At 42.0% G+C, this 144,179-nt stretch overlaps 2 protein-coding genes across 2 annotated transcripts; one reads left to right on the top strand and one right to left on the bottom strand.

The window, feature by feature from the left end:
• Positions 1-24,523: 24,523 nt before the first annotated feature.
• nr5a1a (nuclear receptor subfamily 5, group A, member 1a) lies at positions 24,524-45,077 on the top strand (the record flags this gene model as incomplete). The annotated part of the gene is made up of 7 exons (XM_079269913.1): positions 24,524-24,545; positions 26,337-26,455; positions 26,809-26,950; positions 27,628-28,277; positions 38,275-38,394; positions 39,460-39,607; positions 44,824-45,077. 7 exons carry the CDS (start codon positions 24,524-24,526, stop codon positions 45,075-45,077), a joined length of 1,455 nt encoding a protein of 484 aa, XP_079126039.1.
• Positions 45,078-52,523: 7,446 nt separating this feature from the next.
• adgrd2 (adhesion G protein-coupled receptor D2) lies at positions 52,524-82,153 on the bottom strand (the record flags this gene model as incomplete). Its single annotated transcript, XM_079269789.1, has 24 exons — positions 82,057-82,153; positions 81,733-81,790; positions 81,352-81,591; positions 80,630-81,259; positions 75,357-75,479; positions 74,908-75,002; positions 73,499-73,789; positions 69,683-69,794; positions 69,028-69,156; positions 68,591-68,699; positions 67,816-67,921; positions 67,679-67,734; positions 67,364-67,490; positions 67,068-67,171; positions 66,714-66,816; positions 66,314-66,467; positions 64,866-64,999; positions 63,661-63,776; positions 58,927-59,047; positions 54,553-54,594; positions 54,360-54,413; positions 54,014-54,161; positions 52,767-52,825; positions 52,524-52,676 (listed from the first exon to the last, which is right to left on the bottom strand). Exons 1-24 carry the CDS (start codon positions 82,099-82,101, stop codon positions 52,524-52,526), a joined length of 3,309 nt encoding a protein of 1,102 aa, XP_079125915.1. The 5' UTR covers positions 82,102-82,153.
• Between the last annotated feature and the right edge of the window lie 62,026 nt (positions 82,154-144,179).

Raw genomic sequence — 144,179 nt, 5'->3', positions numbered from 1 at the left:
TTTTTCCTGTTGAATTAATGCAGTACTGGGCGCCACAATGAAACCAGAAAATATTAAATTCCTCCTTTTTGGTTGCTGATTTTTTCCTCAAAGGAGATTTGCAGAGCAGATCTGTTGCTGTACAAGACGATACAAATGTAATTTGAATTCAGTTGAACTTTAATAGTTGCGCTGGGAGGTTCATTCTTGACACAGGAATAGTTTGACAAAATAATCTCAATTACAGGTCCACTTTTGAACATCACCTGGGACGTCTAGCTCGTCTCTGAGAGGAAGATGGAGAGCTTCAGGATGTCTGGTTAAATCTTGTGATTTTAGTAACACCTTATAATCACTGCACACTATGAAGCATTAGTTAAGTATGAATAAACACTTAATTCATCATTTGTAAAGCATTGTTCCTACATTCACACTCATTGGTGTACAATTTACAACAGTTATACTTTTCTTTTGATGAATAAGCTTGTTTATTATGTGTTTCGTGATTGTGTTTTCATACTTTATAAATAATGGACTCCTCATTTGTAAATGAAGTATTATATATATTACAAACCAATTGTTAAAGAGTTGTAGATGATTAATAACATCATTTATAAAGTGTTAGTAAATTATTAAGAACTTATTTAGATGTACATTATGCATGCATTTATATAATGATTTAGATATGGACTAATGTTAGGGACTATGTTAATAAATGCTTTATAAACGTGTATTAATACTGCAATTCATGATTAACATCTAAATGCTTCCACAAACTCAGATTATGGAAAACAACAAAGCGTGTTATCATAATTATGCAGACGACACACAAATCTACATAACTATGTCACCAGGGGACTATAATCCCATACAAGGGATGGGTAACTGCATTGAACAAACCAACAACTGGATGTGCCAGAATGTTCTTCAATTAAACAAAGATAAAACAGAAGTAATTGTTTTTGGTACCAAGGACGAACAATTGAAAATCACCGCTCAGCTTCAGTCACTGATGTTAAAACCCACAAACCAAGCCAGAAATCTAGGTGTAGTTATGGATTCAGACCTCAACCTGAACAGCCACATCAAGACAATTACAAAATCAGCCTATTATCACCTGAAGATTATATCAAGGATTAGAGGACTTATGTCTCAACAGGATTTGGAAAAACTCGTCCACACATTTATCTTCAGCAGACTGGACTACTGTAACGGTGTGTTTACAGGTCTCTGTAACAAGTCCGTCAGAAAGCTGCAGCTGATTCAGAACGCTGCAGCTCGAGTCCTCACTAGGACCAGGAGGGTGGACCACATCACTCCAGTTCTGAGGTCTTTGCACTGGCTTCCTGTCCAACAAAGAATTGACTTTAAAATCCTGCTGTTGGTTTACAAAGCACTGAATGGTTTAGGGCCAAAATACATCTCCGATCTGCTGCTACCTTATGAACCATCCCGACCCCTCAGGTCGTCTGGGACCGGTCTACTTTCTGTTCTCAGAGTCAGAACTAAACATGGAGAAGCAGCGTTCAGTTTTTCTGCTCCACATATCTGGAACAAAGTCCCAGAAAGCTGCAGGTCTGCTGAGACCCTCAGCTCATTTAAATCAAGATTGAAGACCTTTCTGTTTGCTGCTGCCTTTAATTGAACCACATTCAATTAATATATTCATCAATTTCCTGCATTTCTGAATTTTACTACTGCATTTTATTTCTTACACTTAATTGTTTTTAAATCTCCTTTTCTTTTGCCTTGTGTTTTGATGCTTTTAATGGTTTTATGTGAAGCACTTTGAATTGGCTTGTTGAAATGTGCGATACAAATAAACTTGCCTTGCATGGTAGCTCCTGCCATCAGTGTGTGAATGGGTGTCAATGGGTGAATGATGACATGTCGTGTTAAAGCGATTTGAGTGGTCACAAGACTAGAAAAGAGAAATACAAGTGGAGTACATTTACCATTTGGATTGCTGAACGCAACAAAGACTTTCATCCAACATCCATGTTGACTTATTATCTGTCTTCTGGGTTTTGATTCCTCAACAACATAGCTTGGGAAGGCCTCGCTCTTTGGCAGCTGATAATCTATTCTTGGATGTTGGAGCATCTTGGAACGCTCCACAGAGGAAAGCTTCTAGAATTGCCCCTTGACCAAATGACCGTAAATAAACGCAGTAACTTGTTCATACCTGGAACCAGGTGGTCAAAGCCAACATATAAATATAAATGTACACGGGAAACCAAACCACTGTAAAGGAGATTCTGCGCTGCAGCAGTCCTGCTGTGGATATTGACTTTGGACAGCAGGAGGCAAAGGTTCACCGTCGTTAACAGCAGTGCAGCTGCTGAGAGGTCAAATAGTGCTGGCGACATGAGATTACTGAATATTCCTATGCTTTAGAATTATAGTATTACCACAAGTAATGAGTTGCTGTGCTACTGGAGCTCGTTGTGTGTGAGCTATAGGAAAGTGATCATTTCTGATTTGATCTGTATTTTTGTTTGTCTGGTGTATTTGGTGTTATGGACACATTTTGTTTCCTTTGTAAAGTCCATGAGCTTCTAAGTTTGATCAATTATTGCAAATAGTACATCATGATTGAAGCAGTGCGTTCTCCTCCCACAGAGGGGCCACTGCCTCATGTGCATGATGTAAGTGCTGTGTTGGTGCAAGATTGATTTTCATTTGAACAGTACCTTTATTTTGGTAAACTCAAAATCCATTTCCTTCTGTGGAAGCCAAGCTTTTATTTACTTTTATTCTAAAAATGACTTGATAAAAACTGTGACATTAAAGATTCCTCAAAAATAGCATGAGAAGTCTTTTGTGCGATTGATCCCGGCTTTACATAACCGTGTACAGCATCAAAGAAGCAAAGCATGGCCATGTGCTGCTTTTAATAACGTTTCGACCATAATGTTTTGTTTTCCTTCATCTCTGCTTTGCATACATTCTGAGAAGCTCTGTGTCAATACGACTGCCTGTTATTTCAATGACTGGCCTTGGTTCAGTTCAGGAAATGTTCTGCGTCACTTGTGTCTCACTAATGGAAGAGTTCTGACATCAAATCTGTGCCCAAAAACACAGAGAGCTGATTTAGCCGGGGGCGTTGCTTGAGGAATATTGTGTACTGCATGATGGAGATACACCACGGTGTGCCTGTGCACGACTCCTATCAAGTTAGAAAACATGCTTTGCTGTTCTGTGTAACTGATCTGTGATGTTGAAGGACTCTACCAGTTGAACTCAAGATACATTTTGAGTACATGTAGTTCTATATGACCATGTGCATCAAATTGAAAAAGTTTCAATATTTTCTTATCATTATGGCATCAATAAAGAGGCATGTCAACACATATGGGAAGAGTTTGCACAAGCATCTCAATATGTTGTATAGTGTCGACATAAATCCAGGAAAACTCAAACAAAACAACGCATATCGTTTTCTCATTTTTTGTGTGTTTTTCTTAATTTGGAATACAAACTACATTTCGTTGCGCAACCCTGTTGTACAATGACAATACATGACCCTTGTGTTATAATAAAGGAACCCCCCCCCTCCAACTCCCTTTAGAAATGAATGCATGCGAACACCTGAAAGAGTTGGTATATCACTTCAAGAAGGAAAGGGATACCAAGTTGCAGTAAAGTCTTCCTTGTTTATCCTTTTTCCAAATGTAATGTACAGTATTGATTCATTTTGCAAACCAGAGGCAGTAATTATCTGCAGTTAGTCCATGAGAAATTATAAAAACATAATGTATTTGACTTTGATCATTGCTAAATATTTTCTGTTATGAAATACTTTCTTACAAAATGAATGTTCTTTTCATTAGCCTATATCTGTGTGAACAGACACCTAAACAAACATGTGAATCCACAATGATAACCAGATACTTATTAAGTAATTGTTCAAGTCTGTAGTTACAGAAACGTTGCAGAATGCAGTCCTGATTGGCAGAAAATATGAATAAACTTGAACCGTTTTTGAAGCTGTTATGCAGTGTCCTGATTGGTGGAAAATCATTCCTGATTGTAGCGGGTGTGGTAAGGACCCAGAAGCAGTACGACAGACGCACGGAATAGTTGGAATCAAAGCTTTATGTTCAACTGAACACACAACAGGTAACAGTAACAGTCTAGATATGCACAGGTGTAGAATCCCACACGGTGGAACGCCAAGCCGTCAGGGGAGAAGTCAGACAGAACCCCGAGGAAACTCAGGATCTCGTGGTCGGGGACAGAAGGCTGAGTGGTTTACCGCGGCAGAGGCAAGGCGGAGAAGTCCAAACAGGCACGGCCGGTAACGGGAAAGCCGTCGGAGGGTAAACGCTGGAAGGTCTGGCATGAATGCGGAGATCGATCTGGCAGTGAGTGTGTGTGTGAGACTGGGGTCTAAATAGTACGTGCAGGTGAGAGTGATGAGCTGATGAGCTGGGTGAGAGATAGAGTGACAGCAGTGGTGGGCCGTCAGGGCCTGCAAGGCCTTCTCTGCTGGCCTAAAGAGAATCACAAAGCTGTATCTATTTTATCATTTAATAATGTTTCTTAAATACACTACATGTATTATAATTTATAAAAATATTTTCCCCATCATCTTATTTTCTCATTGCACAGTTCCTGTCTTCCTCAGTTGCTCTGCTTCCAGTGCAGCTTGTTTTAAGTAGAGCTTTTATCCAATCAGATCTCACCTCTGTGTCTCTAGGTAGAACAGAGCCAGAGGCTGCAGACTCACAAGTGCATCCATGTGCACTTTAAGTGAATGAGGACGATATTGTTGATCGTCATATTCTTCAACCAATCAGATCTTTAGTTTGACATGTTTAAAAAGTGTTTGGCATTAATAGAACAGATGTGGCTGTCGTTCCACCTCTTCCCAATCACAGCCACTGATCAAGTCCGTCGGGTTTAGCTGTGGCAAAATCTGCGAGGAAAGATTTCACATAGTTGCTAACCTGTAGGTGCTTACGCTGTATTACCTCTTTAATTCTTCATTTACAGATTCAAGTACTGCAGATGTTAAATGTGATTAACAGTCCTCCCTTTTTATCTTTAACCACTCGCCACATTCAGAGGTTTCAGCAAATAAATCAAATTTGGTAATGAGACTACGCTTCAACAATAAGATTGAGTCAGTCCATGTGGTGTAGGAGGTGAAATGCTTTTATTTTCTGCTCCTTGGTTTGGGATCTGCTATGTGCTACTACCCTATCACATTGAAGAAAAATCTAATGTAAGATGTTTCAAGACTTCATCTCACAACATTGCTCTGCAGATGAAGCGCCCCCGCTTCCCCTCCGCATGCTGCAAACACACACATTCGTTTGGTTATGGCCTACTGTATTTACGTCACACAGAACACAAGTCAAGGCTAGAGCTGGCTGTGCAGCGCTGCCAAAACTCTTCCACTCTGGCTTCTCCTGGCTCGTGTTCGCGGAGCGTGCGCTCCACCGCTCTCCTGAAGCGTGCCTTCACCAGGTGTGGTCCTCCTTCCTCCACACTCCTCCCCTCCGCCCTCTCATCTCGTTCCCCTTGACCCTGATCCACTGCGACCTAGACGCTGATAAAGGGAGAACAACCCCCCCATTCCTCACCCCTCGCCAATTGACACACTTCCAGAGGGGGATAGCCTTGTTCCCTCACATTTCTCCGATGCCCCTCTGTGCTCCTGAGTGTGCTCTCTCTCTTTATGTCTCCTTCCACTATAATTGAATGACCATTTCATGACACTAAATGACCACTTTGCAATTATCACCAGTTGAAATAAAATGGTGATCAGCTTTTAATACTTCAATCACGAAGAATCCTCATCTGCTGTTTGACCAGTGATTTCTTCTGGTGAAAGAAGGTTCTACATGCCGGCAGATCATGTGGTGGGCTCTGCATTCCATGTGGGTAATAAGAATACAGAGGGAGAGCAAATGTGATATTTCTGCACCAATTCACCACTTTGTGAAACAGTAATTGGAAGTGGTACAAAAGCCTGGTGGTGGGTCTTTGTTGGAACATTTGGCAGCAACTGGTTATGCCAACATGTGTTCTCGTCTCACTGCAGCCGGAGAGGCTAAGAAGGTGTAATATTTATTTTTTGTCCTTTGTCCAACTTTCCAAAAGGAATGTGCACAATAAAGAATAAATAACAACAAGGCATCCAAATAAAAGACAAAGACAAAACAACAAACAAATACGATAACAAACAATACGATTTATGCTGAAGTTTGAGGTTATTATACCGACCCTTCTCTTATTATATTCTAATAAGCAGCTCAGTCACTACTAGGTTTATGTCAAACTAAAACAATAACAAAGTTCCAAATATTTCAGACAATAATAATCTTACTTCATGAATATATATATATATATATATATATATATATATATATATATATATATATATATATATATATATATATATATATATATATATAATTTTTCAGATGTAATGATCTGTTCTTGTTTTTTAAACCCTATTCCTCTTAATTCCTACTTTCTCTTTTTGATTTCAAACAACCGCTGAGTTCAGCTGGAATCTAAATATGATGTGCTTTGTCCATAATCTGTGCAGTCTAAGGTGAGCAGAGGAGTATGCAGTGCTACTTCAGTGTTCGCTTTTAATGCAGTTAAACGGAAGTACGGCAGAGTGCAGCTTGTAAAGCTATGAAACAGCATTAATGCGCTTCCAACGTTATCTGTGTTCATTTACAGAACATCAAACAACATGACATAAACTCAAACGTCTGACTTTAAAAAGTTTTAAACTGGGTGCTATAAACACAAGCATTTTCTTCAGCCCAGTGGTTCATCAGCACAGTGGTTCATCAACACAGTGGTTCTTCAGCCCAGTGGTTCATCAGCCCAGTGGTTCATCAGCACAGTGGTTCTTCAGCACAGTGGTTCTTCAGCACAGTGGTTAATCAGCCCAGTGGTTCATCAGCACAGTGGTTCTTCAGCACAGTGGTTCTTCAGCACAGTGGTTAATCAGCCCAGTGGTTCATCAGCACAGTGGTTCTTCAGCCCAGTGGTTCTTCAGCCCAGTGGTTCATCAGCCCAGTGGTTCTTCAGCACAGTGGTTCTTCAGCACAGTGGTTAATCAGCCCAGTGGTTCATCAGCACAGTGGTTCATCAGCACAGTGGTTAATCAGCCCAGTGGTTCATCAGCACAGTGGTTCTTCAGCCCAGTGGTTCTTCAGCCCAGTGGTTCATCAGCCCAGTGGTTCTTCAGCACAGTGGTTCTTCAGCACAGTGGTTAATCAGCCCAGTGGTTCATCAGCACAGTGGTTCTTCAGCCCAGTGGTTCTTCAGCCCAGTGGTTCATCAGCCCAGTGGTTCATCAGCACAGTGGTTCATCAGCACAGTGGTTCTTCAGCCCAGTGGTTCTTCAGCACAGTGGTTCTTCAGCCCAGTGGTTCATCAGCACAGTGGTTCATCAGCACAGTGGTTTATCAGCACAGTGGTTCTTCAGCCCAGTGGTTCTTCAGCACAGTGGTTCTTCAGCCCAGTGGTTCTTCAGCACAGTGGTTCATCAGCACAGTGGTTCTTCAGCACAGTGGTTCTTCAGCACAGTGGTTCATCAGCACAGTGGTTCTTCAGCACAGTGGTTCATCAGCACAGTGGTTCATCAGCACAGTGGTTCTTCAGCCCAGTGGTTCTTCAGCACAGTGGTTCATCAGCACAGTGGTTCATCAGCACAGTGGTTCTTCAGCCCAGTGGTTCTTCAGCACAGTGGTTCTTCAGCCCAGTGGTTCATCAGCACAGTGGTTCTTCAGCACAGTGGTTCATCAGCACAGTGGTTCATCAGCACAGTGGTTCTTCAGCCCAGTGGTTCTTCAGCACAGTGGTTCATCAGCACAGTGGTTCATCAGCACAGTGGTTCTTCAGCACAGTGGTTCATCAGCACAGTGGTTCTTCAGCACAGTGGTTCTTCAGCACAGTGGTTCTTCAGCCCAGTGGTTCTCTAAAATGCTGGTGTTACTGTATGGATGGAATTTTTCCATTGGATTTTGGATTATTGCAGAAAATATGCTCTGTGTTAAAACATTTTTGGTACTTTTGTTCAACAAGATATTCTTCACAAATGAGCACTTTATGATTTCTTAAGCCTGAATGCTCCTGCCAGAAGTAAAAAGAAACGTTAGGCAATGAAGGGACTACACCACGGTCCCATGAGCAATGAGGTCCCATGAGCGTGAGTAAACACCATGAGGTCTAGACCAGCAGGTGATCCAATTCATGTCACCTCGCCCTAAAGCTAGCACCTTCAAAAAGACAGTCATGCATTGTGCCGTCAGTGATTGGAATAGCTTCCTCCTTTACATACGTCAGTCCAATAGCAAATCCTTATTGAAATACCATTTAAGAATGCATTACTGAAGCATTTTATCAATAATCCAGTGTTTGTCATGTGCAATGTGGTACCTGATGATGGCTCTTGAGGCGAATTCAAAGTCAAACGTGATGTTGTATAAAGTACAAGATTAGTCATTAAGCATCAACTAATGAGGTTTTAAATAAATAAATATATGAATAAATAGATAAATAGATGAATAAATAAACAGCAAGGAAAGAGTCTTTTGTAAATATATGCATTCAGAATTCTCTCCTCGGTGCTTTTGCTCGTTCTTCCGTTTTTTTTTTTTTTTTAAAGCCTCTTTTATGACAACTAATTACCAACCAGCCTGCTGTGGCCTTGAAAATGAATGTGACTCTGGCATGAAGCTACACTTCAACATCTGGTGTCCAGATTATAAAACCTCTCAGCACCACACTCATAGTGCAATAAATCCATGTTCTACATCAATATTGATGACACCGGCAATTATCTGGTGAGGAAAAGAGATTTGATGAAACCAAAAGAAGTCAGTTTCATTTCCCCATTTTCAGTTGTTATGAAATGCATGCAAACACTTTTAAGATCTCTCTCCAAATGCTCCGAGGGGAGTGTGGGTCAAGGACTATTTGAAGGGGATTCAGATAGGCTGTCTGACATGCTTTATGGACATATTTGCACAGTGGCGGCTGGTGGAAAATGTTCTAGGTAGGGCCATCCTATCAATTTCAGCAAACATCCCAGTATGATTTAATGCAAAAAAAGTATCAAACACGCATTACTACTTTGCAGTTAAATATTTAACATTTATTCCAACACGAAAAAAAACAGTAAATAACACTGATATAATATAACATGTTCATTTCTTGAGATGCCCCTATGGACCTTGTTATAGGAGGTAAAGATCAGCCGGCTGCCAATTCGCACTCTAAAATGTCTGCAAACTTTATTATAAAGTGGATTTACTGCAATTTATGTGCAACTCTCAATGAACCCATATCAGATCTCATTTCAATTGATCATTTACAAAAATCTGTGTGATATTCTGTAATTTTCTTATTGACAACAAATCCCATGAAAAGACCAAAACCATCAATGACACCAACAATTATTGTATGTTTCAAAGTCTGATATATTTTCTGTCTCTGTGCCTTCGAGGTCCATTGTCATCCAAAAATCCAGAAATTGGATGAAATGGGTTTTACCCAAATGCCAGTCTAAAGAGGTGCATTTTGAGCTGGTTTCTGAAAGTGTTTACAGAATCTGCGAGGCGTAGAGGTGCAGGCAGAGCATTCCACAGCCTCGGTGCTACTGCCTCAAAGGCTCGGTCACCACGGGTCTTAAATCGTGTGCATGGAACTGACAGAAGACCTAGATCAGGGGGGCCCACACTTCTTCGGCTTGCGAGCTACTTTTAAAATGACCAAGTCAAAATGATATATATATATATATATATATATACACTGAGTATACTTTATATTTACAATATATGTTGGCGTACCTTGCATAACTGCATGAACCCTTAAGTCTGATGACTTACTGCACTGAGTCATCAGACTTAAGGGTTCACTGAATGGGATTGGCCAGAGTTGCATAGTCCGGACAGTAGCTGCTGGTATCCGCCTCAAGCAGACTTCATATGATCATCAGTCATGGTGGAACGGTGTTTGGACTTAATGTTCTTCATGTGGGAAAAGGCTGACTCACATAAATGAGTAGAGCTGAATAATGCAGTCAGGAAGGTATCACATGTCCTCATGTTTGGATACTTTTCCTCTGTGAGGAAACTGTCCATGAGCCCTGGACTTCAGCTGAATGTCAGCTTGCAGTGTTAACATCTCATCCTCCACTCCAGACGAGTTCAGGTGAAACAGCATTGCAATTTTTGATGCGAGCGAATCAACCTCAATATCGAAATGTGCAGCACATAAGTGTAGCAACTGGCTCGAGTAAAGCAAAGTCTTGAAAGCGTTTGTCAAACTCTGACACGTTACGCACACGACTTCCGTTGAGTCTCCAGGTCTGATGCGAGGTTTTGGAAGTTTCCCAAATCGTGGCGCTGCAGCTTTAGCTTCTTTAGTAGAAATAAATTGGACACCCCTGACCTAGAGCTTTTGACCTGAGAGTGTGGGCGGGTGAATAGGGGCGAAGTAAGCTACATAAGTAGGGGCCTGACCGTGAAGTGCTCTGTAAGTGATGGTGAGAATTTTGAAGTGTATCCTAAATGCTCCAGGGAGCCAGTGGAGAGATCGGAGTACGGGGGTGATGTGAGACCGTCGATTTGTCCTGGTGAGTAATCTGGCGGCAGCGTTTTGGATGACCTGCAGATGGTTGAGAGCAGATACACTGAGTGATGTGAAAAGCGAGTTACAGTAGTCAATGCGAGAAGAGATAAATGTGTGTATGATCATCTCTAGTTCAGGTGTTGATACTACAGATCTCAGTTTACTGATATTTCTTAGGTGGAAGAAACATGATCTGGACAGCTGCTTAACATGAGGGTCAAACGACATGGATCGATCACAGAAAATCCCAAGATTGCGCAGGTTGCAATGGGCAGCAGAGGAGAGTGGACCAATACTCTGCCTGATCATGGGGACAAACTCATCTGGAGCAATAACTAGGACCTCCGTCTTAGAGTCGTTGAGTTGTAAGCAGTTTTCTGCCGTCCAGTCTCTGATGGCATTGACACAGTCCAGGAGCCGAGTTAATGTGAATGCCTCGCTGGGTTTGAATGTCAGATGGAGTTGGATATCATCTGCATATAAATGATAGGACACATTATAACTTTTTATCATCGGTCCCAAAGGTAACAGATAAAGGGAAAATAACAGAGGCCCCAGAACCGAGCCCTGCGGTACACCACAAGACAGTGGAGAGGTAACAGACACAAAATCACCCACAGAGACATTGAAACTTCTGTCATTGAGGTAAGATGTAAACCAGTCTAACGCTATGCCAGATATGCCAACCCAATCACATAGCCTCTTAATCAGGATGTTATGGTCTACAGTGTCGAATGCAGAACTGAGGTCCAGAAGAACTAACACAGAGCAGTCACCTGCATCAGAACACATGAGAATGTCATTTGAAACCCTCAGCAGAGCGGTTTCAGTAGAGTGTTGCTTACGAAACCCAGACTGGAACTTGTCGTACATGTTGTGCCTCTCCAGTGCAGCAGTAAGTTGGTTGGCCACCACTTTCTCTACAATTTTGGACAGGAAAGGCAGTTTTGATGTGGGCCTGTAGTTCATGGGCAAAGCTGGATCTAAGTTAGGTTTCTTTAATGTGGGCTGGATAGTGGCATGTTTAAAATAGGAAGGGACAATTCCTGTAGACAATGAGGAATTGACAATAGATGTCACTGCAGGGCCAATAATTAGCAGAACTTTCTTAAACAGAGAGGTTGGTATTATATCCAGAGGGCAAGATGATGGCTTTGTTTTGATAATTAAGTCCATCAGGTCTTGAAGGCTGATAGGCTGGAAAGAGTCCAGAACAGCAGGAGATTGCGAGGAGCTACATGTAGATGAACAAATCCCAGGCTGAATGCCAGACCTAATACCTGTTACCTTATCAATAAAATAGGTACGGAATTTGTTGCAATCGTCAACAGAACAGCATGGTAATGTAGAGACAGACGGTGAAACAATTCTCTTAATTGTGTCAAACAGAATCTTGGGATTTCTCTTTGAGGAAGAGATTAAGTTGGCAAAATAAGCTGTTCTAGCTTCCTTTACTCCAGTATTAAAGGAAACTCTGAGGTCTTTGCGATATGAGCAATGCACTTCTAGCCCAGTGGCTTTCCAGAGCCGCTCTGTCCTGCGACACTTCTGTCTCAAGCTGCAGACAGCTCAAGTGTCGTAGGCAGCCCTGGTCCTTTCCTTAAGAGGTGCCACTTTATCCAGCAAAGTCGTGCAATGTTCATTAAAAGACTGTATCAAGAGTTCAACATCATTAAGATTTGTATTAAAGAGCTTATAGTACCATACTGCCCTACTAGAGAGCTGCGATCCATTCATTCAGGGTTACTTGTGGTTCCTAGAGTCTTAAAAAGTAGGATGGGAGCCAGAGCCTTCAGTTATCAAGCTCCTCTTCTGTGGAACCAGCTTCCCGTTTCAGTCCGGTGGGCAGACACACTCACCACATGTAAGAGTAGGCTTAAGACTGTCCTCTCTGATAACGCTTATAGTTAGGGCTGGCTCTGGCTTGCCTTGGACCGGCCCATGGACAAACTGGTACAGGCAAAAACTACAGGGGGTCTTCTTTAGCATACACTGAGCACCTCTCTCCTCTTCTTCACCTCTGTCTGGGCTGACAGACATGTGGGGACATCCTCTCCTCACAGGTTTCCATGGAGCATGGTTTCATCTGAACCCTGGTCCTTCCTCCTACCATGGCCCTGCTGACTCCAACTGCTAATATCACTTTTATTATTACTCACATTACTATTTCATATTACCGATATCATTAATGCACATTATTGACCTGCTTCTTCACCAGAGTCTGTGATTTCTCGCCTCACAGGTTCCTGTGTATCCGGGTTTACCTGGACCAGGTCTTGCCTCCTGTCGTGGTTGTGTCATACATTGAATGTGCTGTAATTACATTGAATGTGTTGTAATTCACTATCCTGTTCTACACATGACATCATTGCACTTCTGTCCATCCTGGGAGAGGGATCCCTCCTCTGTTGCTCTCCCACAGGTTTCTTCCTCTTTCCTCCCCGTTAAAGGGTTTTTTTGGGGAGTTTTTCCTGTTCTGATGTGAGGGTCTCGGGACAAGAGGATGTCACATGTGTACATATTGTAAAGCCCTCCGAGGCAAATTTGTAATTTGTGATTTTGGGCTATACAAAATTTAATTGAATTGAATTGAATAGAATGTTCAAAATCAGGAACCATGTCAAGGACGAGAAGAGGTGGTGATTTATTATGTACCCCAGCCCCCACCCTCTGCTTCAATGCTGTGCAGTTCTTACAAGTGCCCTGCTGAGATGATGTTTTGTGCTTTGTGTTATTCAATTTGCATTTTCTGTCCTGATAATGACTTTTCTACAGAATATTGAAAAATACCTTTTAAAATGCTGTTCATTATCAATTTATAAAAGACGGGCTGTGTTTATGTTTGTGAATTCCTCCCAGATAAATACATCACATTCAAATGATCGTGAAATCTCTGCCTGAAAATGTTACTGTAGAGATTGTATTAAACCATTGCATATAATAAAGCTGAAGAAGTATTGTATTATTTATTACTTTTGTATTCATATATGTACCTCTGCTTATCTAAATACTTAAGATCTGTTGAAGATACCTTCTTTGAATCAACGTATTTGATGAGTAATTTATTTATCTACTTAACTCGTATCATTTTGAATTATTCTGCCTGTTTCAATTTTAAAAAACAACATTAAGCAACAAAACATGTCTTCCGAAACAACGCACTGCAAACACATGTTCTGCAGTTTTGCATCACTGAGCTCTGTGCTGCTCCTGTTACTTTCATAAATGAGACAAATCCAGGTTTACTAATGTACTCCACTCAAGTCATTCTGGGGTTCTTTACTTCAGAATTTCCATTTTATACTTCTTCATACTGCAAGTCTGCTTCATTTATGGGACAGCCTTAGACTCGTTAGTTTCAAGATGTTCACATAAAGTATGGTGATCTCGTAATATGTTGCATTATTATCATATCGATGGTAAAAGAAATACTGAGATCCTTTACTTCAGTAAAGTATGTAAAAATATTCCTTTAAGAATACTTGCAACATTTCAGAATGATTATCAACAACATGTACTTAAACTATTTAAAGTAAAAACAATACTCAGAATCAGTATTTTCACATTATTTATATGTTTCGACGACCTTCCTATTGGAAGATGACCCCTATTCGATTTTTGTAAACGAACTGCCAAAACATATACTAAGACGACGCCCCACAGGCTCGTCAGATGAACTCCTTATCAACAACATTTTACGTCTTAATTTGAATTGATCTTAAAATGGATTTTATTACTGATTTAAAAGTGGTATTTATTACATATATATATACACATAACATATAACGTACTCGTATATATGATACATTAGTTACACACAGCTTTTACAACATTACATATTCAACCTCTCCTCTGAGCCACAGCCAGAATATTCAGTATATTTGACCCTATATTGACGCTTCCTTCTGAATATTCAACGGGGATGCTTAGACTAACAAATTATTTCCAATCAGGAATTCAGTTTCACTGTCCAATCACAGAGCCAGGGGGGAGAGCCTTCTTCTGTCAGTCTGGCTATCAACAAATTTCCGGTCAACTGGATTATGTTGATGTTGATTATCTCCTATGTTAAAGATGATGTCAAGTTTGAATGATTTGAATGAGTCTGTGGCCGGGGTGTGAGGCCTTCCCCGATGACCTGCGCCCCCTCCGCAGGTAGCGCTTGAGGTGGACGGTCTCGATGTCAGGGAGTGGAGCACCGGTGATGCGTTGGGCGGTTTTTACCACCCTCTGCAGTGCTCTCAGGTCTGAGACAGAGCAGTTGCCGTACCTAATGCAGCTTGTAAGGATGCTCTCGATGGTGCAGCGGTAGAAGTTCACCAGGATCTTGTGGCCTCCTCTTCTGGTTTGATGCCACAAGCTTCCTTTTAGGTGGTGGAAGATGGTCTTGAATTTGTTGCTCTTGATAGGTTTGAAAAGATTACTTTTTTGTAAGAAGTCGATCACGTATGAACTTTTGAGTTTGACTATTTCTGAGCATTTAGCACATCATAGCTGCTCTTGCAGACAGACGGCTGAGAAGTCTCTGAAATGGGTTGATGAAAACATGTCTCCATTGTTGGACGGAGGGATTTCAAATGGTGTTTGATCTCTTTGCTGCTTATCTGAACGAGTAGACTGAGGTTAGGCTGCATCTGCACAGGAACTTAGATCTTGCGGGTAGATTCTGATGGTGGTATGAATGGACCCTGCTGCATTTTAAAATTAAGTTTAAAACAAATTGTAAAGCTTTAGAAGGAATTTGGATCAGAATAATCATATTTGAAGAGAATTTGTCAAGCAGAAAGTATTGTCTATTTGGGGTGTTTGTGATACTGTCAAATAGAAAGGCAGGAAGCCCCAGAATCTTATTTTGTTGCTTTCCCTTTATTTTCAGGATACTCCCGATCGAATTCCATACTTGTAAGCCTATTAATAAAATTGTACCGCATATTGTCTGTCGTGAGTTTGTTTCCTGCTGGAGTCATTCGGAATGGCTTTACAGTCGCCAAGCAGCCGTCCACTCAGGCATTCTTCCTCCAGGCTAACCTCGCTGTCACTGCAGATATCTGCTTAAAGACAAGAGATAGCTGGAAGAAAATGAATGAGCCCTTGCTAATTCTTATTTTGTGTATTTGTCTAAATGAAAAGCATTGCTGAAAAAGGAAACATCTCTCTATACTTATAAAACTAATAATAATAATAACTTTATTAAAATGTGTTACCATATCACCAATGTAATTTGGCCCAAATGTATCTCCTACCAACAAAGATAGAGCTCTTTGTTGGCCTATATTATTGTCTGTAACCCTATTTAGTCTACATATAAAAAAATGTATCTCCTAAAATGTTTAAAAGCCACTTTATCTGCTAAACAATGTCGGTCAGCATATTGTGACGCTGTGGTACAGAGAGAAGAATAGGGTCTCATGTGGTGAAGCATTTTATTCACTAAGATAAGGCCCACTAGGTTATACTGTAGGTAATCAGCTGTCTTGGTAGGTTGGGAACTTCACAAAAACACTTCCTTGTGTTAAGGTGGAAGCATCATGAGGTTTAGAGCGTATGTCACTCTAGATTGGGTCAAATCACTTCTTATTTTTTTACTTGTATCAGAAAAGGGTATCTTTAGGGTGAACAGCATTCGATTTTTGCCGCTCTGACAATCTCCCTTGTTTACTTACTCATTGTCTATTTGTGTCTTACTATTAACGTGGCATGTCGGCTACTTGTGTCCTCGTGGTGTGCAGATGTTTAAACATGTACATTGTCTGCATTTGTACCCTGTGGTTCAATAATTGAAGAAAATACACCCATGTCAGTCAGTGGTTCAATGATACCAGCAGGGGGCATGAGTCAATAAGACGAGTTAACAGCTATGATTTATTATCCTCTTCCAACAGCATCTCATTCAGTGCAGTGGTAAGGCAGCTCACTTTGGAGACTGAACTTATTTCCTTGAGTCAATTTTGCCAAAGGATCAGAGAGATGAATTAGGTTTCTTTCTTCTGGCCTTGTAGGATGACACTGAGGAAAGCCCCTGCCACGTCTGATTTCTCTCCATGCTATTGTATTTGTTCTATTTAATTTCCCTTTTCTAAGTGGTTTGTTGTGCTTGTGCCCCAGCTTGGTCAAGGACAAACACGAGGACACTGAATGCAGGCTGCTTAGCCCTAAATCTCACTATTCTTTCATTATTGTGGAACATGATGCCCCGGCGCTCTCACCCGATCATACAGCTCACATCTGTGGTAGAGATTAACACATGAGTTCAGTATAAAGGGTGTGGCTGTGTGTGGATAGTTGGAGGACAGGCCTGTCTTGAGGATCATTGCTGAAGTCAGTAATGGGATTATTGGTATTTGTTAATGTTTTCAATGATATGAGGTGGTGTGTATGGAAGATGTGGGCAAGCCACATGAATCAATCATTAGCCAAAGCACACAGGGACAGTTCCAGATCATAAACCTGGTTTTCAAGACAAAACCCTGATTTTCATTTTTCAAAATAGGTTATAGCACTGTTGATGAAGCACACAGTACTCACAGTGTAACAATATCATCGCATAAACTCATGCGGAAGCATAAATCATCCTTGGAGGTCATATATTGTATATTTTACAGTCATGAGAAAGCCTCACGTCTCAAAGCAGGCAGGGTCTAACAGGAAGGCTCACGCAAACCTGTAAACTGGAGTTTGCATGGAACGGACACAACCTTTCAAATCTGAGACCGAGCTGAGACACCAGCAGTAGGGAAACAATACTGCTGGCTCAAATCTACCTCTGGAAGGAGCAAAATATCCGTGACACTCAATACTTGCATGAATCTAATGATCCTGTCCCTGCTTACTTTCAAATCCAGCAGCTGCTGTTTCATTTTATCTTACAAAACACTTGCTCATTACTTTTATCATTAATAAACGCCCATACATTGGTAGCTCTGACATGTTAGAATCAAGGTATAATTTCATGCTATTCCACTTGTCAGTTGGTGACAGTAACACATCGGCAAACATAGCAAAGTGCCAACAAAGACAGTAAAGCAGAGTGCTAGCAAGCAAACATACATGCACACAGTGCAGGATTTCAAATATTTTAAAAGTCAGCTCTACAAATGTTTGATGAGGGCAGAAACACGTTCAGCACGTTGGTTCGGCCTCAAGATAACCCAACGCATGTAGGTGAGAACACTGACTGTCAACTTCATGTTTCCTTGGAGCACCTTAAGTCTCACCTTGGAGGACAGCTGGATTCTCATGACGTCACAAGATCACGTGAGAACCTAAAGAGGTTTGCGTAGTTGTTGCAGTAGCATTGGCTCTATCGGAGTATTATTCAGTGGAAGGTGTCTGTCCATGGAAAAGATGTCTTCTCGCTTCAATAAGAGTTTGATCGATGGATAGTTCTTCCAATCACCTGCCAAGTGCCTTTCCTTTTCCCTACAGCTTTCAACTACGGCTTTTCAGATAGTTTTAAAGGTAAAATAAAAGGAATCATTAATGAATTGATCACAGAATAGAAGTGGTAAATGGACTTGTCAGCGCTTTTCTAGTTTTCCGACCACTCAAAGCGCTTTAACACTACTTATTTATTAATTCATTTATTTATTTTTCAGGGACAATGCACACTAATCAACAGTTACACTGTAAGTGAGCCAGAGTTAGCCAGAGAGGCTAATTTCCATCTGCTGTCCCCGGCCAGATGTTTCAAGGCAGCCTAAAATAACAAAATCTCAAATTGAAACGGAGTTAAAATTCATAGAGAAACAGACAGCAACATATAGACAAAACCGAAACACAGCAAAAGAAAAGTGTACGACATTAAAGCAGAGCAGACATAACAGGTTTCAGCATGCGTCACGCAGAACTGACCCACCTACAGGACAAGCACATGTAACACTGAAGCACTTCACAGACACAGCAAACAATGGAAAATAGCAACACTGATCAAGACAAATGCACATATAGATTAAACAAGCAGGCAGGACAGACAGCACATCAATGCTGGCACACCTGATTGGCAACAAGCCATTTCTTTAAGTGATGCTTGAATGTTTGGTACGTGTTTTGTGTGCGTATGTGTGGTGGCACAGCATTCCACGAGTGAGCTGCCTTCACAGAGAATGTAGAGTTACTGAACGAGCTTGACCTATGTGGAATGACACAATCACCTCTTGAAGCAGATCCAGTGAGTCTGCTGCTTTGAGTGCTTTGTTTAATAAAATCACCAAGTGGAGGTGGGGCCATACCGTGTACAATTCTAAAAACCAGACACACATCAGTGAATTTAATGATGTTCTCCCAACTCAGGATATGATGTTTGTTGAGAATATTGCAGTGATGGTGACTTTTGGGTTTTTAGGGCTTGTTTATGGAAGTTATTAAAACAGAGATTAGAATCAATACAAATTCCTAAATATTTAAAATCTGACACTACCTGTAGCCTCTCACCAGCAACATAAACATCTGGCTCCAGTGACACTTTGCAAGCTCTCTTTGTGAAGAACATACAAACAGTCTTTTTAACATTTAGGTGAAGGCAGGAATCTGCAAGCCATTGAGTTACATTTGTTATTGTGGATGTGAGTTTAAGTGCAGCTTGTTCTTTGTTCTTTGCGTGCGCATAAATCACTGTGTCGTCAGCGTACATTTGAATATCACACCCATCGCAGACACCCGGCAAATCATTAATGTATAAACTGAACAGTAAAGGTCCTAAAATAGAACCCTGGGGTACTCCCACGTTAGGTCTTAGAGTAGATGATGTAACATCACCCACTCTGACACACTGGGTTCTTCCTTCAAGGTAGGATTTCAGCAAGGCAAGAGATTCTTGGGAAAAGTTAAATCTTTGTTAATCAGGACATTGTGATTAACCGTATCAAAAGCCTTCTTCAGGTCAAGAAAAACCGCTGCTACTACCCCCCCCCCCTTCATCCATTTTAAGCTTCACATTCTCTAAGAGGAAGCAGTTGGCTGTTTCAGTAGAATGATGAGCCCTGTAACCAAACTGCATAGGATGCAGCTGATATGGAGAGCTGTTGAGATGTTTAATGAGTTGCTCTGCAACACATTTTTCAACAATTTTGGAAACAGCAGGGAGGATACTGATTGGACGATAATTGGAGACATCGGTTGAATCTCCTGACTTAAAAATGGGTGTTACTATGGCTGATTTCCATCCTTTTGGAAACACACATTGCCTGAGAGATTTGTTGACAATGCTTGTGATCGGGTGAGCGAGTGTGCCTTTATGTTTCTTTAGAAAAATATTGTCAATTCCATAAACATCTTTGGCCCTAGAGTTCTTGAGTGAGCCTAGAACTCTGGTGACAGTCGATTCAGAGACTTCTTGAATAGAGAAGCATGGTTGACCTTCATTTACTGGTGTACGATCAAATTGACCAATACTGGAGCTTCGAGTTAAAGCTTCCACTGAGTTGATAAAGTATGAATTGAAAGCTGTACAAATTACAACTTCATCCTGTGTAAGGCTTTGAATTGCTGTTCTGTTTGTCTGTCAACTTCTTTATATTATCCCATATTATTTTAGAATTACCTCCTGCTTCATCAATGATCTTAATAAAAAAATGAGCTTTTGCTTTTCTAAGTTCTTTCGTTACCTGATTTCTCAGCATTACGAATTTCTGCCTATCATTTCCTAATTTAGACTTGAGTCCCAATTTTAACGCATAGTCCCGCTTTTTCAATAAATTCCAGATGTCACTATTTAGCCATGGAAGTGTGTTTTTTTTATTCTGTTTAATTTAGGCTTTTTTCAGGAAACTGTTAATTGTGGTCTGTATTGTGAATAAGAAGATGTTGCTGTCTTCCTCCACACTTGCACCCACACTGATGGAAGGTGCTACCATGCAAGGTGCCACCTGCCCAGCAGTACTCTAACTAACATTCATATACCGTAGGCACAGCTTTTGGAGTTACGTGTCTTGCCCAAGGACACATTTACATGGACTAACGGGGCCGGGGATCGAACCACCGATCCTGTGGTTGAAGGATGCTCTACCCCTGAGCCTCAGTCGGCCAAGAGCAAAAGGCAGCTGATCAAGAAGGTCTGAATCTCAAATCTTACAAATGCTGGTCATATTCGACACAGCATAGGAACTCATCCTCCAGTATCTTTCACCCAGAGTGATTGCAGCGCTATCTTCTTTCATCCACAAAGATCCTGCCACTGCAGCACAAAATGGTTGTCGTGTGGGGGTATTACTGATGGAGTCAAAACACAAGCCAGGCCTCAGCCCTTCCCCTTTATTTATTTTACAAATATATCTGGGAGACAGAGACAGAGCTTGTCTGATGATGGGGCTCCTCCGACCTGTAGCCACATCACACTTGCAAAACAAAATCATGCCAGAGACAAACAGCAGATAGGCCATATTTCTTGGCCCCAGTGACAGAGGGCCCGGCTCAGCAGGGGCCTCCTGCTCTAGTCAGCCTGGCTTGTTTTCTGGCCTGTGCTCCCTAATAATCAGATGAACAGATTTAGGCCAGATATTGGCTAATCGAGGACCTTGCAGTGACTCTGGAAGGTCAGGGGTGAAACAGATCAATCGATGGAACTCTTCTCCCTGTGTGCACCTTCTGCTGAGCAAGCACTCTAATGACATGTGCTGTGCAAGTCTTTAAAGAGCCAGGGCAACTTTGACATGGGTGCACTTTGCTTATGAATCTTTGCATTAAGCTGTTCTAAAGTTCCTGCTTTTTATCATTTACTACTAAAACAAAAAACAGTGTAGTAATGACTGATGACTGACAGGGTATCACATTCTAAAAGAACATTTATCTTTTACTTAAATTGATTGTATCAAACTAATTATATTAGATCAAATGACGACTATCTTTTACTATTACTATTACTATTACTTTCAAAAATCTATCTTCCTTTAATGTTATGCCTGATGAGTCAACACCAATGGACATAGCCTTCCATCCTCCTTCCTATATTCTGTTTGGGGATGAAGCGCCTTTAAAGATGCATGTGGCACCAGTTCACGTCGATGATACATCCGGACTCCATTAAGGAAACCGTTGAGGCGGCAGCGGCTGGCATTGGAGTCTGGCACAGGAACCCTTCACTGCATGGCATCCCTTCTCAGCTCTTCCTGTCTGTCTCTCTCTCACACTCAAAAAGCTGAAATACAACAAAGCTATCTTGAGAAAAGACACACTCAATGAATTCACCCCTAAGCTCTTTAACAATGTGTTTCAGCAAGATTTCTGCTCATGAAATCACACCCCACATATCTGTATTCTCCGAGATGTCGTGAAAACGTTGTGAAGTAGAATAAGTAGAATAAAGTGATAATTTAATGAGAATAAATAAATGTTTCAAGGGAGGCCCTCTAGCTGTACAGGCCTGTTGCACACTTGTCAGGACCGGTGAAAAATGTGATATTTTATAGAATTACATTTTAGAGGCCTCGAGCGTGGGAGCGTTGGAGCGCCCCCCAACAGTTTGCTAAATAAAAGCCCCCGCCTTTAACTTTCACATACGAAGTTTGGGAGACGTAACATGTTGAGACAGAAAGTCAGACATTTTGAATCCCATGGCCACTTAAGGTCGTTTTTAGCCAGGAACTGCAAGTTGTTGTAAATATGTACTTGATATTGTCCAATCTGCTCTAACTCTTGTGGGAGATATCGCTGCACTCAGATGAGACTTCCGGTTTCATTAGGAGCATTAGCCCCGCCCCTACTCTTTGTATCCCGGCAGCACCCCGGACACACAGGAAGGTGTGAGGGCACGTTTGTTATTATTGTTCATTTAGATACGTTGTATTGCAACAGCTGCACAATAACTTCCCTGTGGATAAACTCTTCTACATTATATTATCTTGAAATATTCAGCTTCGTATTTTATTGTATTTTGCTTTTTACTGGCAGCAGGTCACGTGTCACACGGGTCTGACCCACTTATAACTCCTTGTACCCTCACAGCTGCATATATCTTCATCTTTCTCAAGAAATATGAACATTTGCAATTTATGAATATATTTTAGTACAAATGTCTCACATGAGCATTTGTAAACACTTTAGTTCCCTGGTGACCACATTATTATCCAGGAGCCTTTAGAAAGATCAGTTGATTCGTTGATTTCTTTTATTATTTCTTGAGGACATTGAATCCCTTTTATTGTATTGCAGAGAGTGACCAGATATGAGTGAAATAAAGCTCCTACATGTTTCATCATAACACTGTGGTGAAATGGAGTAATTCAGTTTGAGGATAACGACAGACTTGTATTCTTCCCTTCACGTAGAGGAGGTCGGGTTTGATGAATGAGCTCCTTTATATCTTATACCTGTGATCAATCGATCCCCAATAACATTAACCAAACAGTTTTAGTTGCTCATTCCAGATTCTCAAAACCCTCTCATGCACTGACACATGCACTGAGCATTTCTAACTGTATTGTCTGCTCCTCAGTCTGCTCATAGAACAATCATTATGTAAGATCTGAGTGAATGGAATATATAATTCAGAGGCCAATCCTCTGATCCGTCAGACACCTAATTTAAGGCTGGTATCAAGGTTTACATGTGTAAAATGTGATTTAGACATCTCAGGGTTATAAAATGATTATTTATCCAATCATATTATGAATTATAGAACTGTCTTACATTGGAGGAATAAAGTGCATTCTGATACATTGTCTGAGTGGCTATTCTGGTGAATTAGAGCTGAATGAACATTAATAGGAAGGAAAGTCGGTGGTCTGGAGCGGTCATCCTGGACCATGAGGGAGGGGGGCCTGCAGAGAGACCGTCACTCTATGCAGACTGAAGTCAGCTGACAGTCTAGAATGTGACCGTAATCAAAGACAGTGATTGGATGTGAATGTTTTGTGTCGACTTCAGTCGTCGTTGTATTTCCTGTCTTTAACATGGTGCCTTGGTCTGTAGCTGCAGGACCCTCCGCTTTGTTCTGTTTCCACACAGTGACCCTCAGCAGCCGCCCACTGCTTCCTGTCTCAACTAACAATAGACAGTTCGACTGTCCACAGCGCTTACCAAGCAAAATGCCCTGTCACACTCAATTAATATTAATGCCAGTGTATTTCAGTCTGCTGAAACATATGTCCTGCTCCACATGTACAACCAGATAAATATAGAAATCAATGAATGTCCGAATAAAACAGGCTACAGGGTCAAAATAAACTGACAAGCAGTATATATATCAAATACAAATATGTTGTACATTTTATATATATATATATATATATATATATATATATATATATATATATATATATATATATATATATATATATATGTACTGTATGATATAATATGCAACATATATATAACGTGTAAATATATCCTAATAAATAATCACAATAATCATAATCACAATCGTTATAATAATAACAGGTATTTTTAGGCCATTATTAACAATATTGTAATACGGATGTATTTGCATGCTGTTGGCCTCCCAATATAAACGTGGCTTTATTTATTCAGCTGCCTGTGGAAATCTCCTCTGCAGCTACACATTTACGGCTGTGTATTTTTTTTATTTCAAATGGTGTTGAAGCACAATTTCTTTAATTCATCTGTGTCTCACAGTAAGCGTGAGTTCTCCATCAGCACCGCTCCGCGCTCGTGTCCAGGCATTTTCACGGAGGCAGCGCCAGCGAGCATCCATCACGTGACTCGGCTTCCACCAATGGAATCACGGGAGTCTAACTTTTGTGATAAGGCAGGCGCAGTAAAGAGCGAGTGGACTGAAGGAGTTTCACTCCGAGATCTTCAATGGTCATCATCACTCACGCACTACCGGCCCTACTGGCGCAACCAGCCGTGTTCTAGACACCGACCATCCATCCGGATTGCTATTGGTCCTTTTTAAACTGTTCTCCTCAGCAGCCCATGCACGGCGGCAGCAGGTTTTAATTATCAGACAATCATCGCTGACTGGCTGCTGTCTGTTGTTCAAATGTTGGGAGACAAGGCTCACGGTAAGTCTGTCCGTATTCTACACTCTGTGTTCTGCATTCAGAGCACAGCTCGCGCATCCATCAGAGATATGACTTTTGTTTTGTTCGAGTCAAGAAACCAATTTAATCCCAATAAATCCAGGGAGGCATACATGTTGACGTACAGGCTAAATGGCCTGGCACTGCATAACTCATCCAGAGATCCATAAACCCGTTGTTTAATTGTTAAGATTCATAATTGTCTGATATTTGTTGGAGCCAAACATGGTTTTATTTCATTATAAAACAGCAAATTACTGAACCAGCAGTATTTCATTTAGAACAGAAGGACACTTTCTAAAGTAGGTCGATTTTAAAAAAATGATTTTAAAATGACACCATGAATTGTGAAACTTAACTGATCCAAATTTACAAAAATGAAATAGAAAATAATTCAATAGAATAAAAGTATATGATATTTGGTAGACTCAACGTTAAAATATCTTAATTAATAATTTAGCAAAGTTACAGCAAAATACTATAAATTAATTGGTCAATCGTTTTAGAATGTAAAAACGCGTGTGATAATAATAATAATAATAACAATATGAATGATAATACTTGTAATAATAATACTAATACTACCACTACTACTAGTAGTTCTAATAATAATAATAATATTACTACTACTACTACTTCTACTTCTACTTCTACTTCTACTACTACTACTACTACTACTATTACTACTACTCCTACTACTACTAATAATAACAGTAATATTAATTCAAGATTTGGTGTTTGTCTTCTGATGACCGTGGTGCTGATGGCACGCGGCGACATACACGAGCCCACGTAGCGTGTGTGTTCCCTGGCCTGCTCGCGCCTCTTTTTCGCGGTTGTCGGCTGCACTGTAATTAAGGCTAATATTTCCCAGCTGATCACTGCTCCGCGCAACGGGACCGAACCGAGCGTTAGTTTGGCTCAGTAACATAAATCCAGTGCAACGGAAAATGGAGCGGGTTCAAACCCACGGAAAGGAAAATAGATGTTTTACAAACATATTTGGCTACATTCATCAGTGGTATGTTGGTTTTATTAATTCCAGGACACGAGTGGAGACCATAGTTTATATAACCTCCTTATTAATAGGTGTATTATTTTAGAGGCTATGATGATTGTATATGGTTTTATTAGCCCGTATTACAATGCATGCGCACATATTTATATGATTATAATGTATATTAAAACACTTACATTAATTGTAATTATTTATTATTTAGATAGGCCTATACAACGTATGTATGTGAGGCCTTATTATATAAAACAGTCTTTCTTTGTGAAATGTGTAATATTTTCATTCATTATTGTAATGATTATAACGTCGATCAAATAAATATATAAATATATTACTTTTTTCATGTCTAGGACATTTCGAAATAATCAGTTAAAGCTCATTTAAAAAAAAGTTATCAAATTCTTCTTGTTTTTACGTCAGATTAAATTGCATTACGTGTGAAAAACAAGAACTCGACAGCACTGCAACTATTTCAAACAGTCAACTGCATCAAAATGAAGGCAAATTACTGAGAAATGTAATTGAAATTGAAAGAGGAAGCAACAGCAGACGGCACATTATTATGTTTGCGTGATGGAAGAACATTGTGTCAGGCACCCCACCGCTCAGTAACACTGGAGGATTTTCGGATTTTTCTCTTAAATTCTGCACGCCGTGTTTATTCGCACGTGTTTATTTGTACACTAAAGTGTGCCGTGTTGCCTTTGGTGGATGCATGTGTCTGTCTGTGTGTGTATGTGCACGTGCGTATGTACCAGGTGTCACTTTGAAGGTTATGGAATACACATATGATGACGACCTGGAAGAGCTGTGTCCTGTGTGCGGAGACAAAGTGTCTGGATACCACTACGGCCTGCTCACCTGCGAGAGCTGCAAGGTAACACCGGAGAAAAGCAATCGAAACGGATGTTGTCATGATGTTCGATATCATAAATCATCACACCCAACTTTAAAGTGAACCGCTCCTACAATATTTTGGCGATTATTCAAATGTATACTTTGAAATACTGAAATAGAAAATCGCTACATTGCACACATAGACTACTCACTAATATATAAAATCCTTAGCGCGTGCTTTTAGACGCCATATGCATTATCGAGTATTTCTTTTTCTCTACTGTTGGAACACAGTCACGGTTCACCCGCCACGTTTCATTTCGAGGGCGCCAGATTGCATCCTAATGTTACATATACGCTGCTCACCGTTTCCAACGTGTGTCTGTTGTTCAGGGCTTCTTCAAGAGGACAGTGCAGAACAACAAGAGGTACACGTGTGCGGAGAACCAGGAGTGTAAAATCGACAAAACCCAGAGGAAGAGATGTCCGTTCTGTCGCTTCCAAAAGTGCCTCAACGTCGGGATGCGGCTAGAAGGTAGAGTTCACTGTCTTCAAGCCCTCATAATAATATTAATAACAACAACAACAACAACAATGATATCACTATATTTATTTAATATTGTAGATATTTATATTTTGGCCATTGTTGCACATTTCTCATTGTGTATATAATGACATATGATGTACACGTAATAACAATGATGTACACGTATTGTACACATATTGTGTGTATTCATTTTTTGATGTAATTGTTATTACATGATTACTATGATAAAAAGCTTTGAGATATTGTGGCTCTCATGTTGTTCCCTACACACATGGGATTAATTCCCAGACAGCAATGCAGGAAAGCACCTGCTTCCGTAGCAGAAAAAGGACACATTCTTGACTTACTGATAAAACCCCAGAGACTCCCCTGTTTTAAATCAAAAGCTCTATTTAGACTACAAGGAGGAGTGGAGCTGCACAGGCTCTGAGGATTCTTCTCAGCCCTAAATAGGGAAGTATGAATGACCAACATGTCTGTTATTTACTCTGCAGGAATAGTTGGGGATGCTGGTGCAACAGAAGTTATGATTTTACTCGATACTGTTATACAGTTCAATGCTTATCGAGGAGTTTTCTCTGAGGGGATCTTTGCAGTGCAGGACATTCACTGGAGATGGTTTCATCTGTAAATCTGTTTTTCACCTCTTGTCTCTTGTGTGACAGCGGTGCGTGCAGACCGCATGCGTGGGGGGAGGAATAAATTTGGCCCCATGTACAAGAGAGACAGGGCCTTGAAGCAGCAGAAGAAGGCTTTGATACGATCCAACGGGTTCAAGCTGGAGAGCGCGGCTCCTCCACCGGCCTCTCCTCTTCAGACTGACTACGGATTCACCGGCACCCTGCACGGCCTGCCCACCATCTCCAAAGGTCTGCTTCCCTCCACCCCGTGCTCCATCACCCCTACAGAGTACGAGACCAACCTCTATGGACCGCCATCCCTGGGCATGGCCATGCAGTCCCACATGCCCCTCACCTCTCAGTACCAGTACACAGCCTTCAGGGCGATTAAAGCCGAATGTCCCGACTACACCAGCTCCCCTGAGTCTCTGACCGGATACCCCTACCCAGACATGTACCCCTCGGCCTCGCCACAGCCGCCCAGCCTGCCGCCGCTGGTGTTGGAGCTGCTGCGCTGCGATCCAGACGAGCTGGTGGTGCAGAATAAGATCGTAGCTCATTTGCAGCAGGAGCAGAGTGGCCGGGGCCGGCTGGACAAGCCCAGCACCTTCAGCCTCATGTGTCGCATGGCAGATCAGACTCTATTCTCCATAGTGGAGTGGGCTCGGAGCTGTATCTTCTTCAAGGAGCTCAGGGTGAGTCCCAAACCCTGTATCATATCCTCATGCTCACAAATGTACACACTCCACATGGTGGAGAACGTCTCATTGTACAGATGTAAAGCTGCTCTTTACAGCCGTCGATATCACAGCACAGCTTTGGTTCGTCTCCCTTCCAAAGACACTGGTTTATATATACACGACTAAATAATCCATACTTTTTTATGTCCTACAAAAAAAGACAGTCCTATTTTCATGGCATTAGAAAATTAGAATGCAGCCAAACCGCCAAATATCAATTCTCGTGTGTCTGTACCAACACAGACATGGGCACCAATCAAACAAGAGTTGGTGTTGCGCAGCTCGGCTGCACTTTACAGAGAAGATGAGGGAAACAAGTTACAAATGGGTGACGTGTTGCATGGACAGATGAGATGCACTGCTCCTCAAACAATCCTCTCTCCTATTCCCTTTGCTTCCTTTTGTTTCTTTCCTCTCACTTCTCTTCAGTTGTGCTTCTCCTGCTCACCTTGAGACATCTATGGTTCTGATTTCAATCATAAACATGCTGTGAAAAATGTTTTGATAAATCAACTGCGTCGGGAGGCAAAACATTCAAATTCTTTCTCGCTGCAGAGCCAGTGTGCTCAGACAGGAACTCACCTGGTACACATTGCTCGTGATGTCTGGATCAACCTGTGAGTGGCTAACAATCACAATCTGTGTCCATCTGTTTCACAATCTACCATCAAAACTGAATTTTTTTCCATTTGTATTGCCCAACATAAAAATTTGCCCCAAAAATGTACAATCTGCTCTACATGCGACGTCCTCTGTCCTCGGACCCTCGCGTCAGTAAAGGAAAAACTTCATTTTTTAAAAGATTTTTATTTTGTTATTTTAAAGGGAAAAGAAGGAAGAAAGCTCAGTGAGAGCACCAGAGGAGGGATCCCTCTCCCATGATGGACAGAGCTGCAATATACAGTATGTCATAAACAACATTATAAAATTACAACATAATCCATCACAGCATAGCGTGATCCATACTCTGGCTGTACCCTTTGAATACCTTCTCCCTTTAAAGGGCAGCTACAACTGATGTTCTGTTCATCACATTAATGATCCCAAGCTTTAGGACTCGTCATGTTCTTCTTCCTTTATTCCTCTTTAATTTACTATTTGTTACTTTTTCTCTAACAACACAACATATTAATAATCCCAACATAACTAAAACATGGGTACATAACGTTTACTTTGCATTACATTTTTAAGACCAGGTAACTAGTTTAAGCCGCTCAATCTCACACAGTGGTTTGTATAATATTTTACAAAAAGTTACATTTTTTGTGCGTTTTCCTACAAAGGTCCAGCAACACACGTCAATTTCTGCTGGTTACATGCATACGGTCTCTTCAAAATCAACTTCAGTTTAACAGCAAACCTCTGAGTCAGGTTGAGGCCACAACACTATTTACTTAGGTTTAGGAAAACATTGTGGTTTGGGTATAAATACTACAGAAGTGCCATAACTGAAGTCCGCCAGTTACGTGACAAAGAAATGAACGTTGACTTTTTGTGTCACACGAGGAACGAACAGTTCCCACTAACGACAAAGAGCTTTTCCTTCATCCACGGGATATCTCAGAATTAAGTGCATTCATCTGTGTCGGTATAGAACGCTGTCTGAGAACAGCCTGTACAGTCCAGTCTTCATGCCTTCTCAGTATGAAGAAATAAATGAATGCATCTAAAGTTGATGAAATTGACTCACAATTCATTCAAAATCCACTCAGCTCATTCAGGGACAATTGGTAAACGCTGATTTATGAAAATCAACCTGCAGAGACACGAGACCTGCTTGAGGTAATTCATGGAAATGTAGAATCAGATTTGATATTTGCCAAAATCATAGACTGTAGATAAGAAGTGGGCGTAGTCACTGTGACATCAGCCATTAGACTGAAGCATTAGTTTGGCATTTTGTCCGTCTCCGTCTTGTTGTTTTGAGACCAGAAGGGCCACAAGAGGGCGGAGCTAAGTACACCCAAAAGCTAAATAATACATTTTCCGGCGATCAAATTGTTACATCCATTTCTTGTGAAGTGAAAACACACTGTGAAAGGGTTAAAGTAGATGAATGAATGAATACACAGACCACTCCCACTGTGTAGCCCCGCCCTAAAGCATGCTCTGCTTTATGGTCTACGTGACTCTAAATGGACCATAACTTACTAAATGAACATCACTGAAGAAGACTTGAAACTAGCGAGCTGCACATTCACTCACTCACTCAAGGAAAAGATAAAGCTTCATGAATATTAATCCACACATAAACACGCACTGTTTTAATGGAAATGAAGGTATAAAAAGAGATATTTGTACTTTCCTTATTTCTACTCATGGCAGCTACAGATACCACGAGTCGATTGTCTTGAATGAGGAGTGAGGACTGGATTACTTTCAGTTCTTCCTGGCTGCTGTTTCCTCAATGCTGATCCACACACAGACACATCTGGGGATAATGATTGGACATACATCAGTGTCCTACTCCATCATCTCCAGCACTGTGATTGTGCCACAGACACAGTAGTGTTGGACAGAGCAGATGATTTAGTAACACAGTCCCATGATGGAGAAATCAATACTGTAGTTGTGGTGAACAGTAAGGCTGGACACGCCCACCACTCCCAGTGAAAATAGGGGATTCTGACAAATCAGACACAACGATGAAGAAAGGCTTCCTGTGTGAGTCATCACATGATGTGCTGACAAACAAACATCTGTCGACAAGCCATGTTCAAACTGATCCAACTGAAGGTTGATTCTGGCCTTGGTGAGATTTGGTGAGGTTCCTCCCTGTCTTTGGATCAAATGGAGTTGATTTACTCAGGTACAGTCAGAGCAGGTCTGCTGCTCTACTTCACATTCACATCACATGTTTCGATCCTGGGACTGCCACATGTGTGGTTTCTACTGCTGGTCGCTAGGTCAATAAACAAGTTCATAATCTGTTCAGAACCACATGTTGGCAGAGATATTTGCACATGGCCCGTCTTTTTCACTAGAAACCATAATGAACAGAACCCGATCGACAGAGCTGCACGGATCACTTGTCAATGTTTCATTTCCTGCAACATGAACCTCCAGAACAGGTCCTGTGTGTAACTGAAGTAACGTCCTTTCACCCCGAACCACGATCGTCTTCCTAATCCTAACCAAGTCCCTTTGTTGCCTAACCCCCCCCCCCCCCAAAAAAAGCAAAAATAAAATAAAACAAAGGAGATCAGAATGATGTCGGTGAATGGAATTATTTTGTAACATTAAACATTTCCAACAGCAATATCTCTCCAGAAACAGCATCTCTGTTCCTCCCTTAGCACATTGTTGATTGTTGTTGATTTCTACAACATTTGATTTGCTCTCAGTGTCCAAACCAAAGTATGAAAAGAACTGAAAGTGGTGATAGAATTATAGTTTCTGGGAACATCCAGAGGGATTCGTCTTTTTTGTTGTTACTATTGTACCTTCCTTGTCTCAAAAACAAAGAGCACATTGTGGTGCTGAGGAGATTTGTTGTATCTTCTCAGACTAACAACAAGGTATCTTTATACTGCCTGTGTGGAAGAGGGATTACATGGCTGGAACACTCCCCTGCATTACTGATGCAGAAGCATAAATGGTGCTTGTCCTTCATTATCATGGACGTGTTACATAAACATATATATTTTAATCGTGCATTTCTTTGAATCCTCACCAAAATATCCAGATGTATGTACACAAAAGTCCAATATGCCTGTTTATGCTCGTTTTCATTTGAGATGTCCTCCGGTGTGTATGCGTTCAAACATAGTCATAACTCATATTTCATGCATGTTACTACTCAATCATGTTGTTTAACGTGTTTGTATTTTCTCATGTGTAGTACAGTTTCAACACTGATGCACAAACAGTGGTGCTCGCCGTCATATGCAGCCTCAGTGGGTCCCTTCACCCTCATAACACATTCACTCTCACACATTCACTCTCACACATTCACTCTCACACATTCACCCTCACACATTCACTCTCACACATTCACTCTCACACATTCACTCTCACACATTCACCCTCACACATTCACTCTCACACATTCACTCTCACACATTCACTCTCACACATTCACCCTCACACATTCACTCTCACACATTCACTCTCACACATTCACTCTCACACATTCACTCTCACACATTCACCCTCACACATTCACTCTCACACATTCACCCTCACACATTCACCCTCACACATTCACTCTCACACATTCACTCTCACACATTCACTCTCACACATTCACCCTCACACATTCACTCTCACACATTCACCCTCACACATTCACCCTCACACATTCACCCTCACACATTCACTCTCACACATTCACTCTCACACATTCACCCTCACACATTCACCCTCACATATTCACTCTCACACATTCACCCTCACACATTCACCCTCACACATTCACCCTCCCATATTCACTCACACATTCACCCTCACACATTCACTCTCACACATTCACCCTCACACATTCACCCTCACACATTCAATCTCACACATTCACCCTCACACATTCACCCTCACACGTTCACTCTCACACGTTCACTCTCACATGTTCACTCTCACACATTCACCCTCACACATTCACCCTCACACGTTCACTCTCACACGTTCACCCTCACATGTTCACTCTCACACGTTCACCCTCACACGTTCACTCTCACACATTCACCCTCACACGTTCACTCTCACACATTCACCCTCACACGTTCACTCTCACACGTTCACCCTCACACATTCACCCTCACACGTTCACCCTCACATGTTCACCCTCACACATTCACCCTCACACGTTCACTCTCACACATTCACTCTCACACATTCACTCTCACACATTCACCCTCACACATTCACTCTCACACATTCACTCTCACACATTCACTCACACATTCACTCTCACACATTCACCCTCACACATTCACTCTCACACATTCACTCTCACACATTCACCCTCACACATTCACTCTCACACGTTCACTCTCACACGTTCACTCTCACATGTTCACTCTCACACATTCACCCTCACACATTCACCCTCACATGTTCACTCTCACACGTTCACCCTCACATGTTCACTCTCACACGTTCACCCTCACATGTTCACTCTCACACGTTCACCCTCACATGTTCACTCTCACACGTTCACCCTCACATGTTCACTCTCACACGTTCACCCTCACACGTTCACTCTCACACGTTCACCCTCACACGTTCACTCTCACACGTTCACCCTCACACGTTCACTCTCACACGTTCACCCTCACACATTCACCCTCACACGTTCACCCTCACATGTTCACCCTCACACATTCACCCTCACACATTCACTCTCACACATTCACTCTCACACATTCACTCTCACACATTCACCCTCACACATTCACTCTCACACATTCACTCTCACACATTCACTCACACATTCACTCTCACATATTCACCCTCACACATTCACTCTCACACATTCACTCTCACACATTCACCCTCACACATTCACCCTCACACATTCACTCTCACACATTCACCCTCACACATTCACTCTCACACATTCACCCTCACACATTCACCCTCACACATTCACTCTCACACATTCACTCTCACACATTCACTCTCACACATTCACTCACACATTCACTCTCACACATTCACCCTCACACATTCACTCACACATTCACCCTCACACATTCACTCACACATTCACCCTCACACATTCACTCACACATTCACCCTCACACATTCACTCACACATTCACCCTCACACATTCACTCTCACACATTCACTCTCACACATTCACCCTCACACATTCACCCTCACACATTCACAAGTTAAGTGAAAAAATATCATTAAATCTGCAACAACACTCAGAACGTAAAATACATTTTCTCAGTGAGTGAAGTATTACGGTACTTGACTTTACAAGTCGTTATAAAAGGCTTTATATATGAATATTTAGTGCTTATAACTATAATTATACAGAGCTATAAGTTGATCATAATGTCCATTTCATATCTAGCAGACATCTGCTTAGACACAAAACATAATCTGTCAAATGTTTGATACAACCAGCAAAACACTTTCTCACTGAATGATTTCACTGGACGTTGTTAGTAAATCGATGCATTCATAAGCAGGACGGTTGCAAGTGTGTGTGTGTGGGAGATGGGAGGTACTTTAGCTTTGAACATGCATGATTATCAGATGCCAGAATATATGAGTAAACATTTAGCTTAATGTTGCGTCAAAGATAGGAAAATAAATGGTAAAATAAAGTGATCTTTAGCAGTGATGAAAACACAGGTCGAATATAAACCAGCATATTGTGCATGAGGTCATTTCCACATTTTCCAGTTTTTCACATTGTTTTTTAATTTGACAGTTTTTCTCAGCATAACACCGTGCTGCTTCATGTTGCCTTGTGCATTCTCATGTGTGCAGACAGTGAGAACAAAGATCTGCATATTTTGCCAAGAAAGCCTCGCACAGAAAGAGCTGGGCTGGATAATTACATTCCATGCAGGCGATAACGGGAAAATGTGTGCTCTCCACCGCTCGCTCTCGCTGCTCTCGTCTACATTGTTGCTCATTCGTGAGCAGAATGGAAGCTTCTGATTTCTGCAGCTCCCCAGAGGATGTCTTTGTCGTGTCTTGTAGTTGACCTTCCGTTCACCTGTTGAACACGGAAGATGTTGCTGAGGAAGTGCACACAGTGAGCATCACAAACGCTCAGCTACTGAAGGCAGGAGACAGGAGACATTGGAGTTAAAAGTCACATGTGCCAGAAGGTTTGAAAATAGAAAGACGATTTGAAATGGGAGAAAAGGTTAAAGATAATCGTCCCCTTTTTAGACATGGAGTTTGTATCTGTTTGGTTACATTCAATCTTTCCCAGTGTTGCATTAGTACGCATTGACGTATTAATCAGCAGGTCGTCAAGTTAAACCGTGGATTGGCTGAGGGGAAACTTCCTCAGAGACTCAGAGAGGTGCATGTATATGTGTTGTGTTCCTGCCATTCACCCTGCAGGTTTGTTGATGAGGGCAGCACAGCGGACGCTTGTTTTGGGTCTGTATGTGCTACGTAGGTAGTTTGCCTGTAGCTTGTCCGTAGGCTACCAGAGTATGTTGTATGTTTGAAGTATAATGCACCGATTTAGTTAAACCTCCAAACATTTCTTCGGTATCTGCTGCCGTCGGTGCCCTCAGGCCGAGCACAGCTTCGCAGCACTCAGAGTCTTATTTCAGCTCACTGACACACCACAGCTGCACCGGCAGGAGAAAGTGCACCGCTGCAAATCCCTCTCAATGCACATGTTCAGCCTCGACCGACAATTGATATTGATCAGCAAGCTGATTGGTATCTAAAGATGTCTTCCTACTTACATCAAGCTCACTGCAGGTCTGTTGAATGTAAATGGTTGTTGCTGGTCTTTATATCTATTTTAAAGGTTGATACTCATATAACATATCTGTGTGCTAATGCCAGACATTTCTGCTGACATGAAATGTCCATAACAACATCTGCCTGTGTCACTCAAAATGGAAAACTGTCCGTCATCTGTCAGTAAGAGGAGCAACATGTTAGTGTTAGTGAAGTCTTGGTAATTATCACTACAAGAAGGGTTCCACCAGCTGCATTTGTGGACGCTTTAACTTCACACATGTAAAACTCTTTTTGGGGTCTAAACTTAAGGTTTAAAGGTTTCCAAAAGATCTGACATGCCAGTAAAAAGATTGTAGAGGCTGCCCTATTTGCTAAATTGTTATAACATACAAATTTGCACAAAATGCTGCTAACTCATTGGTCAGTGTGACGGCAAGGGTTGATAACAATGTCCATTGATCTATCATATCTATGTGATGACATGCAAAAATGCTGCAAATATAGAGTTCAGTTATTGGGAATGATAATATAATTCATGGGATTTGTTGTTTGTTTTGGAGGATCTAATGCATACCTGTTAACATAACATGCAAATGGAAGAAGGGTGATGGGAGATAAAGAAAGACTGGAAAGCTTCAAAGCAGTGCTCAGGACGAACACTTCAGTAGTTTACTCTCTGCTGTGATCGTGAGTTCCTCTGGGCTCCTCCGCTAGATCTTCCTTCAGAGAACATGTTCCATGTTAGGTTTCTGCAAGCCGCAGATATGTTGAATATCACTGTTTCTGAACCAACTCTTGCAGAAATGCACAACGTTGTGAAACAATTGGTTAAGTTTAAGGCAACAAAACGAGCTGTTGATGGTGAGAAAAAAAGATTGTGGTTTGTGTTCAAACAATAACGTCACTACAGTAAGTAAAGAACAACCAGCCTCCGGGATGGAATGTTGCCCAACAAGCGTATTGTCAACTTTGACTTTTTATTCCTGAGGGGACACAACCAGTGACTGTGAGCCGTCCACCAACACTCCCACCCGCCCGCGACTTGGTCGCTTGTTATACTCGTCATTATACCGCGTGTAACTTTCAATAACTGCTGGATATTCCACCTCATTTGCTTTGCGCTTTACTTGTTGCACTATGTTACCTGTTCAGACCAAATGTAAAGAAATGTGTGGTTTGCAGAAACCTACCATGCTAACATCTGTTACTGCCGACTGGGCTGTTTTCCTCCACTGCTGGCCAGCTGACAGCGTCATCAGCTGCCCTACAGTGTGTCGACAGGATTACGATGCACACTTTTTATTTCCGGTGACAGTCCCTGAGAATTGGACTTCATGGCTGTAAAAGAGAATATGGCTCTGACGGGTCAAACGACACTTGACAGATGATAACCTGATATATCAATCCAAGCCAGTTCCACGATCTAACATGGACAGAAAGAAACATTTAGAACCCATGTGGGAGATGAAATAAAGACCTTCTCCTCACGTTCAGGACATTTGAGGGTTTTTCAGAGGGATTCTTTGGCTGCAGCAGTGTCCGACTCCTCTTGAAGAGGAAGCACAGGAGGTCACAGAGACCTCTTGCTTCCTTAACCCCATCCTTCATCACCGTACACCCAGACCCCCACCTCTCATCCAGCCCAGATGTGACCAACCAGATTGGACCCACCCCTCTGCGACTGATATATAGTTCCATTCAGATGGACAGTAATTCTGTCATCGTGGTGTCAGGCCAATGTGTGTCTGGGCTATTAGCAGCTGTGGCTGCAAAATTACTGACTGTCGTGTCCTTCAGTTTGCAGACAATATTGCAGCGAGTGGGGGCTCAATCTAAAAGCACACCCATCCCCCAGAGCAGAGCAGATGTGACTGGGAGAGGTGGTGGTGTAGGGGGGGGGGGGGGGGGGGTTAGGAAGAAGTGAGCAGGTTGAAGAGGTCTCAGGTTGAAGAGGTCTCAGACGATGCTCGTAAATACACAACACGGGGCACGGCAGTAACACAAACTCCCAACACAGCAGCACACACACACACACACACACATGCGCACACACACACACAAGCGTCACTCCTTGTTTTTATGGGCTCCCCACTTCTCACTTGATCTGTTTTGGTAACATGCCGGTGACATTTGGCTGCGTGTTACTGTAATATCATGCCAGGAGAGCTGATTGCATTGTTGAATTCAATTGAAATCTGAATCCAGTTTGATGGCTTAGTGAGTTTACACATGAAAGGAATTCAGCCATGTGTAATGTTTCCATGATCCATAATAAACAATACAAAATGATAGAAAAGACAATTGAAAAATACTTTGAAAAAGAGGATATTGATTTCCACTTCCATACAACATGAAGACAGATGCTGGGGGAGACAGTAATTATCAACACAATTTCAGTTTGAAAGAATATTGATCAGGGTCTTTAGTGAGTAAATGACAAAGAGCAGGAATAAAGCTACAGTATATACACGTATGAAGAGAGTGAACCTCTGACTGTAGGTTTGCTTTAACATAATGTATTTATTCATCTCTCTGTGTGTGTGTGTGTGTGTGTGTTTCCTGGAGGTGGGAGATCAAATGAAGCTACTCCATAACTGCTGGTCTGAACTTCTGGTCCTGGATCACATCTTCAGACAAGTGCAACATGGACAGGAAGACAGCATCCTGCTGGTGACCAGCCAGGAGGTAACAACTCCCTCACACAACTTCCCACCAGCACAATGAACTGTCCGCTGCATTCATCTGTGCTGCACTTCCTTCAAAATATAGCTGAAGCCCAAATATTAGCTTCATTTGTCAAATGGACCAGCTGTAAAACCAGCTGAATTAAGGACCTACCGATCTTTTTTGTTCAGGGTTGACAGCAAAATCTGATATCTTTATACTGAACCACTCGTGGTCCATACTTTGCACAACAATTGTATATAAATTTGCTAATTTACGTGCCAAAACTACATGTACATGTAGTGTAATGTTTCCTTCAGAGATGTATGATCAGCCTCTGAAACAGATGAAAATTAAAACCAAGAATTGATTTGCATTCATATGAGCACAAAATCGATTTAATTCTTTCTATTTGTTGTGGCTCATTCGGAGACTCTATAATATAAAAGGTCAACTGACAGTGAATGACATTAATTAGCTTCATGATAAATGGTCAATATGACCCGTCCAATATTCCAAAACCTGGAAGACGTCTTGTGAAAGTGGTGGATTTGATTTTGCAACAAAACCTAATTCTCATAAGCATGGCTGGAGGAACCCTGCATTCCTCCCACACCATTCCAACCATTTTACCTGCTCTTTGGCTCTATGAAGACGTCTTAATACAATAATTATTAATTAATATGAACTGTTTAACCCGTACACTGCACAGTATGGGTGGCAGTGAAAGGCTTCACACTGGTACACGTATGTGTATACCTAGTTGACATTGGAATATATAGGCAGGAAGATCACGGGATGATCTTTAAGTTTGAAGCAGCCTTCATTTAGAAAAAGCACATATATGGCTTAAGTCACCATGTAACCACATACATGAACACACTGCATCGTCTACACTACAACTACTACCACTACAAATCATATTGAGTAATACACTTCATTTCTCAAATGATATAACTGAAGGAGAGAAAACATCTTCAATTTCTCAAAAAAAGCCAAGTTTGGGGATTGAATTGTAAAGGGCTTCACTGACCGAAGTCCGATGTATACAAAGACTTGGAGAATAACTGGAGCCTGTGTCTTCAGGTGGAGCTGTCGTTCATCTTGTCCCAAGCTGAGGCGACTCTGTCCAGCCTGGTCCAGAGAGGGCAGGAGCTGGCGGCGAGGCTGCGGGCGCTGCAGCTGGACCGCAGAGAGATCGCCTGTCTCAAATTCCTTCTCCTCTTCAACCCCAGTGAGTCGGCCTCATGTGTGTGCTGCATCGCTGTGATGAATGTGAAGATGGTGTGGCTGGAGATGAAGTGTTAAATAATAATGAACAATGAAACCAGGCCAGTGATCATCAGCTGACAGAAATGATATTTTGAGAAGAGCTGCTGTCTTCATCGCTAATATCTGCATCATTGGGTCTCACGCAAAAACGGATATCAGAACAAATGTTTGTTCGCATCCACAATTTGTTCTCATTTTGTTAGTACCCATTGATTTCTGGGATTCACCAATGTTTTCTTATTTTTGCTCTTCTCATCGAATAGCCGAGAGAACTCTTACCAAGATAGAAAAACACATTGTGTTTGTCCAACGCAAGGAAACAGGTTTTTAATTTGAGGAACATAAAAAAACACATTAATATAACACAAAAAGATTTCGATTATTATATGTTTTAGAGTTATTATATTAATTCGATTTTTACATGAATATTATTGGTCCATTTATCCAATGATCAAAACCCTTGGATGATTGTGAACAGCCAACATGCTGCTCTTCAATGCTGTTTGATCTTCCTGTAAAGCCAGTCCTGAAAACCACATGTTGACTTTGTGTAAATATATTGAACAGCAGTTCAGTACCACTCTGCTGAAACTCTTCTTCTTCCAGACTTTCTTTGGTCACATCGATCCAAATCGTGGGCACATAGCACAACACCTGCCCTTATATAATAAATGCTAAACATATACAGCCACCACATGCCTGCCATGCATGATCAAGGGGATTCTTCATTCAGCACCCCTGGTAAGAGCAGATTTGGACGGTTAAGAACATTTGGAGATGACATCTCTCGCTACAGAAAATGAAGATAAAATATGAGAGGAATTTGAGAGAATGTTGCGTTAGTCAGAGTAATTAATCTTTGATTGACCTGTCTACAAATGAATGTGTTCCTGAGCGTAGGCCTGAGTTTACACGTGTAGCTTATAGATTGTGTGTTTTCAGAAGAATGGCATGTTTTGATGTAAAAATCAATCAACTTGGTTGGGCTGCGGGGTCATACTGATGCTGTACTTTTTGCGGAATTTGAATAGCAACACTGACATTTTAATGGAAAAAAGTCACAATTGCAGATTATCTGCAACACCTATTTATCTGTAAGGTTACAAGCATTTTCCAAAGTGGCCCTTTTCCCTCCGATAAATTCACTTAATTAAATTTCTAGGGTTGACAAAAGCCAACATTAACAAAGACATCCTCCTCCACCATTGTCAACTAATGGCATTCAAAAGAGGCGTAATGGATGGTCTATCATTCGATGGCAGGACCGACATTCATGTGGCGGCTTGTGCAGATGGAGAGAGCATAGATGTAGCTCGCCCAGATTCTCAGAAGTGTTTGCTGTTTAGCGCTGGCAAGCGGGGAACAAAGAGCTTTTGAATGGGGAGAGCACTTGTCATAGACGGAGAATATTTGCTGTCTTTGGCTGCGGCTTCTTTGCTCTCGCTCTCCCTCGTCTTCAGAGTCAGGTTTGTCGGGGGTAATTTAATGGCCCTTAAGCAGTTTGAAAAGATGATTCAGAACATTGATTCAAAACATTTAATTACTCTGTGAATGGATTCTCCAAGATGGGCTCAGCTGATGCTGAATGCCGGTCCACCGGAGGCCACAGACATGCATACACACAGCCACCCACACCCCATGCACTCACTCTATTTCATACGTAACGTATAGACACAGCATACAGACGAACTCTAGTAGCATAGCGTTAATATCACAAATGAATGGTTTACATGCACCATTACAAGGCAAGGCAAGGCAAGTTTATTTGTATAGCACATTTCAACAACAAGGTAATTCAAAGTGCTTCACAACTGTTGTATTTCTACTTTCTGATATAACACGTATATAACCTAACAACAACAATACCAACTAGAGTTTGCTGAGTTGTGATAGAGATGTCTCACTCCATTACCTGGTGACCATGAGATATACCTGAAAGCTCGAGAACAAAACCGAGTCAACCTCAAGATAAGACTATTGTCCGACTAGAAAAAGCATTTCCTGCTGAAAATGCGTTGGAATGCTGAAAACTTAAATTAATCGCAAATTCATTGCTGAAAATAGATATCCAATTCAAAAACAAATTTCCAAAAGCTTAACAATTCAAAAAGTTTAAAGATTACAAATATGAAAAGTCATATCACCCCTCTCCTGAAAGAGTTGAACATTTTGATGTTTGAACAGTTTCTGTGGCTTAAATAAATTCATCAGTGGTGATATTTGTAGTAGTATAAGTTGTAGTAGAAGTATTATTCGTAGAAGTATTAGTAGCATTAGAATAACTACTAGTAGTAGTGGTAGTGATATTTGTCGTAGTAGTAGAAGTTGTAGTTGTAGTAGAAGTATTATTAGCAGTAGAAGTATTAGTAATTAGAAGAAATAGTAGAAGACGTAGTATCAGTAGTCATAGTAATAGCTGTAGTATTGGTCGTAGTATTTAATATCACAGTAGTAGTAGTAGTAGTAGTAGTAGTAGTAATCTAATAGTAATCTAATGGCAGTAGAAGATGTAGCAGTAGTAATAGTACTAGTAGCAGTCGTACTAATAGCTGTAGTAGTATTACTACTTTTAGTAGCATGAATAGCAGTAGCAGTAGTAGCAGTTGTCGTATAAGTAATAGTAAGGCAAGGCAAGGCAAGTTTATTTGTATAGCACATTTCAACAACAAGGTAATTCAAAGTGCTTCACATGAAACCATTAAAAGCATGAAGGCAAAAGTAAAGGAGATTTAAAACATACCTTTTTGTGTAAACGCGGTGTGTGTCAATGTCACTCGAATCAGGAAACTTATCAATAGTAGTAGTGGTAGTAATATCAGTAGTGGTAGTAATAATATTGATGGTAGCAGTAATAGCAGTAGTAGTAATAGTAGCAACAGCCAAAGTTATAGTAGAAGTAGTAGTGGCAGTAGTAGTAATACTATATCAGCAGCAGCAGTAGTAGTTGTCGCAGTATTAGTAAGAGCATTCATTTTTTTGAACAAAAAAGCCTAATTTTGAGCTTGTTTAAATACAGTTAATCCATGGGGCTTTTATTTTTGAAAGGGTGGTGCTGGGTGGGGGGAGAGGGGGAGAGGAGACATAATCATAATGTCTGACACACATAAACAGAGGTTATTAAATGCCTGGCTTCGTCACAAGCATTTCAATCAGAATTCACTCTTTGGGGCTTTTATTTTGAAATGGGGTGTGTGTGTGTGTGGGGGGGGGGGGGTACTCTAAAAGTCTCTAAGACCTGAATGACTGTATGTGAGAGAGAGAGAGAGAAAATAATTAGTGAGAGAGAGAGAAGAAAGAATTAGTGAGTGAGAGAGAAGAAAGAATTAGTGAGTGAGAGAGAGAGGAAAGAATTAGTGAGAGAGAGAGCGAGAGAGATACTGATATCTCTGGCAAACTTTCTCATTTGGAGATTGTACTATATTTTATCTTTTACAGCTTACATGACTATTGTCCTGCTCTGCCATGTCTTTCCTCGCCTCTCCCTCTTGTGTCGCGGTGTGTGTAAATGTCACTCGAATCAGGAAACTTACCAGAATACTCATATCTGATTGGCCGAGCTGCAACACGTAACAGCTGCAACAAATCATGTGTGTGCGGCTTTTATTTTAAAATGGGGTGGGTGAGAGAGAGAGAGAGAGTGATGTGTGTGTGTTTATCAACATCACTAATTGGCTCAATCGCAAACACATGTGTGCCTGAAGCCATTTCATGGAGATAAAACAGGGAAACACCTCTCAAACAAATCATCAGAACTCCCATAACCGTAGCTCCTATTGCTCCGATATTAATAATTGAGAGGAAGAATGAGTTCAAGAACAGATCCTATACAAATTGTGTCTGTAGTGTAAAAAATGTGGCTTAATTGGCGATCTAGAAATGGGGTACCGTGTTCTGTGGAAGATGTTTTTGAAGCAAAATTTAACATTGGTCTCTATGGAGCAGAAAGTTGGTTTTCCTCTCAATTAACGGCTTCCGTGTCAAATGTGTAAATCGGTGGGATTCCACAGTCATTTTTCTACGACAAGGACAAGATTAGCTACTTCTACATCCAGAAATTATGCATGAAGATTGTGGACACAGTGGCAAAATACAAATGTTTTTTTCACAAGAATCTCAAGCTGCTCTTCACTCTAGCGGTGACATCGTGCACTCTAAGCTGCCCAATACACACCCATTATAAAGTCAGAAAAGGGCTGAAAAATCATAAAAGTTAAATTGCTGCAGTTCAAAAAGTTTAAAAGATATCAGAAAACTGAATCATGTGGCAACAGTTAAGGGTTTTCTCAACATTGGAAAGTTGAAATGGTGTCTGTAGCTGGAAGTATGAGGAAGTTGAAGGATTTGAAAGTTGAAGAAGTTTAAGAGGATTTGAAAATATTCTCCATAAAGATCCCATTGAAAATAAAAAGCTTAATAATTCAAAAAGTTTAAAGGGTTAGAAATATGAAAAGTCATAGCACCCCTCTGGTGAAAGAGCTGAACATTTTAATAGTTGAACGGTTTCTGTAGCTTAAAATATGAAGGAGAAGAAGAGGTGGGACGGAAGAAATAGAAGTTGAATAAAGATTCGAAGAACAATAGTTGGAATGCTTAACAGCATCCAACAATTACTATTTCCAAGGAAAGGAACTTCCATGCTCAAAAAGGAACTGCTATCCAGATATTTAAAGACAAATGCTTAACTTTCCTGTGTTTCCTGGTCATCAAAGATCCCAATTTATTGTTCATTTTGTAAGGTTGTCGTAAATGACATCTGTGCCTACTCTACACTAAACATTAGAGGAAAAACCAGCAGGTTCCACACCACCCTTCAATAAATTGTCTTTATTAATATCTCAAGCTTGGTCAAACATTGACTTATTTCACTGTCGTTTCTTAATGTAACCTCCGTACCTAAGTAAAGGCAATTACGTAGTTATTCTACGTAAAAACACACTCGTTTTAACCCAAACCACGATTTTTTCCTAAACCTAACCAAGTATTTATGTTAGGTAAGTAAACTAAGACTAAGTAAAGCTACGTTTGTTTTGGAAAGACACTGTATGCACGTGATGAGCATCATTTGACATGCCGGCGCTAGCACGTCTAAATCTGACACTAGCGTAGAGCGTCATATTGTAAAGCATAAAGCATCCCTCGCTGAGTCGTGATCCCTGTTCATCCCGTGTGTGCGTACAGATGTGAAGCTGCTCGAGGACCAGGCATTCGTGGAGGGCGTCCAGGAGCAGGTGAACGGGGCTCTGCTGGAGTACACCCTGTCCACCTACCCTCAGTTCCAGGAGAAGTTCAGCCAGCTGGTTGTGCGGCTGCCGGAGCTTCGCTCCCTCAGCACGCAGGCTGAGGACTACCTATGCTACATGCATCTGAGCGGAGAGGTGCCCTGCAACAACCTGCTCATCGAGATGCTGCACGCCAAGCGAGCGTGCGTGTGAGGGATACGCACAGGTGGCGCCCCGTCGTGTTGTTTCTCGAGGTGAAACTCTGTGTGGGAGGGAAAGTGTGAGTGGGATGAGAGAATTTGAATGGCGATAGACAGGTTCACATGGGATCGTCTTCATGAGGGCTTTTGTTTGAGTTGGAGAGGAGAAAATGTTTTTTAGAGTTTGGAATTATAAAGCTCCATCTGTACTCAAGGTAGTTACATTTAGAATGTTACTGTTTTCATATCAAGCAGAGCTACATTAATGTGACCTTTGTAAACTGGATTTTCTACCTTGTTTTCAAAAAATAGAGAATTAGATCTGCCTGTAGAGTTACATTATATCCTCTTTGACCCATGAATCCAACACAAGACGCTCTACGTCCCACAGAGCTGCCCAGCAATCATTTAGACTCAGAGGACGAGGCTTCAACCTGCATCAGTGCTGAACAGTCATGAACACATTGTGACTGTTGCAGTATCTGTCCATATCAGCAATCTGCATCACACATAAATATCCTTCTGATAAGACTGTAAAACTGTCTCCAACGCCACTTTAGGAGTTCTGTTGTAATCTGTGGATCTGGTGCTGGGTGGGCTGACGTTGAACTGTCACATGACGAAATGGGACTATTTGCGTGGAAACATCTATTGAATGCTTGCTGGGTGAGCTAACGTGCACTTTTCACAATTGTTCGTGTTAAATGAGTCGTTTTTGATCCAAATGTCAGATGCCAGTTTATGATTCCAGGTTCACCAACACTGTTCCGAGGTTATTTTGTATTTTATTGCCACCAATCTACAAAACAAAAAAATTAAATATGAAAGCTCTTGAATATAGTTTTGTTTTCATCTATTTAGATGTTAATATATTGATATATAGCAGCTAGACATGTTAAGAAAAACATATTACGATTCAGTTATTCATCATACCCTTACCAAGAGACAATGAAAGGGAGACAAAGGTAGATAAGAAAGAGGGACGCAGACAATGAAATGGGGAGAATGAAAAGAGGGGAACAATTGTACACAGTGAAGCATTATGGATGAAAAACTAAAAGAAAGCCAGAAGACTAAGGAGCAGGAAGAGGAGTGGAAGAAGACACATCAAAGTGCAAACGATAAGGGAGAGATGAACGGCAAAGACAGAATCTTTCCTTCCTTAAGTAGAGGTGTGAATAACAACAACAACAACGACGTGTCAGTGTTCGCCCTTCAGTCTCCACCGAGCAGCCAGACAGAGACGACACAGGGAGGGAAGAGACATCAAGTTTCAAGTTTCTTTGTCAAATTGGATTTGTTTATGGGTCAGCGCCTCACTCTCACATCTGTGTCACCTTTCAACATACTGTACTGTACGTATGATCAGAGTGTGTGCTGACAGCGAAAAGCTTTGGACTGAAGATGCTGTAGAGTTGTAGGTTTTTAGTAGGCTATCGACCATGAAAATTACTTTCCACATGTATACATTCTGTAAATAATGTTAATGCTTTTTTTTTCTTCTTATGGTCAACAAATCCCATGAAAAGACCAAAACCATCAATGTGTCAATACCGTCGCCAAATACCACCAAGAACTTGAGGAAAGCAGATTTTTTTAGATATTGTGTGTTCGACAACCCTGCATGCTCACTGAACACCTCCTGCTTCATGTTGTTGGTCATCTCAACCAGCAGCAGTGAACACAACAGCTGTCCACAACACACAGCTCAAACAGTCTGCTTCATTCACAGCATCACTGACGCACACCTGAGATATGAAACAGTGTTTGCCTCTGTAACGGGCTGGCTGACTTCTACTCACTATTCTTCAGTACACTGATGTTTCACTGAACAGCATCACTGTGAACCGACCAGGTCAGCACTGTGTTGGTGGTGTTACTCCTGTGCAGTGGGCCTCGTCTGTGGCACACGACCCTCATCTGTTCACCCAACATGTATCTGCTGGTTAAAGACTGAATACTTTGTGTTTGATCATCTGACACAGTGAGCTTGTATACAGAGTGTGTCAGGTGTGTGCGCATTTGGATACAAACAAGAGCCAGCACCGACAGCTCATCACCATGAACATTACTGGGCTGTATTATGATGTGCTGATGGCTGTTCATTCTTTTTTTTTGTTCGGGTTCCATCTACTCCCCCCAGCCCCCCTTTACAATTGCATTCATACGAAGTGCAGAATATTGACATAGAAATTAGGGTCTGCGTCCTAAATGACACGTGTGGTTCGACCAATATTTAGTTAAGCTTGAAAATGAAAATGTTGCTTATTTACTCAGATCCTCTACGCTCGGTAATGTTACTCCTCCAGTGCTTGTTTTAGTTAAAACTTCACCCGAGTGAGTCAGCGACTTGACTGTTCAGTTCATACGGAAGTTAGCTTGTTACGACGGCAGCAATGGCCACATACACATAAACCTGCAATGTTGAATAGAGTGGGAATATGTTCCATTCTATCTCTATGGCTGAAACATATGTTCATGGTTCTGTTAGCCAATGTTTCTATGGAAGAGGGAGTTATTTTGTTTGGGTTGGCCCTAAACAATGATATCCGATAGACATATCCATCCTGCCGGCATCATCTTTAGTCACCACAGAAGCTTCCAGAGCGTCAGAGAGGTTGAGCACGTTCATGGAGAAATGTTGCTGAAAGTCAACTTATGACAGCAACCTGTACAGTCGCCTCGATCCCATCCACGCCTGGCATATGTTCTTTTTCTGACACGACTTTTCATTGGTGTAGCTTGGTAGCTAGCTGGATTGTTTCTAAGAAAGGCGGAATTAGACGTCAAAGAGCACAACAACAGACCTTTCTTTTAAATTACCGGTAAGAGTTTCTTTATTATTTGACCAACGTATGTTCCCTATAAATAATGAATCAAATAAAGAAGTTGGTGTTTATTACAGACTTTTGTTCTCAGGTTGATGAGTGTAAACATCATGGGTCAGTAATACTCTCCATTGATTAGTATATCTGACATATTCCTGTATATTTTTTATATTTTGTCAGAAGACCAGTGAACCCCACTGCAGGCCTCATCGGCCCACACAGTGTCAGAGAGCTCAACACTGTGCTGTGTGTGTGGAGCAGGCAGTGGTCTATCTGTGCCACTTATGTTGAACAGTAACACCAACGTTTCTCCCCAAACTGATCTGGTGGATTTGTGAGAAGTGGCACATCCTATGTTAAAGCACATGACTCTCAGCGATGTTGACAATATAACAGATCTTCACTGTCACCAGCTGAGGAGCAGAGACACAGTCAAAGCAATGTTCGTAATATTGTGCAGCTCAACTTTCTCACTGTGGACCTTTAAAATCATTCCTTGTTCATCCATTTCAAGGTATCGTAGACAATCACTCCGCCTGCCTTAACTTGATGCCTGCCTGCACAACATGCACACACCTTAGTTCCCCAGTTGAGATATCTGTGCGTTATCACTCTGTACAGTATATTTATGTTGTGAAGTGACGATCTGCTGCAAGATGAAGATACATTTCAACGGGAAAAAGTTCTCCGCTTTATGTTGAGGTCAAACCGCTTCTGTTGTGGAAGTGATTCTCTTGATGTTGCCTTTGTTTTTGCTCTTTGTTCATTTTTTATTTCCCTGTGAGTTGACCGTCCCGTCTTAAACTTAGTGTTTACTTCTCTTAAAAGAGAAAGTGACCAAAACTGTTTTCTTTAAATATATTTTATTGTAATAGCATCAAACCAATAAATTCCAGTGAAGTAGAGCTCCACTTGTGTGTCTGCTATTATTTCACAACATTCATCAGTTGTGCACAAATGATCCCGAGCTCATAAATAGAAGTTTATTCACATCGCTCATTGTGTCGTTTAGCCTCGTCCGACTCACACACACATCATCAGCTACATTCTAACAATAAACATCAGTTTTAAAGTAATCACCATTTCATATCTCTTCACAGAGACATCAGTCTTGAGACTGTGACATCTGTAAGGTATCAAATGTTTTTTTCATGCTATGATACATTTTTCATATTTTAAGGACTGATTACATTTCATGGTGGAACAAAACTCTCAAAACGGAAATTAATTTATTTCTCAAATGTCCATCTACAAAAATGTCTCAGTGTAGAACATGCCATTCTACTCAACTACGTCTGACACCTGTAGGTGAGCGGTCACCTGCTGGAAGCAAACAAGTCTGTCTTGAGTAGTACTTGGTAACTTGGAAATTCTGGATTATTGCATGACATATGAATCCTTGGTTGCTGCTGTTACCAAGTTATGGTTATGAATAGTTTTAAATGGTATTTTAAATGTCCTTGGCTGAGGATGCTGCTACGTGAGGACGGACCCACACTCACAATGTAACTACAGGACACTGCCCAAAGCCCAAAGGCCATGACAGCGGGTAGTAAACAGTCTGTTGACTCACTGCAATCTGATTTGCTGTTTGACAAGTACTGAGTATTAATATGTTTATTTTATTAAGAAAATTAACTAGAATGAAAGATGTGAATTATCACAAATTTGAAAATCTGCCTTCTTCCACCAAAAGAAACGGCACTACCTACCAGAGAGAAGACATTGTAGACCATTACAGCAGATACAGTAACAAAGAACAAGAACTGTGATTCTTATTTTAGTATAAACATCAGCAACACCAACATGATTCCTGTCAGGTCCGGCTACCTACTGTACAAGTACAACGGAGTCACCAGCTCAGTCGCCAGGAAACAATGTTGGCATTGAACGTTGTGCAAAGCATGCATCCGTTGAATGTGGACGTTCTTGCAGTAAGTGACCGTACGAAGTCATTCATGTTTTGAGAAACGTCCACACTTAACATATCACAAGGTTTGTGTTTCCTCTGGTGACTGCGTTGGAGTCACACAGACCCTCACAGACATTCAGCACCTTGTAAGAGTTTCAGCCTTCAGCTGATAGTGCAGCCTGCTGCAGGAGACAGAGGGAGACTGAACATGGCTGCTGCTTTTATTATACACAACAAGGGAGAAACAAGACAATTCTGCAGCGGCTGAAGCATTCACAAGTTTGAGAGAAGATGGTGTAGATAAGAGTAACACAACATGTGCCGCTTGTTTCTCAAGTCAGAATATCTCTGAACACTCACAGCATCATGTCTGCTGTACAGTCTTATTTAATGCTCTCTGTAATCATCTATTTGCAGCACTAAGACCATAAACACACTATACAGAAAGGCATTCTCATGCTTGGTTGTCCATGCTGACAAAACGTTCGGTACCTGTAGACAACATTGAATGAACCACAATACCAGCGGCCACAGGCCTCTGTTCTCTGTGGGAGGCTTGAAACACGACTGACCTGTAGAGCGATTTACAGGAAACATCAGGACAGAAGAGCGAGAATGAAGCACAGCGTTAATATCCCTCAAATATATGTTACTGTTTTCAAACAATATGTTGTGATGCTAGGAGCACCGCAACAGAAAAGGTCTGCTTCACTTTACCCAAAGCCTTCAAACTGATTTGTGGTTTTGGTGAGCTGACCCTTCGGTGCGACGTCCTGTTGTTGGCTTTCAAAACAAAGACTCATTTGTGCCTTGTAGAGATCAGGTCACCTCTTTACAACACCAAGCCATTGATGTTTGCTGCTGACATGATGAATTCCATGAAAATAAATCCATTACGTCTACTGTATGTGTCCCTAAACTGAGGACTCACAGACGGGGGACTCTTAATCTAATATGGCTGCCAGTGAGTCAGCGACATCACCTGAAGCGTGTCCGTTTGTCATTCTGTTGGTGGTGAAAAACATACAACATACAACAAACAGTGAGTGGTTTAGAGAATATTGATCTGATCTGAGAACAGAACGGTAAGAGACGTTGGAGCTTCTTCATCCTGCCTCCATGCTTCCACACGCTTCCTCCCAGAAGAGTGTGTGTGTGTGTGTGTGTGTGTGTGTGTGCTTGTTGTTACTGAGTATCAGGATCCACGCCATTTGCAGTATAACAACCTGCGGTGAAATGAAGGAAAAGGCGTTAGCTGCGAGTCCAGGCTCTGATGTTTGTGCATTACAGGACTTTGAGTGTGTTTGTGTACAAAGAGATAGCAAGAAAGGAGGGCAATGAAAGGCAGAGTGAGAGAGAGAGCAGGTGTTGGAGTGCTTAATGACTGATGAGATTGAATAGCCAGCCCTGTCCATTCCTGATTAAGGGAATGAACTTCTCCTTTGTCTCGCCGGTCAACAATGAACACCGCGCAGCACTCAAACACCATCCATCAGGCGTTCTTCCCAGACGGCTAAACGTTTAATGAATCTGAAAACTTCATTTTCCCGACTGCCAGGCAATTTAGAGCCATTGACAGTGACTTGGCCCTCTGGAAGGAAGCATGGGAACCATCTGTTGTGTTTGCCGGCATATTCACATCACAAAAGACAGTTGGGGTGATTTCCACACAGGCCGAGATGCTGTACACTGTGCAGGTCAATGGAGACAGTCCAGGGGAATAGAAGCCCCTTTGCTCTTTCTCCTCTGGTCAGTCGTTCATCTAGATTCAAGTCATTCTTAGATGATGCTTTCTGCAAACACTCAGTGCCTTTCAAATTATTGTCATGACAGAAACAAATCTATTCTGTTTGTGAAAATTAAGAACAAACATAGAAATATTTAAAAAACAGCATTTAGACTTTCACTCCTCACCCGTTACCGAACCCTGTGCCAAACATAACCAGAATACATATTGTTGTTGTTGACTTCATTCAGTCAACTTAAATGGGAAATCTCAATGATGCATGTATGTAAACGCAAATAGATATTTTTCTTTTTGTTTCTTTGTTTAAAATACTCCACATAATGCACACCAGACAAAGAGAAGGCACGCAGAGCTCAATGCATTCCAACATGAGGCCACAGGCAGATGCTGAAGAAATAACACTTCTTTTTAAATCAATACTTGAAATGATGAAGGCACTTGCAAATGTGAAGGTATAGTACAAAATGTTATCCATACTTTGGTGTTTCATTTTCACCTCTTTACTTCATATTTCATCAAACATATTTTTTTTCTTTTTACCAAATGTAGACACCAAAGTATGTTTTACATTTTGTACTATCTTGTCATTTGCAAGTGCCTTCTTCAGTTCAAGCGTAACAAATGTTATTTGGACACATCTGCACACTCACACTCAGCTGTCCATCCCGTTAGAGGTTTTTAGTTTTTTTTGGGGGGGGGGGGGGGGGGGGGTTCCTGTGATGTGAGGGTTCTGGGACAGAAGATGTCGTTTGTGTAAAGATTGTAATTTGGGGTAAATTTGTGATTTTGGGCTGTACAAACTAAATTGAATTGGCATATGAAACATACTTTATGAAGCGTAACATTCCAAGTCATTGAGCCATCTCATTTCAGATCTATCCGTCTATCTGTCCGTCCGTCCCTCCGTCCGTCCGTCCGTCCGTCCGTCTGTACCTATTTTGTGTGTATTTTGTTTCAGTAAACTTTGTTGTATCAACATGCAACTGCTCCTGTTCTTTGTAACGCTGTGCTAATTGACTTTCCCCGTGGGACATTTAAACTAATACCAACTCCTGATGATTCAAGCCCAGCATCAAGTGATCTTAGAGTTGTACCTGATGGCTTGAACCCAGTCAGCTGGACCACCTGTTTCAAATAGAAATACATACTTAATACTCAGTCATCTTACACAGTATGACAGCAATGCAGTGACAACGCATACAGCATGTTACGTACTTGGTTTCCTGATGCCGGTGTAATAGAGAAACTCACAAAGCTTTCTTTAATGAAGCTCTCTGAAAGACAAAACACACCTTTTTGTATTTAAAGTTTGCATCTTTCTTTCAGGATCAACACATGCAAGGTCAAATAATTCAAGACAAAGAAATACAAGCCGCACAAAACAAAGACGTTTTCATAAAAAACACACAAGGAAACAAAAATGCAAACAATGTGAATGACAATAGAACATTATGAGAATCTCAGTACGCTGACTTTTGCTTCCTTCTGTATGTCTGTGTTTTTGCCCTTCTCTTTCTTAATAACTGATGTCTTTCAGTATAGCCTTGTGTCAGCAGGACAGATTGCTGCTGAGGAGACAAACCAACATTTGAAATGAAGTGAAGTCAACGGGCACGAGTGGATAGCAGCCCCACTCTGCCATTGGAACTCAAATTGTGTGAGCCTTTGCATAACTAATGCTTACTTATAATGTTAACAGCAGCAAAATACTTCCTCTTATTAAATTCACGGTCCACTTCATAATCACAGCAAGCCACTTACATGCCTAAATTAAAACATCCGCTGACTGTAATTCACCGATGCTGCTGATATGATATATATATATGTATGTATATATATTATATTATATTATATATATATGAATATATTATATTATGCTGAATGTTCTCAAATATCATTTTCTAGCACTAAACCAGAAGAACAAATAGAATTGCATTCTAACAGGAAGTGAAACAATAGGTGGGGCAGCTTAAGGAGAATTGACACTCTGTCCCAGACACGTCCAAAACCGACACTTTTTGCTACGGCGTAGTAGTTTAGTGACGGGACACTGACCAAGCCTCGGTGTTAAGAGTTGGTTGGGTGTCGTCATTCCCCCATTCACACCCATTCATACACTGATGACAGGGGCTACCATGCAAGGTGCCACCTGCCCACCAGGACATCATACAACATTCACACACCGTAGGTACGGGAACAACTTGGGGTGTTGTCCATCGACATGGACCAGCGGTGCCGAGGATCGAACCGCCGATCCTCTGATTGACAGACGACCCTGCTCTACCACTGAGCCACAGTCGCTCCGTTTGTGTACATTTCTATTCCTTCCCCTTTTTGGGCTTCACTTTCACTCAAATAACATATTACGTGAGACCAAACACAATCCTCACAAAATACCTCCCCTCCCCGAGGGGAGTAATGTTACACAGTACACACACATCAGTCCAAGGTTGCCAGCCTACCGTTCTTTATGACCAATGATGTGTAGGTGGAGCTGGGGGGTCCAGAGGTCTCACTAGTTTCAGGGCTAGAGGGGGTTGGTGGACTGCGGCCCCAGGAGGTAACCGGGGCCCTCTGGCAAGGTAGGAAGCTGGTTGGCTGGGAACAGTTCTGAAAATACACCACAACCCACTCAGAAGTGACTTTAGGGAAATGACTTTAGCAGAAAGTATAATATATGGACGACACTACTACGAGACTAAAAAATGTAGTCGGACTTCCACTAAAATGAACATTTGTAAAGAGGAATGTATTTTCTGTCCTGTGCTGATGGACCGGATCACTGCTGTGTGCTTTTTACACACTCACCGTGAAAGATAAGGCCTTTCTCTTTTCTTTGATCCTCTTTATGGCATTCCTCACCTAAATGAGAAGCAGCGTTTACACCCACTGGGTTGTCCAAAAGGCTGGCAGCCTCACATACCGCACGAAGATACATTCTGATATTCTGCCGCAGTGGCAACAGACAGCAGCATTGACAATGGACTGAATACCTCCTTACCTCACTGTTGTAAACAGCATACACGAAGAAGATGTACAGGCCCTGCGGAGAGAAGAGAGGCACATAAGGCATGTGAAAATTGGAAAGTGGAGAAGAATAAATTCCAATTCCATTCATGCAGTCTTTATTGACAATACCTTCATCAAGTCCCTTTAGTACTCCGCTCACTCCGGCAAACTCTGCTTTTCTCTTTACCAACAATTTACCAAGTATTGCGAAAGACCTTTTCCTGCTCTCAATCTGTGTGGTTTTCTACTCCCTTTTGGCACGAACTCCAGTCGGATCCAGCAGGGCGCGGCACTCAACTCTGAGCTGACCTGAATCCAATCTATCTGTCTGTAAATGTAATTTGGAAAAAGGGTTTTTTTGTATGTCCAGTGATATACTGAAGAACTGGGAAGACTATAAAACTATGATCCCTTCACCCAACCATCAATGGTCCACAGCAGAAGCAGCAGCAAGACTGGGTTACACTAGAAAATAATAGTTAGTACGTGAATGAAGCCAGAAGGAAGTGTTTGCAGATGCAACGTGATCTCATCCCTACTTTTCATATGTTGTCACTGGTCAGAAGCATTTTAAGTATATCTTGACCCTGTGGGTTTGAAGGTAATTGACACAAAGGTGTTTATGCTCAACGTGCTGTTCGTCGCATTATTCTCCGAAACCCCCAGAGGGCGTACAAACAAAATGTACTGTGAAGAAGCAAGAAGACAAAGAGTGTAACTGGCCAAACGAGTGCAACGCCATAAACCAATCGTCACTATACAGAGGAGGAACTGAAATGAACTGTAAACTCATAGCATATGACTACTTTCTTGCCTTTATACAAACCCTGTAAAGAAAGAAGTATTAAATGCATTGAAATGAAACAGTCACATCTGAAAAGCTCTGATCACATGCAAAGATTCAGAGGTGCTTGGCTTGAAATAAGTATAATATACAATAGGTATGCTTACAACGAACTGTAAGCTAAAGGCATGATGACATTTGACTCAGTGATGCAGCGGTAGGTGACAGAACATCACTGAACGTGACATAACGTCACGTCGTCAGTAGAAATCACTCAACTTTTTGTTGTACATAGGTCCTGTGTAAAAATCCTGTGTTTGTTTGACCCATCCACCACCCCTCCATTAGAGGACTTCTCGCTCTTTACACTCCGTCAATTTCTCTGAGTGTCTAATGACTCGGCTGGGTTTACACTGGAGTTAGATGACATTCTGGTGCATCTCATACAGACGCGAAAGAGTGCCTTGTGTGTCGTCATCGAGATGCCACGGACCACTGACCAAGCGTTGGTTTTTGATGCCCTGGGGGTGAGGCCAGGTTAGCACATATGTCCAACAGTCACAGTCGAAGGCGATGTGAAAAGCTTGTCATCGTCGAGATTGGCGAGATGCGATAATCGTTTAAATAAGATCAATCAACAAGTCAATGTTGATACAGACATTTAGTGGACAGAAGCAGAAGAGGAAGATCTAGTGATATCAGAGACAGGGACCAGTGTAGTGGATTAAAACCGACACTGGATATTGTTATTCAGCACAGTTTTGCCCTCAGGCTCTGCTGCCTTGGCCCGTAGACTCTCTGTGTCTTACTTTGCTTTTATAGACTGTTGAAGCAGCCCAGTAAACTCACTTTTCTTTGTCAAAAGAAGAAGATGGGCTGGCCCAGCATCATCCTCCTACCTACATGAGGAAGAACTCCTACTGTAGTGTTATCTGCCCTCAGCTGGACACTGGCAGTAAATCTGAATTAACTAGCAGCTCTCTGGGGGTCACCCAGGGGCTAGCTCATTTTGATTAATTAAAGACCCGGGAAGAGCACGGAGGGGCGGGTGGGGTCAGAGAAGACAAAGAGAGAGAATGGACGGAAAGTATAAGCAAAACAGGGACAGCGTATAGAAAAAGGTTGATGTGAGAGAAGAGTGTCTAAGAGAGGAAGTAACTGCTGTGTTATCAGGGGAGGAGGGCTGGAAGTAGATGTGGTATGACCTGCCGTTCAAAGGCCTCCTGGCTTCTCCCACACATATACGCACGCTCGCAAGCATGCACAATTACACATGAAGGTGCATGAACAGTGGCCCCAGTGCACGCTAGTTACTAGTTATGAAGCGCGCACACACACACACTAAACAAATACACACACATAATCACACCCAACCATTAGATTTGTATATTAGTGCTGGGCAAGTTAACGCGTTAACGCATTAATTAATTAATGCCGACAATTATTTTATCGCGGTAACGCAGTTTTTTTTATTATTATTAAGCGGACATTTTTAACACAAGAACCGGCCGACCAGCTGGCAGCGAGCGGTAAACAGCTGTTTGTGTGGCGTGTCTTCCGTTCCGTCACTTCCTGTTTCCTTCGCCTACATTCCCCAGGGTCCTAAGTCCCTCCAAGTACAGCTTCTTATCAGCCTCTATGTACCAACGTACATTTATAACAAATACCACACATATTACGGTAATCAGCGTTGCATATGTGTCTGACCAAAATACCAAAAAAAGCAAAAAAGAAATGATTAATTTAAATGAGTTTTTAAAGTGTTTTGTTTGTAATATGTATAATAAGCATCATTTAGTAATCACTACTGAATATTTAACAAACATAAAAACATGACGTAGATAGGTTTGCATGTTTTCAAGGTGTATATTTCAAATTGCATCTCTTACCCACAGATAAAGTTGTGAACACCGGCTGGATATCTATTATCAGAATCATTATAACTGTGTTATAACTGCTACTGTGTAAAGGGAATACTGCTGCTAACAACAACCTGATGTGGTTAAAGTGTTTGCAAAACAAAATGTGATTGCACTTTTGTTCATATAGCAGTACTTTCAAAATAAAAGTGCACAATACACTACTTTTGAATTCATTGTTGAACTTTGCACATAACAATGCAATTAATCGCAGAACATCATGCGATTAATCGCAATAAAAAATTGTAATCGTTGCCCAGCACTAATATTTATATATATATATATGTATATAATCGCCATGTGTATAATTTTTTAAGTAAAATGTGTTTCTTACGCTATTTGACAGGGAACGTAGAAAGGTCAAAGAGAAAGCTTTCAGTGGGAATAAGCACATCATTTTGTTATAGATAGCAACTGACTTTATCCCCCAAAAAATCTAACTTTGATGGATATGGGTTTGCCTTTTTGAGGATTTATATATCAAATGGCACCTTTATAAATATAATGCAGTCTTCTTTCTACTTGTGTGCATTGGTGTCACTAAACAGCAATTTCAAGCACCTGCTCTCTACTCAACATTGTGTCGGAGGGCATGCTCTCTCTGCGTTGACTAACGTGCCATTATGTCAGTGGTTTACATTACAAGTGCACTTATTTTTTTTAACCCGAACCAAGTGTTTTTTTTACATTAACCACGTGTTACAATGTTAACCGCTAACCCCCATTGTTTCACAACGTTAACCACGTGTTACAACGTAAACTGCCAACATTTCATAACGTTAACCACGTGTTACAACATTAACCGACAACCTTTTATAACGTTAACCAAGTGTTACAACGTAAACATCACTATTTCACAACGCTAACCACCACCGTTTCACGATGTTGACCACATGTTACAACGTCAACAACGCATTACAACGCTAACCACCACAGTTTCACGATGTTGACCACATGTTACAACGTCAACCACGCATTACAACGCTAACCACCACAGTTTCACGATGTTGACCACATGTTACAACGTCAACCACGCATTACAACGCTAACCACCACCGTTTCACAATGTTGACCACATGTTACAACGTCAACCACGCGTCACAACGCTAACCACCACCGTTTCACAATGTTGACCACATGTTACAACGTCAACCACGCATTACAACGCTAACCACCACCGTTTCACGATGTTGACCACATGTTAAAATGTTAACCGCCATCGTTTTACAACGTTAACCACATACCACATTTACTGTGACCGTTTCACAATGTTAACTGCAACTGTTTCACAAAGTATTCTTTAAGATGCTATCTTAAAGGACGGGGCCTCTACTCAATTGGATAATATGACAAGATATGTTTTTGTTTGTACAAAAAAGGGGACTCCCCGTCTGAATTATTACCCCAGTCCAGCCCTGGTTGCTTTCAACATATATATATGAGTGGTGAGTGGTGTTTCTTGCCACCTGATGAATATAAGACCAGTATTTTCTCACTTTGAGCTCTGGTTTTGTTCTCTACTTACTCAATATCTGTCTCTTTACCTGCTAAATGCTCCACTATGTTCACCAGCTAGTCTGTAACTGTGTTTGCTGTTTGCTGCTGAGGTAGTGCCTGCTGCTGCCGAAAACCACCATATGAAAGCGGTGAGAGTGTTTTTTACCTGGAGTGCATTGAGAGCGATGAAAATATAGGCGACTACTACCGACAGATGGACGAGCACTCCACACAGCCAGGTCAAACCCAGCACTGGCAGCAGGATGAGAACTGGACGAGTCACAGCCCTGGAAAAAAAATACACATACAGAATGCCCACACATGAATCATAAGTGCATATTCAGTATGTGAATGAATTACTCTCAAATACAGATGCATGAGAATTGGGTCTAACAGACCACAGGAACAAAACTTGTGTTGTGGCACCTTTTGATTCGTCAGTCTCTTCTCTTTGTCAACCATTACACAAAACATGGGTAGAGGCCAAGAGAAGGAGCCAGCAAAGTGGAGTTTTCAAGATATTTTGATGACAATTTCTCCTTGAATATTTCCTACTTGAATCCTGGATGAAACATCTCTGCACAGATATAGATGTTCCCGCCTACCACATACTCCTGTTTCATTGCAATCATGCTTTCAGTGATCCTGGTGCTTATGCGGCCAATAACCGTTCCATGGGGCAAGGCAGAAAAGGTTGCCTTTGTTCAAACCACTATTGTTGTCACACTGCTGCACCTGGGTAGAGATCGAGTTTTCAGACTGCGCTATATCTGCAAGGACAAAGCCAGCACTCACTTCCCTCTCTCCCATTTTATTTTTGAAAGTCGTTCTCCCTCTAATCTCCTGAATTCATGCAACACTCTCGAGCTGGCACAGACATGTACTTTCAGTATGTTTGTGAGGGAATGAAGAGAGACAGTGGGGGCGGGAAGGTCGGGGGGTGGCGTTGTGGCATTTCCATCAGTCATAGACAAATGTGCGAAGGAAGAATCTGGATGGAACAGAATAGAAAATAGAAAATAGAATGGAAAAAAATATAGAGAAAAGAACTGCAGAGGCTCGATCTCCATGTTGAAGCTTGAATCCTCTGTGTTCTTTGTTTGGACTCATCTCATGTGTTGGCAGCACGATGGTGCAGTGGATAGCACCGGCAGGTTGGGTCTTTCTGCTGCATGTTGGGTTGAAGGACTTTTTTACCTAAATATGAAAAGACATTCAAGTCTCTCCTTAGCTATAAGACATATTAGCAATTCCTTCTAATTCCAGTGTACTGACCTGTTTTTAACATAATTACTATACTCAAAATACTGAAAGAAAAATGCCACTAATACTAGATATTTGTCCAGGTTTGGATACATCTCTCTCAGAAATTTCTGCCTTTACCCAAATACCATGGAGGTGAATTTTGTGTTATTTGTGTTCAAACGTCCCGATTAATCTGGATACTGCACAGATCTGACTGTCAACTGTTCATTGGTAGAAGGTAACTCCAAAGACATCGGCTAACAACAAGGTATGTGGAGTGTCATGGGTAATATGCTTAATGTTAAATGGACTTGCATTTACATAGCCTCTTTATTCTAACCACTAAAAGCGTTGAACATTCACACATTCACACACTGATGGCAGAGGCTGCCTTACAACGTGTCACCTGCTCGTCAGCTTGTGATCCAATCATTCCCACACTCACACACCAATGACACAGTCTTCTTCAGTATCTTGCGGACTAGAGGAGCTACGGATTGAACCTCCGGTCACCCAATTAGTGGACGACCTGCTCTACCTCCTGAGCGCCCCAGCCACCCCTTAATGACGCTCTAATGTCAATCCATATGGAGCCTATATGTTTTGCAAGAAATGCTTCACCTGTATATGTACAGTATATGGAAAAAAGTAATTAGCACCACAATTAGCATCAGTGGTTCAGGTGCTAAATATGTTGCTTGGATACATAACTATACTGTAACAGTAGCAATGTTTGTATAATGTATATCCATAATCATGTAACCATAGCTATATAGACAGACCTGACACAATAAAAAGGGACATTGTTTTGCTGCTCAGTCTTTGACTGACAACAATCCACTATGTATTCAAAGTGGAAGCAAAGTGATTGTAATAGGAAATAAAAATGTATAATAACACATCAAACATTTCTCTCTACTACAAACTGGCTCATTTAAAGCCTAAGTCTGCTGAAATATTTCTTATTGTTAAGAAATCCCTTGAAAAGAACAAACCAAAGCAACAAATCTATCCACTAACACGTAATGTGTGTTTATCAGCTTGATCTATTTTATTCCTCTGTGCCACAGAGCTCCATTGTTGTCCAAAATATGATTAAAATCACATCACTCAAGCTTCAGCCGCTAATGTTCTGCCGCTGCTTCCAGTCATCCCTGCAGAGACACCAGCTCCGTCTGCAGAGGATGAAGACAATATCGCATCGGCATATGATAGATACTGCTTCCATCTCGGTCGATGAGCTGTTTCCACCATGGTTTTAACAGCTCAGTGGCCTAATTATGTTTTGCCCCCAATACCAGACAACTAGCAGAGGGCAGTGTGAGCTCCGCAGGTCTGGTGGATTTTCTCAGGGGTGCATGGTTGCACAGGGACATCTTGTCCCGGCACGCCCCCCTCAGACGAAGGCCTCGCGACCTACATTCCAAAGGCAGTTGGCTGGTCAGAGAGCTGGTTCTAGGGTTTGTGGCAGCTGCCCATCAGGTGGTATTGCTGGGGCTCCTGCACATGCAGTGCCTACAGACCTGGAGGACCAACACTTCAACCTCCTCGAACAACAGGCAGTGTCCTTGGTCCACTTTAGGTCCCTGATACGGGGAAGATACGTGTTGGTGAGGACTGACAACAGCAGCATCATGACCTTAATCAACAGGTAGGGTGAAGTTCCGTTTGATGGACTTTCTGTACCGGTGGTGCAGACCAGCAGCAAGAGTCTGTTACAGGGCAAATTGGTCAGGGTTCCAATGCTGGTGCAAGGACAGGAGAATAGCTGCTCTGTTCTACTCTGGTCTATTCTCTTTGATGAGAGGGTGTTGTATGTTGTACGGATTGTAAAGCCCACCGAGACAAATCTGTGATTTCTGATACTGAGCTACACAAATAAATTTGAATAGAACTGAATTGTGTGCAATGTTTGATGGATAGAGGGTGGTCTGATGCCACTGTCAAAGTATGTGCAGCAGTGCAACATTTGACAAGTGAAATAAAATGTTACATGAAGCTCAACACCTATGAGGGCTACGAACACTGCAGAGTGCAGATACATGACTGGGTTGCTGCGTCATTAACGGGAATTGCATATAGTGAAAATCAATCCAGCAAAACTGCGGCGCTAAAACACACATTCCGCCACATACTCAAGGCCGGGCCATTCAAATGTCATTTACATCAGAGGGAACAATTTCACCATATCATAAAAATGACACCATAGAAAAATGAACACAGTAGTAAAGCTATTGCAGATGTAAAAACAAAAGCAGTTCACTTACCAGAGCTGCTGTTCACTTAAAGACAAAGTCCATCCTCCTTTCTTTGTTAACACAGAGTTTAATCTCACGGTTGTTCAGTACATCCGTGTGTTTTAGTTCCAGTAAGAAGTCCTTCTCCATTCATGGACGCCAGTGATGACAGTGGAGTCTCCCCAGTTGTATTTCTTGAATACGTTTTAATGTGTTTGAGGCTGAACATGTCCGCTCACAGAGGCAGCAGATTTTGGGATTGTCACCGCCCCACATGTCACGCTAGCCCACTGACCAATCACGAACTTGTAGGCCAGCTAGCAGCTCTGACACGTCAAAGAATACGCCCAACATGTCAAACTAAAGATCTGATTGGTTGAAGACTATGACAATCAACAATATCGTCCCCATTCACTTAAACTGCAAAGGGATTCACTTCAATTATTAAATGATAAAATAGCTATAACTTTGTGATTCTGTCTAGCAGGGAAGACCTTGCTGGCCCTGACGGCCCACCAATGATACCGAACTCTACTTTGGTAATATGACAGCAGATATTGTGTTAAAAGAAGACAGGTATCTGCTGACAATTTTTCTAGCCGCTTGTAAGAAGGCTGTTACGAAGAGATAGCACAAGGTAGAACCACCATCACAAGATGGATGGCTGACAATTGTGAATGAAATGTATGATATGGAACTGTTAACTCAGAGAATAAGAGCTCAAGAGGAGCGATGTCGTGAGAAGTGGGAGAAATGGACGATGTTTACATGTCAACGATAACACAAGATAAGAACACCTGAATATTTCTCAGGATTTATGCTTTTGAGGGGACAGAGCGACCCGGATCCTTTTTAATTTTTTATTCTGTGTTTTTGTTTTCCTTCTGTACGTATGTCTGTCTGTGAAAAATAAAGTGTGAAAAAACTGAACTGTGTTTTCAAGCTCCCATAAGAAGAATTCACTGTTTCACATTATGTCATGTTTTAGACACTGGTCACATTGATCAGTGTCTAAAAGAACTAAACCCTGATAGGAGGAAGCTAGATAGAACCTAAGATGTAACGCACTCTCTCTCACACACACACGCACGCACGCACGCACGCACACACACACACGCAAACACACACACACACACACCCACACACACACACACACACACACACACACCTCCAGTTGTCTTGGGACCAGGTGTTAAGCTGATAAGCTCTTACAACTCCCACAGCAGACTCCCGAACCTAAACTCCCAATCTCTCACACTGTCTCTATTGACTGTGAGGAAACAGCAAGTATGTGTGTGAGAGAGAGAGAGAGAGCGAGAGAGAGAGAGAGCACGAGAGAAAAAAAGACTCAAGAAAGAAAGCGCACAAAAAGCAGGAGGAGAGTGACAGAGAGATGTAGAGAAGCCAGTGTATCTCACCAGGTGAGGTCAAAGGTCTGCATCTTTGATGCTGAGCTTGGACTGAGCATCTTAGCACGACGACGAGCGCTGGAAACAGTCACCATGACAACCCGACACAGCACGACGATATTGACCTGCAGGCAGAGGACAACAGCATCAACATGGCCTCCGGCAAACACGAGACGTGCTTCTGCAGATCCACTTGGCCTCAGACTCACATGTAAAGAGGGGCACGTTTACCCTGCTCACCAGGCTGCAGACACACCACACTAAACAGTACTCAGCTGAGGGTCATTATTTCATCTCTCACTGCTCCTGGCCTATCTCAGATGGAAAAATGTAATGTAAAAAATATTAGAAGGGAAATGCAGAAGCGCAATCTTCATTTGGAAGCTTGAATCTTCTGTGTTGTTTGTACTGTAGTCAGCGCTGTCTGCCAGCACAATATTAAATGTGTTTCCTTCATCATTAAACCACATTAAACAACTTTTTTGAACATTTTGAAAGGTTTTCTCTGCCTTTTACTGGTGGGTTAGGGCCGGGATACAGCTGCGTCCTCATGTTCACGTTAGATACAAACTCAAAGAAGACTTGCTCATCATAACAATTCTCCACATCACCACTAGTGGTCAAAAACTCCATGAGCTATACTTTGGGGTGTCGTGATATACCGGTATTGACAATAACCGTGAGATTCAAAAAATTTTATGTTGACATATATAGAGGATATATATATTATGATATTGTGTGATAATCCAGTGCCTCTTCAATCATTTTATATATACAGTCATGGTAACAGACTCGCTCTCAACCTCCCCACACTTTATGAGTCTTTTGAGTGAAATTAATTAGCTATAAAAGAGACAATAAACAAAGTTAAAGATTCATTTAACTGACTTTGTTCATAGATATGGCAATAATATTGTTCTCGTGAATTCTTTTGGCCTAAAGGTACACACTTCAAGATGAAACTGTCAAATACACACTGGGCTGTAACACAGAGCGCAAGTTGTCAATGTAGACATTGATTTGATCAATTTGAATGATTTGATTTAATACATTATTATTATCCTCGTCTGTTCTTTTTCCTTTTCCTACTTTAAAATAAATATAATTTCCAATACTTTAATATTCACAGAACTCACAACACACACACACACACACACACACACACACACACACACACACACACACACACACACACACACAGTGAGATTACATACCGCCAAGACAAATATAACAGGTCCCACAAAGGCCCAGATGGTGTCAGTCTTCACATTGAGCCAGCAGTGATCATCTGCCTTGTACTCATCCACTGATACTGCCAGTGTTACACCAACTATTAGAACAGGTAGTCCTGGAAAACAGTTTGATAGAAGAACATGAACGGTGGTAGTGTTGTGACAACATACAAATCAGCATGTTCAAAATCCATATTTATAGAACAGACTCTTGAGTCTGTTTGGTTCTCTTGCTCTATTTAGTCTGAGGGGAACATGGAGCGCTGTCTGTGTTGCTTATTCACACACTGTTCTCAGCGACATAACACACACACACAGATGTATTTGGGAACATGAACAGTAGCAGCTGCAGGACGTTTAAAAAAGGGGTTAAGGTTACAGCACAATAATATATCTGACAGTTAGTGGATTTAACTGCAATTCATATTTTTTTTAAGTGTTGTTTCTTTGATCGAGTGCATGGGATGAAAGTCATTCTAGCACAGTTCTTGAATCCTCTTGAATATATTTTCAATACCTGAATTGCTGTTAACATCTTTCCTTAATCTGATTTCACCCCCAACAGTTCATTTACTGGCTTTGGACTAACGCATCACCAGCATGAATCATAACAAAAATAAACATTACAAAAGTCCTACGTAGGGATTCACATCAAGCTGTGTTGTCTTAACTGGCAATATTATAACCAGCATTATAACTTACATTTGGTTTACAGTGCTTTAATATTCCAGTACTCGTATTAAATAAACCTGAAGAATGGTTGTCGTCATGTAAATCAGCACCGTTTCTATATAAAGCATGGATTAAGGCCTGGAACTGACAAAATGATCAGGCAAAATATGAATGTATACGTCATTAAATAACATTGTTACTCAAGTAAATAAACAGTGCACAGCCTGTGTTCAGATATGAATTAATACAACATTTGTTTAGATCACATTTAAGACTTCTGGTAAATAGTAGACAATTTACACCATGGTAATATCATTTGTATTGTTCATTAATTTCCCAGAAGAAAAATAGAAGCACAAGTCCTTTACTATTGAGCCACTGTAGCCTGTGGAGCTGGCTGTCTCCTCACATGAACTCTCTCCATCATCTGTCTGTGTGACGTCAATTCTGAATCGACGAAAAACTTGTTTATGTTCATGGAAACTACACAACAGTAAGAGAGGTAATGTCAGCGAGCGTCTGGTGTTAGAGGATCACAGAGGATCCTGACTTTGTGAATGCATGCTTTCAGGTGGAAAATGTGGTCTTTTTCACTAACTATGGTTTACTACAGCATGTAAGTCACAATCAGTTAGCCAATACTTTGTGATAATGACTTAGAGATTTGAACTCCTGCAGTCTCCATCGTAATCTACAGGTAACTCGCTCATAAATCAAAGTGCAGCGTGACAAGTCACTGAGGGCAGATGAGAGATTACCCCAGCCAATGATGTAGTAGAGCTTCATCCTGCGGTCCTCGCTGATGTTGACCGACACGACTTTACTCCAGAGCAGCAGGCCCTCCACCAGCATCCAAGAGAAGGAGGCCATGAAGAAGAGGTGGAGTAGTGCAGTCACCACGAAGCATGCTGCCTACAGGATAATACAGCAAGTATTTACTTTGAATCAATAGCACAACAAAAAAATAATGTGCCCAAATGTACTTCTCAAACAGTGAGTCTGATGATGACTAACGCTGCTTTAGAGCCACTATGCTGCAGTGCTGACTTTATTTCCACACAAGTTAAATCTATTACAAACAATCCCCTTTTTATCATTTCAAGAATATTCCACCTACTGTAACACACGTCTATAAATACGTCACAGGTGGAGTCTCACCTCATTGGCAGACGCCCAGTCACTGCACATCAACAGCAGCTCAGCAATGCCCAGAGCAACTATCAGGTTCTTATGGACAGTGGTGCGGTCTGATTTAGGGATACTGCACAGGTACACACACACACACACACACACACACACACACACACACACACACACACACACACACACACACACACACACACACACACACCATTTTCGAGAGAGGTTCTCGCAGTAGTTTTCAGGATTAAAAAAATAAATTCTTTGGTTCTGTATTTTTCTTCCATTTATTGATGTGGATCTGGGAGGGTTTTATGAAAGGCTTTTCACCCTCTGTCCTTTACAGAGTGCACTCTGATGTTTGTGACTCACCCCACAGTGATGAAGAGGATGAAGGTGAAGAGGAGGCCACACAGAGACACTCCACAGCCGATGAACGTCAGCACCTGCAGAGCTTTTTCGTTCTCTGGGCTCCTCTGACACACACACACACACACACACACACACACACACACACACACACACACACACACACACACACACACACACACACACACACACACACACACACACATACACACACACACACAGTGCATGAGCTGGAAATAGCATACTGTAGATAAAGCCTACACAACATACACAGTGATAACTGGAGAGAGCAATGTTACCTGGACTTCATAAACCTGCAGCAGCAATGCAAAATTGGTGGTGTGGTTGCAGGAGCACACAGTGTAGCCATAATGTTTGGACACTACATCACAGCCTTTGGTATTCCACCACCCACCAGCCTCCGGACTAGTGAGACACAAACGGCACATACTTGCATATCTACATACACACAGGTATGCCAGGAATCCCGATATGCGCCTCTCTTAAGGTTTTGCAAAATCAATGGCATTCTTTTGGTGGAAGAGGTAAGATAACTGTGGCGTTACAGAGGAATATCCAAATCGTCCTTTTTCAAAACATTCATTGGCACTTACGTGAGATCAAAATCCCAGAAGGCGCACACTGGATCATACACAGTACCAGTGGGATTCTGTAATACAAATAATATATATATGGAATAGGATATATAATTAAGAAAACAAATGGAGAATATTTGAGAGATTTTGCTGACCTGTACTCTGTGCTGGAGTTGGAAGTGAACTGCTGTGCTAACCGGCTGGTTGTCTCCCATCACTGTGGTGGATATGACAGAAGAGCCCAGAACGGTGCCCAAATACCTGTTTATGTACACAAATCCACACGTATGTTTTACTCCAAGACAAGAAGGAATGTAAATGTAATTCTATTTGCAAGTAAATTGGAAAATAACTCTTTAAAAACCAGCTTTCTTATCACTCTGGGTTAAACGTGGCCTGAGCTGAAGATCCTTTGATTTGTTTAAATGTTCATCACTTATTTCCCACCGCCATGCTAACATGTTTGCAAGAATGCTATCAATACGCGAGCCTTTTTCTTTAGTAAAGATCAGGCATCGGGGATCTGAATTCAAATGCATTCTGCTCATGCCAGGCATTCATCGTTAAAATCCTTTCTCAGGTGGTCTTAGATTTATTTGATAGACTTTATTTGAATGAGGTGTTGAAGGTCTGTGTAGTGTTGGAACATGTAGTGCCTGATTCTAGACAACTAAAATGCAGGAAAAAGGTGTCGGCACAATGACTATTTTGGTGGAAAAAAACACTTTACAGCACGGAAATATGTTTTGTTTGCTCCTCACCCTCTCGACCTCGCAGCACTGATGGAAGCCAAAGCTTGGCTTAAATATCCAATTAATTCAGTTGCCCACAAGTCTTTTTCCTCAATATAGTATGGTATAAAATCATGTTATTCTATGATGGTACGGTAGAAAATGTCAAAATAAAAAACAAACAATGTTTGTACCTTACCTCTGACTGCCATCTGTAACGGTAGGAACCATGGTGATGTTCTCCTCTGGATTGAAAAGAGGCCACAGAGAGCCGTACCACGTGTTGACCAATGTCAGCTGAAGGAAGCCTACACATTCAACACAACAGCAAGATGAGGCTTTCTTCAGCTTACAACAGACGGCCAAATAAAACCGTATTAAGAGAGCTGTAGTTCATTTAGGATAAGTCATTGTTCAAGACGAAATGGTTGTTTCAAAACCCGACAATGCCCCTCCATCTGCACTTCACTGCAAGACTTAAGTGGGTGAATGCATTCTACACATTCACAAGTTTGTCGTTAATATAATGCCTCTTTTCTCTTTGCAATGACTCTTCATTGTGATAATAAGTCTGAATAAGTGACTACTTAAAGTGCAGAAGAAGAAGAGGATTGGTCGTTGTTGCGTTTGACCTACCGTTGTTATGGATATCCTGTATCTTCTGATGTGGGACTGAGATGCAGTCTAGTTTGGTGTGCTTCTCTGTCTCAGGCCCACAGAAGCTGAATCCTCTGGATCCTTCCTGCAGCCTCTGCAACTCCACTTCTGAAAAAGACAGGACAAGAAACAGCAATGTTATATTTTTCCGCATAAAATGTCTGAAGAAAGTTCACACTGAAAATGTACAAAAAACACAAGTTTCTGGGCTTCTCATTTTTAATAACCGCACTATCAAATCAGCGGTATATGGTTGATTCATTAATCAGAGCTGAGATTTTTCCACAACGTCACATTGTACAATGCCGAGGTCAGACAAACTGATTTATAGAAGGATTGTTGCATTTGTAATGACTAGAATTTTTTGTATGGAAACCATGAGCTTTGCTCCGTCACATTTCACAGCTCGGTTTTCAACAAAACGATATATATATATATATATATAACTAAGATTATTCTTCTATTTACTATGACGCATATCTTAAAGTTCAGCTATTCATCTGGCATGTTCAGTGCAGCCAGTTTACCAGAGGACATCAACGATGGACCCAGACCTGGCTCAAATGAGTCATCCTTTGTAACCAAATGCTGTATTTGTTTAACGTTTCAATATGTCAGTGTGTGTGAGACTCACTGATGTTAGGTCTGTGAATGATCAGGTGATCAGTCTCTGCCATCAAGCGAGTGCTCAGGCTGGTCACCATCCGGTCAATACTCTTGACCACATCCATGGGGCCGTTCACCACCTAAAAGACACGGAGCACAGACGTCTCAGCAGCAGCAACACTTCCACTCTGCCCTCCCGAATACAGCTGTCAAAGCTAAGGAAGTAGGCCTACATTTCAAAATGACCATTCAAATGCCGCACCATGAGAAAATGCTTTCCGCGTCGATAACTCTTTGCCAGAGTTTATGCACAGTTTGGCTGAAGAGGGCACACACAGTTCAATCGATTGACCTATAATGGTGGGTGCAACTGTGGATGTTGCCTTTTTGGAACCCATCTTTCTGAATTCAATATGCCCATCTAAGAGCTGAGCCTTAGAGACAGAGCTTTGAGCAGTGTGAGCGAGGTTGGTGATGAGTACAGCCACAGTTTTTCAGAGTGCTGCTCATCCATTGAGTCTGGGCTGAGGTGGCCTTGGAGCGCTGAGAGGCCTGGGGGGGGAAGGGAGCCAAGCGCTGAGAGAAACACAACACTTGTCATAAGGTAACCTCATCATGTTGCACACATCAATAGTGCAGAGGCTGAAGTGACAAAAAAAGACTAGGTAAGAGAACACAATGTACCAACTGTGAACTGGATGAAAGCATGGTTTCCTCTCTGAATTCTACTTTTGATCAGAAATTCAGAATGTAAAAATTGGAAGATTAAGCTATGTCTTAATAGAGACGTATGGAGGCTGCTGTAACATTTGTCAACTCTTCTACTATTTTTGTGGTAACTTCATCATTTCACTGAAGATGATGAGTTCATATGAAATATAGAAGCACACTGCCCTCTAGAGCTTTCGAGCAGAAATGGCATCTATCTATCTATCAATCTATCAATCTGTCTGTCTGTCTGTCTGTCTGTCTGTCTGTGTCTCTGGAGTACCGCATTCACTTACATATATATATACTGTATATATATAATTGTTAGTTTATCTCTCAAAGGTAAATATTTATGTCGATAAACATATTGTTATCATCATATATCAGAATGACAAGTCCTATTTTGACCATGTCCTTTGTAACAATGACATGGTCAAAATGCTTCGCCATGATGTCAATATAACAGTGCACTCGAAGTCTTTTCTCATACTAAAACTATGGCTAAAGTTTTGATGACGATGTAAAAAATGCTGCAATGTTTCTCTGTATATCAATTTCAACAGTACAATGTTTGACACTACAGTATGTGGGAGATTGAACAGGATTCACATTTACAAATTGGTTTTATGATGTGCACAAGATGGACTGACTAGATGATGTGGAGTTTGAACAAGTAGTTTTGAGAATTTCTATTCTGATCTGAGAAATGTACCAAAGTGACAGAGGAAAACCTATTTAGCTCAACTTTTTTCTTCATTTCAAATTCCATTTGAACCTGTTTTTCAATGCAGAAATGTCTTAAGATCAGGAGAGTCAAAGAGAACCCTTTATTCAATAAGAATCCCAAAAAGAACATGACCCACTCCTGGACCCCCTGCAGTTCGCCTACAGAGCCAACAGGTCTGTAGACGACGCAGTCAACAAGGCCCTTCATTCAATCCTCCAGCATCTGGACTCCCCAGGAACCTACGCCAGGATCCTGTTTGTGGACTTCAGCTCTGCCTTCAACACCATCATCCCGTCTCTGCTGCATGACAAGCTCTCCCAGCTGCAGGTGCCCGACTCCACCTGCAAGTGGATCACAGACTTCCTGTCTGACAGGAAGCAGCACGCGAAGCTGGGAAAGCACGTCTCAGCCTCCAGGACCATCAGCACCGGTTCCCCCAAAGGCTGCGTTCTTTCCCCTCTGCTCTTCTCCCTCTACACCAACAGCTGCACCTCCAGTCACCAGTCCATCAAGCTCCTGAAGTTCGCGGATGACACCACCCTCATTGGACTCATCTCTGGTGGGGATGAGTCCGCCTACAGGTGGGAGACTGACCATCTGGTGACCTGGTGCGGTCTGAACAACTTGGAGCTCAACGCTCTAAAGACAGTGGAGATGGTTGTGGATTTCAGGAAGAACGTAGCCCCACCTCTCCCCTCTCCGCCTGTGTGGCTCCCCCGTCGACGCTGTGGAGTCCTTCCTCTTCCTAGGCTCCATCATAACCCAGGACCTCAAGTGGGAGCTGAACATCAACTCCATCACCAAGAAGGCTCAGCAGAGGATGTACTTCCTGAGGCAGCTGAAGAAGTTCAACCTGCCAAAGACAATGATGGTGCATTTCTACACAGCCATCATTGAGTCCATCCTCTGCTCCTCCATCACCGTCTGGTACGCTGCAGCCACAGCCAAGGACAAGGGCAGACTGCAGCGCATCATTCGCTCTGCTGAGAGGGTGATTGGCTGCAATCTGCCGTCCCTCCTGGACTTGTTCGCTTCAAGTTCCCTGAAGCGAACAAGAAGGATTGTAGCCGACCCCTCCCACCCTGCACAAAAACTGTTCATGCTCCTTCCATCTGGCATGAGGCGTGAGGCCATCAGGACCAAGACCTCACGACACATGAACAGTTTCTTCCAATAGGTAGTCGGGTTCATCGGTAAAGGCCAGGACCCCCACTGACTCTGTTATCCCCAGGACAATTCCCTACTGGTCACTCCCCCGCACATCCCTTCTCTGTTTCTTCATTTAAACACACTTGACACTTTACATTACACTTCATCATACTTGTTTACAGTCCTGTTATCTGTTTGTTATGCACTTTATTTTATATTCTTTTATATTCTATTGTACATTTAAACATTTTTCTATTTCTTGCACTGTGTGGATTGTTTAATGTCATGCACCACCCGCCACGACAAATTCCTTCGATGTGCAACATACATTGGCAATAAATTCTGATTCTGATAAGCAATCTTCTGCAGCTTTTGTCAACTTCTGATCTAAGAGCCACTCTGGTTGAAAGGACCATTCAGCATGGGTATGGGCACATTCATTTCCCAATGATAGGCATTTTGGTTTAATATATCTTTAGATGACAAAGTACCACTAGCGCTGCCTCTTCTCCAGGGGACATGTTTGTCGGGTATGGGAGTTCCTCAAAGTGCTCTTTCCACCACCCACCGATGTCCCCCGTCCGGGTCAGCAGTCCAATAGCGAGACACCACTCGGTTTCAGATCGGGCAAGCCGTTCCTCCCAATCACCCCCCACCAGGTTTCTCCGTCATTGCCCACGGGTGCGTTGAAGTCCCCTAGGAGAATTATGGAGTCGGCAGGTGACGCCCTTTCCAGGACCCCTCCCACAGACTCCAAGAATGCCGGATACTCCGAACTCTGCCTGGTGCATAAGCACAGACAAGAGTCAGAGCCTTGCTCCCCGCAACCCGTCGGCGCATGGAGGCGACCCTCTTGTTCTCTGGGGAGAACTCCAACACAGCGGCGCTCAACCGGGAGCTCGTGAGTATCCCCACTCCCGCGCGCCTCTTACCCTGGGCAACTCCAGAAAAGGACAAAGTCCAAACCCTCTCCAGGAGCTTGGTTCCAGAGCCAGTGATGTGTGTGGAGGTGAGTCCAACTATCTCTAGCTGGTACCGCTCCACCTCCTGCACCAGCTCCGGCTCTTTCCCCGCTAGCGAGGTGACGTAGAGCCTATCCTAAAAATTATATTGTCTTATTCTTCGGAAAAAAATCTAAATCTGTGCTCTTTCATGTCAGATGCATATACAATGCAAAATGTACAAGTTCAGTGAAGAGCCACACATGCACCAGGGCTAAATAAACAGTGGGAATATGCAGTGCTGCTGAGTATGTGCTACCTCTTTGATGGCCTGCCACTTGAGGGCGTTGTCTTCACTGATGACGCTGGCAGCCACACTGATGAAGTGCTGGCTGAGGTCCTGGACCATGTCCCGGCTGTGGTTGGTGACTTCGTTGAGTGGCTGAGCAGGGACGTCAGCGGCCAGAGACAGCAGCTGGATGATGGACACCATGTCTATTGGCTGTAGTCCCTCCTGCTGTGTGTCCTCCAGGGCCTGGACAGAGCTGTCCAGCAGGGCAGAGGCCTCGGCCAGGCTGCTCAGCCCTGACGGCTGCTGCCCCAGCACTGCCTGGGTGTGGAGACACTGGGTTCAACAGAGCTACAAGGCCTCTTTCATTTGATCATCTTTTATCAATAGCAAAACCTGTTTTTATTTTAGTTTTATTCAGAACATTACGGATAGAATTTAGTTTATTTGATCACATATTTGTTGTATAATTTGTCAGTATTGTTGGGGATTATTTTAGAATTTCATATCATTTTATTAAAGGTTTTTTTTCTTCTTGGGTGATGATAAATTTTGGTAATACTCCTGTAAATTAAGTTTAGTTAAGAATTATTTGGCATGAGAATTAGCTCAGAATATTAGCACCGAATATTAAGCTTCTACTCAAAAATATTGGTATCCGCACCAGTGGCGTAAGGTAGGTAGAAGTGCACTCTATTATGACATCCCCAGTGCACGCTAGTTAGTTATGAAGCACGCACACACACACACACACACACACACCATTAGGCACACTATGTGCTCAGCTTTATAGTTTACGAATAGTTTTTTGTAGTTCGTGTAGAACAAGCAAATAATTTAGTTACAGATTGCTTCTGATTATTTTACTAAAAAATGAATGAAAGGGAAACCATGAGGGAGATGGGTTTTCCTTTTTGAGGACGTATGGCATCATGACACACCCATGTGACTTCTTCTTTGAACACAGGCGTATATCTCAGGGGGCAATCTGAATCATTTGCAAGGGCCAGTTCTCTGTGCAACACCTTATTGGAGGTAAGGCCTCTGTGAAACTGCACTGCCTGCACAACAAAAACCTGTATCAAGCACCCACATGTCAGATGTACAATTGAATTTTTTATCATTGGAGAATGGTGTGTAGACCAACAAAAAAGAAAGAAAAAGAAATGAAATGTTGAATTCATTTATATAGCATCAGATCAAAACTGAAGTTATCTCGAGATACTTTTCATATAGAGCAGATCTAGACTGTTCTCTATAAAACATGTCACCATACAACACACTCTCTGGTTTGATTGAAGACACTACTCGATGTAAGGTGCGATAAACAGGCTAAGACGTAATTTGAAAGAAAAACGCCTCGGAAGACAGAATGTTTACAGTCGTAAAATCTTTAAAGATGTATCTTCATCCTAAATGAAGATGTGTGGGTAGTCTACCTGGGTTTTGTTGGAAAGCTTCATCAGATGTTTCATAAAGGTCGTGGGCTGGGAGTTCTGAGAATCGGTCATCTGCTTCATCTTCAGGTAACGCTCTGTGCCAAAAACAACACAACACCAGTGTGGATGATGTAATGGCAGGATGCTCTGCTGTTTAAATAACTCATCCTTCAGCTGGAAGAGTTCAACCCTGAGCCTGCTAACGCGTCCAGAATAAAATACTCAACTTATCTCTGACCTCCTTGCCAACAGGCGGATTTCCCTCACTTAAGGCTCAGATATTATAATAAGTTACAGCAGGCAAGCATCTTATATTTACTACAGTCTTTTTGTTTTGTGCAGGCTGCCCCATAAATTAGATTGAATGTATCCACTCACCATTTCCACAAATATTCTATCATTCTATCACAAGCCCTGGTCTGTTCTTGTGGACATTGTACGAGGCTCACCTCTTCTGCTCCTGCAGATGAACAACATTGGATCAGAGCAGTCTGTCAAGCCGAACAGTGGGAGCTGATCTGACCATCCCAGCAGCGTCCTGCAGCCCTGCAGCTCCATCTGCTGGTGCACTGCTGCTCACACACACACACACACACACACACACACACACACACACACACACACACACACACACACACACACACACACACACACACACACACACACACACACACACACACACACACACACACACACACACACAAGTCAACTTGAGTCTGTTTAAATGCCTTCACTGGTAAAAAGATATAAACAATGGATGAGGCAAATATCAGATTTGATTCAAAAGAAAACTGGCATTGGAACATCGAGGAACACCAACAACTAAATTGTTTTTGTAACAAAAGCCCTGACTGCATGGGTTCTTTAAGAGGGAAGGAAACTCAGACCGTGGGGGAGTTATTGTTCACCACTGCATAGAGTTTTGTCCTTCCACAAGCTGCCCCCGCACTGCTGGAGCTGTGGGAATCCCCTCCATCCCCTCCCTTTCTCTGACTCACTGTCACTGCCCTTCATTTGGTCAGTCAGCCATCCTGTGTTTCCTGTAGTGTCACCAAAATCACTTAAGCAGGTGGGTCGAACTCATCTTCACCCTGGGCCAAATCAGCATTATGGTCGCCCTCAAAGGGCCGATTGTAAATATAAGACTGTATTAATCAAACTACTCCTAACATATTGTTAAATAACTGTCTCTGCATTCGATTATTGTTTGTTCAAGTGTAGAAATATTGTACATGCAGTTCTATGAATGTAAACATATATGTAACCACATTTCTGTTATTATAACATAAATCATTTTAATATAGGGTTAATAAACCCACATTACTCTATCAGAGAGCAAACTTAAAAAAATGACAAAGACATATATCATGAAACACAAGTTATTTTTTTCCAAAGTAAGCATTGTAGTATAACTATGAGGAGCAGAAAGAGGCATGAAGTGAGTTTGGTGACACTACACAACATAACAGTGAAGTTATTTAATATTCTTCGCAATAGAAATTAACCAAAATTATGCAAAAGAAAAAAAACAAGTGTTGTAGTATGACCAGGAGGAGAGGGAGTGCTTTTGTTGCACACTGACCATGAAGCTATTGAATATTGCACTTTGTAGATGGTCCCTGAGCACTCGTCTCACGGCTTCACATAGAAAACAAAGTTATTTGTCGAGCTCGGAGGACGACTTGTTTTGATGAAAGTTTGTTGTCTACCTTACTACGATTGCAAAGAGGCATCGTTTGTGTTTCAACAACCTTTTGATGATGAGTTATGTCCGGAAAGTCTTTATCAGTGGATCTCTTTCTAACTTTACCAAACTACAGTGGAGGGAGTTCACGTCCGCCATTGTTGTGGCTGTGTACGTCCCCCCCATCAGCTGACGCTGAGGCAGCAGTGGACACCATCCACTCCACTGTGTCTGGATTGCTGATTCAACATCCAGGTGCGTTTTTGACGATTATGGAAGACTTTAATCACACCAATCTGGATAAAGCCCTGCCAACGTTCCACCAGTATGTTGACTGCCCCACTCGGAACAATAAAACTCTGGACCTTCTGTATGCTAATGCTAAGGATGCATACAGTGCCACTGCCCTTCCCCCCCTTGGCAGGTCCGATCACAACCTGATCCTGTTGACACCCTTCATCTGTCTCCTCCACACACCACACCTCCCAAACACCTCCCCCTCTGTCCCCCCTGGTGAGCTGCATGGACTCAGAGCCCTCCACTTCTAAGGGCTCTGCCACCACCGAGACTATGACCCCCCCCCCTCTCTGTGACGACTGGCCAGGTGAGAAGACAACTGGAGAGACTCCACCAAGGCAAGGCTGCTGGACCTGATGGCATCAGCCCCAGGGTTCTGAAGACCTGTGCCATCCAGCTGTCTAATGTCCTTCAACACCTCTTCAACCTGAGCCTGAAGCAGGAGGAAGTCTCGGTGCTGTGGAAGACGTCGTGCCTGGTTCCTGTACCGAAGAAGACGACACCATCTGGCCTCAATGACTACCGACCAGTTGCCCTCACATCCCATGTGATGAAGGTGCTGGAGAGGCTGGCCGCAGGTGAAATCCTTACTGGACCCTCTGCAATTTGCATACCAGCCGCATGTGGGGGTGGACGACGCCATCATCTACCTGCTGCAACGAGCTCAGTCGCCCCTGGATGGATCCGGTGGCTCTGTGAGAATCACTTTCTGTGATTTCTCCAGTGCATTTAACACCATCCAACCAGTGCTGCTGAGTGAGAAGCTGCGGGTGGTGGGGGTGAATGCGTCCACCGTCTCCTGGATCACTGACTACCTGACAGGCAGACCACAGTTTGTCCCACTGGGCCGTGTGCTGTCTGATACGGTGGTCAGTGGTACTGGAGCCCCACAGGGAACTGTTCTGTCTCCCTTCCTGTTCACCTTGTACACCACTGACTACCAGTACAACTCTGTGTCATGCCATCTGCAGAAGTTCTCTGATGACTCTGCAGTGGTCGGGTGTATAAGGGACGGACGGGAGGAGGAGTACAGGGCAGTAGTGGAGGACTTTGTGGAGTGGGCCGGTAGAAATCACCTGCGTCTGAACGTGGCCAAGACCAGAGAGATGGTGGTCGACTTCAGGAGGAAGACGACGGCTCCACAACCGCTCAGAGTTCTGGGAGAGGATGTGGACATGGTGGAGGAGTACAAGTACCTGGTGTCTCCATCGACAGCAGACTGAACTGGAAGAACAACATCAACGCTGTGTACAGGAAGGGGAGGAGTCGACTCTTTTTCTTGAGGAAACTTTGATTCTTCAACGTGTGCAGCAGGATGTTGGAGATGTTCTATCAGTCTGTTGTGGTCAGTGCACTGTACTCCTGTAGTCTGCTGGGGGAGCAGCATTGGAGCCGGAGACACCAACAGACTGAACAAACTAGTTAAGAGGGCCGGCTCCATCATTGGCTGCAAACAAGACAATCTGGAAGAGGTGGTGGAGAGGACACTGAATAAACTATTATCCATACTGGATAACCAGGACCACCCTCTCAATCACCTCCTGCAGGGACAGAGGAGCACTTTCTCCAACAGACTGATGCAGCTCCGCTGTCACAAGGACAGATACAGGAGAACATTCCTGCCCTCTGCCATTAGACTTTATAATAAAACACCTCGGGCCAGATCGTCGTCCTTCACATGACTACAACGCTACAGGCTGTTGCTTGTTGTTGGTGATCCTGGCTCTACTGTCCAGGTTGTTTAGTTTACTAGTTGCTAATTTTATTGAATTAATACCACTATATTCATGGTATATACTGTGCATTTCTATTTTGTATTCTATTCCAGCTTATTTTTTATTTTTTATTAATCTATTCCTTCAATTCAATATCTGCTCTGTTATTTTATTGTACTGTAGATATTGTGCATTCCATATGTTATATTTTACTCTGTAAATTGCTGCTGCTACAAACGAATTTCCCCCTGGGGATAAATAAAGTTTACATCTTTCTATCTATCTATCTATCTATCTGTCTATACCTTCACTTTTCTCATAGTTATGAGTTCAAGATCACGTAATTACGAGATCTTTTGTCATAATTATTAGATCTTTTCTTGTAATTAGGAGATAGTAGCTTATTGTAGTTTCCATAAGATTTAGTCAACTTTATTGATAATAAGATATTTTATTTGCTTTGGTGGACTCAACTTTCACCCCGCTTTACTTTTGCAGCTGCTCTCCCTACTGCAAGAGCACACAGTACTGCACACAGCCCAGTATTATGGCAGGAAATAGTGAAATAGTCAGGAAATGCAATCTTTTGGTATCCAACAAACACAGGACCTTCAACCACGAGACCAGTGTTCAACACCACGTTATGGTTTTATGGTTGTGGTTTTGTTGCCTAAAGCAAATCTTTGTTTTGTTGCATTAACCCAACTTTACGTAGTTACACAATATCACCACAAAAAAGTCCAACGAGGACAGAAACATAAGCAGTCAGACGTTGAGACAGGTTGGAACCAAACCAACAGGTTATCCAGATTATTTTAGAGGTAAAACTGAAAGTGAGCAAACCTGAAATATCTTTAACTGATCCTTCCTCCATTGCACAGGAAAATTGTGTGCATGTTCAATTATAGTAAACACATAGGGTCAAGGTTTAATCAGGTAGTCGATCTGTAAACTGTTGGGTAATAGGCCTACGATGGTTTTGGTAAAAATTGTACCGTTCGCCTTTGTTGTCTTTTGGAAAATCGACCATCTTTTTTCCTTCTAAAACCTGGTTCCGTTTTTTTGCCACTTTGATTCAGATTTCAGTAAATAATGTTGTGTGAACAACAATTTAATCCTCAAAATAATTGTTACAAAAACTACAAAAAATAGAACTCAAATTGTAAAAAACTTAATTATCCTATAAGAAGGAAACCTGACTAAAAACCTCCAAATGTCCAGATTGTGTTGACTAGAGTAAGTCTAGAGTACACATAACTTTCACGTACTTCAAACTCAACATCATTTCTTTTCAAATAATATAGCAATTTGTCAAACTTTGTCCAACAAAAGTTTTGTTATCAGAGGGTTTAAGACAAGTGTGCTTAACTTGTGCCTCCTTTCCAAATAGGACAACATTCACAACAATATTACCCCTACTGTATGTGACAATAGAATTCTTTTGAATGACACATCCTGGGTTTCAATCATATACTTTATATGAGAAGTGGACCGTGATGTCACCCATTGGATTGTGGACTACCGTTTTGAAGCCTCGAGTTTAGCATTTTGGCCATTGCCATCTTATTTTCCTTGGAATCAGATGTGGTCATATTTGGATGAGAAGGTGGCGCTCTGGAGGAGGTACCTTTAGCATAACAAACGCTAAGCTACCAGCGTGCACTAATGAGTGCTAGCTTGGTTAGCAACTATGATATTAATTGAAAAAAGAACAGCTGACTTCTTATGGTGTGTTCATACTAAATGCGAAGCGAACTTTCTGTGTAATCAAAAATGGAGGAAAACAATGTTGTGGGCTTGTGGGCGCTTAGAGCTCTCATATTCATATAGAGACATGCATTGGCATCAGTATGTAGTTATTTCAGCATCCTTTATACATTTATTGCAATTAAATCACAGCAAAATCTATTGATATGGGGTTCATACCGCTGTAGTAAACCAGCCAACGCGTGGCTTGCCAGATACACTGAAAACATTTGAACTTGGCTCACCTTTCAACAGAGTTCCTCAAACAATGTGATCTTACCTGGGCAAAAAAGAAGGACGTGAACCTCTTTCACCATTGGGTGGCTGCTTAGGTAGGCAAGATTCCAACTGAAGAGCACTTCCGGGGTTATGGGTGAACATGCGTTGAGAGCATGGATATGCCTTGATTCCAGAGACATATTCCAAACATTAAGGTCAGTGATATTTCCAAAAAAAGGCTCTGTGAAATTCCCTCCAAATGAATCTTGGTCCTGACCCAGTATAAATATACCATCCCCATAGATATTCCTGGAAGAGTCTGTGGCTGAGCCCATGTCCTTTCTGTCCCCATCCACATAGATAGCCCAGTGGCCACTGCTCTGGAGCCATGTGACACATATGTGATGCCAAGCTCCGTCGTTGGGGAAGGACGCCTTATATGGCAGGTGCTTCCCGTGGATGATGAGCGCAAGGAGGATGCGTCCCTGCACATCTACTTGGCCTCTTAGCTGAAACTCATTGGTAAAGACAGGTGCAGCGTAGGAGAAGATGGTTGACACCTCATTCCACTCTGGGTTCCACTGAACTCGAACACACACACTGACTGACAACAGAGTGGGAAAGGACATGTTGACACGAGCAAAACCCTCACGGGATTCCTTTGGGAAGCTTAGAGCTGAGAACTGCACATCTAAACAAAAGCAGAAGAAGTGGTCAGTGATGGAAGTGTTTTGTATCTCTTAACTTGCTTTAGATGTTTGAAGGTCCACTGATTGCACTCACACTGTTTGGAGAGGACCACAGCCCCAGAGGCTGCTTTGCTGGGATCCCTGACCCAGATAGGCGAATGATGTCCATTCTGCCGAAGCAGCTCCAAGACTCCCTCCTGGTCCTCTGACTGTTCAAGGGTGGCAAGGGAGCTGAACTGGCCTCTGCAGAATCTGTCAGCGCTGGAGAAGGCCATTGAGTCATTGGCCAGCTGGAAGGCCCAGTGAGAAGTCAGATGGACCAGTTTTGATTTCCCTGATGAGTCAGACAAAGAAAACAATCACAACAAGCATGAACGGAAAATAGTAACACAGCAATCAATAACATATTCAATGATTTTTTGACGGATCGAGAAGTCAGTGCTATGAATTGAATTGCTGTGATTAACAGTCTCACCGTGTGACTCCCCCACTCTGTCTGGCCCAGCATGTGTTGGCTCACTCTCACATACCACCTACAGGAGAAAAAGTCAAGTTTACTTTATTTTAACCGTTGCTTTGTAACATTTGCCTGTAAGCATTATGCACAAGTTGGAGTTCATCTGCCATTTGAAAATAGATAGTTCATGTGTTTCTGAAAACACAGTCGTCGTTATCAATTTAGAAGACGCCAAAGTTGATTTACTGATTAGCATTTTCAATACGATACAATCTAAATGAAAATAACAAAATAAACTGTTTGCATGGCTCTTGTTATATCATTGAATATGATTAATATTACCACAAATGAGAAGAGTATGAGTCCAGTATGCAGGGCTCCAGTCATCTCTAGACCAGTGTAGTTTCCAAATGAAATAGACCACTGATTATACCGAGAAAATAATATTTCTGCTTCAATTTAGAAAAAGTCACAAAGTGAGTACAAGACCCTATTAGCGTGTCACTCATCAGCAGGCAGTTTTCCAAAATTCTGGAGTTAACGTCCTGAGTCATTGTTGCTCTGTCCCCATTTTCCTTGATAGCAGCAGAACGTCTCTTTGAGTAAACTGGGAAGGAAATCCATGCGTGGTATGATCAAACCCAAATCTGGTCCAGACTCCTCAACTAGTGCCTCGGCTTCAATATGCAGCATATCCAGCAGAGCTTCTGGTCTCCTGACTGGGAGAGAGCCAAACAATCCCACTGCGTCTGTCCAAGAGACCCTGTCTGCGTCCTGACTCCCTCCAGACCACAACCCCTCCCTCCCCCTCCTTAGTACCCTGAAGCCATCTGCCTTTGTTATGCAAATGTATTCATTTTTTAAAAGAACCCTTTAAAAGAAGCTGACATTTTTACCACATAGCCCTTCTTCATGCCTACTATAGAAATCTCTAAAGTTATTTTGATCAGCTGTTTCATTGATGTACTTCATAGTCAATAAAATATTTGTCTCATTCATGTGTACATTAATTAAACCGTAATGTTTGTCTGTTTGGTTGGCTTTCAGCTTTTGTGTGCCTTTTGCCATCTGCATTCACAATACTCCTGCCACATGTTTCTCATTTGCAGATTATCAAATTGATGACGAAGTAAATGTATAGTTCACAGAGTTAAACATATCGGTCCCAAATCTAAACAAAGAAGCGAAGGTGGCAACACCATGGCTGACTGAAATACAGTGAGGACACCTGTTGTCAAGTAAATCACTTACTTCCCATATCTGACATTGTGACTCCTAAACACAGCATGACCTTTTTTTGTATATGATGACATGGTTTGAGTTGTTATAGTCTAACTCCAATTTATTCTTACTGTTTCTTCTTGTATGTTTGGTCATCATTTCAGTTACGTTATTATACATACGTTCATTTTAAGTGGAGATATACTTGAAGTTAGCACACTTTGGGGGATTTTAACCCTGAGAGAAGGACCACTATGACCCACAAGATGCTCGTGCATTGCTCACGGCTGAATGTAGCATAATGTTGGATGGCCAACAATGGCTGTGCAAGCACATATTCTAAATTGTTTTGATCACAAATCCTGTGGGTTTGACAATGTTGTTTGCTGGTCATTTGTCACATGTTTACTTGAAATTCCATTTGTTTTGTTTTTACAACAGTTGTAAGTTGCAGAGTTTGAGCTGTGCCGACTGAATAGTCAGATCTCCAGCTAAACATTATGAACAGAGCTAGTAGCAATCTGTGTTAGGGCGTGTTCAAATTCTGTGATAATAGAAATACAACAATCGGAAAAGGACCCGTATATTGAAATAATGCTTACATGGTAGACGATACATTTATTTAGGCACACAACAAAGGAAGGCAAATGTTATACTGAGTGAAGAAACCTTAACTTTAAACTAGTGCTGGGCAACAATTACAATTTTTTATCACGATTAATTGCATTGTTATGTGCAAAATTCAATAATGAATTCAAAAGTAGTGTATTGCATACTTTTATTTGAATAAGTACTGCTATATGAAAAGTGCAATAACATTTGGTTTAAACACTTTAAACACATCAGGTTCTTGTTAACAGCAGTATTCCTTTTACACAGTAGCAGTTATAACACAGTTATAATGATTCTGATAATAGATATTCAGCCGATGTTCACAACTTTATTTTCATGTGTGTAAGAGATGTAATTTAAAAAATATACACCTTGAAAACTGCAAACCAAATCAATCCATCAAAACTGTGGCACTAAAACACCGCACACTCAAGAGCACGGGCAATTCAAATAAAATGTAGCCTACATCAGAGGGAACGATATTAACTATATAATAAAAACAAAATGATAGAGAAATGAACACAACGCTACTACAGATGTAAAAACACAAAAGCAGTTCACTTACCAAATGCTTCTCACTATTTACAGACAAAGTCCATCCTCCTTTCTTTGATTACAAACAGTTCAATGACGCGGTTGTTCAGAACATCCGTGCGATTCAGTTCCAGGAAGAGGTCCCTCTCGATTGCCATGGACGCTAGTGATGACAGCCGAGCCTCCCCAGTTGCGTTTCTGGAAGAGGTTTTGATCCGTTTTAGGGCTGAAAATGTCCGCTCGACAGAGGCAGTCGATATCGGGATCGACCGCCAAACATTTTTTTTTATTATAGTTTTTTTTATGTTTTAACTATGCTTTTTACTATGTTTGTACTATGTACAATAGTGGCACTCTGAGATTTAAAAAAAAAAATGAAAAGTGCGTTACAAATAAAATACATTATTATTATTATTAACATGCCAGTGCGTAAAGTTGACGCATGCTCTACAATCTACACCAAGCAAAATGCTAAGTGTCATAACTTCTCTTACATATGTTTCAACCTGAACTCTTCCTAAACACTAGGATCTGCTAGCTATCTTTCTGTTTGACAAAAGTCACGCTGCCCACTGACCAATCACAGCGCACGTTAATGCAGACGTATTTCGCAGGCTACCTCGCTACCACTGGCACGTCAAAGAATACGCCCAACATGTCAAACTAAAGATCTGATTGGTTGAACACTATGACATTCAACAATATCGTCCCCATTCACTTAATCTGCAAAGTCTACCTGGAGGACCTCTCTCCTTACATAGAGACATAGGGGCTGAATCTGATTGGATGAAAGCTCTCCTTAAAACAAGCTGTGCTGGAAGCAGCGCAACAGAGGAAGACAGGAGCTGTGCAATGAGAACATAAGATAATGGGAAAAAATGATAATACATGTAGTGTATTTGTGAAAAATGATTAAATGATAAAATAGCTATAACTTTGTGATTCTGTTTAGGCCAGCAGAGAAGGCTTAGCTGGCCCTGACGGCCCACCACTGGTGTAAAGCCACAAGAGGCAAGATGCTCATGTTAAAGGATTATCCTGGTGTGATAACATTGTACTCACCCAAGGCAATTGTGGATTTCTACACCTTTTAGCTGAATGTATTTTGATTAGTAATTGGAGGTGAACAGAAAAATGAAATAGGAGAAATAAAAAAATGCTGAGCAAGGCTATTTGTACTGTGAAAAGGTAAACAATGGAGAAGTGCACAACACAATTCTCATTTCTTTAACCATGTCATTTCTGTGTTCTTTTATTAACATAAACATGAATAAAAACAAATATATTATATTCTGCTCTCAGCACTCAGGTTACTGCAGTGTGTAACGGTTGATTCAATTGGTTTTATGACAAAAAATGATATCAGAGAATATTTGACTTTTGTTTCTCATGAATTCACTATTTTGATCTTAGAAAAATATTTCAGTTTTTATACTTGGCCCTAAAATCTAGCAATCCAAAATAATACATATTTCAAGGTTTTGAGATATTTATCTGAGATTTTTGCCTCTGTCCCAATACAACGGTGAGTGTAATGTAGTTTGGTTTCGTTTGCATGTAAAAGTATTTTTAAAGAAGTTAAGCAGCAACTTTGCCTGTTCTGTGAAATATCCCAAAACCTGAAGACATTGATTTTAAAACCCAAAATGTGCAGTGGACTGAGAGTGTGAATATAATCATGGTGTTTGAGATTCATTATTTATTTGTTATACAAATCACAATTCTCAATTATGAATTTAACAGATTCTGCTTCTTGCTTTATTTTATTACAGGCATAATTGTGTAAAGATCCTAATTAAAATTTGATCGTGCAATTTTCGTTTTTATTTTATACTTGCAATATTAAAATTAAAATGCAAAAATCAGTTGACATTTAATTTTCAAATACTAACACTGCTTTATGGTTAACAATATTCAAATGCCATTTTAAATGTTAAAAGGGAAAAGCATTGTTTGCCCAATTGTTAATACATTTCAATGCTGTCATGCTGTTTCTCTGACTAAATAAAATGGCAAATAGTAAATGAGCTTTAAAACGACATGTCATTCATTAATTCACACACAGTAATACACAGCAGGTACATGCAAGGTGCCACCTGACGATACGTTCTAGATACGCTTGTGAGGTTGTTTGAGAAATACACTTTTGCCGTTCTAAAGCTTCTGCTGCCTCTAGGAGCAGGTGAACCATTGACTTTGCCGGACTTCACTGAGGATAAGGTTCCAATCACTAGCCCAGGTAGTCCCGCCTTCCGAGAATGACGAATAAAAAGGAGTTGGTCTTTGAAAATGATATGTCAAATGGCTTTTCCAGTTTCAGTTTTGACTCAATTAGTACAAATGTAGAGAAGTGGAAAATGAAAAATTGTGTGATTATTGTGTGATTACATTTTCATCTAGTCTGCCAAATGCTTCCACAGTAAATGCTTATATGCCAACATAATGCAAGAAAGTCAGCAGAATCTGGTTTCAGTTTTCAATCATTCCTTTTTGTAGAACTGCAAAATATTCAAAATCTACACAGTTGATTTCTTGCCCTAAAAATTATCAGAGGTGAGTTCAATGATAACAATAATAGTGTACAAAAATTGTAAATTAAAAAAAAGGACCAAGTCTTCCTTTTGACGACAGGAACAAAAACGTGGGCTGGCTGAGTCGCTCATCCTGGCCGTGTGTCTAGCACGTGGCGCCGGTTAGCATCACAGCTAGGTTAACGGTAACGTCTAGCAGCCAGCAGCCAATCAAATGCAGAGTAGGGGCGGGTCTTCCCACAAGGCATACTGGGTAGGCACTCCCGCACTTGCGCAGACCGGATCAGGCCGCCGGGACGGATTGGGTACAGACAGAGACAAACATCATATAACATCAACATGTTAGTATTGTCCCTGTGAGCATGTCGGATGCAGATATTAACATTTAAACAACAAAGTTTCAATAAATATATGGTAATTTTATGAACATTTGAGAAGTGTCTTGTAGTGCACACACACACACACAAACACACATACACACACATCTTACAGCAGAATTGTAGCAACCCTTTGACACATTTGTGATGTGTTCTATAAGGAAGAGGCACCTCTGAGCCTGAACCCTTGGAGGATGATGTCGAGGTGGACTTAAAGTTGGAAAACACCTTGATTGAAAGCAACTCTGATGTCCCACACTTTGACTTTGGCCTCAGCTGCTTTTCGAAGACAGCCTCATCATACAGGAACTTCTGTGGTTTCTCAGCCCACATCCCACCAGAAAAGAGACAGTGCTGCACCTACAGGTCTGGACCTACCACAGTGTGGCAACTGGGAGTGGTCCTGTACGACATGCTGCAGACACACAAACTCAGCATCAGCAACATCAAGGACGTGTCTCAAAACGGCCAGCACTGTTGTGTCTGGCTCCTCAGACACATCCTCAGCAGTGTCCCACTCTGGAGCACCACATGTGGAACCCACATGCATTTGTTTTATGACGATTTGAAAACCTTTTGAAAAAGAAAGAGAGACGGACGGAACTTGAATTTTCCTTTAACACCAACACTGGCTGTGGCGTAGCAAACGTCTTGTAAAGCTGACAGCTGGTGAAAACAGGTATAGGTGCTGTAATGGGTCAACTATAATCCAGTCAACTGGGTCATAAACACAGGCAGTCAACAGAAATGCAGAGCAAGAGATACTAAGGCATTTCCCTGAGGCATCCCAGAGCAACAGGCCCTGACCTACTTCACTACATTGAATGTTTGGAAAGTCTAAATCTGCCCAATGTGTCCTTGGTCTGCTTACACAAATATTCTTAGATGCATTATTGCCTGCTCTCTTATCATACGTACAAACATAACAGCAATATATCTGGAGGCTGGAGTGAAAGTAAGGTAGTTGTGTGTGTGTGTTTATGCATACAGAGTGTTTCTTTACACAATCTCACAATTACACTCTGAGCTTAGTGTGCAAACAGTCGTTCAGCGCTCTTTTACTGGCTCCGAGTCAACACGACACTCTGCACACTTCAGTTCAGTAGATGAGCAACTGATGGAGCATTCAGGGGAATTCACGTCAAAATCCCTGTTTTTTGGGGATGCTCACAGCCAGTGAAGCCACATTAATCATCTTTAACTCATGTGTTTTGGCCACATTAAAGAGTTGCAGTCCTTCAGGAGGAATAGTGCTCTGTTTTTCCCCGGTTATTTTTGTCCTGATTTTTGCCTGAAGTCAACAAACGCCTTTGGTCAGAGCTCTCCTCATCAACAGTCTTGACCACAGTGAGCAGAAGCTCACAAAAGAGGCTGGGCTACTTCACCTCCTCCCTCTGCGTGCTCTTTCCTCCACTGTAACTTCGCTGCTACTGCCACCCAGTGTATTTCCATGACAACCTGGGGATTGTAAGAGCGGTATGGAAACGTCAAACACTCAGTGGGCTCGCATCGTCGCACACAAAAGGCCAGTGACCTACATGTGGAGCGCAGATGAAGGCTTTTCCCAGAAGAACAGGCTCAGCAGCATTACTGGACGATGACAGCAACACTGTGACGCCCCCCCCCTTTTTTTTTATCTCCAACTGCTCAGAGGTAGAACAGACTTGAAAAAAGTTGACTACCCTAGCATGTCAACCTGTTGCATCCTGATGTCATGATTTGAAAATAGAGCGGCTGCAGAAAAGAAAAGAGAGTTTTATGGCGAGTGAGTTCTGCATATCATGTTTCATGAAGTAGTAATTGTTTAAATGGAGTCAGTTAATTAACAAGCTTGTATTCCAACTCACCTCATCACGTAAAAAACAAACAGAAACTTGTCTTTCAGCCAGGAGACCGCCGTTCATTCCCCGCATGAAACGAGAAGTCAACGTTGATTTATCTGTCACGTAACCTACTTAAATAACGCCACTTCTTTAACCCAAGCAACAATCTTTTCCTGAAGCTAAGCAGGTAGTTTTGTTGCCTAAACTTCACTACATTTCTTGTAAAGAAGGGATTCATTTTGAAAAGACTGTATATCTGTAAATTGACACGTGTTACTGGACTTTTGCAGGAAAACCCACAGAAAATGAGGAGAAACTTTTTCGTAAGATATGATACGAACCGTTGTATGAGGACATGTTGTGTCTGTAAATCTGAGGGCAGAAGATGAATGCAGAATGCTCCCTTGTAAATAAACATTCCTAGCTGGTCAGCAATCGGGGGGGCATGTTTGTCTGGCCGAATCTGGCAACAGCAGATAGTCTTTATGGCCGCCTCTCGGCCATCAATCAGGCCTGCTACTGAGGACCTGGTTGACAGCAGCAGGGGTCCCACGGTCGCTACGGAGACCGCCTTTTAAAGCAGTCATATAAACGATATGGGAAACAAAAAGAAAGGGAATGACAGAGGGAGGGGCGGGCCAGTGTTAGTTGTCCTCTGTGGACAGAATCAGGCTTCAGCTTGAGTGAGACAATACTGAGCTGAGTCAACCGCTGAGTTCATGCAGTAACACAAGGTTCACACTGATATGTGAGTTTGCCAGTGGCAGCATTTAATTAAAGTTCCAATATGGTTACTGTTGTCCCCCTCTGATAGGATATGATATAGGACAGTTTTGGTAGAATTCTTGTTGGTATTATTCTGACTTTCAGCAGACAGTTTATCCAATGCTAAGGCATACTGTCGTTATCTGACTGTGAAGGCATGAAACGTCAGATTTGATCAGGTTCAGTAAAAAAATATCAGCATCAGTACCAGTGTAATAAATTGCCATTGATTGAACCTTGATATGAACTTCTCATGAATTTCGTGTTTATCACCAATGGCATAGGACAGATTACATTTATCAACATCTGAAAAAGGAAGAGTGGAGATTGGATTAAGGGCAGCTGACTTTGCGATGATCACCGCCCATGGCCGACCAACCAGCCAGAACCAAACCCCACCAAAGGAGAGCGAAGATGGAAGCTAAGCTAACCCAGCTAGGACCTGAGGCTACTCCACCACCTACTGCTGGCTGTCTGATGCCTGGTCGCAGAGACATAAGATGGATGAAAGCAGCAGGAGGTTGGGGACTATTGAGCCATCATCTTTACAGAGACCTTGCTCCATCGTTGATCCCGGCTCAAGCTGCACTTGACAGGCGGATATGAGGACAGAGAGCAGGACTCTGGTGGACTCTGTGTTCACATCATGATGCTTGGTGCTCAAACACAGTCAAAGTTGATGGACAATGTTTTTGAATTTGTTATGTAAATCCTTATGATGCAAATTTAAAAAATGCACTAAAGGAATGTACTAGTGTTTGTGTTTTGTTTGTTGTGTACTGACTGGGCTACAACTGAATTCCGTAGTGCATCGATGTGTTGCATAATGACAATAAATGATCCTTGAATCCTTGAATAATGTGTATCCTGTGATCAGTGTTGGGTAGTAGTGCATTTCTTAGTGTTTGGGCTTTACAATTCAAAATGTTGGCAGTTACATTGCAGTTAATCCCAGTCATGCTCTGTTACTTTGATGTTTGTCTCATTCCCTGTCTAACCAGGAATTAAATGGGGGAGTTCAGTCTAAATTTTGGATTTGTGTGCACAATAGATAGACTGGCACTAGGCCCATTTAATATAAAACACAATTTTATACAATATATATAGTCGGGGGTCCCTGCTCCATCTCTCTATCAGTTTGGGGGTCCTTAGCCTGAAAAACATTGAAGACCCCTGCTCTACTATATCACGAATAATCATACACTATAAAGGTGCCTTACTGTATGATGAGTAAATATTTTGCTGATACTACTACTTTACAAACAAACTAATTTCCGCCTGGGGATGAATAAAGTATCCATCTATCAATCTATCTTCTGTACCTTTACTAACATTTGAATGTGTGACTTTTAATGGAGTATTTTTAACATTGTGGTATTCATTTTTACATTTGTTTAGGTTAGAATACTTAATAATAACAATAATATTTTTCTTTCACAAAATAGCCTTATCTCGCAGTGCTACTTATTTTGATGTATTTAATGAATATATAAAATAACCTTTAAAATGTGGTATCTTCTATTTTGCCACAACAAAAGTGGACTCATTTACTGATAACGGTACTTTTTCCCCCTTTTTCAGATATGGTGTAGTAGAGAGGAATACAGAGGCTCAGTGTGGCTCAGTGTCATTGTGGCAACTCTGCATTTTGGCATACTGACACCATGTGGCACAATGCGGCACAGCTTTACCCCATGACCACATTATACCACAATCTCTGTTCTCCTTGTGCTCAGTAAAAGAATAACTCACATTTCAAGACACTACTGATACATTGTGAGGTCATTCAAATAATTGCATATGTCTTTGTATGGGGTGAGAATTTTTTTTAAAATTATTATTAATTTACCTTATTAATTAGACCAATACTGAGTTCTTAACCCTATTTTTTCAACTTTTACAGGTAAAATGGTGTGAAGTCAAATGTGTCCATACAACAGTGAAGCCCATAGTATTAATTAATAAATCGGGACAGGCAGGTTAGACGTATGTGAACCTTTACATATGCACTGAAATAAATGACATGTATATATACCGATACAGATTCACTACTGTGAAAGCACACGTCCATTGGCTCACTTATTTCACTTTACAGCAGCATCTTGTTTCAAAATAGTCCGTATTGCTTTGGATTTCACTCATGATGTATCCATGCTTGTAATTTGTTCTTTTGAATATTTCCATTTGTTTCCCATTTTAACTCCAATTTCTTGAAATTACTTTGAAAAAAATTGTTCTCAAAATTCTAAAAATCATCTTCATGAATTATTTTAAGAGGTTCCATCAAGATCAACAACCTGGACCCTTTTTTATTTAAAAAAGAGACATTCGGTAAGGTTTATTTTGTTCCTTTCTTTGTTTTCAGTGTGTATAGATCAAATACAAACAACCAGCAGCCTTCAGGTGTCCTTGAAAATATATAGGTCACGACTAAGATTTTTGTTTTAAAGCAATATGTCCCTTTATACCACCCGGCAATTGTTAATGCTGGTGAGGAGTTTTCACCACGGTTGGCTTACACTACACTTGTTGTGACATCAGAAATTCCTGCTTGTTTGTCCACGTTAAACTGTGACTTGGAGGTGAATGCAGACAAAAAAACAACAAAGAAAGCAACCTTCTAGTATCAAATCTTCACAGTAAAGGAAAGAATCTGCGAGTCTAAATGAGGCATCACCTCCAAATTAATCCCTGCAGCTTTCTGGGACTTTGTTCCAGATATGTGGAGCAGAAAAACTGAACGCTGCTTCTCCATGTTTAGTTCTGACTCTGGGAACAGAAAGTAGACCGGTCCCAGACGACCTGAGGGGTCGGGATGGTTCATAAGGTAGTAGCAGATCAGAGATGTATTTTGGCCCTAAACCATTCAGTGCTTTGTAAACCAACAGTCAATTCTTTGTTGGACAGGAAGCCAGTGCAAAGACATCAGAACTGGGGTGATGTGATCCATAAACTGTAGATAAAGAGGGCAGAATATAAGGCTGAGCCAAATTTACACATTTCCAGATATATTTGCGTACTGGATACGTACATTTCGTCATTTGCTCTTACACAAACATTTCATGTTTTGTGAGGCGACTGGCTAAGTGGAGAGCAGGGCCGTCCTTCAATCAGACGACTAGCGGAGATCCGGGGATCTCCGCTAGTCGTGAGCTAGTCGTGAGCTAGTCGTGAGCTAGTCGCATGTTGATGTGTCGTTGAGCAAGACACTTAACTCCAAAATTGCTCCCGTAGCTGTGCCTACGGTGTAGAAATGTGATAGGATCTGAATTGTAAGTCACTTTCGATAAAAAATGATTGTAATGTAATCAGCAGTTTTATAAATGACACCCCAGGTCATTAATGCCAAATTCAATCAGCACCACTTTTTTCATATCCTTACGCTTGCGTGGTCTAAAAAAACCTGCTGAAGTATTAGCACATACTTTCTCTGGCCTGATACAAAATTAAAATAACCCAACATTTCTTCTTGACGCTGTCACTAAACTCTGGTCTAAACTATATGCAACACCTTTTACTGTCAAGTCAAGTCAAACTATTCCACATTTGAGCACAGGCTCTCACATCAGCTACTATTACAACACATATGCACAAAATAATCACAGAATCTGCTCCTTAAAATATAACAGTTTATTTACTGATTCACTAATTAAAACCAATAATATAAATCAAGAAACATCTATCATACAACTACAACATACTACCTAAAAGTAACAAACAATCACATGGTGAGGAGTGTGTGTGTGTGTGTGTGTGTGTGTGTGTGTGTGTGTGTGTGTAGAAGGGAGGGAAGACAAAGGAGAGAGTGGAGAAGCAAAATATCGGATGTAGTGGCGGAAGTGACTATGCTGTGCAAAACTCCAAAAATGGCCCCATAGTTAATTGCACCATTCGTGCCAGACAAGCCGGAGCGGGGGCGTGGCTTATCGCCCTGGAAGCCGTTCAACTGTCCGCCATTTATTTCCACCATCAACCATGGAAAAAAGAACCTATTTCTGCTTAGTACTTGTTGTGGAAGTCCAGATATCCCGGGGAACTAAATGCCGTCTTGTCTGGGTTCACAACATAGTCCGGAGGAGCTCTGTGGATTTTATCGAGCTGTATTCACTGTGTATAGCAAGCCACATGTCGCTGTTTACTACAGCTGTATGAACTGTTAGATACTGGGGTACTTCTGGCCCGATACGGGGCTACTTACTGACTCAGCTCTCTATTAAAAGATTGTCGAGCTGGTGTTCTTGCGAGGGAACTCGCCTGGCTCTGCTAACTGCCGTTACTCCCAACGTCTACCCTGCTTCCTCCGGTCTGAGTGCACTCGGCCGAGGGGCCACCCTGACCCCGGGCGCTCCTACCAGTCGCGTCAGTTACGGCAGCTTCCCTCTTCTGGATCCGTGCTCTTGGTAAATGCCAGGTTTAGGTTTTAACGGCTAGGATTACTTCTAAAACCGTAAGGGATTGTTAAGTGGATTCGGTCTCTAGGATAACCTTATAGAACTCAGTTGTTAGACATACAATGGATTTCACTTTTTACTGCCACGAGGAACTTTTGCTACTTGAGCAAATAAATGCACTTGAGAAATTTACTTTAAATGTAGATAAGATATTTATTGCAGATTATATTTAGTTAGTCAGCAAGGGTTAAGCTACAGCTCACATAAAATGTTACTACACTTAATTCGTTACTTTAATTTTCTTCTTAGATTATACTCATTCGTTTTAGATGCCGAGACGGCTCGGTTGGAGCTGGATTTTCAATGTTGCGATGAAAAGGTTCTTTTGGAGTTGTTGGGAGCGAAGGTCTGGCCAGACCCTCGGTCCTCCTGCTCCCGCAGCGGAGTCCGTTCAACAGTCCTCAAGGCTCAGTACAAAGTCTTTCTAGGACTGCCGTGTTCCTCCGTTGTTCAGTTGTTAAAGTCGAGCAGTGGGGAGAGGAAAATCTCCGTCTTTCAATCTTTGTTCACGAACAGCGGTCTTCTTTCCGTGAACAGAGACGAAGTCCTCGAATACTTCAGTTACGATCGTCCGTATCTTCTTCTCAGAGCGTCTGGACGACTCGTGCAGAAATCCCGTCTTGCTGTTTGCAAGTTACTTCTTTTATAACACTTTTGGGCTGCCTCTCGCATCTCTCCCCCTCTTCCCCAACACGTCCTCCCTCAGCCCATGATTAACATGACATCATTGATTTGGTGCATGTGCTTCGAAAAGTACCTACATTTTGTGTGTGTGTGCATGACGAAATCACCCCAACTTCCCTGTCTGGGCGCTTACTTAATCAAGCTCTGCGTGTGTCTGGGTGTTCAACAGCTGTTGCACTTCCCCTTTTCCTACACTCACACATTTCTAACACAGATTAGTTATCATAATCACAGTTACAGTTGTTATAATCAGTTACAGTTGTTATAATCAGTTACAGTTGTTAATCGCTTTATTCAGCACGCGCTTGCTTTTAAAACACTGATTCGATTTTTCTCTCCTTCTCTCTGCAGCGTTATTTTCTTAAGGCCTGCACTCAGCTCACTTCCTCTTTCTCCGTACTTTCTACATACTGACTGCACTATACTCAGATACACATATTATTATTATTATCAGGTTTACATTTGTTAAATCACTCTATGTATTAAACATTCGTTATGTAACGATCATACACTTTATCTTTCGATTACACTTTAACTATTGATTTCTGAGTATATGCTTTATGCTTTTTATATCCTGACCTTCCCCTGATCGTGTAGTATGTATCCAAGGCGGCTTTCTCTGTGAGCTCAACTCTTCTTGACAGAACACAAAATAAACTGATTTGGCTGTGATTTAACTGCAATAAATGGACAAAAAGGGATGCTAAAATAACATAATGTCGATTTGTAAAAAGTTTGAGTTCATGTTTTGTTAGTTCTCTCCGCAAGACGACAAGCAAATAATTTGTATTCTCAATGAAGCTCGGATCGATCGGTGCTATGCTATGCTAACATTGTAGCAGCTCCATCAACACTGAAAATAACGTCATCTAGTCGTAAATACGGCAGCGTCTTATTCATTGTTTGTACCATATGGTTTATACGCATACATTTATACTCGTTTTGTCCGGCCTCTACCAATGTGAGGTATCGTAGAGCTCTAGGTGAACACAGACGGCTACAGTATTTGTATTCTGATTCAACAACGGCAGGACGTCAGTGATGACAGGAGGAGCATCTCAATGCTGATAGGCTATCGCGCCACGCAATTTTTTCGGCAAAGTTCGAATCACGCAAATTTGCGTCATTTGCGCCGCGTCAATTGCACCGCGCCATCGCAAATTCGTGTGACTCCAGTCTCATCGCGTCTGTGCATAGACTTATGTAATCTACTTGCGTCAGGGTGAGCCTGGCCCAAATCAATAAACAAAACAATCTTCATGAACATACTAACTTACCTGTTCCAAAACTGAACAAAAGAAAATACAGGCAGCTTACCGACCTCCCAAACAGAAAACAGGAGAAAACAATGTGAACAAAAAGTGTCAGGATCCAGGATTCCCCTGTCTGTTGTGGTGTGCCATGTGCTCTGTTTGTCCTCTGCCTTCAGACACCTCCCAGGGCCGCACCCTTAATCGTGCACGGCTGAGGACACTCAAGCTGATCACCTCCTGCAGCCTGACACACCAGACTCAGGGCCCCTTAATGAGTAGCCTGCCACTATATAAACTCTGGTCCTGCAGTCTGGGAGTGTCAGGTCGTACCGTCTTCTCCCGCTGAAACCCCGTGGTTCCTCTGCCCGCCTTGTGTCTGTGGATTACACTCCGCTCCTCTGCCCTCCTGGTGTCTGGGGATTACACTTCGCCGCTCTGCCCTCCTTGTGTTTTGTGGATGCGCTCTGCCGCTCTGCTCTCGTTGTGGTCTACGGATTACACTCTGTCGACTCCAGTATCGAGCCACGGGACTTCACGCCGTCAACTCACCAGCCCTCCAGTGTCGAGCCACGGGACTCACACCGTCGATCTGTCAACTCTCCAGTGTCGAGCCACGGGACATCACACTGTCGATCTGCCACTCGGGTGTCGGACCACGGGCTCCACACCTGCACCCACCTGTCTATAAATAAAGCCTGTTTAACATTCACTTCTGTCTCCTGTGGTCTTGCGTTTGGGTCCTATCTGTGAACTCCCGTGACAGAACGACCTGACCATAATGGACCCAGCAACCACAGGAGCAGCTACGCTGGCCGGATATAGCACGCAGCTGGAGGCACCCCAGCAGATGCTCATGGAGATGCGTCAAGCCCTGCAATCCATGGAAGCTGAGGTCTCTGGGGTTGGCCGCATCTTGCAGGGACTGGTTCGGACAGGCCAGCTTCAGCCGGCTCCAGCACCGGACCCATCACCTGCACTCCCCTCTCCTGTCCTCGCTCCGCCGGTCTGGGAATCCCCCGTGCCGGCTCCGAGTCCCTATGATGGAACACTGGGGAGGTGTCAAGGCTTCCTGTTGCTATGCCAACGGGTGTTTGACCGACAGCCCCTGACTTTCGCCTCAGACAGGTCCAAGGTGTCTTACGTGGTCTGCTTACTGCGGGGAAGGGCTTTGGACTGGGCCATGTACACAGTGAGCAGCGACCAGCCTAATACTGTGGGGTATGTGGACTTTGTGACTGCTCTGATGAGAGTTTTTGACCCTCTGGGGAACTCTGAGTATCTGGTCAAGCGCCTTCTCAGCCGGAGACTGAGCCATGCAAGGGTAGCGGAACACTCAGTGGCCCGGTCGACGCCGGCTCCCCGTAGTCAGACTGCATTGCAGCCGGCTCCTGTTCCTGTCACCTCTTCGCCGCAGCTAGCTCCGGCTCCCCGTAGTCAGACTGCATTGCAGCCGGCTCCTGTTCCTGTCACCTCTTCGCCGCAGCTAGCTCCGGTTCCTACCGCCTCTGCGGCACAGCTTTCGCCAGTCCCGGTCGCCGCCGTCTCCGTACCGCGGCGACCTCCAGTCCCGGCCGCCGCTGTCTCCATACCGTGGCGACCTCCAGTCCCGGCCGCCGCAGTCGCAGTGCAGCAGCGACCTCCAGTTCCCGCCGCTGTCATCCCGGAGCAGCAGCGACCTCCAGTTCCCACGGCTGCCGTCCCAGAGCAGCAGCGACCTCCAGTTCCCGCCGCTGCCGTCCCAGATCAGCAGCGACCTCCAGCTCCCGCCGCTGCCGTCCCAGAGCAGCGACCGCCAGTTCCCGCCGCTGCCGTCCCGGAGCAGCAGCGACCTCCAGTTCCCGCCGCTGTCATCCCGAAGCAGCAGCGACCTCCAGTTCCCGCCGCTGCCGTCCCAGATCAGCAGCGACCTCCAGCTCCCGCCGCTGCCGTCCCAGAGCAGCGACCGCCAGTTCCCGCCGCTGCCGTCCCGGAGCAGCAGCGACCTCCAGTTCCCGCCGCTGTCATCCCGGAGCAGCAGCGACCTCCAGTTCCCGCCGCTGTCATCCCGGAGCAGCAGCAACCTCCAGTTCCTGCCGCCGCAGCTCCAGTTCCTGCCGCCGCAGGGCCAGCTCCAGTTCCTGCCGCCGCAGCTCCAGTTCCTGCCACTTCTACGCCAGTTCCTGCCGCTGCCGCCTCTACGCCGCAGCCCGCTTCAGTTCCTGCCGCCTCAGCGCCGCAGCCCGCTCCAGTTCCTGCCGCCTCAGCGCCGCAGTCCGCTCCAGTTCCTGTCGCCGCCTCCGTGCCGCAGCCTCTCCCACACCCGGCCGCCGTCCCAGAGGCGCAACGACCTCCAGTTGCCGTCTCTGAGCGGCAGCGACCTCCAGTGCCCGCTGCCGTCTCTGAGCAGCAGCGACCTCCAGTGCCCGCTGCCGTCGCGGAGCAGCAGAGACCTCCAGTACCTGCCACTGCGGCACCAGCATCCTATTCTCCAGAGCCCTTCCGCCCGCCCGGCCGCCCGCCGGAGCACCCGGGGCCGGAGCCCTTCCGCCCGCCCGGCCGTCCGCCGGAGCACCCGTGGCCGGAGCCCTTCTGCCCTCCCGGCCGTCCGCCGGAGCACCCGTGTCCGGAGCCCTTCTGCCCTCCCGGCCGGCCGCCGGAGCACCGGGGGCCGACGCTCTTCGGCGGCCCCGTGGCGGGTCAGAGCCTGTCACCCCTCCTCCGGACCCCCGCCGCCCACCCTAGTCGGCCTTATGGCTGTGGGGACATCCCTCCTCCGGACCCCCTCCACCCGCCCTGTGTTGGGTCTTGTGTTACGTCTGGAATCCGTGCCTTAAGGGGGGGGTACTGTCAGGATCCAGGATTCCCCTGTCTGTTGTGGTGTGCCATGTGCTCTGTTTGTCCTCTGCCTTCAGACACCTCCCAGGGCCGCACCCTTAATCGTGCACGGCTGAGGACACTCAAGCTGATCACCTCCTGCAGCCTGACACACCAGACTCAGGGCCCCTTAATGAGTAGCCTGCCACTATATAAACTCTGGTCCTGCAGTCTGGGAGTGTCAGGTCGTACCGTCTTCTCCCGCTGAAACCCCGTGGTTCCTCTGCCCGCCTTGTGTCTGTGGATTACACTCCGCTCCTCTGCCCTCCTGGTGTCTGGGGATTACACTTCGCCGCTCTGCCCTCCTTGTGTTTTGTGGATGCGCTCTGCCGCTCTGCTCTCGTTGTGGTCTACGGATTACACTCTGTCGACTCCAGTATCGAGCCACGGGACTTCACGCCGTCAACTCACCAGCCCTCCAGTGTCGAGCCACGGGACTCACACCGTCGATCTGTCAACTCTCCAGTGTCGAGCCACGGGACATCACACTGTCGATCTGCCACTCGGGTGTCGGACCACGGGCTCCACACCTGCACCCACCTGTCTATAAATAAAGCCTGTTTAACATTCACTTCTGTCTCCTGTGGTCTTGCGTTTGGGTCCTATCTGTGAACTCCCGTGACAAAAAGGGCTTTTCACCTCGACACTACACAGACTGCCTTTGACTACGGTAGATACAATGATTTGCCGCTCCGATCTGTAAAACAGCGACCCCCCTTGGCAGTGCAGCACGGCCCGGTTGGGAGCTGGAGAGAGCAAGCCGGCTTCCACAGGTTCCTTCTTATCTCAGGGCTCATCAGTCTCCAGTCCAAACACCTGCAACTCAGCAGATACAGACACAATGTACAGCCCTCAGGCAGGGAGGTAAACAGCATTCATGTGCATTATCAAAACTTATGACGTTATGAAGTCATAACAAGGATATTAAACCAAAATAAAAAAATGTGATAATATTACCCGTGTTCTTATTTCATTACATTGGCTCATTCTACATGCTAGATCAGACTTCAAGGTCCTACTTTTAACACCATCCTACTGATCACCTCTAGTCACCCATCATATAGCTACTCTATTCTCTCACAATAGTTTCCTTACTGTTCCAAAAATAAATACCAAGCCCCCCCCTTTTTTTGGAATTGTCGTCCTACCAGAATTCGAGAGCCTACCTCAGTCTGCCGCAGAATAATAAAGTAAGTAGCTATTTTTTGCTAATGCTGCAACTGCTTTCATTGTATCTATTGTGTCTGCCTGTTTGTAATGCTTTGTATTTACCTTATCTTACTTCTTTACATTTGTGTGTGTTTTGCTAATGTTAATCGTTCATCTTCATAAATGTTACCTGCAAGTCTCTCTTCCACCACTAGATGATGCTCCAGTGTAGGACTTGACAGTGTACTCAATATGTAAACATTCTTTGAGTGTGTTCATGCGTGTGTGCCCAGGAGAAGCTGTCAAAACATCCATCCCAGTTGTCCCTGCAAATCTCTGCTGATCAGAGAGCAGACAGATTGCCTGGTGCCGTTTTACCTGCAATCACCTGCAGCCAGCCTCCGTAGAGATGTCTGAGATGGAGACAATTACAGGAGCAAGCAACGGGAAACAGATGTGCAATTATGAGAACAGAGGTTTGCACTTAGCCCCGTTCATTGCCCCAACGTCATTGCAGCAATCAACAATACAATACACAGCAGCCAAATTCACAAACAGCTAATTAAGTCCTCATCTCATTTAGAGAGCTACATGCACTGATCATCACAAACACAAGTCAGTGTCGAATCCTCTGCTTTTCACAAGGTGCTTTAGCACCACAGTCACCTTTCATTTCTTATGTATTTTTAGGGCCCTATAAACTGAATCCAAAATATGCTTTCACCAGGCTGCCATGATGGAGAGCCAAAGACTGAGGCTGCCACCAACTCATATTTCTGCTGATACTCAGTGTGTTAAAATTTCACAGTTTTGTGCTAAACATTGTAATTCAGTCATTTAAAAAAAATACCTTTTCAGTAGTAATTACACAATCGTGGCACATTGATATTCTCCACTAAAATGTATCCATCCTTCCATCTATCAATCCATCCATCCAACCAACCAACCAACCATCCAACCATCCATCCATGCAACCATGCAACCAACCATCCATCCATCCATGCTGTCATTGAGCAAGACACTTAACCCCAAAATTGCTCCCGTAGCTGTGCCTACGGTGTAGAAATGTGATAGACTGAATTGTAAGTCGCTTTGGATAAAAGCGTCTGCTAAATGACTGTAATGTAATGTAACCATCCATCCATCCAGCCATGCATCCGTATCTTACAATATGAAAAGACGCTGGACAGAAAGCAGACTATGCCCACCCTATTGCCAGACCAGAGCATTGATCTTGGACCTTTCTCAAAATCGTATTAATGCAGAGCGTTATTAAAAGTCAGCGACAATGTTTTTAGAAATGATTTATTTGAACGATATTTATATAAAACAGCTATTATTGCTAGTGTAGGTGCGTGGAAACAAACAAGGAGGCGAGTATTCCCTTTGGCTGCACCTTGTGGCCGTTTATTTCCATCCATACAAAACATACACACATTCACTTCCTACCACCCTTTAACCCCCCCTGTCACCAGGGTTACACCCCTTTCCTTAAAGGGGCCCTGTGAATTCGGTCGTCCCCTACACCAGGGATTCCCAAAGTGGGGTGCGAGCTGCCTCTAGGGGGTGCGCGAGAGGAAAAATGTAATGGCGGTGCAGTCCTGTCTCCTAAAAATTACGTTCCCCCAAAACTAAAATGCATTCTCAATTACGTTTGACCACGAACGTATTTTCTCCCTGATTACGTTTGTGTTTGACGTACAAATACGCTTCTCATCAACATATCTTTGCTGTACTCTGGTCTTTATGATGTTTCTGTGATCTGCCTCGCCTCTACCCCGCCACCCACGAGTTGTTGACCCACGGCCTGTTCCGAGGGCTGACAGACCTGACGATCGGGTGCCTCACGGCGGGGGCGGCTGGACACCTCGCGTCCCAGCGCCAATGGGTGAGCGCCCGCCACTCGGAACCATAAAACCAAGTCCCGGATTTCACCGGGGAACATTCTGGAGGTATTGTGACCGGGTGATGTGCCTCGTTGCTGGGGAGGTATGAGCCGAGAGTGGCGGGGTGTTATGGAGGTTTATATTACAACTCGGTGTTGTTCCCGTGCGTGGATGAGCGCATTTCTGCCGAAGACAGGCGGCGTGTTGTGGTAGTATTCTGACCGCGTAATAGGGAGAAGGAGAGGCGGTGGTGGAGAGGGAAAAATGTTAAAGAGATGGTGGAATGTATGATTGGAGAGAGAGAAGCGAACAAGTTGGACGTGATCCCGGCGTCCAACAACACTGTCGCCGCATCGATGCTTTGTCTGAAGACATCCTGGCTACATTAGTCGGTCGCGTGAAGAAGAGTGAGTTTTACTCTCTGCAAGTAGACGAGCCTACAGATGTGGCCAATCTGGCCAATCGTCCGTTACCTTCGTAACGTTACGTCCGTTACCTTTTCGAAGGCACGGTGCAGGAAGAGTTTTTGTGTTTTTTATCTTGTAAACAAACGCCACGCGCGAGCAAACTGTTCTCGCATTCGTCCGATTTTTATGCGGCTCTGTTGCTTTTTTTTTTAAGGTGTGTGTGTGTGTGGGGGGGGGGGGGTTGGGGGTGCGTGAACCCGGTCGGGATGTAGAAGGGGGTGCGTGGCCCTAAAAAGTTTGGGAACCGCTGCCCTACACTAGTCTCTGACTGGACACCATCTCTGGTTCGGGCATGAAGGTTGGATGCACTGCATCCTCACTCTTTACACCCTTAATTTCAATCTCACTCCAGTACATGCAGGGTGCACTACTGCTTGCATTGACTTGAATGTTGTCATTGGTCTCAAATGGTTGTAAATAGTGGACTGCAAATTCCAGTATGGCAATTATTGATAGTGTGCTGCCTGGGCAGGTCAGTCGGACACAGAGATAAAACATTTACAAACTGCACATGTATCTGAATTTAACCAGCAGATTTAAACCTGACAGCGCTCATGGATTGATCCAGACATCTGCCCATGGTAGTGTTAACCACTGTACTCTCCATTGAATACAGTGAAAAACAAGCTGATTACCCTGTTTACGCTGCTTTGGAGATTTACTTAAGATATGGTGAGGTTCGTCTTTACTACAGGTTAAAGGCTCAACAATATGCAGCCAATTGTTTGTAGCTGAAGGATACAGTCAGCGTACCGTTTAGTCAACAGTATCTTCGAGGCTGAAGGTGATAACTTGTGATGATGACATGGTGAATTTTCTTTTGGTAAGTAGGTGCAAGATCAGCTGAGTCGTCCCAATGGCTACACAATTTGGACTGTTTGGACTGTACAATTTGGACAGGATTGGAAGGAAGTGGCCCCTAAATAGGGATGCATTTATCTATCTGATCAACAAGTTAATTTAGAGGCTCGTGCCAAACCTTCTAATGCCAGAGATTGATTGGCTATAAACAAACCACGTGTGTACCAAATGTACAGTAAATGTGTGCTGACGTTTGTTTCTGCATGACTGGCTTTATCTCTTTGGTCAGAGGACTAAAGACGTGTTTCAAGTGTCACCTCCATGCAATGGAATTTGCATAGCAAATCATACACACATCAGCAACCTTAGGAATGAGATACCTGAATTCTCTGATGGTGTGAGTAGCAGCCTGTCTGTCTGTCTGTGTCACCACACCCCATATTGTTATCACATACCAGGGTTTCTCCAACTCATTGCTAGCCAGGACTCCATATCAAGTGGTCACGAATTGAAAATGGAGTAAAAAAAAAGGAATAAATGCATAACTGACAGCCTTATCCAGGAGAACTTAAGTGTTCAGTGTGCTTCAAATGACGTAGGTTGAGTGTCAGCCCACCATGTCTGAAGACAAAAGTGTTTAACCTTTTCTAAATGGTCACCCAAAGCACTGCTGTCGGAGCCTCCTCTTGCTGCATCTCACTGCCTCTCTGATCTCCTTCCAAGAAATCTTGCCGTCTCAATGATAGTAATTCCACAAATGGGGATAGCGGTGCACACTGTCATACAGTCAGTCATCAAAGGCATTCACAGTGTACTCACTGAACACTTAGTAAGTAAACAGAGGCATGGCTGTGTGAGGGATGAGGAAGAGAGCTATAGAGAGAGATGCCAACAGTCTACTTTCACACCTTTCCATTTGGGCAAGTGTGTTATTGCTGATTGTCCATCTTTCGATTACGATGTCAGAAAGGGGAGTTATTGCAGAGAATAAGCTCCGTGGCAAAGAACTGTCTATGATACTTACATGTTTTGTTCAGCTAGATAATCTTCACAAATTAATTCCACTTTTAGCATTTTTGAAGCGTGGATGCAATCACCAGAAATAAAAAGCTAACATTAGGCTATAAAGCAACTCTACCACGGTCACATGACTTAACATCACTGCTAAGCTAAAGGCAGACAAGTGTTCTAGTGATGACGTTTAGTCGTCTCATTCAGCCACTTGTCATAGAACAAAACGTTTAAATCTCTTGAGCTTGTGTTAACCACAGGGTTTATTTTAGGTATCTAACCAAAAACACATTTCAAAATACACATTGACTTTAAAACAAGGGAAGCAATAGTGCAAAAATGCTGACTCATTCCAGGTTTTGGGACTCATTCCTGCAGTGCGCTGTTACCCTGTGTTACCTTGAACTCTTGAAGAAAATATAGTTTTTCTCGCATGCCTCCATTGGGAAAGGAGAATCCAAAACTTGTGTAAATCGTTGCTGAATTGATTAAAACATAAAACAAGCCACATGAGACGGTAAAGGCAGAAGTTTTTTAAATCGTAAGGTTTTAGCAAAGATGCATGTGTTTGGGAAGTACTGAGCATATGACTGGATAAACGAGACTTGGATTATACAGCATGAGTTATATGACAGTTTGTAAAGAGATTTTTGATAAAGGTTTGCTGTTAATATATCATTTACTTCAATTCATCAAGGATTTACTCTGTTTCGGGATTCTACGCTCACTTTGGAGGCAGCAGGTTTTCTTCAAGAATTCAAGGCAACAGGCGATGAAGAGTTGATATACAAATGGTCATGTTGAGGGTGAAGTATTCCTTGAAGCTGAAATCACAAATGCTATGTTGAGCTTATGTTTATGACTATTTCACACTGCAATAAAATATACGGTAAACTCTTGTGCATAAGGCAGCATTTTAAGACTTCACAAAAACACTGTGACCACCGATCGTGTCGGCTATATGCTGACACACCTGCACTTTCCCTCTCCTTCTGACTTATGCATGCCCCCGCTGACTGATACAAACATGGAGGCCATGCGAAATGAAGTGTGCCTCTGCTGATGAGGGAGAGATTGAAGGACCCACATGCGTTTCCTGTGTCTCTCCAGGCTTCTGAAGAGATCTGCTGCTTACTCAGGAGTGAAAGCCTCAAATTAAAGTGTTTGTGCTGACAAAGGACAAATGGGATTTTTCTTTCGCGCAAACGGTGCAGGATTGTGTTGGCTTGCTCAAAGTGTCAGGGAAAATTGTCTCCTGGTCGACACCTCTAATGAAACATGCGCATGAAATTAAGGCCTGCATATTGCTGCCGATGTTTAGGTTGTACATGTATAAAGAGGTTGTCAGAAGAAGAGGAGGGAAAAGAGAGCGATAAGGCAAGATACAAGAAGAGAGCGAACAGAGAAAGAGATGCCTCTCTTCTCTCCTGTGTATAGATATGTCTTTTGTACCCTTGAAGAAGGAGTAAATTGAATATTCATGAGTGAGAATGAATAAGTGCTCTGTCAGCCAGTAGTGTCACTGATATATGAGGGGTGGACCTGCATGAAGCTCCAATGGCCAGCGATGGTCCTCCATAGAGAGTCACGGAGGCGGGGGCATCAGGTACAGAGAAGGCTTGCCCTGGAAATAGACGGGACAGAGGGCTTAACTTCAATCCATCCATATATTGAGCTCTAACTTTAGGAGGCGTGCCACGGGCAGGTAACCCCGATGTTGACTTGACGGTTGCAAGCTTTACTTACTGGACAGCTGGACTGGACACCACTGGAGGTGGGAAAATGAGCCAATAACTAATGGAGTAGAGAGATTCTTTTCCTTTTTCACACAGCTAGACAAAAGTCTGGAGGTCTCTCCTGTGATTCTTGTTTTCCAGACAGCGAGTCCATGGTCCAGAAACCCACTCTAATTTCCTCTGACAAGTTCTCACAGTTGCTTCTCTATCCCCAGCGTTGACCTCCTCCTCTTCCCCCTCCGCAAGAGAAGGAGGCTGACACACACACACACACACAGACACCAATCATTTCACCGCTGATATTTAGATATGATAATTTTATTCATGATGCCACTCCTCGGCCGCTGTGCAGCTCGTCTGTACAAGTGTAAATGAGGAGTGTTCCAAATGTAAAATGTTCTGCTGAGGGGGATCAACGAGGCTCTGTGGCCAAAACAAGGCAATATACAAAGTGAGTTCTGTTCCAGTACACAGACTGGCCTGGTCCGCACCAACTCCAGTTAGCATGCCTGGCTCCACCAACATACACCAGATGGCCTCATCCTCAGGCAGAGTGAGGGAGGGAGAAAGAGAGAAACACAAAGAGAGAATGAAAGGGGGAAAGCACTGGTGCTTGACATGCATGTCCCAGAGGTGCCAGGCTCAGTCAAAGTTATATCTAACACTGGGCTTGGCTGATACTGGAGCTCATCTAATGTTAAGACTAACTGGAAAAGCCTAAATCCTGCAAATCAGACATAGTAGGCAACCTTATTTAATTTTCCATCTCTTCTTTCCATCTCATTACTCATGAGGACTTTATGTATGGATTAAACCAAATAAAATGAACCCTTAAAATGATTTTGGTAAATTTCACAAAAGAGGTTCTCGTGGCAGAATACTCCCATCCTTATGCAGCATGTTTGTGTGAAGGGTTGGAAAAGTTATATTCACCTCCATACTGCGGGACTTATGAGAGACGGACAAAACACAAAAAAGATAGGTCCAAATTGAAGCAGCTGAGGCTTAGATAGCTAGAGTTAGAGTTATTTATTTTGCACAATTCAAACAACAAAATTTAAAACAATCAAACATAACAGAAATAAATGAATCACAGTGCAGGAAGAGACATAAAGCCAACTTGGCTTATTTGAAGCCTCCACCTATATAATAATACAATTTTACAAAATTACAAAGAAAAAATAAAATATGCATAAAACATTACATTACAACAAAACAAAGAAAGAAAGAAAAGGAAAAAAAATAAATAATGTAATTGTGTCGAGTGTGAGTGAGCGTGTGTGTGTGCATGCGTAATATAACAGCTAAAACAAGAAAGACATGAAAACTAATACATAAACAAACTGTTACAAAACAGCAATTAGATGTTCTTTTAGGCATCTTTTAAAACATTTTACAGAGGGACATTCTTTTGTTAGGTGGGAAAAGTCATTCCACAGTTTGGTTTCCCTAAATCTTATTGAAAATTAACCTCTGCTAGTCAGTAACTTAGGAGGATGAAGATGTGACGATTGACGAGTTGAGTGAGAGTGAACCTGTGAATTGAATTTATCGTAGGTCTTGAAATTATCAGGAATATTCCCTTCACCTTAAAGTATCTTATAAATGAAAACACAAGTTTGTGAAATATTTATGTCATAAATGGTAAGAATCTGCAATTTCTGAAATAGAGGAGCAGAAGAGAAGTGTGACTCTGATCGGGTTTCGATCCGAGCAAAACGTTTCTGGAGGACCAACATTTTTTGCAGAGTAGTAGGAAAAGTACTTGCCCAAACTATATTACAATATGAAAGATAGGGATAAATGATACTGTAATAAAGAATAAGGAGACAGTTTGCAGAGACAAGATGTCTAACACTCCTTATTATTCCAATAGATTTGTTTATTTTTCTACTAACACAGTCAATATGTTTACTCCAATTTAAACTCTCATCAATAATAATTCCAAGGAATTTTGTAGATGCCACTTGAGGCATCTCAACAGATTCAATTTCAATTTTAGATAAATCCTCAGAGTACATTTTTTTGCCACTGAAAATAATAAAATTATATTTTTTGATATTCAAAGATAGTTGATTTAATCTGAACCATGTAGCATAGGCAGTTAAACTAGCATTAGCTTCCATAATCAGGGAATTTAAATTTGAATGAGGGAGAACGAGGGTTGTGTCATCTGCAAACATTATCGGAAAAAGGCTTTTTGACACATTAGACAAATCATTAATATAAATTAGGAATAATAATGGTCCAAGAATGGACCCCTGTGGAACCCCACATATTAGTCTGGCTTTGTTTGAAAAACAACCTTTGACACAAACAAACTGTCTTCTGTTGGAGACATAATTTTTTAGCCATTTGTATGAAATGTCATGGAAACCATATTTATGCAGCTTTTCCAATAATATATTATGGTTTACTGTAGCGAAGGCTTTGGAAAGGTCTATAAAAATACTGAAAGTAAATTCATTACTGTCAAGTGCAGAGATAACTTTATCAACAAGGTAAAGTAAAGCCATATAAGTTGAATGATTTTTACAGAAACCATACTGGTGTTTGTAAAGAATTGAATTAGACTCTACATGAAACATAATCCTTTTGTGTACAATTTTTTCGAGTATTTTTGAAAAACAAGGCAATATAGATATGGGTCTATAGTTGTTAAAACAAAGTGGGGTTTCTGCTTTAAACAAAGGAATAACTTTGGCAATTTTTAAATCCTCTGGCACAACACCTGTTTGCAAAGACAAGGTGAAAATGTGAACAAGTGGCTGCAATATTGACTGTTTCACCTGTTTGACAAGAAATGCAGAAATCTTGTCATGGCCAGCTGAAGATGTTTTGAGATCATCAATTATATCACTTATTTCTTGAATATTTGGGGGCATACAATTAGATATAATAGGGACATTTGTTGGAATAAAATCCAGTGGATTCCCATGACAAGCCGGAATATTGTTCGCTAATTCATGACCAATATTTACAAAGAATTCATTAAATATTTGAGCGATATCAAATGGCTTATCAAGAGAATTGTCACCATCCAAAAAGACTGAAGGAAGCTCTGGGGTCGTCTTTTCTCTTTGTAGCACTTGATTTATTACTTTCCACGTGTTTTTTATGTCTTTTAAGGACTTCATAAATGTTTCACTGTAATATTTAATTGTTGTAGATCTAATGATATAGGTATAGTTATTTCTACAGGATTTATAAGCCCCATGAGTAAGAGGCGTCGGATTTGAAACATATTTTCTGTTGAGTTCATCTTTTTTCCTCAACAACTTCAGTAAATGTATTGTGAACCGGTTCTTACTAACTTGACTGCTTTTCTTGGTGGAACTACAAATTGGAAAACAATCATTGAAACTAAGGTTAATAACTTTCATAAACTTCTGATATGCCAAATCAGCGTTATTTTCCACGTATAGATCATCCCATGAAATGCTGGAAAGAATATCTTTAAATTTTGAAATATTTGATTTGATCATAATTCTTTTCTGCATGATTTTCTTAGTATGTTTAGCTCTCTTAATCTCGATTAAAGAGTACTGGAAAATGGGAAAATGATCTGACAAGTCGGAATACAAGACTCCAGATTTGGTTCCTTCACTCAAAGAATTGGTTAAGATGTTATCAATCAAAGTCACTGAATTTACTGCAACTCTTGTTGCTTTATGAATAAGAGGGAAAAGGTAACTAGAGTAAAGCACATTGAGAAAATCCCCAGTAGGAGTATGTTGTCGATTTTTCAAAAGGTTTGTATTGAAATCTCCTAAAATGTAACAAAGTCTATCCTCATTGTTTATCAGGTAAAGAGAACAGCCCAGACTGTCAATGAAAACTTTGATGTTAGAGTCAGGTGGGCATAATAGCCTGACTTTTATGCCGTGGTATGGCTCAAACGCTGGACCCTTCATTTCCCATGATGCAACTTGACATCTTTCATTGAACCCTCCTACCTTGTAAACACCCATGTCTTTCAAACCACAGCCACGATTTTGGAACGCAGGCTTTATATTTAAAGTTCTTAGTCTCCAAGTCCAAGATAAAATAGCCTTGATGACACCATCGAGGGTCATCTAATCAGACTTTAGAAGGCTCCTCGAGACGGTCGTCTGGTAACCGCAAGGTTGGAAGTTCAAACCTTCGCTGCTAATCCTGTGCCCCTGAGCAAGACACATAACCCCTAATCGCTCCCCACTGCTTTCAACATGCTAGGGATGGGTTAAATGCAGAGGTTACATTTCATATGTATATAATGACGCTTATAATGAAGTTTAAGTTTAAGAAGTCATTATTCAACTGTTTTCATTGGCTTTGTAGGTCTCCCCATAACAAGTCAATTGACTTTGACATATTAAATTGTTGGAGTGCCCCTTTATCATCAATAAGTAACAGTGTTTTTAAAACATTTGTATAATTACCATGAAGAAGAACAACAGACTGTAAACTGGCAGCCTGTGCAGTGGATTTTACTCTGTGCCATGAGACTGGAGTAGTGTTAATCCTTTTCAATGAACTCAAAGACACTATAGAGTTGGAACAGGGAACGGGAAGGAACATACATCTTTATGGTTGATGTGGTTTTAAAACACAGCCCCCTTGTGCCAGTGCCCCTCGTGGCCCTCTTAGGAGGGCCCCGCTTCCAACCAAACCTAACCCTGCCCGTGCCTAGGGGGCATCCGTGTTATTTATTGGTTTAAAATTAGCTTGTAAACTGGCTACTTGTGAAACAATCCAGTGGTATACAATCATCTTGCAAACTCCCTTGCATCTCAAATTTCTAATCGTACTGTGAACAATGAGCAGCGCAGGGAAAATGTTTATTTGGCCCAGATATCCGCTGGCTGCACCGGAAACCCAGAAATACAGACCCTTGTCCCCAGAGGCGTATACGCTGTCACACAGATAGCTGATGGTTTCAGAGATCTAATCGGATTATTATCAGATTGTGATATTATATTAATATTAGTGCTGGGCAACGATTACAATTTTTAATCGCATGGTTTTTTTGCGATTAATCGCCTTGTTATGCGCAAATAATTCAATAATGAATTCAAAAGTAGCATATCGTGCACTTTTATTTTAAAAGTACTGCTATATGAACAACAGTGCGATAACATTTGGTTTGCTAACACTTCAAACAAATCAGGTTGTTGTTAGCAGCAGTATTCCCTTTACACAGTAGCAGTTATAACACAGTTATAATGATTCTGATAATATATATCCAGCTGTTCACAACTTTATCTTCATGTGTGTAAGAGATGCAATCTGAAATATACACCTTGAAAACTGCAAACCTATCTACGTCATGTTTTTATGTTTGTTAAATTATCAGTAGTGATTACTAAATGATGCTTATTATACATATTACAAAGAAAACACTTTAAAAACTCAAAATAAAGAATTTAAATGAATCATTTCTTTTTTGTTTTTTTAGTATTTTGGTCAGACACATATGCAACGCTGATTACCGTAATATGTGTGGTATTTGTTATAAATGTACATTGGTACATAGAGGGTGATAAGAAGCTGTACATGGAGGGACTTAGGACCCAGGGGAATGTAGGTGAAGCATGGAACCTGTTGTCTGTACCGTGGCAGTAACCTGCATGAGAAAGTTATGCTAATAAAGAGTTGCAGTTGAGAGCAGTTTGTTCTCTCGTGCTTATGTGTTTATTTAAAAACACGACAATATGTATGTCACGATCCTGTAACGAGCGAGAGAGCGAACGAGAGAGAGAGAAATCCACTCAGTTGCAGTTATAGCTTCAGCATACAAAAGTGGCAAAAGCATATGAGAGTACTTGAAATATGTGAAAAGTAAGTGGCCTTTTCCATATCCGAATGGCCGTCCAAAGCCATAATACAGATGGCCCAGTGGCCCCTCCTTGCCTCCCACTGCTCTGTTTTCATTCCTCTCTTTTGGTGATAATATATTGTCTACAGGGTGTGTAATGATCCTCGAGAGCAGTCGTATACCACTAACAGGCATTTCTGTCAAACACATCACCATCGCTGTGCTCATTGATTTGTGTTGTCTTTAAAAGGGGCTGTTTCCTCAGTGCTGGGTGCAGCTGTAATTGCATCTTGCTTAAATGATTCAAATAAGGCGGTCTGTTGCTCTTATCTCCACTTCCCCTCCCTCCACTGTCACTGTCACCCTCACTTATTTCATTACGGATTCAGCAGACTTGATAAAACAGCAGGGGTGGCCCATTCCACAGCGCTTAGCCAGCCCGGCCGAGACAAAGAAGTGGTCAAGCGGGGCAACAAATCACACCAAATGGAGCGTTTGCTCTTTGTGCAGCCTAGTTATGGGAAGCTGATAGCAGCATCCAGAATACTGAATAGGTGTAATAAATGCTGAAGAAGGGGGATTCTTCTCTTAATTGCGGGGGGGGGGGGGGGGGGGGGGTAATGGAAGCACCAGCATTCCCCTTTTTGTATCTGAAAATGTGTTCTGTGAAATAGTCTAATAGCCTGAACACAGTTAAAAGGGGCAGTGCAATCCGCCCACCCCTCCTTCTCCAGAAAGCCATCCCGTCCTGTCTTTGGGCTGACAGATAAACATGTTCTCTGCTGGCTAATTGCACTACCTGTTTCTACCCAGTCTCAAGTGACAGGCTAGCTATGTGAAGCCTCAGATCTCCCGGGTCCCGCGATGCTGGCGTAAAACACTAAAGTATACAACAGCCACAGTGAGGCTGAGGAACTTTTGAGGGAGAAAGTGGAGGATTAGGTACCTTGAAGCGCACTGTGTAACTTTCCAAATGAGCGGCTGAGTTTACAGCTGAAACAGACAGCTGTCGGACAGGCATTGATGGATTAACTAACATGACAAGTGCAGCAGGAAATATGACAGCACCTGTCCAATGATATCAACGTCAACAAGAGAGAAAAAGCAAGACAGACAATTTAAGAGGTAACCGGAAAAAAATCACATCTTAGCATCGCGAGTCTCCATCTTTTCACAATGAAATAAAGATGTTCAAATTCAATTTGCAGCTATATACATCAATATACATATGCCGCGGGTCCTGAAAGTATTCCATGGAGGTACCTTTGTCTGAATGGACTGCAAGTGGTCATAAAAGATGCAGGCTCTCAGCTGGACACTGACTCCCTCCAATCAGATGAATAATAGTACAAAGGGCTGCTAAATCATTGAGACAGCTGCTCTGCTCTGCCCAGACTGCTCTGGTTCAGCACAACACTGCTAACAGATCACTGCAGAGGACATAAGAGGCATTGAGGTCTGCAATCCTCCAGACGAAGCCTCGGCTCACATTCTCAGGGAGCAGTCAAAACTCAGGAAGACTTTCAACCCAAGAGTCTGTGGGGTAGAAAAAGGCTGATTATTCATAAGTATCAAAACCGACTGCATAATAAAAGTGGGATGCTGTTTCGATGAATCGGAAACTGTGGAATTCTTAAAAGTCAAAGGCGTTGGGTCTGATTTGTCCATTTCAACATGAAAGGGTAGACTAGTGGACAAACTGTCCTTTTCTCAGACCCATGATGATCATGATGAGGGGAATAGGGGGGATTCGGCCCAGTGACCAAAATATGGATCAAGGCCATTGCAAATCAATTTCATGGAGATGGTAGCTCAGAGAGCGGGCTGTAGCTCGGAGAGAGAGGAAGAGAAAGCATGTTGTTTAAGTAAAACCCGCAAGAACATTATGATTTATTTAAGTGAGGAGAAAATATGAATAATGTATTGGCTATACGGAGCATGAATCTCTTTTGTACTAATTGTCAGAAAGGCTTGCATCCAGTGTGTGAGGGGTGGAGGGGCTGGAGGACCCAGAGATTACAGGGGCGCTGCGGCTCAAAGCCGCCGGTCCTACAGCCACAGCCATTGACTTGCAAATGAGCTGAAGGAGGCTAATTAATGGGGGGGTAGTTGGGCTCAAGTGAAGAAATAATCTGGGACCCCAATTTCACTTTCCCCGCCTTTATCTGACTTGCTTGCTCTCTCCCTCTCCCACCATTCCCTGGCTTGATCGTCCTCTCTCTTCCCACAAGATGGCTTGTGCCATTGAAGTTGATTGCAGAACGCATCAATATGTGAACAAAGTTGTTGGTGGTGGGGTGCAGTGGTGAGTCGTGGTGGTGATGATGGTGGTGATGAATTAGCATTCATTTGAAGCGACCCCGTCTCCATCTCTGTTATTTATTCTGTAGCTTTTGGCACATTTTCTGGTTCTCGACTCCCAGGAGGCGAGATGGAGGGAGATGGAGGAGGGTGTTTAAGATGTGTGACAGGCTGTAATGGTAACTTTTGCACTTTTTCTTTATTGTTTGCACTGGAGAGATTCAGGCTACATCCACACTAATACGTTTTCGTTTAAAAACTGAGTTTTAAAACAATCTCCGTCCACACGGGCTATTCAGCATCGTTTTTGAAATGATCTCCGCCCATAATAGCAAGCCTGAAAACGAATATCACGTCACTCTTCACGTACACTGGGCATGTGGTTGCCAGTGTAAACAGGAAGTAGATTGGTTGCTTCATTAAAAAAATATGACAGAGTAATATAGTAGTCTTAAATAATGAATGCTTGATACTTAAGATCTAAAACCTTCCTATATAAACTCAAACAGACACATTTCGTAGAAAGTTTTATTTTTCAGACTTAGTTTCAGCGCTGCGGGTCTTGCTCTCTCTCTCGCTCTCTCTCTCTCTCTCTCTCTCTCTCTCGCTCTCTCTCTCTCTCTCTCTCTCTCTCTCTCTCTCTCTCTCTCTCTCTCTCTCTCTCTCTCTCTCTCGCTCACATCAAATTTATTTTAAATTGAACACTTACACATAATAGTTTACTAGATTATGGGTCAATGTGGTCAACTTGTTCCCTGTCTCTTTTGTTGTTGTCTGTTCTCACACTCGTAGCTCTGCTGGTGGCTGAAGTCTCTGTCGTACTGGAGAGCATTAATGCTTTTGTTCCTTTACAGCAGGGGTATTCAACTAAAATTCCAAAAGGTCCAGATTGAGAAAATCTCCTCTGACAAAGGTCCGAAACATTACAATAATATCTAACTCGCACTATTTAGTGCCATATATATTTAAATATATTCAAGAAGCCTAGTAGTAGTAGTAACAGCGTCTCTGTGTAGTCAACAACTGTCAAATCAAATACAGTACACATCAATTATATTTTAACAAATTATTATTCTCAGTTTTCAAATTGAACTGGATGGATTATAAATAATACATAGAAATACATAAATAAATGTTATTCTCATTTAAAGTAAAATAATGTCTGGATTAAAGAATAACTCACATAACAGAAAGCTTTTCAAAAATGCGCATTCAAATAAAGTAATTCATTTTAGAAAAATTTATTTCACTGAATTGTCCTGCAGCTTTAAATTCAATTCATTCAGGTGTGAAGTGATGTCAATAAAAAAAGCCACAATATTATATTTTTGTCATCTAAAAAGATAAATCAGTGAGCATGGACTTTATGTGTGTTTATTAACCCACTTGTTTCAGCTCTCTTCTCTCTGGTAACATCATTGGACAGTGAACTACTGTGTTGGATTCTGATCAGTTTGGGCTCTTAGGTTTATTTTCTGTGTCTTCATTTAGATGTGAGTGGGTACGTTTGTTCAAAGGAGTTGTGCTTTGTCTCGTAGTGCGCTTCATTTTGCCGCTTTTATCTATAGAGTGGTCTCACCGACGTCACGATCTCCTTAGTTACGAGGTCGGTCGGCCATGTTGGAGTACATACAGATCCTACATGGCGGCGCGTAAACAAGGAAGTGCGGCGAAAATACCATACTTTGAATCACTGGATAGTGCATCAAAGGTTCGCTACCTGGCCAAATTGAAGGTTATTGGTAACTTGGATCCCTATACGATGAGTGCAGATGGTTTCAGTGCCGATCCTACTTATCTTCCATCGGTAAACTACGCCAACATCTACACGTATCTCGTGAACACCCCCAGTCCTTACACAAAAGACGAGTTGGAGTGCTACAAAGGGCTCGACGCTTATAATCAGTTTGTCAGTGGATGGGTCCGAGACGTCAAAGCAACGGTCGTCGAGAATTCTCATCTCGTCATTGGAAGGGTAAATATATACAGATCTGGTCAGATATTTAGCAATATTCAATGTTTACTCAGTGCAAACAGACACGTGTGTTTGTTTACATTGTACGTGCATGTCATTGTGTGCGTGTGTGTAGGAATTAACTTTCAACTAACTCCTAACTTCATCCCCCCCCACACATATATATATATATACATATATATATATATATGTATGATCTGACGTTAAACTCACATCAAGCAATGCTGAGGCTGCATCTCTGTGTTTGGCCTGTTGTACACGCTCGACACGTCTCTGGTACCGACTGCTGTCACGGGCCGATGAAGCTTCGGTAACCTTCTCATGTCCAAGTTTAATTTATATTTCCTTTATTAAATACTGTTCACAAACGAATTTGTAAATAAAATCACTGACCACTTATAAAGTGATCCGCACATACTCTAGTGTACGCCAAATTCCATTCCTTTATATCTCGAGAGATGCGTGACAGCCATTTCTGGCGACGTCGCTTGGATAGCTCCTTCGTATCATTTCCTTGATGTGTAATGACCGCTGGCAAACGAAAGAATGATTTCTTGTCTCTATCAGCTCTGCTGCCACAACCAAAGACAGCACAAAAGTTCACCACCGATAGGTTATGCGACTCAGCCGTGCATGCCAGTGGCTTTGTGTGTACTCCAACATGGCCGACAGCTAAACTGTGACGTCACACGAGACCACTCCATAGTTACGGTTTCTGAACATATGAGACATGCTGGATTTAACTGCCTGCGGGAAGAATTAACATAGAAGAGTCTGTTCATTCATGCTTATAAATGATATTCTCTCTGAACACGTTTCTCTTTTTGGAGAACGTCATGTGAGATAACCTCTCTGATCAGCGCACTTTTCCTGCTCTTGTTTCTGTTTCCTCGTCTCTCCCCCGTGTGTCACGGTGTGTAAACCTCGCTCAGTCAGGAAACGTGTCAGAATACTCACATTTGATTGGCTGAGCTTTACAACGCGTTGGTCGGTGTCTCCTGCACCGCTGAACAAGTACCGTAACGGCTGTATAAGATGCGCCGCTTAAAAGTAAAAACTCGCTGCCTAATATGTGTGATTCCGAAATATTGATTTTAGGTCCTGGATCCGGACCGCGGTCCGCCAGTTAGAGACCCCTGATCTAAGTCACTTCTTACACACTCCAAACACAACTATAGACGACTAATATAAGCATCTAGAAAACGTGTCATAACAGCATGAAATCCTGGGCAGAAATCGCCGTTATGTGTACGGGAAATCAATATTTGCACCCTGATGCTAGCAGCTACCGAGCTAACCAATGCATTTAATAGCATTAGCACTCGTGGCCTGAACGCATAAATACCTTCGGTTTTTCTCTCTGTGAAAGCAGTAGAAAGCTGTGAGTGGAGAACGGTAGGATGGCACTGCCCTTCGCCAAAAACAATCGGACAATACTCCCAGGTTTTGTACTGATTTTCGCAAGGTGAATGCGGTGACTAAACCAGATTCCTTTCTGATCCCGCGTATGGAAGATTGTGTTCACCAGGTAGGCCATGCCAAGTATGTTAGTAAGTTTGACTAGCTGAAAGGGTATTGGCAGGTTCCGTTGTCAGAGCGGGCACGTGCAATTTCTGCGTTTATAACGCCGAATGGGTTGTACTCCTATAGTCATGCCTTTCGGGTTGCGTATTGCCCTGGCAACATTTCAGAGGCTCATGACAAAAGTTCTGGGGGATTTGGAGGGATGTGCAGTCTATTTAGATGATTTGGTGGTCTTTTCAGATACATGGTCCTCTCATTTGGAGCACATCCGGGCTCTGTTCGGCCGCTTGGCTTGTTGAAGAAAATCATCATATAATTTAGGATTGAACTGAACACATTTGGTTTCATAAGTATATGTAACTTGTTATGTTGAACACATTTGGGTTCATAAAAACATTCCTAAGGAAGTGATTAGGGCACGCCAGACAAATTGTAATATATCACTCCAATTTGTATCAAAACATTTGCCGTACACGAATCGTGTGTTCTGCCAAAAGGTTATCTCGACCCAAACGAAGTCATGAGAGCGTGACATAGTGAAGAGACCAGATGTGCTTTGTTTGTGGTTCAACCGACATTATGCTACATAAGAAAACACACACAAAAAAACCAAAGGTACAGCAGCATATGCTTCTGTACCTCTTCTCAGACTGCAGTAGGATGAACAGGCTGTGGCCACAAACGCGGGGCTGCTCTCATTGGACGAGGCAAGGACACAACGTTGCTGCTTTTAAAAGAAAAACGTAGGTAACAGTTTTACATTCGCTGGACGAATAAAGACTGTTTATTACTTTTTGTTTCGCATCCTGATAAAAGGGAGTGGACAATTACCTGCAGAAGTGAATAAAACGTCTTCAGAAAAAGATAAGGACACTTCCAGTCAAGTCGACTTTTTGCCAGTCGTAAGGATGAGAATTCCCTGAATGAGCCGAATAAATTATCTGCCACAGAGAGTTTATTGCGCAGCACGGAGCTCGCGATTTTGAGTTGAACCGATGAACTCAGACGGACCACATCGACCGCCACGAAGTCCACTCACTATAAGGCGTAGTAAGTCAGGGCAGATTTTGGTCACATTGTTTATTATCTTCTTTGTGTTTTGCTTAAGGTACTGTATATTTTTATAACGTGGTTTTGTGTATGCTCAATAATCGCCGAGATTAACGACCAAGAGCGCTAATGTTGTGTAGAAATTACTGTGTATTTCATACTGCTGCAATCGTGTTTTGAGATAGTTCAGTCGCCGCTGGTGGGACTGGAAGTTGTTGTCTCATCGGTTCAAAGGTCAGAACCACAAAGGTGTTTGTGATGAGATAGCAATCTTCCGTATTCCACCGTGGTGGGGAGGATCTGCTTCGTTTCAGAGGATTTGTTTTGTTTGTTTTCTCTCTTCTACTACTAACCCACACACATATAGCGTTAAGCTACATATAGCATTATGCAAATCACAGAACAGTATGCCATGAAGTCATTAAAAACTGACCTCACACAGGAGCAAAAAGCAGCTCTATTTACATTACCTGAATCGAGCTCACCATTGACCAGCATGAAGAACAGACTGTTCTCACACATCTGCCCCAGGAAGGTCATTGGACCGCATAGCATTTTTTTAGGCCTTGTTAAAATCATGCAGAGATAAGCTGGTGTCCAATATACCTCTGAACTTATACACTGCTCCTTCCATCTGGAAATACTATTATTATTCTTGTTCACAATTAAGCATGTTGTAAGGAAATCAATGCCTACCATCCAGGCGCATTGACTTCAGTTGTTATCAAGTGTTTCAATATAGTGTCACAGAAGTCACTTGCTCACTAGATCATTTTGAGTTTGCCTTTAGGTATAACAAAAGATGATACGGTTATAGCCATGGGGCGTTGTATATCTAAGCAGCCTCATCTATTAATCAAGAAGCTGGATGACCTTAACATTCACCGCCTCATTGTTAGACACTAATCGTAAACATGTGTTCCTGGTCCGTATTGCTCCTACTGCCATAATTGTTTGTTCATAGGTAAGTTTATTTGTATTTGTCCTTCATTCTGGGATCTGCCTGTCTGCTCCCTCAGTTTTGTTGCCTGCCTGCTTTTGGGTCAGCTTTGTTCCATTGAAGCTCACCCTTTTTATACTGATCCTGCCTTCCTGGTGTTCTGCAGTTGGGTCCTCCTTTGAATTCTGAAATAGTACCAAAAGAAAGTCTTAAAGGATGCTAGAATGTGTGAATGTGTGCTACAAAGATGGAATGCAGTGAAGGTCCTATGCCCAGAGATAATTTCCATAAAACGACAATTTCTCTCCTTACTTGACAAAAAAAAAAGTACTTATTTTAACTACATCCAACTTTATTTTAGAATAAAAATAACAAATATCTGAAATTATTATCTTTATCAACTCTAAAGACAACTCAGCAGGGTTGACCCAGTCATTGAAACAGTGGAATTTCACTCATCTTTAAAAGCTGTCCTGTATATCTGTTTGACAAATCCATGCCAAGGCCAAGTGACTCATGGGTTTTTCCCCCATCAGGCATTTATAGCTGCTATGACCGGTGCGCATTACAACAGGCTGCATTATGCAAGTACAACGGTTTATTGTGTCCATGTACAATTGTTTCACAAAACTGCAGCACATGCAACCAGAAACAAACTTTACATTTGTTTAAAAAAAAAATAAAAAAGTTTCTTGTTTTTCACTTTTTGTTTGAAGTCTGTTATCTATGTTTTCATGTGGGGGAATAGACCAGGACCCTCTTCTCCAAGAGATTCAAAGATATCCCGTTTAAATAAAGTTTACATGAAGGCCCACATACACAGCCCGCCACTGCATGAATAAAATAAAATGTTTCATAAATGACACATAAACATTTCAAGTGTTCGAATGTCGGTTCACCTTCATACAAATCAAGGGGATTAAAATGCAATTAATGCAAAACACTGACTTGAAAAGAAGGGTTCACACATAGTGACATGTGTTCATGGTATCAATTATTTACTTGGCAGTTTCATACACAAATAAAAGCACAAGAGCAAATAAGATGACAAGACCTTTTTTTGCTGTTCAGTGTAATTGAGATAAGAAACGAAGGACAAGACGTGACAGGACGTGTCTTTTACTCAGTTTGCCTTCGGAGTTGCTTCATCAGGAAATGGTGATGAGCTCCCACTTACGTGTGCGGGAGCCTACACGGACACATTGTCGAGTAAATATCACAGATGTGTATCATGTGTGTGGCTATTTGTATCTGTGTGGCAACGTGTGTTAAAGAGAAGGGAAATAAAACTGAACAGAACACTTTTCATGACGTCATTGTTATTCAAAACATTGTTATTTATACTGTTTATGTTGGTACCATCCAAACTGTTGGGGGGGGGGGCACAGAGTCAAGAACCGTGGCAGGAGATTCAGAGACTACAGACTCATTGACTAGAATTTCAATTTTGGATTTCTTTTGAAGCCGAAGCCTGTTTTCATTTTGGAAAACATTACGTCACCATGATACATTAATCTCGATGTCTGTGATGTAAAACTAAAAAGGGACATTGATGCCATGCTTTTTGTTATACTTATTTAATCCATTTTGTTGCATGTCAAACAGCAATGTTGTATGGATATAGGAACTCCAACCCTGAAACTATGTCTAGCAGGACTGGGATATAAACACACAACCAGGAACCAGGGTTAGGTGTAGTTTGAAATGTAAAACCAAGGAGCGTGTGCCAGCCTCATGCAGAAGCTACAGTGGCCGCACAGTGCAAGAGGTCACGTGACACAAACTGGTACTAGGATATAATAATGCTGTGGACATTGACTCATACAAGTGTGTCTTACCGTGGAGGTTGAAGCTTACCAGGTGAATGACATCATCATCACTGCCTCCATCTGCCATCGTGACACTGAGCTTACCCTGAATGAGCCCACACACACACACACACAGTCACTGCTCAATCTATGGGCTCGTTTTTCTCAACCAGGCGTGCGCAGAATCGATGACAAGCGATCGGCCCACAATGCATGCCGGTTAGATTTGTGTCCAACTTGATCCCGACTTGCTCTGACGTCATGCACACGTGGGCAACGATAACCTCACGAGAGCCAGGCGGCCGCAGAACTTTGCTCTCCCCTGACTGCATGACCCCAATGCATGATGGGGAACGTCTGGCTGTCTTCGGATCAAAGAGCTGATTGGCTCTTAGATTTGCAAACAAACACGTTTCGTAGAAAATCCAAATTGTTTGTGTAATTGTAATATGTAACGCTAGATTGTAATAATAATACCAATACTAATATATAAGGTCATTTATTTAGCATCTGTAAATAAAGATATTCATTGAGAAAGCCTACATCCAACTTGATGTCAACATTTTTTCAGTCAGAGAACTGGAATGTGAAATCGATTAACGATTGTGAAGCATCACACAACGTATTAAAAGAAAAGCGCAATTGTCACTGATGGAAACTTGCAGCGTTGCTTTTCCTCCGTGTGAAGCCTGTTTATGTAGCTGTGATGTTTGGACTGTTGGTTCAGTTTTTGAATTTCTTAAATGTACGGTTGTATGATTTAGAAATGACACTATCTTCACATATATTTATTCATATGTTTAAATAAATATGTCCAATCCTATATCCTCAATTATATTATAACTAAAAAATCAAATGGACATCCAAACTTAAAGACCACTGTGAAAAGTAGATTTATTGTTTTGAAAATCCCATTTGTGTGACCTCAACATATTGAAAATACATTTGTTACATCAAATATAAAATATCATAAAAATCTCACATCACAGATTTGCTTCCAGCGCCCCGGAATAGTATGCAATGAATACATGAAGGTTAATTAAATGCATTCATATACAGATATTTATATTTGGATACTCATACAGCGTGAGAATAACGCACAACACAAGGAAGGTATTTTCAATTTAATTTTCTTTTAATATAATCTTATTTACATTGTATTTTTTCATAAATGTTTAGTACATAGTAAGTTACAATACTCTTGCATCCATTACACAGTGAACTCAGAACCTAGAAAATGCAGATTGAAATGGTACTGCTTAACAGTCTTCAACAATCAACCGACAACAAATTTAAACTTCTTCCACAATGCTCGCTCATCATTTAGATATTTGATTTCATTCACTTTGTTGGAGGATCAATGGCTGCAAAGAGACTTTGTTCATTCATGGTGGTCTCGAGGACAGGGACTACTGTTCTCTAACATCCAGGTTATGGAGAATAAGAGACGGGCAGAGAAACCTCAGAAAGAAGAAAAGATGGTGAAATGGATGATGAAACATGTACGAAAAGCTTATGAGATTTTATTACACATGTAACATGAAACCAAAATAATTCCTGAAGCCGACTCCTTCTCTCCGTCCTCGTGGCTCATTTAGATAAATATCCAGGTCACGCCCTCTGACCTCTCCAGAACATCAGTAGAGTTAAGATATGAAAATTAGGGCCGGGACGATCTTTCCCTTTCACGTCGAAGAAATGTAACATGGTATTTAAAACACCAATACAGTTATCATACACTGACAAAAGTATTTCTTCCCAATGATATGAAAAAAAAATAAAAATTAACAAAATTCAATAAAACCCACTTTGAGGATTACTTGAATTGCAAGTGAATTGACCCTTGAACTCTGATAGAGGGATCAAGAGATTAGTGTGGGCTCTTTGTAGAGCAAATAGCAGCTTGGTCAGTAATCACTTAGTAATAAATAATAAAATATCAGAGTGGATCAGAGTGGTAGCAGATACAAACGGAAGAGACAAAAGGTTACCAAAACAGAAGAGCAGGCTCATTTGATCATTTTTACAGCATTTTTACAAAAGATCACTTTCTGAATGATCTTCGATAAACGACCAGGGCTAGTTGAACTTAAATGTTAGACAACTTTTCACTCCCCTTACTAAGTCATATTTAGGATTGTCTTCAGGGGGAAATATTGATCCGTTTCTAGGTAAGTAGCTTTTAGATGGCTTGTTATTTATGTCATCTGACTTTCAAGATGTGAAAGAAAGGCAGAATAGTTGTTGAGATTTGTTCACACATGAATGCTTACATTTGGTTACATTGCTATTTGCTGTCATTGAAAATACAATCATTAAATAACAGTGTATTTATAAGCAACTTATATCGTTTAAAATAATGTCAGCAGGGTCTGTTGGCCCTTGGGCATTTTCACATAAATGTTTTAGCTAAAATGAGAAGAGTATTTGACAGCCTTGATAAATCTGTGCCCTTGAGGACGTTTTAGTGTTTATTCAATGAAATAGTGTTTAAACTCGTCCAGGCCCCGGGCCCGGCCCGCCGCCCGGTCTGCATTGCACCCGACCCCGATGCTTGTCCCTGAGGCTGGTGGGTCCACAGGGTGGCTGCTCCATGTTGTTTCTTCGAGCTGAGCCCCATGGGCGAAGGCCCGGCCACCGCTGACGAGCTCCCTTCCTGGGTCTGGCTCCGGGAGGGTGCCCCGGTTTCCCCGGTCCGGGCGAGGTGGCTGAAGTGCTGCTATTTATAATGTTTGAACCGCTCTTAGTCTGGGCTCTCCCCTGAGACCTGTTTGCCTTGGGAGACCCTACCAGGGTCCCCGGACAACATATAGCTCCCAGGATCACTGAGCCACGCAAACTCCTCCACCACGTTAAGGTGGCGATTCACGGAGGAGTATCAGTGTGTGCCTATGTGTGCGTGTGTGTGTGTGTGTGTGGGGAGGGAGGGGGGGGGGGTAGGGTAGAAGTGTGTGTGTGTGTGTGTGTAGATAGGGTAGAAGGGTCCCTCTCTTTCTCCTCTTTCCTGTCCTTCTTCAGGATCTTTTCGAGCTCTTGAAGGCAGAGGTTATGTACCTGGAGGTCAGCGCTTTGATGTTTCAGGAGATTGATCTCTTCCTGCTTTTGGTTGCGCCACTCCTCTCCTCCATCTCGCTGCTCTGTCTCTGCAGCTCCTGTTCTCTCTGGAAGCTCTCCTCCTTTGCAGCAAGCTCAAATTTGTCATCCCATCTTCCAGAGCCGTGAGTTTATATTTCCACTCTCTTTTCTTCTGGTCCAGGACGGTCTGCTGGGTTTTCAGCGCAGTGACATTCTTCTTCCTTCTTAGAAGCATCTTTATGTCCGCCTGTGCCCTCTTCCTCAGCCGTCTCTCTGACATGAGAGCCTTCATCATTCTCTTTCTCTCGAGCTCCCAACAGTGCTCTTTGGCGGCAATCTGCTCCCTCAAGGCAGCATTTTCTGAAGCCAACTGGTTGTCTGGTTTGTCACACTCCATTTGAGCTGTTCTCAGGTCCTGCATATTTAGACAATGGTAATGCTCAATTGTTGTTTGAGTACTTACCTGTACTAGCTGTGTAGTAGTTTGAGTAGTTATGGCTCTGTTTGCACAAGAGGTCTCTCTGGATGGATGTCCGATGATAACTAAGTCTCCCAGAGGATTTCAGGGTATACCTCCTCTTACATCAAAGGAACATTCCGTGACATCACAAAAGAACATTCATTCTGACAAACATTCCGTGACATGACCAGGATTCATTCTGACAAACCATCATGTCATCAAATGTTCTAGAATGTCAATGACTGCAATGTTCCGAATTGTGGTCACATGACTACACTTGGTCACATGACTTCTCCAGACTAAAAAACCTGCAAAATAGAATTACAAAAAGGGTTGCTTAGTTACAGAAAATATATTGTATTGTTTGTCTTCCTCTATAATCTTCCTCTATAACTTTTCAAACTTAATTAGAACGCTGCAGGCCATTTCTCTCTCATACACACACACACACACACACACACACACACACACACACACACACACACACACACACACACACACACACACACACACACACATCAAATCTGCTTCAAAATGAACACTTACAAATCAAAGTTTACTAGATTATGGGTCAATAAATGTGGTCAACACACGTCTCTCACTCTGTTCACTAATTCATGGAGATAAAAAATAAAGAATAAATAAATAAAATAAATTTCTTCAGTAGCTTTGGAGAAGGATCAGCAGACAGTTATTATGCTTGTGATTATCTGCTCTCTAAAATAGTATTTCAGCAAATAAGGTGATTAGACAAATCGAGAACAATGAGAATCAATAATGATTACGCAATGTTTTGGGGTAAATCACTCGTCTTGGAAGCTTTATCATACTGTTGGAGAAATACATCACATCATGCAGAGTGACAGAAAGCCATTCTGTTGCCGAGAAGAGAATGGCAATGACTTCAGGTCACAGTGAGGTCATGAGGGGGTCGAGATAATGTATCATCCTACGGATGGTCATCTTTCATCTCAAGGCTCCAGGTAAAGTTGACTTCTGCTCTGAGGTCACACTGCTATCATAACAAGCTTTTAAACTGAGCGTGAAGGTTCATTTTTAACAAAAACAATTGTAGCTCAAGGTAGCTTTACTGGCTTTCTCCTGGGCATTAAACCGCATCTCACCGTCGTAATCAGCTCATTAAGTTTGCTCAGTTTGCATCATGTGGCTGCAATACGACATGTCGGTCACATGATAACAGGTGGTCGTGTATAGGGGGAGAATGTAACCTTCTGTCTCCTCCGCTTCCCCTCTGCACTTGGTACTACAGGCAGTGGTGTATAGTAACGAAGTAGAAATACTTCGTTACTATACTGAAGTAGTTTTTTTTGGGTATCTGTACTTTACTTTACTACTTATATTTCTGTTGACTTTTACTTTTACTTCACTACATTTTGCAAAGAAAACTGATACTTTGACTCCGCTACATTTCCCCTGAAACCTTCGTTACTCGCTACAAAATCAAATCTATCTTTAGAAACAAAATGAATGATGAGAGCAGCGTCGGGGACTGTGGTGGAACACAGACTGCAAGCAAGCAGGTTTGGTGAATCAGTGGTCCTAGCAGCAAGTTAAATCATTGGTTCATCACGTTAATGCACAAACAAGTGCTCTGAAAGCCGCGGTGCTTTGATTCCTGTAATGTAATGGTACTACTTTATCGACATGCAGAGCGGAGTGATCAGGTGTGTGTGATGTCAGACGTGGGCGTGTACAGTCCGCAGTCCGCACTTGGAGTTGTACGAATCCAGTCAGTCAACAGTCTCGGTGTTATGCTAATGTTGAGCTAATAAAGTTAGCCAAAGATATGACGGTCTCCGAACTTCATTCTACACATAACACTACATGGTGTCAGAAGATGGCCAAATTCCCACCTCCCGAAAACTTCGACTTCTCTCGCCCGGATCAATGGCCGGAGTGGCGCCAGAGGTTTCAAAACGTTCACGTTTATGGAAGAGGACGAGGAAGATGATTATGATACTGTAATGGCGAAACTGGATGGTTATTTTGTACCGAAGGTGAATACGATTCATGAAAGAGCACGTTTCCATCAGTGCAGTCAAAAGCACGGAGAAACCTCGGAGGAGTACATCAGAAGCCTGTATGAGCTAGCTGATACCTGTGCATTTGCAGGTGTGAAAAATGAAAATATCCGCGACAGGTTAGTCATAGTGATATTAGATAAAGTGCTATCAGAGAAGCTACAGCTAATGCCAGACTTGACGCTCGATAAAGCGGTAGAGCTAGTGCGTCAGTCTGAACAAGTAAAAGGGCATATTAGCCAGCAGGGAGCTAATGCTAACTGTTCTGAATTGAGTGAAGTAGCTTACAAGCAGCGTGCACAATTCAATGAAAAACAGAGAAACGGACGCTGGCATACAAAAGAGGCCAGAGCGAAACAAGGTGATGAGGGACACAAATGTTCTAGGTGTGGCAGAGTGCATGCTAAAGAAGACAATTGTGCCGCACATGATGCAGGATGCCACAAGTGTAAGAAGCTAGGACATTTTGCAGATATGGGGTTGGTTGTCACAATGTTATTTTAATTGGAAAAATCTTAAAAAGAAGGCCGAACTAAAACTAGAAAATGCATTTCCTGCTGAAAATGCGTTGGAATGCTGAAAGCTGAAATGAATCTCAAAAACATTGCTGAAAATAGATATCCAATTTAAAAAAAATTGCAAAAAGCTGAATAATTCAAAAAGTTGAAAGATTACAAATATGAAGTTATGTCACCCCTCTCCTGAAAGAGCTGAACATTTTGATATTCGAACAGTTTCTGTAGCTTAAAAGAATTCCAGCAGTAGTGATATTTGTTGTAGTAGTAGTAGAAGTATTATTCGCAGTATAAGTATGAGTAGCATTTGAATAAGTACTAGTTGTAGCAGTAGTGATATTTGTAGTAGCAGTAGTAGTAGAAGTTGTCGTCGAAGTATTTGTAATTAGAAGAAGTAGTAGAAGTAGTAGTATCAGCAGTCGTACTAATAGCTGTAGTAGTATTAGTACTGGTTATTAGTACTGGTAGTAGCAGGAATAGCAGTATTAGCAGTTGTGGTATCAGTAATAATAGTAGTGGTAGTGGTAGTAATAGCAGTAATAATAATAATAACTTTAATTTATATAGCGCCTTTCAGGGGACCCAAGGCCGCTTTACAAGAGTAACAGTTAGACAAAAACAGTTTAGACAAACAGTCAGAAAAACAGAACAAGTAAACTAGGGGCCGAAAGCCTTGGCGAACAGATGGGACTTGAGGGCCCTTTTGAAGGCGTCCAGAGTGGAAATGTTGCGGATCACCGCAGGGAGAGAGTTCCAGAGGGTGGGGGCTGCCACACTGAAAGCTGAAAGCTAGTAGTGGTAGTAATAATATTTATGGTAGCAGTCATAGCAGTAGCAGTAGTAGTAATCGTAGCAACAGCAAAAGTTGTAGTAGTAGTGGTAATACTAGAAATATTAGCAGTAGTAGTCGTTGTCGCAGTATTAGTAAGAGCATTCATTATTTCAACAAAAAAGCCTAATTTTGAGCGAAACGTTTAAATACAGTTAATCCATGAGGCTTTTATTTTGAAAGGGTGGGACTGGGTGGGGGAGGGAGGGGGAGAGGAGACATAATCATCATGTTTGACACATAAACAGGTTATTAAATGACAGGCTTCATCACAAGCAGTTCAGTTAGAATTCACTCTCTGGGGCTTTTATTTTGAAATGGGGTGTGGGGGAGAAGGGGAGAGGAGACAGAATCATAATGTTAGATAAACACAAACCGGTTATTAAATGACAGGCTCATCACAAGCATTTCAGTTAGGATTCATTCTGTGGGGCTTTTATTTTAAAATGGCATGTGTGTGTGTGGGGAGGGGGTGGAGGAGGGGGGAAAGACCTCTAAAGATCCCTAAGACCGAATGACTGTATGAGAGACACAGAGAGACAGAGAGGGAGAGGAGTGTCTGTGCGCGTGTGTCTGTGAGTCTGTGTGTTTATCAACATCACTAATTGGCTCAATCGCCAATGTGCCTGAAGCCATTTCATGGAGATAAAACAGGGAAACACCTCTCAAACAAATCATAAAAACTCCCATAACCGTAGCTCCTATTGCTCCAATATTAATAATTGAGGGGAAGAATGAGTTGAAGAACATATTCTGTAAAAATTGTGTCTGTAGTGTAAAAAATGTGGCTTAACTGGCGATCTAGAAATGGGGTACCGTGTTCTGTGGAAGATGTTTTTGAAGCAAAATTTGTCTCTATGGAGCAGAAAGTTGGTTTTCCTCTCAATTAACGGCTTCCGTGTCAAATGTGGAAATCTGTGGGATTCCACAGTAATTTTTCTACGACAAGGACAATATTAGCTACTTCTACATCCAGAAATTATGCATGAAGAGTGAAGATTGTGGACACAGTGGCAAAATACAAATGTTTTTTTCACAAGAATCTCAAGCTGCTCTTCACTCTATCGGTGACATCGTGCACTCTAAGCTGCGCAATACACACCCATTATAAAGTCAGAAAAGGGCTGAAAAATCATAAAAGTTAAATTGCTGCAGTTCAAAAAGTTTAAAAGATATCACAAAGCTGAATCATGTTGGCAATAGTTGAGGGTTTTCTCAACATTTGAAAGTTGAAATGGTGTCTGTAGCTCAAAGTATGAGGAAGTTGAAGGATTTGAAAGTTGAAGAAGTTTAAGAGGATTTGAAAATATTCTCCATAGAGATCCCATTAAAAAATAAAGTTGCTAAAAGCTTAATAATTCAAAAAGTTTAAAGGTTAGAAATAGACAAAGTCATAGCAGAGATGAGCTGAAGGAGCTGAACATTTTGACAGTTGAACGGTTTCTGTAGCTTAAAAAATGAAGAAGAAGAAGCGTTGCGACGAAAAACAGGGGGGGACGGAAGAAATAGAGGAACTAGAAAAAGCATTTTCTGCTGAAAATGCGTTGGAATGCTGAAAGCTGAAATTAATTGTGAAAACATTGCTGAAAATTAAGAAATGGGAGACTATCTGTTTGAAAAATGTTGAAGCTCGAAAGCATTTAAACTGCACTGCTGAAAAACCTTCTAGTTGAAATGTCTAACTATGGTGTCTGTAGCTGAAAGTATGAGGAAGAAGAAGACTTTGAAAGTTGAAGTATAACAGGATTTTTAAGATTTTCTCCATAGAGATCCCATTCAAAAGAAAATTGCAAAAAGCTTAATTCAAAAAGTTAAAAAAGTAATTTCTAGCTCACTATTTAGCTAATCATATAGCATGTATGCAACACACTGAAGCTAGCTAACTAGTATGGTATGAATCATCGATGCAGCAGTCAGCTAGCATTGAATCGAACTTGCGTGCTAAGATACTAATGGTAAAAGCGCTGCCAAACCATGACTCTTAGACCACTGACTCCTGGTGTGGCTTCTCTGGTGGTTTCCCTCTTCACAGTGTCTCCTGGGTTACTGGATCATTGGACTGGTAGAGACCTCAGCCCTGCCATGCCTCCCTGCAGCTCCTACTCCTTCTCCCCAGGTATGTGAACCCTTCCTACCCTTTGCCCCCCAACCCCCCTTGCCCCGTCTTTCCCATCAGGGGGCGGAGGCTGAGATGGATGGCAAGGCAAAGCATAGCCCCCCAGACGGGCTGATTTATGGCACCTCCTTTCCATCTAAACAGAGTGGAGGCCCCTAGGGCTCCCGCCTGGAGAGCGCTGGGGACAGCCGCCATCTCAGACCTGACGGCCTCAGGTTCCCAGTCTACCATGATGCCAAGTACCAAACGGTGACTCCAGAATGGTCGCCATTCGTCATATAGGCAGCCTGCGATCTGCCTTAAAGAGTGGAAACACAGAGAGCAGGAACAATGAGACTCCCTCCCTTCCTCCCTCGACTCTTCCCACAGACATTGAGCTTCACTGCAACAATTTATTATATCCCCTTTGCTCTGGCTAATATCAGGGAATGCTTTTGTTTAATGCTCAGTGTGATCACTATACATATAGCAACACCACAGGTAACAGAAAACAACCTTTTTTGTGCTGTATTGACAGCATATGGATACTTTCTACTTTGTCTAAATATACCTCTAGGTCTGCAGCAACAAAACAGCATGTTGTCCTGACTCCATACATACAATGTTAGCATTTGAGTAAAGTAAATACAGTCAGGGATTAAACCCCACAACCAATAACCTGAACTCATTTTCAGGAAGCATTAATCTACGCTGTTATCCTTTGAATGATACATTCTTATTTGACATGAGCAGATATATGATTTTAGCATGGTTTCAAAAGCTAAATTAGTATTCAATTAATCTGCTGATTGTGAAATATATGTTCAAAAAGCAATCTTATTTATCTGTATTGGGCTATGCATAGGCTATAATCTTGTCAGAAGGGGTATTCTCTCTGATTAAAAGGTCAAAAGCTGTTCTCCATTAAAAAATGTGTGACAGCAATCCAACAGTATCTATGGGAGCACGCCAAGGGAGATCTGTACAGCCCAGCCTCTAACATTATTCATCATATCATAGCATATATCACTGTGCTGTCTAAGAATACTAACAATGCTTATAATCACTTATTAATGAAAGAACATAAACATCCACATCAGCAGCATTTAAGTGCTGCATAAACCTCAATCTGTCAGACACCAGAATTTGATTTCCCCACGTGGGTCCTGATGCAGGATGACCATCGCCAAAACTGTCCAATCAATCAACCTGTCAGTCCGTATAATGTCATGCTTACTCGTCTTGGTTCTTTTGCAAACAGGAACAGGAATCGGACCAGAACTACAATGCAACAATGTATAATTGTTCCAAGTTCCATCCCAGGCGCCTTTTAGAATATGGGTGTATCAGTGTTCTGGTGTTAGGGGCAATGAATTTTACTTAAAATTATTTTTAAAAACGAATAAAAATTCTCAACAGAATGCTTTGAGGACACAGTGTTATGACGTCTATGTACGTCTATGAGGTCTGATCAGGTTATAATCATTGAGCAAGTCAGAAATGTACTAAGAAACCGTCCCATTCAGTGCTGAATGGATATTATCAGGATTCTGGGTTGATTCTGTATTGTACCCGTTGAAGAGATTTCATTTCTGGAGTAATATGTACACCGTTAGTGTACGTGTAAGGACTCAGTTGAATTAAAATGTCGTGACTGACACTGTCAAAAACAGCAGTGAGCTCCAGCAATACTGAAATCGAATTGAAAGATATTCATCCATTTGTTTGGATTTTCTTCAAGTATTTTGTTCAGAAAAGAAAGATTTGAGATTGGTCTGTAATGGTCTGCAGGGATGGAATCAAGAGAACATGTGCAAGACCTTGGGCACTGAATTACTTCCTCCAGATCTTTGGAGTTAAGGCGTGAGAATGTAGGCATTGAGAACAATATAGTAGATTGGTGTAAGGTTGAAGTGATGCTATATGTACTGCTACAATAAATGTATTTACAGTAATTGGTCATAGAGAGAAATCCATGGGGTGCATATTCACCCAATTCATACATTTGTTAATTGAAGAGAATAAGAACGAAGCATTATTCTTTGTTGTTGATCAAATAAGAAATTCATATGGTTGTTATAACAGTTGAGCACAATTTTATAGATCCTATAAACAACTTGTAATTCGCTTTTACTCCAATCCTTATATTTTCACTTTTTCTCCAAGGTGCTGTTAGTGGTCCACACATCTTTATAGTTTTGACAGGAGCAACTAGATCAATGATAGACTGATTGTCCCCCATGGCACCACAAGTTGAGTATTGTATAATTTGAAAATGCATGAAAAACTATATGCAAAGGACTAAACTCCCCGTCTTTCCTGTTAGTGTGAGTGCAATTTAAGAGTTAGCGTGTCAATTTTTTATCTAACCAGGTTTCTGTTACGAGGAAAAAGTCCAGTTCAAGAGCAGTAATGATGTCATTAACAATGGAAGTCTTTTAAATCAAGGCATGATGTGTAAAAGACGGCGAGTGAATCTCTGGGATTTCTTGAACTTTGGTCTGATGTCAGTGTGGGACCCATTGTATGTGATGGGTTGGATACTTGGCAGGAGTGTAGTGTGAGTCTGAGATGAACCGCTCTTGTTTCCAAGGAGCTTTCACTATATACCTTTCGTTTATGTCTGTTCTTGATACCTGATTGGATTTGGTGATCCACTCACACTGGTTCTCCCACTCACTGGTTATCTATTGGCAACCTTGTGGTTGTAATGTTCTCATTAATTAATGTATGTGGTTTGTTTTTGTCTTGTTTTTAGTTATTTTTGTTGATTGTCTGTCTGTACATTGCGTATTGATAATTGTAGTTCTATTTATTTAATCTGTCACTCTTGATTTGTATTAATTGTGTTATATTTTGGGGCCCCTCAAACGAGATGGTACATCTCAAATCGTTTTAACCTAATGAATACGTTTTTTACACAAAAGAGCAAAAAACTCCGTCGAGCTGAAGGAAACGGCATAGTCCATGAAAACTCTCTTTGAGTTTGATATTAACACTAAAGAGTTTCCAACCACATTTTGCGTGAAATTTACTCAAATTTTAATAAAATCGCCAAAGACATTGTAAATTATTCTGCTTTTCCAGTCATGAAACCTATATTTCCCATAGTCAGCTGACTTATTTTAGAAATTTTGATGTCACCTGAATAACAGTGAAGTGAGATAAATGAGATTAAGATACTACAGTTCTCTGTTGGCAGAGGACAGGCAGTATATATACGGTACTATATAGTATGTATATATGTAATTTCCAGTGGTGTATAAAGTACTCAAAAGCCATGCTTGAGTAAAAGTAAAGATACCTTACTGGAAAACTACTCCAGTAAAAGTAAAAAGTCACCTATTAGAATACTACTTGAGTAAAAGTCTTAAAGTATCTGATATTTATTGTACTTAAGTACAAAAGTACTTAAGTATCAAAAGTAATTTTCTGATATTAAATGTACATCACAACCTGAACATTAAATGAACATCATAACCTGTTCATTCAAAGTAAAAGTACAAGTAAATGCTGTTAATAAAAACACAAAGGGTCAGAATTGTGAGAATGATGAAGTTTATTCATTTAAGTGCTGTGGCACCATGACCAAGGACATGGAGCTGTGTTGAACATAATTGGGTTGGCTGTGATCCATTCAGGAGCAACAATGTTCAACATAATATATTGTACATAAGTATACTTTTGCATCTACTATGAACTTATCATCATAATTCTCCGAAAAGCAATATGACACAATGAAGGAGTTGTAACAGTGCGTTTATAAGTCTGCTCATTAGACTAGAGGATGTAGAGGGCCAATACATAATATTATGTTCAGCAAAAAATATCCACTTGATGCATCAGGTCAGTGTTGTGAGAAAGGACACCTGCCTTGTGAACTCCTATGGGCCTGATTTGAACACAACAGACAAAGGTTTTGCTCAAGCTGAATCTGCAATTGGGCGACTGCTACCATCATAACTCCATCTGATCATCCACAACATGACTCAAATATCAAAACATGATCAATACTAAAGCAGCACCGAAAGTAACAACCCAGTCATTACTTGAAACTGAAACATGTCCTGTTCATCTTCAAAAGAAGTTAGTTTTCAAAATGGTGAGAATTCAGTCTGGCTCTTCTTGGGCTGAAGACTAGTCCTGCGATGCTAAATAGCCTTTCACAGGCCGCTGAGGCAGGTAGAGGTGTGTTCAGCGTTATAGACAGCTTGCACACAGCTGCGAAGGATTTCCCTAATGCTAACGCTAATGCTAACGCTAACGCTAATGCTGCGCTCTCTCGGCTCCCGTCAATCATATGTGACACCATATGTGAGTGCAAGAATTGTGATCAGAAATGCATTGATGCGGGTAAAGGTAATTAGATATGTGTGATATAGACAGCAACTGAACGTACACTTTCATGGCAAGAAATCCCAGAAACCAAAAGACTATGCTTTTTTTAATGTTGTTTCCCATGTTTTACAGATTACTTATTCAGAGAATAATTCCGGTTGCTTTCGAATATTTTTCTCATTGTCAAAAAACCAAATGGGCCCTTTGACCAACAATGTATGTATCTACTCACGAGTATTGTTGGTATCCAAGCCAGGTATATTGTATATATTGTTCCCCAAAAAACTGTTATAATCAATGAGCCACACTGTTATACGTGTTCCTTCAATAGCAAAATGTTTATTTTGACTCAGATCCACATTCACTGTTTTGTTGCCAGAAATACACACATTTTAGGGGAAATTAGTTTTATATATGAGCTATTTGACAAAAAGGGTACACGTGAATTCTAAACCAATCCAGAGCTCCAAAAGACCTAACACTGAACAATGACCTATTAAGGGCCAAAAGGGCATAAGTGCACTTTTATAACTATCTTTTGGGCAATGAGAAATGTATAATGGGCCTATGGATAGGACTCAAGCCGAATGACTGACACCACAGTCATTTAGGTCAACCATTAGAAGAAGAAAGCTTTTAAATCCTAAACAAGCATTACTAAGTTTACCACTCAAACTACTGGAATTCTATAACTGCTAGAATAACCATAGAGTGTAATACATTACAGTCATTTGGCGGACGCTTTTATCCAAAGCGACTTACAATTCAGATTCTATCACATTTCTACGGGAGCAATTTTGGCATGCGACTAGTGGAGCCGGGGATCAAACCGCCGACCCTCTGATTGAAGGACGGGCCTGCTCTCCACTTAGATACAGTCGCCGCCTATCAACACTGAAGGCCATGGTGCCTCTGTCAGCCAAAGCTGCTCCGTATAGCTAACGTTAGCCAACTAGTGCTGCACAACTGTCAACACTTCCTCAGCTCACTAACTCGCTAGCGATCCACGGGTGTTGGTCTTCGTCACCACCGTAGTTTGTTGCGGGAGTAGCAGGTGCTTCCATTTCTGCTTCCATCATGAAATCAGTCATCGTAGAGTGGAATTATACTCATGTTGTCGCCCGCTAGCTTATAGCATGTAGCATCACTGGGAATCAAAACACCGCGGCTTTGAGAGCAGTTGTTTTCAATTGTGCATTAACGTGATTAACCAATGATTTAACTTGCTGCTTGGACCACTGATTCACCAAACCTGCTTGCAGTCTGTGTTCCACCACAGTCCCCGACGCTGCTCTCATGATTCATTTTGTTTCTAAAGATAGATTTGATTTTGTAGCGAGTAACGAAGGTTTCAGGGGAAATGTATCGGAGAAAAAGTACCGGTTTTCTTTGCAAAATGTAGTGAAGTAAAAGTAAAAGTCAACAGAAATATAAGTAGTAAAGTAAAGTACAGATACCCCAAAAAACTACTTAAGTACAGTAACGAAGTATTTCTACTTCGTTACTATACACCACTGGTAATTTCACTGTTGCAGAGTATTTGATGACAAATCAACAATAGCGACCCCCAACCCCCAAGCAAACAAAAAAGACAATGTTTGGTCTGCACATTAAAGAAATGTAACCTGACAATAGTAAAAGAACAATATGGCAAGTATCAGTGGTGTTGTTCGCTGTATTATCCGTGTATTTTGAAAGTGTTATTTCAATTAAAAAGTGCATAAACTGCTGATTAATTCAGCATACTTCCCAATTACAGATCAAACAGGCCTCCTGGGGGCTGCAAAGCCCCAAAGATGGCAGATGCCGTGCACACATTCAGGCATATTTCATATGGCTATGAAATATTGAGCTGGTGTGTGGCGTTGTGGTACGCCTGGGTGTCTGTGTTGTTGGGGCTATATGTAAATCCGGTTGTGACACCCCTTTCTGCAGCAGGAGACTGATATCTGGGCCATGTTGGGAGATACTACTCGGAAAATGATGCAATCTGAAGCTAAGATGCACCAGAGAAGTTGCGTCTTACAATCTACTTGCTACAGCAGAGCAATGCATGTGCAACTTTGGAGTCAAATTATTGTGAGTGCAAGAATTGTGATCAGAAATGCATTGATGCGGATAAAGGTAATTAGATATGTGTGATATAGACAGCAACTGAACGTACACTTTCATGGCAAGAAATCCCAGAAACCAAAAGACGATGCTTTTTTTAATGTTGTTTCCCATGTTTTACAGATTACTTATTCAGAGAATAATTCCGGTTGCTTTCGAATATTTTTCTCATTGTCAAAAAACCAAATGGGCCCTTTGACCAACAATGTATGTATCTACTCACGAGTATTGTTGGTATCCAAGCCAGGTATATTGTACACTGACAAACCAGATAATTGCTCCGGAACATTGGGCTTCATGATCAAAAGAATGTTTTTGTATCCCAACGACACTTCAGTCCGTACTTGCTCGCGCCATCTCTCTCTCTCCCCCGGCCGTTAATTACCGGAAACACTGATAATGTATGAGGTCAATATGACCGTTATGGGCATCAAAGGTAGAAATACACATCACTCTTTTTTGTTTTGTAATTCAGTGTGGCTTTGTAGCACAAAGGCAGTAAAACTGCCTGTGCCAAAGCACACTGACTATAATCCTGCGGGTTTAATAATAATCATCATGATAATCGACTTATTCTCCATCTTCCATACAGAAGAAGTTTGAAAGTTCAAAAATTGCATACAGATACTAAAAAGAGTGTCTTTCTCAAACAAGGTATATTTCAATAATTTTGATGTTATAATACAGGTAACACTTGTGAGATTTGTTCAGATGTGTAAATATCAGTGTATATGTTACTGGTTAAGAGTAAATGAAGATGGCACACAGCTCAAATTGAAAGGTTTCAGGTTTGCCTGAAAAAAAAGCACTTTTATTGTTATTATTTCTTGAAATGAGGCAGTGGTTACCCTAAAACATCTCCCAAATCATAGCACAGTGTGAACAGTCTCTGTGCAAATTTGGACTTTGATAAAGTGAAGCAGAAAAAAGTGAGAGGTTTTAGTACAGAGAGGTCAGGCGAGGTCAAGCTAAATTGTCATTTTGGAACCAGCTGTTCCAGCTGTTCCATTGTAATTGTATGTACTATATAACTATATATTTCACTTGTTTTATCACTAATACTGTTAAATCTATCCAAATACAGCAGTTTGGCATCATTTTGAGAGCCTGAATCCTCTCTGAACCTGTGAACCATGGATCCATCCTCATCTGACTGCAGTTTTCCTGCGTGTATGTGGGGCTATCTCAGCCTCTGATCGAAATCGTCGGAGCTAATTTTTAAGTCGGCTGAATCTAAAATGCAGAAAAGAGAGAAGCGATATCTCAATTGAACCTCAATGATACTACTGGTAATATTGGTGTGTGTGTATATACTGTATATTAATAATAATAATTAATTCTTTATTTTTATATAGCGCTTTTCTAAGTACTCAGAGACGCTTTACAAGGTTCCATGCACACCGTTCGCCCAGTCATACCGGTGGTGGTAAGCTACGTCTGTAGCCACAGCTGCCCTGGGGCAGACAGACTGACTGATATTGCGACATACATGCTTTAAAAGTGATCAGTAAAATCTTAAAACCAATTCTAAAACGAACAGGGAGCCAGTGAAGAGAAGTCAGGATTGGGGTGATGTGCTGTGATCTGTTAAAACTAGAGAGAAGCTGCTGCGTTCTGAACTAGTTGGTGAGAGAGAGAGACTTCTGGTTGATGCCAGAGAGAAGGAAGTTACAGTAGTCGAGTCTTGAAAAGACAAATGCATGAATTACTTTTTCCAGGTCAGGGTGAGAGAGGAGTGGTTTGATTTTGGAGATTGTTCTTATTTGAAGAAAACAGGACTGGACAACTTTTGTGGTTTGAAGCTTAATTCTAAATCAATAAGTACTCCTAAGTTTCTGGCAGTGGACTTCATGTTAACGGTCAGGGGGCCAAGGAACCTTTTAATGGGAGTGATAGGGTTTGGGGGACTAAACAATGTAATTTCTGATTTTGAGTTATTGAGTGAAAGAAAAATTTGTGCCATCTAACGATTGATTGGCTGCACTTAGGTCTAAATTAATTAAAATCGCGCTCTCCCCTCTGTTAGCTGCTAAAAGGAGATCATTGGATACCTTGAGGAGGTTTCTGTGCTGTAAAGCTCTCAAACCTGACTGATGCTGCGTTCACACCGGTCGCGTTGATTTTTTGACGCACTGCAAAAAAGCGTCCAACGCACTGCAAAAAAGCGGCCAACGCGCCGCCGGTCGTGTTCACACCAGACGCCGCAAAATCTCGAAGCGCCGGAGAGGGGGCGTGGTTTATCGTCCTGGAAGCCTCGATCTGGCCGCCATTGTTTTCCGCCGTCAACCGGAGGAATAAGGACAATTTCTGCTCTGTACGTGTTGTGGAAGTCCCTCAAACGTCGGAATGCCAAACGCCGTCGTCTCTGGGTCCATAACAGCATCCGTAGGCGCACACAGCTCGGTGAATTTCACAGACTTCTCCAGGAACTACGTCTGGATGACTGCCGCTTCCAGCGCTACATGAGGCTAACCATTAGCCAGTTTGATGACCTGTTAGCTCGGGTCGGTCCCAGGATTTGTCGACTGGACACCTACTACAGTCTGTCCGTCTGTCTCCGGTGAGTGGCAGTTCCATAAAATGAATTAATGAAAGAATGAAATAAGTTCAGGCTTTGTCGGTCCACAACAGGGCAAGGAAGCCACTTTAACATAGTTTTTCTGAATGGAGTTTGGATCCATGATGGATCCGAAGTCCGACAATACTCAAAATAACGTAATCTTACGAAAATCACCAGCATTTAAGATGTTTATTATTCATGACAGCAGCTGTGCAGTCATATCAATAAAAAACGACTTCTATTAGCAGCTACAGTATGTTCAATAACTGTTAAATTGAATGTTCTTCTGTGCTGCAGATATCTTGCTACTAGTGACTCCTTTAGGACCATCGCAAACAGCTTCCGTGTCGGGGTCTCCACTGTCTCCGGTATTGTCCCAGATGTTGCCACAGCTATTTGGGACTGCCTTGTGGAGGAGTTCATGGCTGTGCCCACCACAGAGGAGTGGAGATCAATTGCTGTGCAGTTTGAGGAGCGGTGGAATTTTCCTCTCTGCTGTGGAGCACTGGATGGAAAGCATGTTGTCCTCAAAGCCCCTGCTAATTCCAGATCTTCCCATGGCAAGACACCGTGTAATGCCCAAGCACATCCAAAACAGCTCTTTTAAGAGCCACCCACACATTACTACTGAGCAAAGCAATGTTACTTAATATATGTTGTAGCAGTGTGTCCTTCACTATATATATATATATATATATATATATATATATATATATATATATATATATATATATATATATAGTTGTATCCTTAAGTTTTCTTGTAAAACTACAATAAAGAACATGGACAAAGTAACATGAAATGAAGTGCATTGATTTATTGAAAATGTATAGAAAAACATATACAAAAAACAAACTAATTGTTACAAAATACAAACCAATTGTTTTTTTTAAATTCCTGGTTCGTTCCCTGGAAAGATTGTCCCCCAGATGTCTAATCCAAATGTTCCAAATTCAGCACCACAGTGCTGGCATCATAAATTAATTTGTGAAATTGCAATTTTATATATTCCTTTTGCTGGCGTGGCAATCTTTCCAGGGAAGGAACCAGGCTCCTCATGAAGAGTTCATCCTCAGATTGTGGTGGAGCTGGTGGAGCAGGGGTGTCTCTCTCCAATGCCTGCAGAAGGCGCTTCTCTATCTCCTGCTGCTTCTCGATCCCTGTTGGCCTTTTTGGGGCCCTTCTTTTTCCTGTATGACATGGAAACAACATATTTCGTGAAACTATTGCATCCCATCACTACAATAGCTTGTAACGTAAATATTTGTAATTGTGAAAAACATACCATGAATGCATAAATTGTATTCATACAAAAAAATGCAATCCAACTTTTGTGATGTACATACCCATGGGTGGAGCAGGAGCGGGAGGAGCAGCAGGAGGAGAAGGAGGAGCAGCAGCACCTTGAGGTTCTTCCTCACCGTCCTCTGATGACCAATCTGTTTCATCTTTGAACATGAACAATAAAACAATTTTATGACTCAAAAGTGCTGCTTTAATTAAATAGTAATTTGCCTTCAAAGCTATGACAGTATAGTGGTTTAAGATCCGGAGCCCAGGGTTCAAAGCTCCTTTATTATAACTTATTTTTGCTCATGAAACATTTTTTTTAATAAGTATGAAGACTATACAGAACCAGGCTTTGCCAAATGAAAAAAAAACAACCTTTTGCACTGCTTTGGCCTGTCGTTACTACTTCAGCTGTAGTAATATTTTCAGTATGACTTAACTATGCTGTGCTTTTGTGTCTTCACGTTCAACAAACCTCTCCTGTCAATCTCAGATGGCCCTGTTGCTGCCTCTGACATGTCGTCCTGGTCTGGTCCTGCATCTGTGAAGTACTCTGCGGTACTGTCTCCCTCGACCCTCCCCATGTTACCGCTACTCTCCCTGGGAGTCACGAAGGGGTTGAGGAAAGACATAACCGCAGAGTACTTCCATTTCTTTGATGGCCCTGCTCCTGAGCCACTCTTTCTCTCTGTCTCCTCTTTCTCAAATACGTGTCCCTGAGAGTCTTCCACTTCCGTCGGCAAATCTCATCTGACAAGGAACGCATAACGTATTTAGTGTGAAAGCCGGTGGTTGGGCTAGCTTTCATGCTAACATGGTTCATATAGCTAGTTAGTAAATTAGAACCGATAGCTAGAATCAAGTAACAAAGACATAATAACTTACCAGGTTGTCCGACGTCCTCACCTACTTTCCTCCATGCCATATCCTTTTTAGTTCGGTCGCGGTAGAGATACGACGACGTATCGTGAGCTCGGGGAAGCCACAAACCGCAACTATTAATTTGTCCTCCATTGTTGTTTGCGATTCAGCACCGGCAGGAGCTACGGCACTGATGACGGGGGCAGCAACTCAACGCTGATACGCTATCGCGCCACAGCGTCACCCGATTATGTCGCTGAAGTTGAAAAATTTCAACTCGCGCGTTGGCGATTTTGCGGCGTCCAACGCGTCCACCGCGTCCACCGCGTCCACCGCGTCCACCGCACTGCAATAACGCGTCCAACGCGCCGCGGGATCGCAAAATCGAGGCGCGCCAGTCTCATCGCGTCTGTGCATAGACTTTGTATGTAATCTCGACGCGCGTCAAAAAATCAACGCGACCGGTGTGAACGCAGCATGAAGCTTCTCAAAGACGTTTTTAAGACACAAAAGCTAAAAGCTCGGTTGAAACCACTTTCTCTAAAACAGAAGTTTAGAAATGGGTCTAAAATGTCTAAGAGCGGAGGGATCAAGGTTAGGTTTCTTTAAAAGAGGTTGGACCACAGCATGTTGAAGAGTCGATGGAACAGTTCCTGTTGCTAATGAGCTGTTACTAATCAATAAAATACTGGCACCAACTGCATTAAGAAATGTAGTTGGTATAGAATTCAGACTGCACGGAGTTGATTTCATACAGGATATGATTTCAGCTAAAAAGGACAGAGATACTGGTTTAAAATTGCTAAAATAACTATGACTACCCCTCCTGACATGTTTAAAAGCTGCTCACATCTCTGGTGAGGCAAATTAAGTTGGAGAAGAAGGAAGTTCTTGTTTCTTTAACTGCCGTTTGATAAGTCTTCATTGCATCGTTCCATTTACGTTCCTTTCTGCTACAGTCCCTCTTATAATCCTGGGTGGATTCATTAAGCCAGGGCTGGGGTGTTATATTTGTCCTTTTGTCTTTAAGGGGGTCAACAGAGTCCAGGACAGTCTGACAGGTGTGATTAAAAAGGGAAACCAGCTCCTCTAAGTTCAAATGAGGATTAAAGGCAGTTCAAATGCTCAGAAGACATGCTCGCAGACAGAGAGTTAAAAACCCGGCGGCGGACAGGTGACGTGTGAATAACTGGCAGCAGATGGAATAAAACCGCTTTGTGATCAAACACACAGATATCCTTCGTCTCAAAGTTATCAGGGCTGAGACCACTGTAGATAACTAGATGGAGGGTGTGCCCCTTTGAGTGTGGGCTCCTGTATCAGCTGAGTGAGGTTAAAAGATTCCAGGGTATCCATGAAATCAATCTGAAGGGCAGCACACGTATGTTAACACCACCGAAAATAAGAATTCTGTCATACTTTGAAGTAAAATGGGATAGTACCTCTGCAAAGTCTTGGATAAAAACACTGTTAGGCCTGGGTGGTCTGTCGATTATTAAAATGATCACTGGATCTTTAGAGTTTACTTTAAAACCAAGATGTTCAAATGAAGTAAAACAGACATGTAAAATGGGAGTACAATTAAAAACTTTTCGAGAGATAACAGCAAACCCCCCTCCCTTGCCCGACTGCCGGGGTTGATGGAGATGTTAAATGTGGGGGGCTGCTTCAATGAGAGTACTGCAGTCTCCCTGCGACAACCATGTCTCTGTGATAATAAAAAAAGTCGAAATGTAAAATCATAAAAACAAAAAGTGAGCGCAGTGCGTACAAGATTACGACTGCGACTGAATGCAGGTTAAGGGCACTGGGTAACTAATCAACATGTAATCAGGATATTGTAGCCAGTGAGTGATCCAGCAAAAGAGGACGGAAAGAAAGAGAGACCCTGATAACTGGAAAAATGCACAGTGGCGGCAGAACTGAGGGCAAAACTATGTGAATTCATAAAACATTAATGTCCCAGACTTTGCAAGTCAGTCATCCAGAGTAGGCTGGAATCTCATGTAGATGCGAGGCTTGAACTTCATGTAGCTCGTCCTGTGGGCCGAATGCATTGTGAGGAGCTTCAATGGTAACCCAAAAAACCCAGTTACTTGAGAGTAGATTGAGCGCAGCTGAGCTCTTTACAATCCGAGCGAATGCAGTGGTGGTGGCCATTTGTCCGGACGCTATGGAGAAAGGGGACGGCATTAGTCGTAGTGATGGATGAGGTGGAGAACTTGGAACATCTGAGGCAAGCGAAAAAGGCAGACGAGAATGTTGCTTCTAAGGTTTGAGCAATGTAAGGATTATTTTATCTGGAGCGGATGGTATGAATGCATGCTGACAACAAGTTACCATTAACAGATAGTGGCTAGGATTTTGAGCAGTCTCTTTGCAAAGAAACCATTTTTATTGTCATATACATTTTTACACATACACAAAATTTGACTACTGCATTTGACAGTCGGTGGTTTAGTATCTTGCTCAGGAACACTGCGGCACAGAACATGTAGTAACCATGGATCGAACTGCCAACCTTGCGGACACCGAACGACCCTCTCTACCCCATGAGCCATGGTCGCCCCCTTTTCAAAGGAAAGTATTTTGTCGGCCCATCACTATTGTCTTTTAGCTCAGGGACATGGGTGAACTGTCCCTTTAAGAGAGAGCTGGTGTAGACAGAGCGGTGAATACAACAAGCTGATATGAGAGCGTTGAAACTATTACTTTTTATTTTCTGTTCTGTGAAATGGA

This window comes from Melanostigma gelatinosum (genome assembly GCF_949748355.1).
Source record: "Melanostigma gelatinosum genome assembly, chromosome: 6".
Lineage (NCBI taxonomy): Eukaryota > Metazoa > Chordata > Actinopteri > Perciformes > Zoarcidae > Melanostigma > Melanostigma gelatinosum.
The sequence above is the reverse complement of the archived record's forward strand: the minus strand, read 5'-3'. Positions and strand labels throughout refer to the sequence as shown.